At 34.3% G+C, this 144,179-nt stretch overlaps 1 protein-coding gene across 1 annotated transcript; it reads right to left on the bottom strand.

Annotated features, from left to right (window-relative positions):
- Window positions 1-78,239: 78,239 nt before the first annotated feature.
- Window positions 78,240-143,792, bottom strand: AKAIN1 (A-kinase anchor inhibitor 1). Its single transcript, XM_074275699.1, has 2 exons — window positions 143,528-143,792; window positions 78,240-81,151 (listed from the first exon to the last, which is right to left on the bottom strand). Exons 1-2 carry the CDS (start codon window positions 143,541-143,543, stop codon window positions 80,958-80,960), a joined length of 210 nt encoding a protein of 69 aa, XP_074131800.1. The 5' UTR covers window positions 143,544-143,792; the 3' UTR covers window positions 78,240-80,957.
- Between the last annotated feature and the right edge of the window lie 387 nt (window positions 143,793-144,179).

The raw sequence follows: 144,179 nt of genomic DNA, 5'->3' as shown, positions 1-144,179 counted from the left end.
AAACATTTAAAATACAATGACTATCATGAATATAAAGCATTGTTGATAATATTAATGTATAGGTATAATAACACACACACATATATACATACACATGTATATATGTAAAAGTTCTTCTCTATAGAAAGGTGATGTTTAGAGGTATAGACTATAGATTTATGATTCTATGACCCTGTATCTACAAAGGAGGGATTTTTCTTTCCTCTCATGCTAGCATTACTGGAAGAGCATAGGAGGTAAACCATAGGTTTTAGAATTAGAAAATGCTTTCAAGAGGAACTGGTCTGATTTCTTCATTTTAAATGTAGGGTTTATGTTTATATATGCCTCTCTGTGTGTGCGCTATCTATGTGGATTATGTATATCCATATGGATCTTTTCAGATGTGGTTTGCTGAGGGAGATGAATACATGTCTCTAGAGTGTCCTCCACCTATTCTTTTCTAAGGGAGATTTTGCTTCTTGTCAGGAAGGGAAGTAAGACATCAATCAGTATCATAGGGCTTGCCACTCTCTTTTGCTCAAAGCAAAGGTGGGAAGCTAGGGCAAATACTATTTAGGTTCAAACTGAGCTTCTAGTTATTATAACTAAATGGAGGTAAAGTGACTCAAAATATAAGGCCAAAGCTTTCCTCCATTCTCACCAAATACTAATTAAACAAAGGTGATACCAAGATTAGTGAATGATTTTTTTTTCCTCAATAATATTTTATTTTTCCAAACAAATAGTTTTGAACATTCATTTCTGGTTTTTTAAATTTTTTTTCTTCTCTTTCTTTTTCTTCCTTCTTCTTATTTTTATTTCCCCAGTTACATGTAAAAACATTTTATTTTATACAAATCCATTCATTTTTTTTTCTATGTTCCATATGTTGGAAAAGAAAAAAATCTGAAAAAAGGGAAAAGTCATGAGGAAAAAAAAGGTGAAAAATAATATATGTTGATCTAGATTCAGGCTCCATAGTTCCCTCTCTGGATCTACATGGCATTTTCCATCTAAAATTTTTTGGGATTGCCTTGGATCACTAAAAAGTAAAATGCTGAGAAGGACCAAGTCTGTCATAGTTGACCATCACAAAGTCCTGCTATTGCTGGGTGTAATGTTCTGCTTGCTTCACTCAGCATCAGCTCATGTAAATCTTTCTAGGCTTTTCTAAAATCAGCCTGTTCATCATTTTTATAAAACAGTAATATTTCATTACTTTCATATACCATAACTTATTCAGCCATTTCCAATTAATCATTTTCCAATTCCTTGCAACCATAAAAAGAACTGCTAGAAACATTTTTTCATATATTGATTTTTGTCCCCTTTTTACAAATTTTTTTGGTGATACAAACCCAGTAATGGTATCTGGATCAAAGGGTATGCAGAGTTTTATAGCCCTTTGACATAGTTCCAAATTGTTCTCCATAATTGTTGGCTCCTTTCACAGTTCCACCAACAATGCATTCATTGTGTCCCAGGTTTCACAATCCCCTCTAACGTTAATCATTATTTTTTCCTCTCATTTTAGCCAATCTGATGGGTGTGAGATGGTAACTCAAAATAGTTTTAATTAATAGTGATTTATAGCATTTTTCTATATGGTTTTAATTTCTTCATCAGAAAGTTGTCTGTTCATATCCTTTGATCATTCTATCAATTGAGAAATGGGTTGTAAATATGAGTCAATTCACTATATGTTTTAGAAATGAGACCTTTATCAAAAACACTGGCTATAAAAAATTTCCCCACATGTTTGGAGAATTGTACATGTTTAACATATATTGTCATCTAGGATGAGGTGGAGGGAAAGGAGAGAGAAAAAATTTGGAACACAAGATTTTGCAAAGGTGAATGTTGAAAACTATGCATATGTTTTGAAAATAAAAAAAAATCTTTATTTCCCCAGTTTTCTGCTTCTTGTCTGTGTTGGTTGGGTTTGTACAAAAACTTTTTAATTTAATGCAATTAAAATTATCCATTTTATGTTTCATAATGTTCTCTAGATCTTCTTTGGCTATAAATTTCTCCCTTTTCCAAAAATCTGATAAATAAACTATTCCTTGCTCTCCTATTTTGTTTATAGTATCAACCATTATGCCTAAATTGTGTACACATTATGATCTTATTTTGTTTTGGGGTGTGAGATGCTGAGTTTTTGACATATTACGTTTGTGTTCTCAGCAATTTTTGTCAAATAGTGAGTTCTTATCCCAGAAGCTGGAGTCTTTGGGTTTATCAAACAGCAGATTACCATAGTCTTGTCATGTGAATCTAACCTATTCCATTAATCTACTACTCTATTTCTTAGCCAGTAACAGATGGTTTTGATGTCTGCTGCTTTTTAATAAAGTTTTAGGTGTGGTACAATTAGGCCACCATTGTTTTCATTTTTCCCCATTAATTCTCTTAATTTCTTTTCCTTTTTTTTTTTTTTTTTTTTTTTTTAACTTGGTGGGGTAGTGGAAGTGTTAAGTTTCTATTATATTAACTCATCCTATCATGAGCAATTTATATTTCGCTAATTGTTTAGATATGACTATTTGTGTGAAAAGTGTTTTGTAATTGTGTTCATATAGTTCCTATCTTGGCAGATTCATATAGTTTGTCTTGGCAGGTAGCCAAATAAATATTTTATTTTGTATACAGTTTGTATACAGTTATTTTAAAATGGAATTTCTTTATCTCTTGCTGCTGGGCTTTGTCCAAAATTCATTTCTGCAAGATTTTGTGTTCCAAATTTTTCTCCCTTCTTCCCTTATTTTCTCCTTCCCCAAGATAACAAGCAAAGCTGATATAGGTTAAACATATACAATCCTTTTTATTTTCTTATTTGTCATATTATACAGACCAAAAAGGGGGAAAAGATAAGAAAGAAAAAGCAAATAAACAAAAGGTAAAAATACTATGCTTTGATCCACATTCAATCTCTATATTTCTCTCACTGAATACAAATAACATTTGTATTCCAAGTCTATTGGAATTTTCTTGTATCACCACATTGCTGAGAAGACCCAAGTCAAACACATTTGATCATCACATAATCTTGCTATTACTGTGTACAGTGTTTTCCTGATTCTGCTTACTTCACTCAACATCAATTCATATTAGTTTTTCCATGATTTTCTGAAATCAGCTTGTTCATCATTTCGTATAGATCTATAAGATTCCATTACAATTATTCATTCCCCAATTAATGGGCATCCACTCAATTTCCAATTCTTTGCCACTACAAAAAGAGCTGCTACAAACATTTTTTCACATGTAGATTTTTTTTCCTTTTTTATGATCTTTGGTGAATAATTTTTTTTTTTTTTAAAAAAAAGACAATTTATCTACGTCAATAGAAAACAGAAAACAAAGTAGTATGCAGAAAAGAGTATACTCCCACTGGGAGTTCAACCAAGAGTAAGATCTCATCCAAGGAGAAATTCCTTAAAATTTTTAGTGAACTCAACTGGGGTTAGGAAAATGATCAAAATGCTGGATCCTCTACACAACAGCTTCTTCCCAAAGTCTTTCTCTCTTTTCAGGAATCTCTCAAACTATATCTTCCTTTTCAAAACTGGAAGCCAAAGGACCAAAATCTCTCTTCTCTTGGGATACCTAATCCCAAATCCCAGAGCACTGAATAACCAATTTCCACCAATAAGGATAGTCTCACACAATTAAGTTTTGGATATTTAGTTCTATACATTGAAGAAATGAAGGCTCAGAAAGAAGAAATAGTAGAGGATTCCCTCAAGTTAATGGGGAAGAGAATATAATTCCTTTGACCCCCCCAAACCAGTGCTCTTTCTACTATCTCACGTGGTCTCTTATCCAATAACCAACATGAATTATGAATTCCATTGTAAAGCTGGAGAAACGAGGCAAGATAGAGATTAGAGAGTTTTTAATATTTTATGAATTAGAGAGTTTGATTGACTGGACAGGACTCTCATCTCTAAGTATCCAATGGTGAATGTGAGAATCCCAAGTGTTTTTTTGTTTGTTTGTTTTTGTTTTGTTTTGTTTTGTTTTTTATTTTTTGTTTTTAATAGGACTTTTGAAACAAAGGAAGAAAAGAGCGGGAAGTTTCAGGACCATAGATTTGGTTCTAGGGAGCCAGAGTCAGGATGTCTGAATAAACAGAAGTAAAGATGTCAATGAGGTATCTGAGATAGTCTTATCTTTTGGGATATTTAGAGGGGGTAGTGCAACAAATTCTTTGGACAGAAGGAGTTAGGAGCCAGGAAGTCTGAACTCCCCCTTATCTTGAGTCTCACATTAATAATTTATACCTTAGAGCAGTGGCCTTCAGTTTTAATGAACTGGAGGAGGGTTTTGTAACTTGAGATTGAGGCAGAACAGTTAAGGAAACTAAGGCAGAACAATTTACAGAAACTCAGTCAGGATAATTAGGGAAATGAATGCAGGGAAACTGAGGTAGAACAGTTCAAGGAGATTGTGGCATAACACCATCTATAGTGTTCCCTAAAAGAGATCACCCAGACTCCAAATCTCTAGTAATGGAAGTAAATTACTTTTTGAAGACATATATTCCATGTTTAGATAATTTTCATAAATGCAAAGTCTTTCCTCATTTTGGATCAACTCTGCTCCCCTATAATATCTATTAGTTTAACTCTGAGAGTCAAAAAATAAGGTTAATCCTTCTTCCACCTGACTCACTTTTAAAGTTTTGATTGCAATTATTATCTTCTTGTCAAGTCATAAGATCATGAGTTTAGGGTTGAAAGGGACAGCAGAAATTGAGTCCAAATTCATTGAGGTAAAGGTGACTTACCAAAGGTTACATAGTAAATGCTAAAGTCGGGTTTGAACCCAGTTCTCTGGCTTTAATCTATTGCTCTTTCCAATGCACCAAATCAGAGGTACAAATAAGGCAAGTCACATTCTCACACTGACATTAAACCTGATTGAAATTTATATAGGAAATAAGGAAGGAAGGAAACAACTATTTATTAAGCTCTTATTCTGTTATAAATATTATCTTATTTCAGGGGTCCTCAAACTAAGGCCTGCGGGCCACATGTGGCCCGCTGAGGATGTTTATTCAGCCTGCAGGGTTATGGCAAATGGGCTGAGGGGCGGAGACAGAGTGTAAGCTTTTATTTTTGCGATAGTCCGCCCCTCCAACAGTCTGAGGGACAGTGAACTGGCCCCCTCTTTAAAAAGTTTGAGGACCACTGTCTTATTTCATCCTCACAATGACCATATTGTCATATTACTTTATCCCAGAAATTGTGTTAAGGACTAGAAATACAAAGGGGGGAAATCCCTGCCTTCAAGGAGTTCCCAGTCTAATGGGGGAAATAATATACAAACAACTATGTACAAATAAACTATACACAAGGAAAATAAAAAATAATCAACAGCAAGAAGATACTAGAATAAAGAGGAAGTGGGAAAGACTTCCCACCTATAGAAGGTGAGATTTCAACTAAGAACTGAAAGAATCCAGAGAAGCCAGAAGGCCAAGCGAGGAGGGAAAAGCACTTAAAGCATAAAGAACTAGGGGAAATGCCTGAAGTCAGGAGGGGGAGCATCTCATTTGAAGAATGCAAAAGGGACCAGTAAAACTAGATAGAAAAATGCACAGAGTGTGTGTGTGTGTGTGGAGGGGTTAAAGTATAAGAAGACTGAAAAATTGGTGGGAAGGGACAGTAGGTTATGAAGGACTTTAAATGACAAGCAAAGGATTTAATATTTTATTTTGGAGGTGAGAGAGGCACTAGAATTCATTGAATTGAAGGGTGAGATCATTAAAAATGTACTTTTAAGAAATGCACTAACCTTTGATGGCTAAGAGGACTGGATCAGGGCCAAAATTGTGGCAGGGATACCAACCATTAGCCCATTGCAGTAATATAGGCTTGAGGAACTAAGGGCCTGCACCAAAGTAGTAGAAATAACCAAGAAGAGAAGAGAGAATATTGGAGAGTTGTTAAAAAGGTAAAATTAACTTGTGTTAACAACAGATTGAATATGGATTGGAATAAGGGTAAAAGATAGTGAGGATTGAGGTGGCAAGTCTGAGAAACAGAGAAGATGGTGTAATGAAGTTTGAAAGGGGGGAATTTGGGGAGAAAGATGATGAATTTAGTTTTGGACATGTTGATTGTAAGATGTATATAGGCATTCAGCTCAAGATGTATAACAGACAGTTGGAAATGTGAAACTGGAGGTCAATTAAAAGGTTAGGTTGTTAAGTAGATCTGAGAATCATTAGCATTGGGATGAAGAGATTCATGGGAAATAGCAAAGAAAGAAAAGAGAGAGATGATAGAGATCTTCTAATCTTTTTCTTTCAACAGAGTGTTATCATGAACAAAAGCACTTTACCAGAGTCTGTTACAATCCTATGAAAAACAGCATTTTCCAGAGATCCCATATCAATGAGATGTTTATTATAGGACATCAATTCTTCATCATTCATTTTTATAGGAATCTACATTCCTGCAAGGGAGAAAGCAAGCATTAAGCACTTATGCCTTTCAATTCAGAGAGCTGAGTGGTTCAGACAACTACCTAATTTATTCTCCAAGAGCCAACATAAGTCTTTCTTTTTTCCTTTAGTGACTATTACCCTGTATGTCACTGAGAGAACAAATTCCTTAGACTAAAGAAAGTTGTAAGCATAAATCAGTCATTTAAAATATATTAATCTATTTTGTGGCCAAAATGTGATTTTTAAAGGCCAAAGTTTTATAAATATTAATAAAATTTTCACTTCACTAGGCATAAATTTGGCCAACCTGAATAAAATTTGACTGACAGTTGATTAAATAAAACCCATGTGGGCTAATTTCATCAACCTAGCTGTGGGGGTCTTTTGGCTTGCTTTCTGCAGACTTGGTGATAAGCTGGGCACTAGAGGTTCCTGTGAGCATTATGAAGACTGCTCCCTCTGCAAATGTTTTCTCTATCATAGAGTTTGCAGCATCTGTCAATGCTAGTGGCAGGCCTTCCACGAGGTGTTAGTCAAAACTGTGAAAATTACCATGATGTTATCTGTTTAATTTCTCTCATCTGTCTCTTCCTTCCTTTTATATAATGCCAAGCTTAGTGCAATGATTTCTCATTTCTAAATGGAAAGTGAGGAAAAGGCAAAACTAGTCATTCTAATCTAAGGGAGACCAACTTCTGGACCTTTTCTTTATTCCTTCAAGCCCCCCCCCATTCAATTTCTCTTCACTAGAGAGGTGCAGATATAATTCCTACACGTAGCTTCATGGAGACCACTGTTTTTCACTTGGTTTAGAATAGGAAATCATATGGAAAGGAAAATATGGGTCCCAATGCCATCTTTTTGTGGAAGGGACCCACAATAGGGAAAAATTCTAGAGAAAAATCTCAAGTTTGAGAAGTGTAGTTAACAAAGACTATAGGAAGGGGTGGAGGTGGGAAGAGAGAGAAGGATTGATGTAGATTTTGGTAAGAGAAGTAAGGGATCATGGATCAGGTTCAAATGGTAAAAGGAAAGAGCAGGAATTTGGCTTCTTTTGACTCTTTGAAAGGTCAAAGAAGAAGAATAAAAAGGGACATTCATGTATCCTTGTACCTTGGACACCCCCCTTCCCCAGGTGAAATGATGGAGATGTTGTAAATATTAAATCCATTCCAGAGTAACAAAGACTGGGTAGTTGCTTAGAATTTTCCTGGATGATAATTGTATAGGAGCATAAACAGTGGAGACATACATCAGAGAATCACAAGGAATGTATTAGCCAACAAATCTGTTTACTATGTTACCTTCATCAACTAAGATTTACATTCCCATAGCAGCCTTCTCCACACTTGGTAGAAAATGAAATATAAATATTTGTGGATATGTCAGCATTCGTTTTGTGCAATTATATGCATTTCTTATAAGGATTGGGTTTTTCATTCCTTGTTTGGAGAAAGAAAAGGAAGAAACAGAGAAAAATGTTTTCATTTAACAAAATGCATTTGTTAAAAATCAAAAAGGTAAATAAAAATGGATTTTAGGTCATGTCCTGTAAAAGGATTGGTAGAGGGAATCTTCTTGGTTTTCTTTTTTTAAATGAGTAAGAGGCAATTCCCAACATCTTTAGGATTATAGACAGTTTTCTTCTATAGGTTCTTTCTGGAACCTATGATGCCCTAAAGTTCCAAGAATTATTATGGTGAAGGTAAACTATGGTAGATCAAAGCAAGCTAAACTGATTTGACTCTGGGCCAGATGTTGTCATCTGAGGACTAATTTAGCCAGGCTGGAAGATCTCATCGATTAATCACAAACATTTATTAAGCACCTAGGACATGGCAAGAAATTAGCTAGAGGCTAGGGCTATACATGTAAAAACTAAAATTCCTATAATTAAGTTTCAAAGGACAAAATCTGTAATTCTATGTAAGAAAAAGTTAATTTGGGGGCAAAGATATAACAATCAGAGAGTTCAGGAAAATCATCATGAGATAGATGCCATTTGTGCAAAGCTTTGAAGGAAACTAGGTATTCTTTATTCTATTTTTTATTTTTTTTTTATTTATTTTAAATTTATGGAATAAAAAAGCATTTCCATAACATAGTACAATAAAAAGATGATTGTACATGAAACTGCAAATTTATTATGTGCAAGTTGCTATTACTATTAAATATGTAGTAAAGTTATGAAAGTGTTTTCTTTTTTTTTTTTTTTTTTCTACTTTCCATTCTATGACTACCATTGACACCAATGTATATGTGTGGTGTGTGTGTTTGTGTCTGTGTGTTTAAGCTAAGTATTCAAAAAGAGATGCTAAGGGGAATTGGTTAAAAGAAAGTATATACTCAGCAGGAGGGAAAACTCTAAGCAAAGGCACAATTAGCAGATAGAGAATCTTATGGGGAAAAAAAGAAAGGCAGTTTAGCTAGACTATGTGAAGAAGTATTTATAATAGGCCTGGAAAGTTAGAATGGATCCAAGTTATTATGGGTTTTAAATTATAGGTTGGTCTTCAGACACAAAATCCCTCAAACCCCTTGTAATGTGGAGTTCCATTCTGAAATTGTGGAATATCTATACTAATAAAATTACCTGAAGTAACTTTAGTCAAGATGATTAATCCTTCTGAGCCTCAATTTCCACCTCTATATAATAAGAGTTGAACTAAAGTGTCTTCCTTAATCCTATTTCACGTGCATCCAAGTCTGACCCTGTTCTCATTCCTTGTTCATTTAATAACAATCAAAGCAAACTACAGTGGACTGGAAGCTCAGCAAACAATTATACTCAGCAATTGGGGATTGCAATACTACAGAAAATTGGAATCCACAAATATCTTATCTAGCAGTTTCAAACTCCTTTCCCAATAAAACCTTTTATCAGAGCTAACAAGTGGTCAATTAACTGGTTTGAGTTTCATCTTCTCTTCATCCATTGGAAATGTTAATTGCCGTTAAGTGGCCAAAGAGGAGGACTGAGTGAAAGAAAAGCAAAGCAGTAGGCTCATAGATCCTCAAACTCCATAATAAGTTCCTTAATATTATATATGCCTGGGGGCACTGTGCTGCAGTGCTAGTGGTTTTGCTCCTTATGAGCTCCAGTTTAGCTCTGGTACCCTATGGTTGCTTGATATATTTAGCCCAACCAAAGTAGTTTTTGAAGCAATTAAGTATTGTTATTTAGAAAGCCTACTAGTCTGTCACAGGGTTGTTAAAAGCATCAAGTGAGATAGACAGATGAACAGATAGATGAATGGATGGATGGATGATGAGACAAATATGTACGCATATGTGTATATATTTATATATGTATGTATATATATATGCACATCTATAGTGATTTACAAATCTTAAAAATATGAGCTATTTCCCATTTTATTGGTGCAGCATTTAATAAGTAAAAGTTGAGGTGATAGTCATTTGAGGAAGCCAATCCCCTCAAGGCAGATCTTAAAGTTTATCATTGTTGTACTTCCCAAAAAAGTTTCATTCTCCAGAAAAGGGGTGTTAAAAATTCTATTTGAAAATAATGTTACTCATAAGAGGCAACACTGTGCCCTAAATAATAGCCACAGATCATACCTCTTTTCTTTAAAAAAAAGTATTTATTCTTCATGGCACAGCTACAATAAAAAAGAATAATAAATGGTTATTTTGCACAGCTTTGATGGCAAGAAAATTCATCCTTTGAAAAAGGAAATCACCATTTCTTCTATAAATCAGGGGGTGCCTGTAAGATTAAATGATTGAGATTGAGTTCTGATGGAAGGAATATATCAAAATAGCTGATAATTTAAGATGCCTGAAGGAAAATTGGGTCTAATTTTTTCAACCCAATAATAATATTCTACCATGCTGTAGTACGTAATTCGTGATTGTACAACCAAGAATTAATACATAAACCATCCCATGAGAAAAGTAAGGCTCATTTTCCAGCTAAAATGGAAGAGATGTTAAGTGATGCTTCTCTTAAATATCAAATTCACAATAGACATTAGGAAACTCTAGATGTTAATTAGGGGCTTGAGAATTTGCAGTGTAGCCCACCAAGATATACTCTGCATTTTCAAAAAAAAAAAAAAAAACCCAAAACCCAGAACATTTTCACTTACTTTTATCTCAGCTACAGGGAGAAAAGGGTTAATTAAGGTCTACATATCCCTCCTCCGATTATCAGTGTTTCTTTTTTGCCCATATCTGTCGAAGTGTTTTGAGGCAGGGAGAACAGATGAAATAGTGTAAGACAAATACTGGGAGGTAATAATAGATGCCAGTTCTTTAGTTCCTTTAAGGCCCATCTTTTTAAACTGTGGTTCATATACTCTGCTTTCTTTTCAGATCATATAAATCTTTCACCTTAAACTGTGGTTTAAACTGAATGAGAGCATCATAATATTATGAATTATTATCATTAAATATTTAATTTGTATACCTATTTTATATACCTATATATCTGGGGTCATGTAAAAATTTCTCAGACAAAAAGAGGCCACAAGTGAAAAAAGTTTAAGAAGCCCTGTTTTCAGTCACAAAAGAGCAGTTAAGTGGGGAAGTGGATAGAATGCCAAGTCTGGAGTCAAGAATATGCATCTTCCTAAGTTCAAATCTGGCCTCAGACACTTACTAGGTATGTAATCTTGGGTAAGTTACTTAACCCTGTTTTCCTCAGTTTCCTCATCTATAAAATTATCTTGAGAAGGAAATAACAAATCACTCTAGCATATTTGCAAATCACTTCAGTAGCCAAGAAAGTCTCAAATGGGATCAAAGAATCAGACATGATTTAATGGACTGAACTAAAAAATGTATTGATCACATGTGGCAAAAACCCAAACATGACACCATTTCTTCAAGTCTCTTATTTTCTGATATTTTAACTCCCTTTGATAACTCCTGCTATTCTCCTTAATGAGTCTTTGAGACAATAAACAATTTTATATAGGTTATATATACATTCAGTCACATAAATCATTCTATCATATTAGTTATGTTGTAAAAGAAGATACAAACCCAAATGGAAAAAATACATTAAAAATTAGAAAATTAAAAATTGTTTGATTCCATCTCAATTAGATTCCATCAGTTCTTTTTCTGGATGTAGATAGCATTTACATCATAAGTCCTTTGGAATTATCTTGAATCAATGTACTATTGAGAATAGCTAAGTCATCATGCAGTATTGCTGTTCTGTTATAAACATCACAATTTCTAATTCTGCTCACTTCATTTTTCATTGGTTCATATAAGTCTTTTCAGGTTTTTCTGAAATCAGCCTGGTCAATATGATTTGTAATACAGCAGCATCCCATTACAATCATATGCCACAGTTTGTTTAGCCATTCCTCATTTGGTGAGCACCTCTTCAATTTCCAATTCTTTGCCACTACAAAAATAATAATAATAATAAATAAAAAATAAAAAACTGACACATATTTGTACAATAGGTCCTTTTTCCTTTTCTTTTATCTCTTCAATACACAGATCTAGCAATAGCACAAAGGGTATGCACAGTTTTATAGTTCTTTGGGCATAGTTCCAAATTGCTCACCAGAAAAGATATTCAATTTTCTAACAATGTTTACTTATAATATAAGTAAACTTCATATAAATGGCAAATTATTTCAAAAGATCGATATCCCTTAAGTTTAGAATCTATAGGGACAAAGAGACTACCTATTCCAATACCTTATTACAAATAAGGAACCTGAGACTCAGAGGTTTAAATCATTATGCCTTTAGTTCACACAACATGATACATTGAAAAGAGTAATAACTCTGGCATCAGAAGAGAGAACATCAGCTCTTATCTCTGATGCTTATTACTCCCGTTAACCTCCTTTGGCCTCAGTTTGCTCATCTTTAAAAAGAGGTATGTGCAAAATAGATGGTATTTTATCACTAGATCTATAATTCTATGTATATTAAATATGTTATTTAAACTTCTTGACACCATATCTAAAATTCTACCCATCACACCATGCTATCTTAAATCATTATGAAATTCTAAATTAATTATTTTCCTGCTATTTAGCTTCATTTTATTAATGAGAAACACTTAAAAATCCTTCACTGTTCAATTTATGAATTTTAGTTTAGAATTTCATTTCTCTTTTCCCAAATTGACAACATAATTTATCTTATGCTCCATCCACAAAGAAACATAATACTTCTTTGGGTTCTCCTGTATTGAAAATAATTTATATAATAAAAATACTTCAACTTGTATCTTTATACATTGCAATTATTCATCATACTTTCCTAAGAAATTGAAGCTTAAATGATTGTCAATTTTATTCAACAACAGGGAAAAATCTTATTTCTCCTATAATCAGTAGTAAAATCATTCATAACATTTCCTAGACAATTAAGCATCACAAGATAAATTTCTCTGTTCAAAAATGGATAGACTCCAGCTAGAAAAAAATTAGTAATCATTGTGAAGCCTGTAATTGTAATAAGATCTTTTTTATTCTAATAAAAAAAAGTTGAGGTATAGCATGTGGTGGATAGAGAGCAGGCTTTAGATTTAGATAGACTTCTTTTCAAATTCTTCTTCTGATACTAATAATTTATGTCATTCAGGACAAAGCATGATCTCTCAGTGTTCCCAATTAATGAGCAGTTTCTGATCTGCATTAATAATTCTTTATTAGGAATTATCTACCCCCAAAAAATCATAAGTTCAGATTGGGGCAAGAAACAATATAATTCATAGATATTCTCTAACCTCATATAAATTTTCAATTTTATAGAGTTTCTAAACACATCTTACAATGGAAAATGCTCTGTAATATAGCTCTGCCCAATAAAGCAAGAATAAGTAATGTTGTATGTAAATCATCCAGTATCTTCATTGGACTGTGTTTGGAATATAAACTTAATTCCAACCTTAATTATGATCCTAGACCTTAAAGTCAGTTTTTCAAAGAAAGAACTAAACAGTTGCATTTTTCAATAATATTTTTTCCAAATACATTCAAGGATAGTTTTCAACATTCACTCTTGCAAAAACTTGTGTTCCAAATTTTCCTCCCTCCTTCCCCACTTCCCCCTTCCTTAGGTAGCAAGTAATCCAATAAAGGTTAAATATGTGCAATTCTTTTAAATATCTTTCTACATTTATCATGCTGCACAAGAAAAATCAGATCAAAAAGAGAAAATGAGAAAGAAAAAACAAGCAAGTAAACAACAATAACAGCAACAAAGGTGAAAATACTATGTTGTGATTCACATTCAATCCCCATAATTCTCTCTATGGATGCAGATGACTGTCTCCATCACAAGTCTATTAGAATTGTCCTGAATCGCTTCATTGTTGAAAAGATCCAAGTCCATCACAGTGGGTCATCACATAATTTTGTTGCTGCTGTGCACAACGTTCTCTTGGTTCTTTTCACTTTGCTTAGTATTAGTTCATGTAAGTCTCTTAAGGCCTTTCTGAAATCATACTGCTGATTATTTCTTAAGGAACAATAATATTCCATTACATTAATGTACTATAACTTATTCAGCTATTTTCCCAACTGATAGGCATCCATTCGGTTTCCAGTTCCTTGCCAATACAATAAGGGCTGCCACAAACATTTTTGTATATGTGGGGCCTTTTCCATTTTTTATGATCTCTTTGAGATACAAACTCAGTAGAGACACTGCTGGATCAAAGCATATTATTACCCTTTCCACACAATTCCAAATTTCTCTCCAGAATGGTTGGATCAATTCACAACTCCTACCAACAATGTATTAGTGTCCCAGTTTTCTCACATCCCCTCCAACATTTATTATTATCTTTTCCTGTCATCTTAGCCAATCTGAGAGGTGTGAAGTAGTACCTCAGTAGTCTTAATTTGCAATTCTCTAATCAAGAGTGACTCAGAACATTTTTTCACATGACTAAAAATAGCTTTAATTTCTTCATCTGAAAAATGTTTATATCCTTTGACCATTTATCAATTGCAGAATGGCTTATATTCTTATAAATTTGAGTCAATTTTCTATATATTTTAGAAATGAGGCCCTTACCAGAACCCTTGGATCATACAATTGAAATCTCTAGTAGGCATTCATCTCATTATAGCTGTATTCCAGATTTATAAAGAACAGGTATTCACTATGAAACTGGAACACAAAAGTTAACATGATCTTAAAGTTACTAGCAAGCATTTCTTCTTTTTTTCTTTAAAGCAGTAAATGTTTTCTTTTGAGTCTTCCCTATTACCTTCTTTTTTTAATGTTTGTTTGTTTTTTGTTTTTTTTCCTCTAAGGCTGGGGGTTAAGTGACTTGCCCAGGGTCACACAGCTAGGAAGTGTTAAGTTTCTGAGATCAGATCTGAACTCGGGTCCTCTCTTGAATTCAGGGCTACTGCTCTACCCACTGCGCTACCTAGCTGCCCCCCTTTAATTTTTTAAAAAAAGGAAATTCTAGCCTTCAGTGGTTTTATTTCCATACTATTATTTTTCTACCTACAAAGAGACTGTATTTAATTCAAGTGGAATAATTTTTCATGAGCTGGAATTCTATGTGAGTTTACTCCAATTATTTTTATTCTACTAGGAAAGAGGTTATATATATATATATATATATATATATATATATATATATGATTTTTCTTCCTTAGATAGATAGATAGGTATAGATAGATTGATAGATAGATGATAGATAGATGGATGGATAGATGAATGAATAAAATAAATAGAATAGATAGATTTGTAGATAGGTAGATGAATGGATAGACAGAGAGATACTTAGATGATAGATATGAGATAGATAGATAACTAAACATAGAGCCAATTCAGGAAGGTAAAGAAACATGGGAGTTATAAGGTCAAGGAATTGCCATTAATAAGCGACATGACAGCAAGTAAGTCATTTAATTCTTGGACCTCAGTTCTTTCATCAATAAAATGAAAAAGTAGATGAGATGGTCTCTAAGGATCTTTTCAACTATAACATTCTAAATCTGAAGGTAACTTAATTGATTTTATATTTACCTGAAGGAATATATACACTCGTAGTGTTCTGGTTTAGCTTCTGCATACTTAAAAAGGATTGCTGACTATGCTACTTAATGAGGATTCAATAGATACTAATTGAAAATGATAATACACCAGACTCAAGCAATGAAACCCTCCCTGAGCCTCATTTTTTTTTTAATCTGTAAAATAAAAGGGTTGCAGGAAAGACTTCTAAGGTCTCTCCATTCTCTAAATTTATTTCATATAAAACTATGACCTACTTTTCACCAGAGAGTAACCTGAGGAGTAGTTTGGTGACTTGCTTCAAGATTCTTAAAAACTGCTTGATGATAATATTAAAATGCATTACGTAGATTCTCAGGGTTAGAAGGAACCTCAAAGGCCATCTAACAAGTACCTGAACAAGAATCTCCTCTGTAATATATCTGAGAAATTACCTGAATCTGAAGACTTTCAATGAAGAAGGAACACATGACATTCCCCTTTCACTATCCCCCCTTAAAGAAGCTCATTCTTCCTTTGTTTGTTTTTTCTTAACATCAAAGAAAACTGCCCCTTAGTTATTTTTCTTCATTGCTCACATTGATTGCTTCTAAAACAGAAAATCTGTCTATCTTCCACATGGGAAATACTTAGACAGCTATCATGTTTCCTCTAGGTTTTTTTCTTCTTTTTTTTCCCCCCTTGTCGAGGCTTAACCATCCTTTTACATATCTAACTATATATATATAGTATGAACTATATATACTATATGAATTGAGGTTCTTCCCATTCCTCATTGAAAGAATAAATGAAAAAGTGCTTCTTAAATGTATACTATGTCACAGATACAGTACTCAGCACTAGGTATATAGTGACAGTGAGACAATTCTTTAGGGATATGAAACACATATGTAAGTAGTGACTTAGGGAAGGGACTTTTCATCTTGAGACTCACAGAAATGTTTAATTGATCTATAGGACAGTTAGTTGACATTGCTGTTCAGAGCAAAAGGTGGGAAGTTTTGAGAAATGAAAAGGGGAAGAATACTTTTGTAATAACACAAAAGATGACAACATGGTCTTGGTGAGTACCAGGGTAGGATGAGAAGTGTGGGTTAGATATTGCATTGCAGCCTAAGCAAATTTTCACCTGTTTATTCACCAATTAATACAGCTAAATTTCAGGAGTACTAAAACGTCCTAGTAATATCCTCAAAGATGGGGGACATGTTATCTGGAAATTTCATACTCAGCATACTCGTTTGCCTTCAGAGAAACAAAGAAATAGATGTGGTAAGTCAGATGGCAAGATGGAATGTAATGCAGGGTTTAGTCTGGTCTAGCCTGAAGACAGCTAAGTATGATTGATTGCCCTTCTCTGAACATCTTTCATCTTCTCAATCTAATTCTAAGACATGGAGATAATAATAATAATAAATAATAATAAATAATTGCTAATATTTATGTAGCATTTACTGTGTCTCAGCTGCTGTTCTAAGCACTTTGCAATCATGATTTCATTTGTTCTCAAAATAATCCTGTTGGGAGATGCTTTTATTTTCTTTATTTTATATATGCCCAAACTGAGGCAAATAGAGGTTGAGTGACTTGTTCAGGATTTCACATCTAGTAAGTGTTTGAGACCAAGTTTGGACTCAGATGTTCCTGACTTTAGATCTAGTGCTCTATCCACTGTACCATTTAATTTAGGTATGGTTGGAACATAGCATAATAGAGAAGGGCTAGCATATCCTGTCTCCTGAACATGATGCCTCTAAGACACCTGAAATTACATTTATTTTTAGCTTCCTTGTCACATCATTATCTTATACTAGTCTCTTCAGGCCCAGAGATTTTTAAACTTTTTTCCGTTCATAGTCCTTTCTTTGCCCAAGAAATTTTTATAAAACCCAAGGTATAGAGATATATAAAATAAGCATACAAATCAAACATTTACTGATAATAAATCATAAAGAAATGTATTTTAAAACAATTATTTGGTATATACACAATTTTGTTATTTATGAAAGATGCAGATTTGTATACCAATAAGATGGATGTTCCTGTTTATTTTTCATAAAAAATTAAATCTTGGGGGGGACTATTTGATATCTTTTACTGTTGCCAAATTTTTCACAACCTCCACATTCAGACATGTGATGCATTGTAGGGACATGACCCAAAATTTAAGAATACTTTTTTTTTTTAACTCACTAAAACTCTTAGATCTTTTTCAAATAAATTATTTTCTAATCATTCCTCCATTATATTGTACTTCTGAAGTTGATATCTGACCCCAAATGTAATACTTATGTTTATCCCTAATCATATTTATCTTGTTGGATGCAGCCTCATGTCTAGCCCAATTGTAATGTTCTTTGGTGGGTTTCCTTGGAGGTTTCTGGAGGCAGCCTTCATTTTAGTAATCACCACAAGAGCAGGCAGGTGTTAAAGTCCAAATCCTTTATTATCTCCTTGCCTGATGCTGAGCAGCTTTCTGGAGAGCGTTTCAGTCTGGCCTTGATCTTAGTGGGGGAAGTGCAGGAGTCCAGGCCAGCCACCAGGAAGATAGAATTGAATTTCTCCCCTTGGTTCTGAGAGGTTAAGCTCCTGCCTCCAGTCCTTTGTCTTCTCTGCCTCTGATCTCGAAGGCTTTCTGAGTCCCAGCTTATATGATCTACACTGAGTATAAACCAATCATTATATCACTAGGAAACCATTATTTGTTGTAAGATTAAATCAATCATACTGAACCATGGTAAATTAGATAACCATTTGTCTCATTAATTCCACTTAGTACCTTGTTTCAAGTTCTGGCCCATGACACCCAATGGTTCTCAAACTTTTTGGTCTCAAACCAATTTTTTTTGGTCTAAAAACCACTTTTTTTTTTTTTGTGAAGTAATTGGGGTTAATTGACTTGCCCAGAATCACAGATTTTAAACCATTTTAAACTAAAAAGACCTTATTATATGTCCCATATATATTTTATATACAATATTCACAATATTAGGAATTAAAATATCTTAGTATTATTATAAAAGTAATTGACCGAGTGGACTCCATGTAAAGGATCTCTGAGCAACACTATGAGAACTGAATTATCAAGATTTTTTTTAATCTATAATAGTACTATCTCATCTATTGGTTATCTGGAAATTTAATAAGCGTAGTAAATATAATCAATCTCAATTAATACAGTGCTAAGTATATGGCATTATTCCTGAAATGTGACTGGATCTGTCCCCACTCACGGACAAAAGTTTCTAAAAACTGAACTATGTTGTTATTTAACAATATGGGGAGAGTCCAGAAGCACACATTTGTCGGTCCTAGTAAATTTGTACCAAGGAATGAGGAAAAAAAATGAAAGAAAGGGCTTTGGAAGATTTTAAAAGACCCTTTATTATAGAGTACATTATTTAATCATATTGCATCCCTTCCCTTGTATCACAAAAATATATAATAATAGCATCTTGGTTCTAACTATGAAAGATTTATGAGACAAAGATCGTTTTTCATCCCATAATAATAGGGTAATAAGAGTTCTAACCCACATATACTGGATGATTGCCAAGTTTGTTTCATGCCAAAAACAGGGATATATGGATTGACAATAGTGCTAATGGATACCACACTGTGCTGGATTAATGTGCAATTGTGGTGCTGAGGTTAAAGACATAGACATGTGCCATAATTGGCCATACATCAAGAGATCAAACCCTAAAAGAATAGTTGCTCCTGACCAAGGCTTGCTCAGCTAGCATACAAAACTAAATGTAACTAGGGAGCTTAATGGACATGATACAAATCAAGAAGCCCTGAATTTAAATCCTACCTTGGATGCTTGAAACTTGTGGACCTTTGAACAAGCATTTTAATCTCTTTCAGCCTCATGTTTCTCATCTATAAAATACATCATAAGGTTATTGTAAAACTCCAATGAGATATTACATGTAAGGAACTGTGTAAACCTTAAAGCACAAAATAAAGTTACTAGCAGAAATCGTACACTTAACCTTAACCATCAGTGAATTAGAAAATGTCATCTTCAAGCATGTGAAGACTTTCCCTGAAGAAAGGGTAGTTGAGAACAATTTGTACAGTGGCCATAAAGGCAGCTAAAGCAGGCATTGTGGAGTGCTTAGAGTTTAATCAGATATCACAGACACAGCCGCCAAGGTCATCCACTAAATCCCAGGCCATTGCCTGTTCTCCTGACTTTTACCTTGCCACTGGACTTTGGTGACTCTGGGAAGAGACAGTGACCCTGATAACTTTGCCTCACTTAATTCATATAAGAATCAAGACATCACCCAGTGATATCACTGGTCCTCTAAAAAAAAAAAAAAAAAAAAAGTACAAAACAACAACACTTAACCCTCCCTCAAGAAGATCCTTTTTCAAAGTGGACTTTATGAAATAGTAGGACATAATGAGATAATTGAATTGAAGTCATGGGATGACAGGCAGACCTGGAAAGAACCTCAGAGGTCATTGAGTCTAATCACCTAATTTTATGGATGAGGAAGTGAGACTGCAAGGGTTTAAGTAATTTGCCCAGGATACCACAGATATTATCTATCGAAATTAAAGTAGAATTTAAACATATTTTTCTTCTAACTCCTAGTTCAGTGCTATATTCTCTACACCACCTACTAATTCTAAATGTCTGGCATTAATTAAAGAAAAAAAAAACATCATTTTTGAGGAAGAAAACAGTCTTCATGTTTTCTAGGCAATGACTCATGTCATACTATATACATGTATCAATATGGTCCTCATACCCACTTTTCCATGAATACAGTAAATCTCACTACTATACTAATTAAATGAAAAATAGCAAAAGTTCTGTAAGAATAGGATATTGTCAAAGCAAAGGAGTTTTAATCCCACAAACAATGATAACATTGTCTTGCCTAATAGAAATTCTTAGGGAACCTGCTTTAACAAATAGAGAAGAGTAATTTCTAAATATCTCATGATTTGTATGATTAAATGCTTGTGAAGGAAAAGAGTCTTCCTAAAATCATGCTTGTTTCCTTTATGAAAATGCGATTTGCTCAAACAAATTGATAGCAAAGGAAAACCAGCCCAATCACAGTGGGAATGATCACAATCCACATCTGAATTAATTAGATTACATCTCATTGGGCTTAATTTGCATGATTCCTGCCCAGCTTTTGCTGCTAGAGAGAAATCATGTCAATGCTTTCCCCTTGCCTTCATCTTTGAGGAATATTTTTGTAAGTGCTATTGAAAAGGTTCTCTACTGAGTTTAATTAGGATTATAATAAGAATGACTAGTACTAGATTGTTTAACATCAGGATTCATAATTTCCAATTAATAGAGAGCATAAAGTCGCAACTACTTGGAATAGTCTCTCCCCTTAATCTAATGCTACACAACTTTCACAATCCTGAAGGAATAATATCCAAGCAATGAGATTAAAACAGAAAAGAAAAGCAGCTTTAGCAATTGTTTGAAAGACTGAGAGTTACTTTGAAGGTAAAGAATACAATTTAAGGCAGGGAGACTCGGTTCCAAATATGTTTTGCATGATTGAACATATGTAATCTATATCAAATTGCTTACCTTTAAGAGAAGAGATAAAATTTGAAACTCAAAAAAATTTAATGAATGTCAAAAAATATCTTTACCAATAACTAGGTGAAAATAAAAAATGATTTTTTAAAAAAATGCCTTTAAGGAGTTTGCACTTTATCTAAGATCTAATAAGGCACTACTAGGGACTTTTGAAAAGGAGAATATTTATAATGCCAGAGAAACTGAGCAAGATAAAGATTAGAGAACAATTTAATAACTTATTAAATGGGAGAGATTTACTGGGACCAAATGGATCCATGATTTGGTCCCAGGGCTGAATGAGACTATCGTCTGAAAGAATCCAGCAGCAAATATCAGATACAAGATTCTTGTATAGGGTAACAAAAATGATGACATAATGGTGTGTAATGCCGGAGAAACTGAGCAAGACAGAGATTAGAGAGTATTCAATACAGAATTTACTAAATGGAAAGATTTACTGGGATCGATGAATCCATGGTTGGTCCCAGAGCTGAACAAGACCATGGTCTCAAAGAATCCAGCCATGAATATCAGATACAGGATTTTTTTTATAGAGTAACAAAAAAAACAAAACAAAACAAAACAAAAAAGACATAATGGGGGAGGTACCTGGATGGAGAAGACCTAATGGGGGGAGGAACCTAGGATGAGGATGACATAATGGGGGCTGATTTTGGAGAGGCTCCTGATATTCTAATGATGTCTAAAATGGATAAAGACCTTTATCCCATCAAACAGTAAGAGGGAATAAGTATAGCTTAAGGTCTAAGATATAAGACATTTATCCTATCAAACATTAAGAGGGAATGATTATAACTTGAGGCAGAGTAACTGAATAGGACAATGAGGGAAACTGGGTCAGGACTTTAAAAAGGAACTGTGGCACAACAGATTGTGATTATGTTTGTGCCTTAGGAAAATAATGTTGAAGCTATTTAGAAGATCAATAGAAGAGGTGACATAGGAAATGAAGCTCTAATATTACAGTTGAAAGGGAAGGAGGACTGAACCTGAGCCAGGGTGGGGGAGAGAATCAGTGAAAGATCTTGTAAAGGTAGAATTGAAGAACTAGAAATTTAATTGCATCTAGGGAATCAAAATGCTAAAAAGTTGGTTTTTAATATGAAGGATTGGAAGGATGATGGTGTCCTTACCAGAAATGAGGAAGTTTGGAAAAGAGGGATGGTTAAAGGAGATAAGAAGATAATGAGCACTAGTGTGGACATATTGTGTAAGACCTATCTACAAACATGCAAGGGCAAGTATCCAATGGGTGTACTGTGATACAGAATTGGAGATCAAGAGAGATTTCAGCAAAATACTTTGATTTGGGCAACATTTGCATGGAAATAATAACACTCTATGAGAGCTGATGAGATTAAATCCTCACTCTCCCTACTAGTGGTTCAGAGCAGAGTGATGATTTAGCACAGAAAACTAAGAATAAGTAGTCATATAGGTAGAAGAGAAATAGGAGAGTGAGTCATTTATATAATCTCAGCTGAACTAATGGATCATCTGTGTTTCTCTGATCTTGTTTCCAAGCTGTTCCTTTGCTCAGATTCTATTCCTGGACAGCTACTACAATATCCATCATTTCCAACTTTGGACTTTACAGTTATCTTCAGCTAACAGAGTCTGGTGCTTTGTTAAGAAAAGGCATTGACCTATATACTAACGTTCACAAAAACTTTTCCAATTCTGATTCTCTGCAAGATTCTTGTTCTTTTCTACAATTTAGCAACAACAGGCAACAATGCAGAAAAGTGATTTTCTATCTCTTTGGCAACAAATGGCAAATTATTCCAGTATCTTTGTCAAGAAAACCCCAGATGAGGTCACAAAGAGTCAGACATGCCTGATGATAGAACAAAAACAACAACAACAACATCATCATCATCATCATCATTATCATCATAAGCAGAGTTTATTTTCTCTATTTCTTTTTTCTCAGCAACAGGTGATAGAAGAGAAGATGATGGACTCTCTTTGGGCCAGTGTACCTCAACAATAAGTGATATCACCTCCAAACAATTAATTTCTTATTTCTTTCTCCCATAATCTTTTCTTGATTCAGTAGCTGAGTCTTCTCTATAAAAGACCCCTTCCAAATTCTCATCTTCCATCTACAATCAGATTTATCCTATCCATTTACCCTACATTCATACAATTCTAATGTACCTATTTTCCCAATAATTAAGGTAAAAGTTCTCAAATTCTTCAGTGCAAATCACTGAAGCAGATTACGTAGTGCATTTATTCCAATGCTCTACACTTTGCCATATGCAAATGAGTTATTACCACTATCTGAAAATGGGACCCTTAGCAAGAATCAATTAAACAATCACCTCTTTTAAAATTCTAAGACATGCTACAGGCAAGTGATCTGCCAAAAGCCACCCTCTTATCCATTTATTGATTATGTACATAGCAAGATTATCTAGTAAGCACTAAATAAATATATGTTCAATGAATAAAAGAAATAAATTACTGTGATAATACTAACTGTCCAAAATCTTGAGAAAGAACATAATCAAAGTACTACCATCAAGTGGGTACCAACTTACACTAGTTACAGACTAAGTATCCAGAAGTTGGAGCAGCTAGGTGACAATCATAGGATGGCAGACCTAGAATAAGAAAGACTCATCTTTTAGGTCCAAATCTGACTTCAGACACTTTCTAGCTGTGTAACTCTGTTTAACTCTTTCTGACTCCCTTTCCCCATTTGTAAAATGAGCTTTGGAAGAAAATGGTAAATGACTCCAATGTCTTTGCCAAGAAAACCCCAAATGGGATCACAAAGAATTGTATACAGCTGAAAACAACTGAACAACAATAAGAAGTTAGTAGTCTGAAAGTCTAAAGTTTTTGTCTATATAAACTTTTATTATATACGGTAATCATTAAACATCTAAAGCCTTTTCTATGGATATTCATTTGTGGATTTGGGGGAATTGCATTCTCTATTAATCTTTCCAAATAGAAGAAAGCATCTAAAAAGTAGAATAGAAATCCCTTTAATACAGGGAATATTGTGTGTGTATATACATATATATATGTATATATATGTGAATATAATGAGTATATATGTGTATATAAATGAATATATATGTTTAATGTATATGTGCATACTATATAACATATATATGTGTGTGTGTTTACATGTGTGTGTGTGCAAATACACATATACACACACACAATACTTTGTCCAATATATTGCATGTAGTATTAGCTTAATATATGTTCATTAAATTGAATCAAAATCTGGGCCAAGAAAATTGTATACACCTCAAGGCAAGGAAATGGGCCAGATGGGTTTTCAGGACTCCTATTATAGGATTAATTTTTTGTTGCATGTTCCACTGAGAAAGTATCAACCCTTGGAATCAAATTTAGCAAAAGAAGTTATGATCAAGTGGACAGCTAGATGGTGAAATAATGAGAGCACTGGCCTTGAAATCTGTCCTCAGGTACTTGACAGTTCCTAGCTGTGTGACCCTGGACGAGTCACTTAACCCCAATTGCCTCAGTAAAAAAAAAAAAAAAAAAAAAAAAAAAGTAAGGGACATTACAGAGGATAAGAGGAAAGATGGAATATCACAGTATAGCACACATCAGTTTGGGATATGAATTAAACAATGCTACCCACTATCTAACTTTTATCGTTTACTGATTTCATGACCTTCAACAAATTAAGGAAGGCAGCATAGCATGGTGGAAAGGGCTAGATTTGGAGTCAAAGGATATGGGCTTGAATCCTGGCTTTGCCACCAAGTGCTTACTACACTGCCTGGCACATAGTAAATGCTTAATAAATGCTTATTGACTGGCTGACAGTGCTTATGTATTGTTGGACAAGACTCCCAGCCTTTCTGGAACTTCCTCATCTGCAAAATTGTAGGGTTTGACTAAATGACCTCCAAATCTATGATCCTATCACTTAATCCTTTAGCGCTTCAGTGACTGCATCTGTAACATGGGTACAATAACATTTTTAATGCCTATCTCCTGGGTTATTGTTAAGATTTTTTGTAAATTTTAATATCTTCTAAAAGATGTGAATTATTTATCAAATTCATATATCCTCTGGGAATGTGAAGAGACATTGATGATTCACCAGGCTGAATCTAGTTAAAGCATGAAGGCTTTAAGTGCTGAATGTATATTGTATTGTCCCCAGAAATCAATGGAGCTTGAAGGTTTGATGATATATGAAGCCAGCGGCACCACTCATTGAAATCATGGTCACAAGTGCCAACACCAACTATTCACTCCCACACTTCCTAATCAAAAGGATGCAACAGGAAGAAGATTGATGCCCTTTATCCGTAGCCAATTTTAAATGCATTTCAGAACATCTATGAAATAAAAAAAAAAGGAACTATTAGCAATATGTGTGTTCTTTGGATTTTTTTTTCATCTGTGAGATATTTTCTTGTGTACAATTTCTGAAAAGGCACTAGAGAATTTAAATCAAACAAGTGGTAAGACAGCCTTCCAAATAGAGGACATTTCCTTCATTTATGAGAGTAGGATGGAGGCAGAAGACAGGGACAGACAGAAAGAGAGAGAGAGAGACAGAAAGAGAATGAGATTAATGGGTTAAAGTATACATAGGATTTCATGAGCATACCGAGCAACTCCCTAAAGAACAAAAGACCATTCCTTTTTTCTGAATAATGTTTTTGTTTCCACCTAAATACATTAATTACTAAAGGAGAGAGTACTTGATAGTATGGTAGGTTATTTCCTAACTGTGTGACCTCTCCTCAGCTTCCTTTGCTGACTCAACATTCATATTCTGCTCTTAAATATGGGAATGTGAATCCTCTCTAAAGTTCTGACCTATGTCCTCTTTTATTTTCTATCTTTCTAAGTCCAAAAATGGGGGTAGAAATGACCGTGACAGTGACCTAAACTCATCTGAATACATTAACAGAGAAGGAACTGAGGGACAACTGTATTATTCCTGTCTTGCCGAAAGTGTTGCTTTTTGTAGATCCATAACCAATTCTCTGAGAGAGAGTTTTCCTTGCATACCCACACATGCATACCAGATGGGGGGCTGAAAAAGGAGAGGCAACATGGCAGGCACTATTGACTTCCAAGTGCTTTAACAAAAGTGGGAGCTGCTACTTGTATTCACATAATTTATTTCACATTTATCAGCCTGCAGAATGCAAAGTGTCTTCTACAAGGAGCTTAGGGATAAGTCAGGCAAACATAATCTTAAAAATGCATTCAAACATGCACTAAACATTATGTCATGTTGTTAGAGAACAGGCTCTTACCTACTTTATTTATAAAAAATTCTGAGTTATCTATTACTTGTAAGACACTCTGTTTCTAAAGAAGGATACAAAAATAGAGGAGTTTTTTCCTATCTTCTAAGAGCTTCCTGTGTATTTCAATGGAAGATGCAAAAATATGAAAAGATAACTAACAGTTTAAGATTGCAGGGCCATAATTTAGAGCTAAAAGTAACCTTATCTAGCCCAAACTTCACATTTCACAGTGAGGAAACAAAGACCCAACAATTAATCAATATTTATTAAGTTCCTACTATGTATCAGGCATTGTGCTAAGTTCTGAGGATACAAAAAAAGGTAAAAGATAATTCCTTACCTCAAAGAGTTTACCATTCAAGCAAATATATACAAAGCAAGCTATATACAAAATAAATAAATAATTTACAGAGGGAAGGAACTAGAACTAAGAGGGGTTGGGAAAGTTTTCCTATAGAAGGAGGGATTTTAGTTGAGATTTAAAAGAACCCAGGGAAGTCAATAGGCAGAGTGAAAAAAAAAAGAATAGCTTTTGAGGCATAAAGGATGGCCAGAGAAAATGTCTGGAACCAAGAGATAAAATGTCTTGTTCATGGACTAGCCAAGAGGTCTGTGTCACTGTGTCACAGTATATAGAAGCATTTACATGTCTTCGTATAAAGGAGTCTCTATGGATGTAGAACACTGAATACACTGTCAGAATTAGTTGATATGTTGCTTAATTTTTCTAGATTGCTATTTTTCCTTTCTTTTTAACTTGTTTTTATAAATGTTGACTACCTCTGATTAGAATAGAAGGGAGGGATATGTTGCAAAACAACAGCAATATAATAAAAATTAAAATATTTGAAAAATTAATGTAAAACAAAACAGAATCAAGAAGGAAGTAAATCCAAATAAACCAAATTTTTATTTCCATTAACTGTCTTACAATCCCTCCCAGAAGCCTATCTGACCACAGGTTAAGTTGGCAAGAATTACTGAAATATGAAAACTAAAGGACCAGAAATTAAGTTCTGAGGCAAATCCCAGTTTAGGTGTTAGTCATTCTAAGACTATAATCAGTGGTTTTTGGTTGTTTAACCTCCAACCAAATGCTTGGGAAGCATGGTGCAATTAAGGAAAGCACACCAATTTAGACCACCTGAAATGTACGTTCTACTCTTTGCTTTTTTGCCATCTCAGTTTATAATAACATTTGAGTAATTCATTTTACATCTCTAGGATCTTCCCTAATGTAGAATAAGTTCTAAAATCTCTTTCCTTCTAGCATCTCTAAATCTCCTAAAATGTGAATATTTCATCATTGTGGGTACTCCCATCCATCCAAGAACCATTGTGTGGTTCTTGTCCATGTCTTCTTCCAACAGATCACAGTGGAAATGAAAAAGGAAATGTTCTTGTAGTTCAAGATCTGGTCACCAGGTGACAGCATCGTACTTCATAGTGACAGACTTCTCTTGATTGCATTTTAGTAACCAAGCCAACTGCTTAAAAGCCTAAGGCCTAAGGAAAATTGGTACATCTTCGATCTTTGGCTATTTTCACTTTCCTTCTGCTGTTAATCAAGGATCATAGGGTCATATATTAGAGTTGGAAGCTCTTTAGAAATCACCTAGTCTGGTCCTATAATTTTACAGATGAGGAAAATAAGGTTCAGGGAGAGATTATTTCACATTCAAAGTCACAAGTGGAATAAATTTCAGTGACAGGAAAGCTTTCTGCCTCCAGGGCCAGTGTTCTTTCCCACTATATCTCACAGCCTACCCAGAATGTTTTTGAATGTGATTTAATTTGTATCTTTTTTGTAGGTTCGTGGTCATGTTTAGTCCTAGTATATTTGTTGTTATGGAATACATATATATATATTCCATAACAACATATATATATATTCCATAACAACATATATATATATATATATATATATATATATATATATATATATATATATGTGTGAGAGGAAGAGTGAATGTGTGTGTATGTATATATATTTGAAATCAAAATGCCAATAAGTCATTATGAGTAGGGAAATAGGAAGGAAACAAGCATAGTTCCTGGTTTGGCCCCAAATAAAAATAAATTAAAGCTTGATATTAAGAAAAACATCCTAACTGGGGGCTTGGTAGTGGATTCCTTCTCATTCCTCATTCAGAGACCGGGTAATTGATTGTATGGATCAGATTGGTTAAAAGATCCTATTTCTGAAATTCTGTGTTCCTGAGAAATTGGTCATCTTGGGCTTCTTAGGAATAATCTTATGAATATTATTCATAAACTATTAGAATTAGAAAGAACTTCCAGGTCATTAAATTCAATTTACAGATGAGAAAACTGAGTTCCAGAAAAATTATGTGATTTGCACAAGGTCACTCAGCTAATTAATTGAGCAAAGACTACAACATGGGTCTTCTGTTTCCAGGTTCTGTTTTTTTTGTTCAAACTCTTGTCCTGTAGTTTCAATCTGTCTCAATTTACAACTTAGTCCTTACCTTTAAGAATAATGTCCTTCAAGAAATAAGAATTGTTTATGGGGCAGCTAGATGGTGCAGTGGATAGAGCACCAGCCTTGAATTCAGGAGGACGGGGTTCCTAGCTGTGTGACCCTGGGCAAGTCACCTAATCCCAGCCTCAGAAAGAAAAAGAACAAAGAAAAAAAAAAAAAAAAAGAAATAAGAATTGTTTATGGGGCATCTAGGTGGCGCAGTGGATAGAGCACCAGCTGAATTCAGGAGGACTCGAGTTCAAATCTGGTCTCAGACACTTAACACTTCCTAGCTGTGTGACCCTGGGCAAGTCACCTAATCCTAGCCTCAGAAAGAAAAAAAAAAATGAAATAAGAATTGTTTAAAAAGGAAGAAATTTCTGGATCTATTGTGTGGTTTTTTTTTGTTTGTTTTTTTTTTTGTTTTTTTTTTTTGGTCAGTGTTATGCTTTAAAGATTGAACCCCATATTGACTCACTATTCAAAAGATCTCTTGTTTTTTCAGCAACCACCCAATTCAGGGAAATAGAAGCTCAGGTTAATACTTTATAAGTGTCTCTTCTGAATGTTAGCTGTGGACAATGATATCTCTGGAACCAACAATAACAAAAATATTATATCATGTTTTTTCATGGAAAAGCCATAAAGCACCATAATAGTATGTCTAGAACACAGAATTGCATATGAACTCTAGAAACTCATCAAACTATATCTTGACGTGAAATAAATAAGGAAAAATCAATTGGAGTTATAGATTAAAGAATTTTATATCCCATGCTGAGACTTATGTAATTTATTTAGAAGCAATGGAGGTACATTGAAGAATTTTGAAAAGTAACTGATATAATTACTCAGAACTTTGACGTCATCTAATCCAACACTTCCATTTTTACAAATGAGGAAACTGAGGCCCTAGAAATCAAGTTAAAATACAAAGATTAGCAGAGCTGAGGCAAGCTACATCTCTAGTACAGAGTGGTCCAGGTGTGAGGTAGGGCAGAGGAGTAAAAAGAAGGATAGTATATTTAGGGTTGAAATGGTAAGAAAGTTCATTCTGGTTCTTTTTCCTCTGTACTCTAAACTTGTATAAATACAGGCCCCTTTGGGGTTATTGTTAAATGAGTCCAAAGACAAAATACTGACTTCTTTCTGACTTCTTTATTACTCTTATATCAACATTCAGAAATGAGGGAGTTAACTGAGGTCCTCACTCAGGCGGCTGTAAGTTGGACAGCTTGGGATGGTAGCTGCTTGTCTGACTGCCTCTGGCTGGAGGGTGTTTGCTGACCTATCTTCTGCTCTGTTTCCCTGCACCTCACCATGAATCCCAATGTGCTCTGCTCAGCTACATGCTGCTGACATTTTCCAGGCATGCCCCATGTTTTTCTCCTGATGAACAAATGTTGAGTAGTGTGTGGATTTGTAAAGAAAGCATTCTGTCTGTTTGAATTGCCCTTCTGGGCATATGTGCTTCTAGTTAGACTAACACAAGCATCTCCAGTGATTCCAAGTGGAGTTTGATCAGTGGATAAGCAGGAGTCTCTGACAGCATTTTCTTAGCTTGGAAACATCTGAGGCGATCTCTTCTCTGATGCTTTTCCCGACAAAAAAAATCTTGCCAATATACTGAGGCAATAATGTCCTTCCATATAACGGGACACTTAAAGTTGTAGAAATTGCCAAGGGCTAAGTGTTTTTCTAAAGTCTATCCTGGTCTTTGAGTGGAAAAATCTTCCATGATAAGAATTATGTCCTTTGGCAGGAATTATCACATCACCAGATACTCTCATTTTATTAATTTCCTCAAGAACACACTGTCTGTCTTGATCTCTTTTAGTGTTTAGAAATTGATGGCTGCTACAAACCAGGATTTGATTTGATTTTTATTGTCTGGACTAAGAAAGTGATGAAGAAAGTATTAATAATGCAGATTAAACCTAAGAATGTGTCTTATATACTATTTATCCCAGAGAATCTGTTATTAGATATTTACCAGCTCTGGATGACCTTAGGCAAATTACTTCCACTCTCTGGGTTTCAGTTTCTTTGCTTATAAAATGAAAATGTTGGACTAAATAATCACCACTGTCTCTGATAGCTCTAATATTCTAGAATTCTCTAGCTCTTTACATGATAAGCATTTTGGAGCTGCTGAAGTAGCCTCATGTTTGATAAATCTATATAAACCACAAGTACTGGAATAAAAATGCAATTAAAAAAAACCTTAGGAAACCTGGAAGCAGTCTAAGTAGAAACCAGATGTAGACCATATCTCACACCATATACCAAGACAAGCTTTTAATCAAACATAACTTAGACATAAAGGGTAATATCATAAGTAAATTGGCCCCTTATAATCAGATCACATTGATCAGAGGTCTTATGCTGTTTAAAATAGTCCTTCTTACCAATGATGTTGTTATTATATAAATTGTTCTCCTGATCGGTACCACTGGTGGGTTAATAACAACATTCCTTTCATAATAGAGATATATTGTCCATAGAGCTACTATTATAAGACTTTATACCTTATGTAGATAGACATCATCAGATTTAGAATGAAGCCCTTATCAATGAGGCAAACAAAGACCCTGTGTCAATGGGGTCAAACTCAAATAGAGACAAGACCACTAATCTAATACATAAGTGTCCCTGCAAAGAACATATTGGAAGTTTTTTAATGTACTATTATTTATGTTTCACAGTATTTTTGCTTATTTTGTTAAATAGTTCCCAATTACATTTTAATCTGGTTCTGTTGAAGTAAGGAATATTATGTATACATATATTGTATGTAATTTATACTTTAACATATTTAACATGTATTGGTCAACCTGCCATCTGGGGGGGGGGAAGGAGGGGAAAAATTAGAACAAAAGGTTTGGCAATTGTCAATGTTGTAAAATTACCCATGCATATATCTGGTAAATAAAAACTATTAATTAATAATGAAGTAAGGAATAGTATATGTTTAACAACTCTCTTCTAGACAATACCTGGGCATATCTATTTAATTCAATTCAATTACACAAAAGTTTAGTGCAGTATGGGTAATGCAGTCACCTAATCTGGGAAAATAAAGTTGGAGAACAATACAGACCCTATGCTTAAGAAGCTTATCTAATATGAATACGTTTTATCATCAGTCAAGACAGGAAGCAAAAAATGATATTCACAATTTTGAAAATTTCATAATTTTTATTGAGTGTTCAGAAAATGCTCCCATCTATTCTAGCATATTCTTCCTTTTTCCCCTTTCTAGGACCCCAAGTCTCTTCAGTTCTATTCTTTATTTTAAGTTTGAGACACCAAATTTAAAAGAAAATTTCATTACTCTCAGCTTCCTCCAGCTTAAACACAAATGACCATAACAGTGCCCAAAAGGAAAAGAAGACTTTTTTTTTTAGCAAGAGATGATTCATCTGACCTTTGGTGACTAATCAGGCACAAATTATATAAAGTAAGCTGTAAAAAGGACTGTTTGTTCTGAATTAGAACACTAATGAAAAGTATCACACTATTTTTTGCCCATCCAGGGTTATTTCAAGCTTCCTCCCACTCCCACTTGCTACCCTTCATCAGGTTTTAAGAACTCAGAAACCAAAGGGTTTGTAGAAATCTCTTTTGGTCTCATTGCTGTAGCTGGTGACATATATGCAAATGTGGTTCCTCCTCCCTCCTTAAAGCCCGTGTCCTACCTACACACACACTCCTACCTATTACCAAGGCAAGTCTTCTGTTACTAAGGCTAAGGCTAAAATGGGAGATCATCCAAGTAGCCAAGGATCATAGATCAAGATCTAGAAGGGACATCATTAGGTAATTCAATACCTTCATTTTAAAGAAGAGAAAACTGAATCTGAGAAAGGTCAGGCATATTGTAAGCATGAAAAAAATATATATATTTGAACCCATGGCCTCTGACTACAAGAGCCGTGATTCCTCTATTGCAACTTATTTACTGCCTTTCCTGCAGTTACAGGGAAGGATTCAGGATCTTAATTTCTCTGTTTCTGGGTTATTTCAAATTCTCCTATACTCTATGAATGAATCAGTGATAAGATGCCAACAATTTAACATGACACAGAATTGTGTCCTTGATGAACACAGCATGAACATCTGTGGGTCATAAATCTTTAGGGAAGAGTTGTCATTTGAGAACCTGCACCAGATGAATATTCAGCTGGAGATTTGTTTTAAAAGCCTTCTACCTTAGAACTTCTATCCCAAACTTCAGAAGATCCAAAATATCAATGTCAGGATGTAAGATGGCAACCGCTGGGTCCAGGGAGTTGATTGAGAAGCAGCTGTGGTACTTTTTAAATTTGGGATTAGAAAACCTAGATTTGAGTCTTAGCTGTAAAATGTATTACCTATGTAACCTTGTACAGTCCCTAGCTATATAACTTAGTATTTATGTACTTTCTAATCCCTCAGATTATCAACCTATAAAAATGAAACAATAATATTTATATTTCCTTCCTCATGTCATTATTGTAAAACCTAGATAAAATACCATATGTAAAGTACTTTAAAAATCAGAAATATATTTTAAAAGCTTATATTCTTTATTGATTCACATTCCAAATATTCTCAGACACGATTCTTCTCATAAGTCTCCAAAATGTAGCAACTTAATTTCAAGGACTATTAGGATAACAGATTCTCTTTGTAGATTAGTGTGATAAGGAAGAATTTGGGGTTACAGATGAAGAACAAATTTAGTACAACTTTCATTTTTTTGTGAACAAGAAAGACCAATAATGAACCAATCAACATTTACCAAGGACTTATTGTATTCTATGCCAGTTCTCATACTAAGTGCAGGGGACACAAAGATATAAATAACTAATCTTTGCCTCTAGCAATTTACATTCTATTGAAAGAAGGTGAAGTACTTGTATCCACACACAATATGCATCTATGTATGTATGTATGTATGAATGTATGGTGACTATTATCCTTCATTCTCATAGAGGAACAAAGTGATATCACTATCTTAGAGGCAAGGCAAGGCATGTGTTTATCTGTGGCTGATCAGATTAAGATGAGTTCAGAATGATCTGACACAAATAGTCCATATGAACTTTGGGCTGGATTCTCTAGTTGAACAACTCACATTTCTTCTCAGCTATTTGCTTTGCTCAGAACACAGCACCTTCTCTGATGAGGGCACACCATTCTGGGTGGTCGTGTGCCCATGTCTCCCATGTCATAAAATCAATTCTAAATTTCTTAGGAGAGACATTGGGGAAATGATGAACAGTATGCCCTCATAAAAACTTGAAAAGGCCCCTGTGAATTCAATCAAAGTGAAATGTACTGTATTCAAAGTAATAGCAATGTTCTAGGATGATCAACTGCAATGACTGTCATTCTTAGCAATACCATGATTTGTAACTAGCACGAAGGAATTATGATGAAAAATCCTATCCATACCAGAGAAAGAACTAATTGTGTCTGAATACAGATTGAAACATTTCTCTCTCTCTCTCTCTCTCTCTCTCTCTCTCTCTCTCTCTCTCTCTCTCTCTCTCTCTCTCTCTCTCTCTCTCTCTCTCTCTCTCTGTCTCATTTTTTGAAGTTTATTTAAGAAGAGAGATCTATATTTTCTTTCACAATGACTTATGAAAATGTTTTGCATAACTTCAAATAGGCTTTCTTAATAGAGGCTGGGAGTGGGGAAAAAGGAGAGAATCTGGAATTCAATGTTTTAAAAAGAAATATTTAAAATATTGTTGCATAATATCGATACCTATCAGTGATAATAATGATAATTATGAAGAAAAGCAAAAGGAAAAAAAAAAGAAAATAATTAAGAGAAAAGAAAAGAAATTTCATCTTTTGTTGCTCAGAGGTCCTTCCTCTAGGGAAGCAAAACAAAATCTCAGTTATGAAAATCTAACTTCCTACTTCACTAATTAACTAAGAGTTAATCATTTTCACTTGGATGTTTTGTCTTTATTTCAAACTAACCATTCGAATTAATTGCAAATTCCTTGAAAGTAAAGAAAGAGAGAGAGAAACAGAAAGACACAGAGAGAGACAGAGGAGCATGTACTGCTTTTTATGATCACTTTGTGAACCCTTGCCCTGCGGGACTTCTTCATAAAATAGTCTTTTTTGGCAAATATACATTTGGCATTCAAACAGTATAGCCAGCCTAATGGAGTTGCACTCTCTTCAGTAAAGTTTAAATGGTTGGCAGTTTAATTCAAAAAATAACCTCATTTTCTGGTATCTTATCCTGCTAGGTGATCTTCAGAATCTTCCTGAATTAATTCAAATGGAAGTTTTCTAGAATAGTGTTGTTATACTGTCCAGTTTTCACAGGCATATAACAATGAGGTCAGCGTACTGGCTCTGTGGACCTTCAGTTTAGTAGTCAGTCTAATACCTTTTCCATTCTGACTTTTTCTTCAGAACTTCTCAAATACAGAGCTAGTTCTGGCAATATGTGTGTCAACCTTATTATTAAGGTGGACATTGGAAAATATGTGCTGCCAAGTAAAGAAAACTTAACCACAGTATTCAAAATTTCTCCATTTGCTGTAACCAATGTTTCTACATATGGAGTATGTGGTGCTGACTGTTGGGGTACTTCTGTCTTCTTGGAGTTTATTGCTAGGCCAAAATTAGCACAAGCAGCAAAGAATTGATCCATACTTTGTTTTGTGTGTGTATATAAATAAAAACATATGTACACATATTATATCTACACTTGTATTTTGTGTATAAAACATCATTTTGGTAGTAGGAGCTAGAATTTGAGGGGATAAAGTATCACACAAGGAGATAGCATCTGAGCTAAGCCTTGGAGTCTATTTAAAGTAGCAGAAATCAAGAGAGAATATCCCAGCTTTGAGGAGAATCATGCAGGGGAATGAAGAAAGAAGATGTAAAAATATGTGTAAGAAATTCCAGGAATATCAGTTTGACTGGATTATATATTATGTAAAAAAGGAATAATGTATGATCAGGATGGGAAGGAGTTGGAGAGATATTGTAAAAGGTTTTAAATGTCAAATAGGAATTCATACTGTAACTTAGGAATTTAAACTGTAACTTAGAGTATAGGGAATCATTGAAATTTATTGAAAGATAGGGGGTAACAAGATAGATTCGTATTTTAGGAATCTAATTTCAATAGCTGTATAGAAAGAATATTGAAGTGGAGAAAGTCAAGGATAGAAGAAAAATTAGGATGCTATTTATATAACAAAGAGTTGATGAGAGTTTAAACTAGGATGGTAATCCTTGGGGATACCTGGGGAAAGAAAGGGACAGATGTGAGATGTTGTGAAAATAGAATGAACAAAACCTAGTGCTTGTATGGCAGTTCTTTAAATAGAATCAGGATGGTTCAGAAGGAGAGTTGGGGGGCAGCTAGGTGGCGCAGTGGATAGAGCACCAGCTCTGAATTCAGGAGGACCCAAGTTCAAATTTGATCTCGGACACTTAACACTTCCTAGCTGTGTGACCCTGGGCAAGTCACTTAACCCCAGCCTTGGGGGGGGGGAGAAGGAGAGTTGGGAGAAAATGAAAATAAGCTCACTTTTAGATATATTGATTGTCTATGGGACATCAAATTAGAAGTGATCAACAGGCAATTTTTCACATGGACTTGGAGCTAAGAAGAAAAACTATAGCTGGAAATGGGATCCATCTATGAAGAGATGCCCATTGAACCCATGGTAGTTTATAACGCCACTAAGAGAGAAAAAAACAGAAGGGAGAAACAGACAAATAGAGATAGATAATGTGGAGGACATAAATTTAAGATACAACTACAATTAACTGATGCTATATGAATGGTAATCCAGCAAATGATGGAATAGTTAGAGATTTGGGAGAGTCAAGAAAGAGAAGTGTTGTACAAAACTAAAGAAGAGATGGTATCCAGGAAAAGAGGATGGTCAACAATCTCAAATGCTACAGAGAAATCATAAATGTTGAGGAAATGGGGGGAAGAAATTAGTGTATTTGGCAAATAGACCATTAATGTCTTTAAAGAAAGAAATCTCAATTGAATACTGAGATAAAATTTAATATAAGATAATTCTGAGAAGGCAGCCTGGTGACAGATTATAGAAAGTTTTGAATCTTCGACAAATTTTTTTGAATTTTACTCCATGGGCTGTAACTAGTGAAGATTAGAAGAATCTATAGACAAGAAATATAGGGATTACAACAGTATGAAGAATATATTGAAGAAGGGAGAAAGTGGAAGAAGTAAGACAGAATCACAGAATATCAAGAATAGAAAGTGCATTAGATATCATATAGTCAATGAATCATATTATTACTTAATTTCATTTGAGAGAGCCCAAGAGACCATGTACTCAAAATCATATCTGAGCAAGAATCCATAATACAACTAACCTGACAAGTGGTCATCTGCCTTTTGCTTATAAAACTTGAATGAAGGACACAATATCCTCAGAAATAATTTTTGCACTTCAGGAAGCTCTAATTATTGGGAAGAATTTTCTTGTGGCAAATCTTGATCTGCCTCTTGGCAGTTCTCATTCATATGTCTCCATGACCATTAAACATGTCTATTCCTCCTTCCACTTTGCAACTCTTTTCACACTTAAATACAGTTATCATTTTCTCCTTAACTCTGCTCTTCTCCATAAATATTACTAGTTCTTTCATCCATGATCTAAAAGCCCTTGACCATCTGGTCATCCTCTTGAACACTTTCCAGCTAAGCAATATATTTCCTAAAACTGTGGTGCTTTATTCCATAAATTGAAAATAAAATAAATGTGTTTTTAAAAAATTGTGATATGCAGAATTAAACAAGATATTCCAGATGTAGTCTTAGCAAGAAAGAATATAAACAATAGCAATAACCTGCTTATATTTGGATACTGTGATTCTGTTAACACAAGTTTTATGAGTCATATCACATTGTAGGATCATATTAAAGTTACAGTCATCTAAAACAGAGGAGCCAAATTATTGGTTTGCATACTGCATGCATGCACAAAACACTGAAGGATGGTCAAGATAAGATTAAAATGTAATTGGGAAATGTTTTAACAATCAATAAGCATTTATTGAGCAGCTACTTTATTCCAGGCACTATGGTAAATGCTGGGGATGTAAAAAGAAGCAAATGTCAGTCTCTGCCTTAAAGGACCTCATAATCTATTGGGAGTGAAATTATGAAAATAAATGTATACAAATAAGATATATAGAAGATAAATAGGGAAAAGAACATTTTATATTTAATCCTAGAGGTGACAGGAAGCCATTGGAGTTTATTGAATAGGATGGCATGGCTGGACCTGTCCTTTAGGAAAAGCAATTTGGTCATTGAATGAAGGATTTCTTGGAGTAGGGACAAATTTGAGGAAGGAAAATCTACCAATGTGTTATTTCAATAATCCAAGCTTGAGGAGAGGGGGGCCTGCACTAAGCTGGTGGCAACCTCAAAGGAGAAAAGCAAGTACATTTGAAAGACATTGCAAAGAGGAATTCAACAGGTCTTGGCAACAGATTAGAGATGGGAGAAATAATGAGAAATATTGAAGAGTTGAGGATAACCCCTAGGTCATAAACCTCTGACACTAGGAAGATGGTGTTGCCCTTTACAATAGGGAAAAGACAGTAAAGAGATGCTATTTAAATCCACGGGAGATGATAAGCCCATGAAATGAAGTTGTTTAGAAGGCAAAAAGAAGAAAACCCAGAACAGAACCTGGAAGAATTTCCGTGAATAAGGAACCAACAAAGGAGACTGAGAAGGAATAATCATGAAGGTGAAAAACAGAAGAGAATGGTGTCCTCAAAACCAAGCAAGAAAAGAATATTGAGAAGAAGAGAGCAATCAACAGTGGAAAAAAGCTACAGAGATATCAGGAAAATGTGAGAATTGAGAAAAGGCCATTGGATTTGGCAACTCAGAAATCACTGGTAACTTTGGAGAATAAATTTAATGGAATAATAACATCAGAAGAAAGATTATAAGGGATTAAAAAGAGAGGAAAAGAAGAGAAAGTAGAGGCACCTATTGCAGATAACCCTTCTAAAGTGTTTGACAATAAAGAACAGGAGACACATAGAATAATAGTAATAACAGAAAGATTAAGTGAGGTTTTTCTGGGATAAGTTGAATATGGACATATTTATAAGTCAAGTAAGAAAAGAGACAGGAAACAGGAAGAAATTGAAAATGAATAATAGAGTGGGGACAATAAAGAAAGCAATCTAGTGGAGGAGATAAGATAGAATAGGAATGTTTGAGCAGTAAAAGGGTTAGCCTTGGTAAAGAGTAAAGCCTCCTCATTTTATGAGACAGGGATGAGAGAGAAGATAGTAGCAGAAGGCTTCCAAATGATAAGAAGTAAGAGAGAAGAGGGAGTTCACAGCAAATTACCTCAATATTTTCCCTTAAAAATATTAAAAAAAATTCTTAAATTAAGAGAGTAAGTGGGGGGATGAAGCCATGGAAAGTTTGAGGAGGGATGAAAATACTTGGAATAGCCATTATGAAGAACAGGATAGTAAATTGATAATTGAGGTATAGCTTAGAAGCAGTGAGGGTCCATGTGATGTTATATAGCATCAATTTTTAGTGAACACAATCAGAATATTTGCATAGTTGTAGGAGTAACGGTAACAAATGATGAGAATGATCCAAGCCAGAGGTTTAGCATAATTGGCAAAATCATATGGGAGATAGAGATTCAAGAGAAGAGAGTTGTATAGAATTGAATTGGTACACCAAGAAGTCAAGATGGGGAACAGAGAAAAAAAGTTATTAGTACAAGAGAGATGGCTTGAGAGATAATTGAGAATTCAAGAGATTAATGGTTATGGTGTATATGAAAAGTAAGTTTTGCAAGGAAAAGCAAAGAGAGGTGAAAAACAAGTAGATTCTGGTTGATTAAATGGATTTCAGAATTCTTGAACATGGAGGTGGTCATTCATGGGTGATAGCAAAAGCAAGGCTATGATCGTCTTTATATTTAGTTGACACGTGGTGGAAGAGTAGCTCATGAGAATTAAGTTAATAAAATGACTTATTAAGATGTTTGAGGAACAGTCACTGTACACATTGAAGAGTTGATGAAGAAAAAAACTGAGAACCATATATTGAATTTATTAAGGAAGGATGGGCAGCAAGCATCATATCTAATGGGGATAAACTGGAACCATTCCCAGTATGATCAAGGGTGAAACAAGGTTGTCCACTATCACTATTCAATATTATATTAGAAATGCTAGATTTGGCAATAAGAGAAGAAAAAGAGATTAAAGGAATTTGAGTAGATAATGAGGAAACCAATTATCACTCTTTGCACTGAATGTAATAAAGATGGCAATACTGCCTAAATTAATCTATCTATACTAATCAAACTCCCTGTAGAGGGCTGAAACTCCAAAAAGGTATGCTTGAATCAGACAGCAGAGCACTTAAGGATAATTATCTATTGGATATGAGATAATGGCTCTATAAGCATATATTTAGATGGTAATGTGATGGCTCTCCTCATGATTGGCATTTGCTGAGTGGATGGTAGTTAGGTAATCGCAGGCAAGAATTGGAGGGCTGATGGAGATAGGTCAATCTCACTTGGCTGCAGGATGAGGAGGAGAGAGGCTGGAGAATCCTGACTCCAGGATACATCTTTGGCAATCTGCAAAGCAGCTTGACTGCCTCCTTCACTTCTCCCTCTAAAGACAAGAACTTTGATTTATCCTAATTCTGACTAATCCTGATGCCCTCCAGGGAGCTAGCCCAGACATTATATTTGGTGCTTAGTGTGGAATAAGGACTGTAATTTCAGTAAAGAAGTCCTTGTGGATACTAAAATAGACAAACAGGAAACTTTGTTAAGGGCTGAACTAGTAACTTTTATTTTCTAGATGAAATGGGGCAGACATTAGGAAAAGATTCTCCTCCACCCATACCCCCACCCTCACCCTGAGGACACTCTATAGAAAGCATACTTAGGTTATTAAAGAGGCAAGGTTTTCTTGTAACTTGGGAGCAGATTAGTGGAATCTTAGAAAAATTAGAATGCATGTCCCCTTGGTTCTTCAAGGAAGAAGAAATAGAGGCAGATAATTGGAAATTTGTAGGAGAACAACTAAGTGAATATTACAATGACAATGGTCCTGATTCAATTTCTAAGAAAACATTCTATATATGCCATTTAATATAGTTGGCCTTAAAGAATCCCACAAATTCTAGAAAAAAGAAAAGTTTTAAGGAGAACATCCAGACAAGGAAGTGTGAGGAGAAATATAAAGAGAAGGGGTATGTTACTGATAAAATAGCAGAAAGGCATGGGGAGTTGAGTGAACTTAAAGGGTGTGGTGATTATTATTCTCAAGGTCCAGCTTCACCTCTAGCTACACCCAAGCAGGCTCTTGACCCTCGCCAATAAACTTCACCTTCCTGAGTGGAGGGAGGAAGAGAAGTGGGAAGAACAGTGATACCACCAGCACTTCTCCCCCAGCAATCACCCCCTCCTATGACTCAAATTGCAAAAGGCACTACTTAAAGCCAAAGAGTAAGGGCAGAATACAGCTGATTTGAGAATAGAAATTTATTCTGTGATTGAAGAGCTTAACCCTTCAGGTCAAGACAAAAGAAGATAGACTCTTTTCAATCTACAGATTGTCAAAGATCTGAAAAAAGCTTGCACACTCTTTATGGGTCTACATCATTTTATGTTAAGATGTGATTAGATAATTTGGCTTATGAAATTTTAACCCCTAGTGATTGGAAATCTGTAGCAAGGACATGTTTAGAACCTGGACAAAACTTGTTGTGGCTTTCTGAGTATAGTGAACTCTGTAGGATACAAGCTCAATGAAATAGGCAACCTAGAGTTGGAGGTACAAATCACCTGTGACCAACTAACAGGCGTAGGTTGTTATGCAGACACTTCAGCACAAATTAAATACCCTATAGTAGCATATGAGCAAATTACTTCTGCTACTATCAAAGCATGGGGCACCCTTCCAAGAAGGCAAGATAGAGAAGAAGCCTTAACAAAAATAGAGCAAGGTCTAAATGAACCTTTTGCTGATTTTGTGGGATGTCTGCAAATAGCTGTCATACAAACTATTGGTGAAAATTCAGCAACAGAAATTATGATAAGACAACTTGCTAAAGAAAATGCTAATGAAGTTTGCAGAAGAATTATACTAGGCTACACAAGGATGCTCCTTTAGACAAGATCATAAGATGCTGTGCCACAATGGGCAAAAATACCTTTTATATCCAGACTATGTGCAGATTTCCCAAAATCTGAACATGGGAAGACAGGGTCCCTTTTGGCAAGGGACTTCTAGAGAGACTCCTCAATGCTTTCAATGTGGTAAAGTATGGCATCTGAAAGCTTAATGTTGGCATAGAGACAGAGTGAGAAAACAGAGTGGGAGAACAAGATTCAAAACCCCATGTCCATTGGGCAACAGAATGTAGATTAATTCAGGGAAACTGGAGGGGGGTGGCTAGCCTCAGGGCCCAAAAGCAAAAAATACTTGGGGCATCGTGGCAGCTGATGCTACATCCACAGACCCTTTAGAAGTTCAATACCCAGACATAACCAATCAGCCAGGAAGCCATTTGATGGGAAAAAGGGATTACATAATCAATCAGCCAGGAAGCAACCTGATGGGAGAAAGGGATTACAATTGGGGAGAATAGAGTTGTATGCAGTTGGGAATACTTAGTTACTGCCTGGAGAGGTGAAATCTATTCCTCTCTAGCCTATGGATCCCTTGCCTCCAGGCACAATAGGTTTGATCATTTCACCTCCTGAGAGTACTTACAAAACAGTGTTCATCCATACACTGATGTGGGAAACTGGGGAATGTGTAAATAATATCCCAGTCACTAATACAGGTAGACAGTGTGTGACTTGTCACCCAGGAGAAGTAGTAGCATCAGGTTTACTGATATACACTCATAATAGGCAATCTTGTGATCGTTCCCAGATTCTGACTCCAAGCAATAGAATCCAGGAATATTCAAGACTACCTATGCTCACTATCTATATAAATGGCATACCATTAGAAGGATTGGTAGATAGAGGTGCAGATTGTACAGTCATTAGAGGTGCCAAATGGCCCTGTCCCTGGCCAAAGATTAAGGCAGACACCTACATGCCTGATGTAAAAGGATCAATAGCAGCAGAAGTTAGTACTAGGCCTTTGAGATGGATATTTGAAAGAGAAACAGGAGTTTTTAACTCCTTTATAGTTGAAAAAACCCCATCAATCTGTGGGGAAGAGACATTTTACAACAATTAGGATTACAACTAAGTACTTTGGTTTTTTAGGCAGGGCTGCTGTTGAAGGCCTACCACCACTATCACCTGTTCCTATGCAATGGAAAACTGATACACTAGTGTGGGTAGAACAGTGGTCCTTAGCTAGTGGTAAAATTCAGGCCTTATTAGATATAGTACAGGAGCAACTTGATCAAGGACACTTACGACCTTCTCTAAATCCTCATAATTTCCCTGTATTAGTTATAAAAAAAAGAAATCTGGAAAATGGAGGATGTTGACTGATTTAAGAAAAGTAAATGAACAGATGGAAACTACGGGAACTCTTCAGCTTGAACTTCCATCTCCTACTCAATTGCCTAGAAAATGGCCTCTTTGGGTTAAGGATTTGTCATTAAGGATTGTTTCTATTCTATCCCTCTGGATAAGGAGGATATGAAAAGATTTGCCTTTTCAATACCCAGCATTAATTTAGCTGAGCCTTATAAAAGATATAAATGGATGGTTTTGCCAAAGGGAATGAAAAATAGCCCTACTATGTGCCAAATGTATGTCACTGTTGCTCTTACTCCAGTAAGAAAAGCATTCCAAAAGTTACATGTTATTACATTACATGGATGATATATTGGGATGTGTACCTGAGGAGCAGATGTTAGAAACATGTGTACAAAAGACCATAGAAACACTAAGGAACTACAAATTGCATATAGTTCCAAAAAAATTCAAAATTGCTCCTATTCAATATTTAGGATATGAAGTATACCTAAGGTGATTACAGTACAAAAACTTTCCTTAAAAACAGAGAAGCTAAACACCTTAAATGACTTACAGAAATTGATAGGAGATACCCAATGGATGCATCCAGTATTAGGCTTGACTACCTATCAAGTGCAACCATTATATGCCATTTTAAGGGGAAACAGTGATTTAAACTCACCACGCCAGCTTACAAAAGAAACTCAAGAGGCTTTGAGAGAAGTTGAACTGGCTTTATCCAATGTGGTTAAAAGAGTCACTCAAAAACCCTTGGAAATATCAGATTTTGCTATACAAGAGATACCCACAGCAATCTTTCATCAAGGAGACAGTGTGATAGAGTGGGTGACAACCAGAACAAAGCCTTACTCCTTACCCAATGCTTGTGGCTAGAATTTTATTGAAGGCCATTAAATGAGCAGTACAATTATCTTGGATAAGACCTGACAAGATATATACCTATTATACTATTGCACGAATTAATGTATGCTATGAAACCATCCCAAAATGGCAAATTTTATTGGCCACGGCTCCAAATTTTACACATGGGTCTCCATTAAAGATAACCCAACTATTAGATAAATGGCCATAGATTCTTTAGATAATCACCAGTGATGTGGAAAGATCCAGAAAGTGGTGAATGGAAGGGACCAGATAGGTTAACTGCTTGGGGGAGAGGGTTTGCTTGTATGTCTACAGATGAAAAAGAAATCAGATGGGAGTCCACAAGCCATATTTGCCTTGTCCATCAGAGAGAGAGATGGAGCAGACCCTTGAAATGAAGGAGAAGACACAAAAAAAATATCATATAGTTCCATCACTGACTGTGCCCACAACTGAAAGAGCATGGCAGTTATGGCAATTGACTGATGGACATCAAAAATTGCTATTGAGACTGATTCATGACTTCAAAACCCTCAGGAATAATTGCGTTTCCTGAGACATGATAAGACTGTTGTATAACTTCAAAATCTGCAGGAATCATTGGATTCCCTAACACATGATGAGACTGTTGCAGGACTTCAAAAACTTGCGGGGATCATTGGATTCCCTGACATGTGAAGCAATGGACAATAGATTGGTTTTGGACTATCTCTTGGCTGCTAAAGGAGGCATATGTGTGATCGTTCTTTACATATCTTCCTTCTAAAACTTCTGGAAATCATTTACAACACCATGTTGATTTATATTATTTGTTATATCACTACTTGCATGTACAATTCATGTTTGTTACACCACATTGAGCCTGCACTGGCTGTGGGGAGAGTCATCACTAATAGCCTGTGCATTATTGTTATGTGCTTGTGTAATACTTCCCATGCTGATGGGTTTGTGCATTCCTGTTTCTAATAAGACCCTTCAGCCCAGAAACCCACTAACAAGATAAAGTCAAAATGGGTTCATGATCTAGACATAAAGAATGATACTATAAACAAACTAGAAGAATATGGAATAGTTTACCTCTCAGATCTGTGAAGAAGGAATTTGCGACCAAAAAAACCCCAAAAAAATAGAGATCATTATTCATCATAAAATAGATAATTTTGATTATATTAAGTTAAAAAGGTTTTGTACAAACAAAACTAATGCAGACAAGATTAGAAGGAAAGCTGGCAAAACATTTTTACATTCAAAAGTTTTGATAAAGGCCTCATTTCTTAAATATATAGAGAATTGACTCAAATTTATACTAGTTCAAGTTATTCTCCAATTGAAAACTGATCAAAGGAAATTAATAGACAATTTTCAGATGAAGAAATTGAAACTATTTGTAGTCATATGAAAAGGTGCTCCAAATCACTATTGATCAGAGAAATGCAAATTAATACAACTCTGAGATACCATTACAAACCTGTCAGATTAGCTTAGGTGACAGGAAATGGTAATGACAAATGTTGGAGAGGATGTGGGAAAACTGGGACATTGTTGGCGGAACTGTGAATGGATCCAATCATTCTGGAGAGCAATTTGGAACTATGTTATCAAATTGTGTATACCCTTTGATCCAGCACTGTTTCTACTGGACTTATATCCCAAAGAGAACTTAAACTTAAAGAGGGAAAGGGACCCACATGTGCAAAAATGTTTGTGGCAGCCTTTTTTGTAGTGGCAAGAAACTGGAAACTGAATTTGGAGAATGGCTGAATAAATTATGGTATTTGAATGTTATGGAATATCATTGTTTTATAAGAAACGATCACCATGATGATTTCAGAGAGGCCTAGAGAGACTTGCATGAACATCAGCTAAATGAAATGAGCTGAACCAGGAGATCATTATACCCAGCAACAAGAAGATTATACAATGATCAATTCTGATGGATGGGGCTCTCTTCAACAATGAGATGATTTAAATCAGAGCCACTTGTTCAGTGATGAAGAGATTTGTCTACACCCAGAAAGAGAACATCGGAACTGAGTGTGGATCACAACAAAGCATTCTCACTTTGTCTATTGTTGTTTGCTTGGATTTTGTTTTCTTTCTGTTTTTTTTTTTTCCCCTTCCTTCTTGATCTGATTTTTCTTGTGCAACAAGATAACTGTATAAATTTGTGTGTGTGTGTGTATTTATATATATATATATATATATATATATATATATATATATATATATATATATATATATATGTAGCATTTACCATATGTTTTACATATTTAACATATATTGGACTACCTTCCAGCTAGGGGATGGGGTGGGGAGAAGGAGGGGAAAATTTGGAACAAAAGGTTTTGCAAAGCCCAATGTCAAAAAATTACCCGTGCATATGTTTTGTAAAAAAAAAAAAAACCTTAAATTAAAAAAGGAAGGGTAGGGAGTGACCTGAAGATATGTAGACAACAGCTACCAGTATTTTGATTAAGTGGTGCACACACACACACAGACACACACAGATACATACATGCACATACAAACACACATATGTATGTGAATAGTCAGAACTTCAAAGAAGCAGAAATTGCCAAGATGGAGGTAAGAGGAGCAAGAAATATTCCAACTTGGCTGCCTCAACCAGTGAGCAGGCAAGAATGAGAGAATGTATAGACAATGCTGGAAGGCAAAAAAGCCTGTGTCATTTGGGGAGAGCCTGATTTCAGTATAATTGAGTAGATGAATGGAGTGAGAGGGAAAAAATTTAGGATGAAGGAAAGTTTTTTTTTTTTTTTTAACATATGGAATAAACATTATTCAGAGCACTGAAAAAGACAGTGGTATTTGGTCGAAATTTTGGAGTGACAGTGGGAAGAGGAAAAGTAATCATGTAGTAGGGGTGGGGTAGGAAATGAGATTTGGATCCAGGGATTCAAAGGCACAGGGTTATGAAAAGTATGATCTGCCATGAAAATATTTCACTAAAAATTAGAATCGGACAAATGGAAGTGAATGACTTGAGACATCAAGAATCAGTCAAACAAAACTTTAAAAAAAATGAAAAAAAAAAATAGAAGAAATGTAAAATACCTCATTGGAAAAACAACCGATCTGGAAAATAGATCTAGAAGAGACAATAAGAATTTTTGGACTTCCTGAAAACCATGATGAAGAGCCTTCTTTCAGAAAATTATCAAGGGAAACGGCTGTGATGACCTAGAACCAAAAGAAGTGCTTTTAGTTCTTTTATCAACAGACCCCATAACTGAGGTAGCACAATGAGACTTTCTTAGGTTAAATATGCCTGTTGAACTTTGAAACCACTCCAGTGGCAATTCCTCCATATCCACTGCTGTTTAGATGAGAAAATATTCTTTTATAAAAGAAGTTTCATTGATTTGACAAAATTAATATTTATCCCATTTGTCTGGAATTTTCTTGGCAAGTAAAAGGCAGAAAAAATAACTGACTGCCTAGATTATACAGCCAGAGAACAGATTCCAAAAATCTGTTGGAGGCAGCATTTTTGACATTTCACAGACACAGGGAGAGGAGAGAAAACAGGAGGGATCAAGAGGGAAGAGAGAAAGAAAGAGTAAGAACATTAAAGTAACTCTTTATAGCTCAGTCAGCATTATGGTCCATGTTGTCAGGAATGTTTCTCTATATCTACTAATATATAGAATTAATTGGAGACTTGGGACTACAGGCTTATATTACAGTTCTGTTTTTATCCCCAAAAATCCAAAGTGGAAATATATTGCTAGAGAGGATTACAAGGTTTGGGAAATGTGATTATATACTATATAAAAGTCATAAAAACAGCAGGTCCAGATGGTGAGCATCCTAAGGTAATTGGCAAGAACCCTCTCTGAAGTCCTTGCAGTTCATTTCAGACAATTGCAATGAATAAAATATCATAGGTTGAAAAGAGTAAATATATCTAATTTTCCCAGAAGGGAAGAAATACAGCCTATAAATCAGATGCAAAATTCAAAGAGGATAAGCGAAAATCTGTAAATACCTAAGAAAGAGTGAAATCATGAGCAATTAAAACTACAACTCTATTAAGAATTGATCAAGGGAGACCAAATTTCATAGCTTCCTTTATTTAGAATAATTTTCTACATAGAATATGAGAATTAACTAGGGTAAAAACTCTGCTTAGTAAGAAATTGGTGTCAAGGACTCTCTCCAGTTCTGGTGGGAAGAGACCTATCATTTTAAGAAAGGAAAAGAAAGATAAGTAGTGTTAAGAAACTAGGAGCTGGAGAGACTTTGCAGTGGGATTTTAAACATTTATTTGAAGGTCACTTGAAGACATAGCAAACTCCTGGCTGATGGCTAGTCTCCCATTCCATAAGTGAGTGACTTTTCAAGAATAGGTAAGTAAGAATTTAATTTGTCAATTTTGGACCAACTACATTAACAAAGACAAATACCAGCAAAGGTGATCCAGCAATGGAATACATTTCTTTTGTACTAAATTTGTTTTATTTTTCCATAAGACAGTGTGATGTAGCAAAGAAAAAAAATTGGACTTAAAAATCAGAACCTCTGAACTTTTTGCTCTACCACCAACCTTATGACTTATTAAAGTTACTTCATTTTATATCAGAATTCCTTTATTCATGTTAAAGGAGGTGGAATGCATGATCCCCAGTACCTCTTCTATCTTTACAAGTCTATGATTTTATGAATTGATACAAAAAGGACACCTTCTGAAGACTGGCCTGAAAAAGCAGGAATTCTGGTACTAAATAGTTGTCAAAGATAATCTATAAAGGATATGTAGAAGATTTAATTGGACTATAATGGCCATCTTGAGGAATATGAACCCAGATCTCTCATAGAAACTTCCAAGGACTCCAGGATTATTCAGAATTTTAGTGCATTGGAGATAATGAACTCCATAGATATTGCTGGCAAATAGTAACACCAATAACAATGACAAAATAGTTGTTAGTGTTTATTATGTGCTATGTATTGTGTTCATTGCTTTAACATTATTATCTCATTTGATTCTTACAACCTTAAGAGTTAGGTGCTATTATTATTATTCCCATTTTATAAATAAAGAAACTGAAGCATACAAAAGTGATTTTTTCCAGGGTCATGCAGCTAGTTAGCTAGCAAGATCATGCCAGATTTAAACTCCAGTCTTCTTGATTCCAGTCCCAGTGTATCTAGATGCCAATGATGAACCAGAAATCACTTGTTACTTTGGCATTATGTAAAAAGGCCTGATTGGTCCCTTTGTTCTTCTCTGACTTCTGTAAGTAATAGAAAGCCAGTGTATTTTATCAATTCAAAGAAGAGAAAGCTTCTGAATGTCTTTTCCTTCCTTCTAACCCTTTAAGTGACATCATATAACTTTGAGACTTCCAATGAGGGGCACAGAAGAACTTCTCTCTCCTCGTACCATGGTGACCTTACCAATGTGGCACTTAGTGCATGTAGACTCAATTAGACCAAGTTACTCTTGAGTTGTCTTTTAGCTTTTGTGTATATTCTTTCCTGATCTTAAGTGAATAAGTCTTCCAGGATAGTAGTGTCCAGGCTTACAGATGACCTAGTGAGTTAAAAATGTCCAGATGTCTTGAGTACTTTTAGTCAGAGTTAAATGATGACAAGAGGAGTCCCTGGTAACTATTCTAGGCTCTTAGAGAAGACAAATCATCCAAAAAAGAACTGGCTCAAGCCTGGCCTATTTTAACAGAAGAGATATACTGAGAATTATGGACAGTGCAGAGATGAGATGAAATGTGAAATTCCCAACCAGCAAATCCACAAACTGTTAAGATATTTTAAAGTAGATTTTTCAACTAAGTATAATAGTATTTAATATTGTTGCTTCTTTAATTTTATCTTACTGGCTTTGTATACAATTAAAGTCTTCTGTGTATGAGTAGTTTTCAAGGTAGGAAAGAAATTTCTATCTCATAGCTCGTTCATATTATGAACTGATTATCTCTTTAGCCCTTTGAGGAAGCCATATATGTGAGCCCAGACCTAAGCTACTAATGCAAAGGCATGTAAACAGGAGATGGAGAGTCACAACTTGAGAACAGAGAAAATATCAGTTTCACTGGATCATATTGTACAGAGAAAAAGTTAGATTCAGTGAGACTGCAAAGATAGATTGGTGCCAGGTTATGTATAGCTCTCAAAGCTAAATGTTGAAGTTTTGTCTTTTTTACCTTTTTTTATTTAATCCCCAATTTTGCTTTTCATGGAAGTTATCTTCATGGAAACAATTAAATCCATAGGAGGTGGTAAGGTCATAAAGAGAAAGAATGTAATAGGAGGGGAAAAAAAAGACCCAAGACAGAACCTTCAGGAAAACTCACAGTTAAGAGCTATGACATAGATGATGAGCCAGAAAAGAAGACTGAGGAATAATCATACAGGTAGAGTAGTGTCATGAAGTAGTGTTATGAAGAAAGAAAGAGTATCTAGGAAAAGTGAATGTTCAGCAAGGTCAGAGAAAGATTAGGGCTATTATATATATATATATATATATATATATATATATATATATATATATATATATATATATATATATATATATATATATATATATAAATTAAAAGGTTATTAGCAATTAAGAGAAGTTTCAACAGTCATGAAGTCAGATGCCATATAGCAAAGAATTAAAGAATGATTGAGAAAAGAGGAAGTAGTGAGTATAAACTTTTTTTTTCAAAAAGTCTTGCTGAGAAAGGGAGGGAAGATATAGGACAAAAACATGATGGAATAATAGAGTCATCAAAGTTTTTTTGAGGATGGGGGAGACCTGGAAATGTTTGAATACAGTGGCAAAGAAACGAAGTTTTAGAAATATTTGAAGAATCATGAGTGTGGAGGATGATTAAGGGTGTAATCTGTTGGAAAAGGTGGATGTGGATAAAATCAAAATAGTGAAGAGAGATTGATCTTGGCAAAGATAAGGGCCATCTATTTGTTAGAGACTGAAGAAAGGGAAGAGTTGAAGGAAGATGATATCAAGGAATTCTGAAATGAAAAGAATAAGAGAATCAGAAACTCATATCAAATAGTAAAGTAAAGCTGGATAGCCCTCACTTGAGGAGATTGGAAAAAGATAATAGAGAACACAGTGGGCTTAAAAAAGGGGAAAGATCAAGATAACTTCCATGAAAAGCAAGATTGGAGATTAAGTAAGAAAGATAAAAAAGACAATTTTGCAACAGTGACAAAATATTATCTTTAAAAATCTTTCAGTAAGAGTCCAATTTATCCTTAAATATCTTAGATTTTTTGATTAATATAGATAATGTAAATAAATGGTAGAAGTGGATATTATGAATCAAATTGTATCCAGTTGGCAAGCTTTTGAGTCTTCTTTCAGCTTTGTTTAGAATCTTGTAAGAGTTTAGTAGGTCAATTAAATAGGATGAAATCCAGGACAAGGCAAGAGCAAAATGGCAACAGGACATGAAGAAAAGGTACTCAAAGGTAGAGGAAAGTTTATAGTTGTAGTGATTAACTATTTCAAAATATATTTTTCTTTATTTCATTAAATATTTTCCAATTACATTTTTAATTTGTAATATATTTTTTAAATTTCACATTCTAAATTATCTCCTTTCCTCTCAGCTCCCCACTTTGAGAAAGACTTAAGTTATTCTATTCACCCATATTGTATCCACCATTGTATACCACTACTTGATCAACCATTCCCCAGTTGATAGACATTCTCTCATGTTCCAATTCTTTGAACCACAGAAAGAGCTACTATAACTATTTTTGTAAATATAAGTCCTTTTCCTTTTTTTTTTTAATCTTTCTGGGATGCAGATTTAATAATGATAATACTGGGTCCAAGAGTATGCACAGTTTATAGCCTTTGGGGCATGATTCTGATACTATTAGCTAATAATCTGAAATTGATAAGAGCAAAAAGAAACATTAAAGCAAAGTAAATAACCTAAAAAAGTAATGAGGGATGGAAGAGATGGAACTCTCAAGGAATTATTATAATAGGAGGCATGAAACAAAGGGGAAAGATGGAATTGGAGGCTAGGGTTAGATAGGGTAATGTCAAAGTGGAGCAATTGTAGGAAAGAAAGATCTAGCTTAGTTGAGATGAAGAGATAGATCATATGACTTATAGAAGTTGAGAAAATAGGAAATTCAAGAGTTTGAGGAAGCATCTATAGCTGAAGGGTTTTTACCTGGTATCTGCATTAAAATTTCAGGGAGTCTATGAATATCATTTGCATTGTGTCTCCCCCATCACACTCTTGAGCTCCTTCCCAACAGGAACTGGGTTTTTTAAACTTTTTAAAATCTCTAATTCTTAGCATAATGCCTAGCACATAGTAAAGACTTAATAAATACATATTGGTTACATGTTTCAATAATTTAGTAATTAATTTTCAATATAATAGGTTTCCTTTGAAATTCAATGTTTTTATATTATGGATGTAAAAACATTATTCTTAGCAAGGGGTCCATTAAGTTTGCCAAACTTCCAAAGAGGTCCATCACAGCAAAAAGAAAAGAAAAGAAAAAAACGAAAAGAATAAGAATTCCTGATTGGCGGGGCAGCTAGGTGGCGCAGTGGATAGAGTACCACCCTTGAATTCAGGAGGACCCGAGTTCAAATCTGATCTCAGACACTTAACAGTTCCTAGCTGTGTGACCCTGGGCAAGTCACTTAACCCCAGCCTCAGGGCGGGGGGGGGGGAATTCTTGATTGGCATAGAAAATAAAGCCCATAATATAGAAATGGAAGTTGGGCAAGAAAGCAAAATGGTAAGGACAGAACTGAGCTTGAGAGAGGATGGAGAATGATGTGGGAGAAAGGAAGGGAGAGTCTCAGTATACTATAATCGTATTAATTTAACATAATACAGCATCAATAATTGGAATTCCATTGTATTTTGTCCATTGTTCTTAGTCTTCTGAAAGTCCTCACAGCTTTAATTCTCACTGTTGACATTTATTTACAATCTTTCATAAAATGGGGACTAAAACAGGATAAGAGCTAAAAATCACATTTATATATAGATTTCAAAGAATTTTCCTTACAATTGCACCATCAGTCAAACAGCATTAATTGTACAACATTCATTCTACAAATGAGCAAATAGGTTTATGAGAGATTAGGCAAGTTGTCTAAGGTGACCCCACTCATAAATACTGGAGTTGGGGCTTAAATACACTTCCGATGTCAAGTTTAGTATTTTTGTTTATAATATAGCACAGCATCCCTCCTTCAGTGTCTTCAGTCTGAGGTTTTAAATTCTCTTGGTTAATTTTAATTGATAGAGAGATGTCTATCTTTGCTATTTTGCTACTGATTTTAGAAATCAATTTAATGCATACAGCAATACTTTACAGCAAAACAGTAAGATATACATCTTTTTTGTAAGGTATACATCTAATTAAATTCACCTAATGATGTTGTGCTGGAGCATATGCAAAAGAGAAAAAACACTAAACATAAAGCATCAAAAGGATCAAACAGAGAAAAATGTCTCCACTGCAACACTGCACGAGTCTGGTTTCCTATGAAGAGTGACAAAGGGTGTTAATTTCAATCTGATAGCTCTTTCAAGAGCAAAGCACTTAACTGAAGCTAAGGTGACACAGTGCTGTGCTAGAGAATTGAGTCAATATTGAATTAAAGACAGAGATATTTCCCCTATTTATTCACCAGAATTGTATCTTTAAGTATTACTCTTCTGGTCAAGTATTTACCAAGGCTAAATTTTATCAGCTCATCTGATCTAATCAGTTATGGAAAAGCAAGACATTTTTTTATCTCCTAAATACAAGATACTATTGGATATCCTAGAAGTCAGTAATGCATATTAATTACAATAGCAAGTACCACTTACAATAACAAATATTTTTCATGGAAACTTTAATAATATCAAAATATTATTTGGTTTCACCTACATATAAAATTCTTAATTTATAGCAAGGAAAAATAGAGAATGGAATCAATGAACTTGGATCCAGAGGGCAAACTAAAAGATGAAGACAATATTTAGAAATCCTTTGGTATTTTCTAGGCAAGATATATCAAATAAAACTGTTAAGAAGAAAGGCTTAGATTTTAATAGCTGAAGACTCACTGATATGCTGAAGTCGAGGATGAATGGAAAAATGTGTTTAGTTAAATTAACACCTACACAATACCAATCTTAACACTGACTTTTGGAAAAGCAAAGAATTTAGGAAGTATTATACCAAAATAGGGTCTATAACTCCAAGGCAATTACAGAAAAGTTAACACATCATTTCAAGGGGAGAGAGAAGGACAGGAGAAGATAGGATTTGAAAGGTATTTTCAGAACACATGATAATTGCTCTCACAGAAAAAAATTGTGGAATAGCATCATCACAGATTAATAATAGGTACATGACACTGAACTTACCAAAAGGGAGTGCAAATTGTTCATCTCTGAATGGAGCATATGAAAAATATTGAATTCTACCAACAATATATTGACAGTCATTGAATAAATTATTGAGTTACTTGTATTTAACAGAAACAGTTTAGAATAGCAATATACAACTCTCTTTGTCATCAAGCGATTATAGACATGTTATCATTGAAGATCTTGCTTAAAGATTTATGTATTATTATAAATTATGCAAATAACTGAAAGAACATGTACAACTATTGAATACTTAGAATGATGCAATCTTATGGTAAGAATAAGGAACTCACTATCCTTCAAAAATTAACAAGCAACATACACATATTACAAATATAGACCTCCAAATATACTTGAAAATTTTTTTAATAAACTATTTGGAAATAAGTGCCTTAAAAATGACAAAACTATTGCCATAGATTGCTATAATTAATAAGCCTTCAAGCAAATAAATAAATAAGTAAAATAAGGCCTATAGCTCTTTTAGTCTTTCACTATTCTCCAACTCTGTTCTCTATACGGAGTGGGAAATTGGGGGCAGGGAGAATGCTTTAGTTATTAAGTCTCTCCCCTACTAAGAATAGTTATAGGTCCTTGTCAACCCCTTTAACCAGAGGCTATATAAAGCCAAAGTACTTCCAAGGAACAGATACTCAAACTTGGATCATGTCTATTATTTAAACTCTCCTTTTAATTATTTCTCCTATTATCTCTGTTGTACCACTATTGACTCTGTTTATGAGGTCAGGGAAAGGGGAACCAAAAAAATTGTCATTCAGAACAAGCCTCCCAGTCTGGATATTAATTTAGTAAATAAGAAGTGCTTCTCTTGAGTCATGACATTCATCCTCCCATACCTTACATACGCTGAGAAAAATATTGGGAAATAGATAGGGCTTTTGAGAGGATCCCTTGTCCAGGATTCAAGAACTACATAGAAATAGATAAAACAATGATCACATAATTGGTACAAGAAATGACTCAGATACAGAAATAGACACCACTGAAATGGGTTGAGGTAAGGTTTATAAAGGAGCTAAAAGTGGGCAGTGTCTACCTTTTCTGTATCCCTTATTTAACAGGGTTAGGTATGGCCAAGAATTGATCATGGGGGAGGTACCATTAGTTGATGATAAGGTGGCCTAGGACTCAGGTCTTGATATGCTAAATAAATAACACTAAAGTAGTGGAGATGAAGCTAAATGACATAGTGGGTAGAGTTCTGGTCCTGGAGTCAGGAGGACCTGAGTTCAAATAATGCTTGATATTTATTTACTAGCCATATGACTCTGAGCAAATCACAACTCTATTTGCCTCTGTTTCCTTCTCTTTAAAATAAGCTGGAGAAGGAAATGGCAAATAGTTTTTGTATCTTTGATGAGAAAACTCCAATTGAGGTCAACAGCTCAACAACAACAATAAGGTAGTAGTGGATAATCCTGCTAGTGAAAGGACTGGACCATTTTGACAGAGTGCTCAAGAGTAAGTGGGCATATCATTGCCATATTCTTTAAGCCCTTCAGTTCAATTCTCATCTTATTTAAAATCAAAAGCCCATTTTAATTCTTAATCATTATGATTCTCCCATTCCCTGAGCTAAATATTCAACTTCATCCAACTGGAAAGAATTTCAGGAAACTAGCTTGGCAACTTCTTTTGATTTCCAAAATCATGGATCTCTGTTCTGTGACAATCAGAGGGATTTGAGGATGGGCAAAAAAAATATGAAAATCCTGATGAATTTTATCCCATCATTTCACAGCAATAGCTTAGTCTTTCAATAACTCTCTGCATTTCTACAAACATAAAAAAATGAATGTGTGATGGACTTTCCCTCCCAGAGAAAAAATATTTAAATCTCCCCTCCTGGCTATTAATCCATGAAGGAGTGGGGGTATGTCTTGTTAAATGCTACCAGCTTGGTTCCTCTCCCTTTATAGTATGTTCTCCTCATTGTTGAATACTAATGGTTGATATTCACGAGCTTTTACAGAGGAGTATTGTCAAAATATAATAAAAACAAACTTTATGAAGTATCTCTCCCTCTCAAAAAAAAAAAAACAACCTTAAGATTATCATATTCTTCCCTCTTTTACTTCAGTCTCTGGGGAAAGAGAGCTTACTTTATTACTTTAGGAAAGTCACTTCACCTCACTTTCTTTGTCTTTAAAATAGCGATAATAATACTAGTTATCACCCAGATCAAGATGAAATAATAGGATATTTTTAAAGTTTCTTGAATACCTTATAGCTCTATATAAATTCTAGCTATTATTTTTCAAATTTATTTTATTTAAAATACAGAACAGGAAAAAAAAATCAGAAAAGGAATATAAAACAAAACAAAGAGAATATTGTCGCATGCCCAGCAGAATATCAGGGAGGATTCAAAATGTATAACAATAAATGAGCTCACTCTTAAAGAATTTGCTATATAATATTCTTTCTCTCCTAAATGGTAAGACTCTTTCTTCTCTATGCTGTTGTTTTCTGAGTCAGTCAGACAGTTCTTCACTGTTTTAGCTGCTATATCACCTGTGATCAGCCTTCCTTGCAAATGCCAGCATAAACTGTAGTTTCCAGACCTTTGGCACTCACTAAATCTCATAATGGTCTGTCTCTCCACCCAATGATCAGCACACTAAAACTATTTCAGGTCTGCTGAAATAATGCTCACCAGCCTCCTATTGAAAATGAAAAAAATGAATGAAGTAACATTTGTTAAGTACTCATTCTATATTAGGCTTGTGCAAAACACTGATTCAAATATAAACTAGTGAGACAATTTATGTTCTAATGATGCTGAATCTGAGTTCAGGTCAGAGGGAAATGAAGAATATGGTCAGACTGCTAGCAACATTATTTGGAAATGACTAAGAAGTGATGTGGAGGTCTGATTACAAGTTAATCAAGGCAAAGCAAAAGTCTCACCCATCATAACCCAAAGTCCCAAAGGAAGTGTCCAAAATCTAATTTACATGCTGTGGCCAAAGTCTTTAAAATAGGAAATTCAGAAGAATCTTTGCATGTTCTTTACAGTAAGCTTCAAATTAAGTCTCTAAGGAAGTAATAAAATGCCCAATTAACTTCATAACTAATATGGTTTGTCTAAAAGTCACTGTATATGTTAGGAGAATTCTCCAAATCAGTAACAACAAGGCTGCTCTAGGAGATCATGGGTATACCTTTTATCAGGATTCGCCCATAACAATGTCCTGCCTGAATTCAAGATAACTTTTTTGGCCATTAAACAGACAAGGCTGATACAGTATGGCCTGACTGAATTCTTTCCTCAGGGAGAAAAGAGGGAAAAATAGACAGGAAAAACCAGAGTGACTGATGAGTCCATTAAGTACAATCCCTGACACCAAAGGAATTCTAATGACACTGACATTCTTCTTTATCTGCCTTACTTGTGATTGGAGTATTTTAAGGCATCTGGAGATTGAATAATCTGGATTGGCACATTTATAAAAGAATATATCTCCTTTTGTCTAAATCAGTGTAAAATTTCTTTTATTCTAAACCTATCTGGGTTATCCTCAGCCAATTACCAAAGTTCTGGGCAGGATGAGTTTCTTGAACCTAGAAAGTATGGTCCTTCTCTCAGAATTGGAACAGAATCTGTGCTGTGATCAGATAATCAGGGATATATATCATTCATAGCCTTTGTCCACTAAATCATTCGGTATGCCATAAATAAACAGTGTTGCTAGATCAATTAAGTGTTGGACTTTGTCTCTTAGAAAAATCATGTATGTTCTGGAACTCGGCTTCTCTAGTGATGAAAAAAGAGTTGAAGCTAGTGGGAGCTTAGAGCTGATCTCTAAGGTCCCTACCAACTCTGAAATATTGTGATTCTGAATATAACTACTATATTGTTATATCATATAAATGATGTTCTTATCAAAAGGATAGATTTAAGACTGAAGTGATAATTATCATTATCCAAATTATTTTTAAAATTAGAATAAAATAGCATGTGTGTTGTGAGTCCAGTAATTGCTCCAGCCATTCCATTCATTCCCTGGAAATAAGAGCAAAGGAAAATTATAAAATTTCACATAGCTAATCCCTATAATATCAATCTCAAAAAACTAAATAATGTACCTCAAATTTCTTTACATTCATTTAATAACTGATTCAGACCCTTTAACCGATGAAAGTTAAAGGAATAGGTAATTAGATGGCATAGTGAATAAGAATATTGGACTTGGATTGAAGAAGCCCTGAGCTCAAATCTTACCTCAGATACTTACTAGTTCTGTGAGCCTAAACAACTTTCTTAAATTCTCTCAGCCTTAAATTCTCTATTAGAAAATAATAGCCCCCCACCTCCTTGAACTGTTATGAAGTCAAGAAGACCTAAGTTCAAATCTGGCCTCATTCACTAGCTGTCTGACTCTGGGTGAGTCATTTAACCTCTATCTGCTTTGGTTTCCTCATCTGTAAAATGGGGAAAAAACCCATCATGTTGAAATGCCAGGATTGTTAAGATAATATTTGAAAATCCCTTAGCAGAGTGCCTGGGCCATAGGAAGTCCTATATAAAAGCTTACTTTCTTCCTTTCCCCTTCTGCTTCCTCTTCCCTCCTCTCCATCCTACATCTCACTTTTGACTCCAAATTTAAAATTCAGAGAAATTTGTGAAAAGACCTTAATTCCTGTTGATAGGGATGAGATATTAATTATCAAACTGCATATTCTAATTAAATGAAACACAATTTTCCAAAAGTACTAATGTAACTGAAAGAGAAACCGAGATAAGTCCCAAAAGGAAAAAAAAAGAAGAAGAAAGAAGGTGGAGAGAAGCCTGGAAATCTCCCGAGCTCTTCTTAGTTTCCTTTAATACAATATTCAATCAAGTCCCTAAAGAGATTCTGAAGCAACAGAACCCCCAAAAGGTTGGAGTGAAACAGTTTTTCAGCTTGAGATAAATTAAAAGGACTTTAAGAATGTGTCTCTCCTAGGTAAAAGGGAGTTTAGTACAATGTCTAGGCAAGCCAGTGGGAGGTTTGCAGATCAGCAATTGAGGACTCTTAATTCTTACACAGTAGGACAGCTATAAAGCCTCCAAGTTCAGAAGGAAAATTGTGAACTTTGGAACCCCAGTAAAACAGGCACAACTAGGCCAGACCACCCCAGCACAGTGGGCAAGTCATAAGTACCTGAAGCTCCAGATTGGCAAGCTAGTGACCAGGCCTCTGGTCCCCAGAATAAAAATTTTGAGACAGTGACCCCTATGCTCCAGGAGCAGAGCTTAACTTTAAAAGTCATGAAATAGGCTTAAAATGAGTAAGAAACAGAAAAAAATCCATTACCATAAAAACTACTATGGCAACAGGGAAGATTAAAATTCAAAGAAGGGCAATACTGTCAAAATTTATATGTGAAGCCTCAAAGAGGATTATGACTTGGTCTCTAGCCCACAAATTCCCTTTGGAAAAGCTCAAAAAGAATTTTAAAATCAAGTAAGAGTGGTATAAGAAAAATTGGGAAAAGAAATTAGAGTTATGGAGAATTGTGAAAAAGAGTCAACAACATGGAAAAGGGAGCACAAGATTCAGAAGAGATAATTTAAGAATTCTTAAACTACCTGAAGGTCATGATCAAAAAAACAGAACTAGGACAGTATCTTTCAATAAATTATCAAGGAAAACTGCTCTCATATCACAGAACTAAAGGGTAAAATTCTCATTTAAAGAATGTACAAACACCTCCTGCAAGAGATCCTGAAATGAAAACTTTATAGAATATTATAGCCAAATTCCAAATTACCAGGTCAAGGAGAAAATGCTGCAAACAACCAGGAAAAAAATCCAAAAAACCAAAGAACCACAGTCAGGATTACACAGGACTTAGCAACTTCTATATTAAAGGACTGTAAGACTTGGAATATGATATTACAAAAAGCAAAGGAATCTGGATTACAACCAAGAATCAACTATCCAGAAAAATTGAGCATATTCTTTCAGGGGAAAAGTGAATATTGAAGGAAATAGAAACAGAATTTTCAAACTTTCTTAATAATAAGATCAGGGGCAAACAGAAAATTTCATCTCCAAATATCAAACTCAAGAAAAACATAAAAGGTAAACAGAAAGGGGGGGATGAAATTCAGTAAATTTAAAATTCAGTAAAATTAAACAAGGACAGATGATACTTATAACTTTTGAGAACTGTATCTCTATTAAAGCAGTTAGAATGGGGTATACATAGAAAGAGGGTGTGGTTATAAGATGACTGATGTGATGAAATAAAAATAAACAAAGGAGTGAAAAAATATTGTATTGGGAGAAAAGGGGAGACAGAATAGGATAAGTTACATCATGTGAAAAGGTACAAAAGAATCTTTTGTTTAAAACTTTTTGTTTGAACCTTAGTCTCATTGGATTTGGCTCAAAGAGAGAATAACATACACACACAATTGCATGGGTAAAGAAATCTATCTTACTTTATAAGGACGTAGGAGTAGAAAGAGGAAAGAAAAGAAAAAAAGTTGGGGCCTGAGAGAAGGGACAGATTAAGGGAGTTGGCAGTCAGAAGCAAAATACTAGTGAGGAAGTACAGGATGAAAGGAAAGAAAACTATAAATGGGGGAAATAGGATGGAAGGAAATACACAGTATATAATCCTAACTGTGAATGTGAATGAGATAAACTCTCCCATAAAACAGAAGTGGATAGCAGAGTGGATTAAAATATATATTCATAAAATGTGTTGCACATTGAGACAGATACACTCAGAGTAAAAGCAAAAGATTGGACCAGAATATATTATACTTCAGGTGAAGAAAGAAGAAAGAAGAAGAAGAAAGAAGAAGAAGAAGAGGAGGAAGAGGAAGAGGAAGGAGGAGGAGAAGGAGGAGGAAAAAGGAGGAAGGAGGAGGAAGAAGATCTAATGAAAAGAAACAAGGAAACTATATCCTCCATGTGATATAATATCTATATTCTTAGAGAAATGAGTTTCAGGAAGAGATAGGAAAACTAGTAGGGTACCTCAACCTCTCCTCCCTCTCAGTTAATTTAGATTAATTTAGGTTAAATTAGATAAATTTAACCACAAAATAAATAAGAAGTTAAGGAAATAAATAGAAATTCAGAAAAGTTAGATGTGATCTCTAAAGAAAATTTAATGGGGATAGAAAGAAATATATCTTTTTCTCAGCAGTAGATGGCATTTACACAAAAAATTGACCATGCATTAGGACACAGAATCCTTACAATTAAATGCAGAAAGGCAGAAATACTAAATGCATTCTTGATAATAATAATACAATAAAAATTATGTGCAATAAAAGGCCAAGGAAAAATAGACTAAAAGCTAACTGGAAATCAAATAATCTAATCCTAAAGAATGAATTGAACAATAAATCATAAAAGCAATCAATAAATTTACCAAAGAGGACAACCATAATGAAACAACATTCCAAAACTTATGAGATGCAACCAAAGCAGTTCTTAGGGAATATTTTATATTTCTAAATGCTTACAGGCATAACACAGAGAAAGAGATCAATGAATTGGGCGTGAAAAAAAAACTTAAAATACAGCAATTTAAATATCCCCAATTAAATACAAAAATAAGAAATCCTAAAAATCAAAGGATAAATTAATAAAATTAAAATAATAAAGCTAGTTAATAAATAAAACTAACAACTGTTTTAATTTAAAAAAATAGGTAAACCTTTGGTTAATTTGATTAAAACAAGACAGAAGAAAATCAAATTACCAGTGTTAAAAATGAAAAGGGTGAAAAATTAAAACAATAATTAGTTGTTTTACCCAACTTTATGCCAATAATCAGATACAATGATTGAATATTACAAAATATAAACAGCCCAGATTTACAAAAAAGGAAATTAAAATACTTAAAAACTTCATTTTTAGGAAAAAAAAAAAAAGAAATGGAGCACCATCAGTGAAAGCCATGAGTTAATTCCCCAAGAAAAACTCTGAGGGACAGATTGGTTTACAATAAATTCTATTAAACATAGAAAGAACAATGAATTCCAATGTTAAATAAACTATTTGAGAAAAAAGTGAAAGAGTCCTACTAAATTCCCTTTACAACACAAACATGGTGATAATACCTAAAGCAGGAAAAGATGAAACAGAGAAAGAAAATCATAAACCAATTTTCTTTATGAATATTGAGTCAAAATTTTAAATAAAATATTGGTAAAGATATTAAAGCAAATTATCACCAGGGTAACACATTGTGATCAAGTGTATTTATATCAGGAAAGCGAGGCTGATGCAATAGCTTTCATAATATTTCATCAGTAGCAGGACTAACAGAAGTCCTATGATTACCTCAATACATGCAGGAAAACATAATACCCATTTATATTTTTGAAATAAAAAACTAGAGAATACAAAAATAAATAGGGCTTTCCTTAAAATGATAATCAGTATCTATCTAAAACCATCAGCAAGCATTATATATATAATGTGGATAAGCTAAAGGCATTCCCAATAAGACTAGGGAAGAAACAAGGATGGTCATTATCATAACAATTATTCAATATTGTACTAGAAATGTTAACTTAGCAATAAGATAAGAAAAAGAAATGGAAGGAATTAGAATATGCAATGAAAAAATAAAATTATCATTCTTTGTGGATGATATGATGGTGTACCTATAAAATGCTAGAGAATCCATTTTTAAAACTACTTGAAACAATCAACAATTTTAGCAAAATTGAAGGATATAGAATAAGCTCATTAAAACCATTCACATTTCTAGATATTACCAACAAAGCCCAATAGCAAGAGACAGAAAGAGCCATTCCATTAAAAATAACAGTAGACAACATAAAATATTTTGGTGTCTACCTGCCAAGATAAACCCAGGAACTATACAGCCACAATTACAAAACACTTTTCACACAAAGTAAGAGCTAAACAATTGAAATATATCAATCGCTCATGAATAGGATGAGGTAGTATAATTAAAATGACAATTCTACCTAAATTAATCTACTTATTCAGTGTTGCACCAATCAAGCTGCCAAAAATCTATTTTATGGAGCTAGAAAAAAATAATAACAATATTGATCTGGAAGAACAAAAAGTCAAGAATATCAAGAAAATTACTGAAAAAAGCAAAGGAAGGCTATCTAGCTGTACATATCTGAAACTATATTATATAGTAGTAGTCATAGTTACTCTTTAGTAGTGACTAAAAAAATAGAGTGATGATTCAGTGGAAGAGGTTAAGTACATCAGATATACTAATCAATGACTATAGTAACCTTTGTTTGATAAACCCAAAGACTCCACTTTATGGGATAAATACTCACTATTTGGTGAAAACTTCTGGGAAAATTAAAAAATAGTATGGCAGAAAATAGGCATAGATCAACATTTCACACTATATACTAAGATATGGTCAAAATCGGTATATGATTTAGATATAAAGAATGATGTCATAAACAAATTAGAAGACCAAGGAATATCTCTCAGATCTATGAAGAAGGGAAATTTTATGACCAAATGATATAGAGAACATTATCAAATACAAAATGGATAATTTTGATTATATTTATCAAAAAATGTTTTGCACAAACAAAACCAATGCACCCAAGATTAGAAGGAAAGCAGAAAACCAGGAAACAATTTTTATAGTCAGTGTTTCTGATAATGGCTTCACTTCTAAAATATATAGAAAACTGAATCAAATTTGTAAGAATACAAGTCATTCCTCAACTGATAAATGGTCTAATGATACTAACAGGCAGTTTTAATATGAAGAAATTAAATACATCTTTTGTCACATGAAAACTACTCTAAGTCACTCTTGATTGGCAAATTGCAAATTAAAACCATTCTGAGGTACCACCTCACACCTATCAGATTGGCTAATGACAGAAAAGAAAAATTTTAAATGCTAAAAATGTGAGAAAATTGTAATATTAATCCATTATTGGTGGAGTTGTGAACTGATCCAAATATTTTAGAGAGCAATTTGGATCTGTGCCTAAAGGGATAAAAAAAATGTGCCTACTCTTTGATCCCAACCCAAATTGATTCTCAAAAATGGGAAAGACCCACTTTTTTGCAATTTTGCACATGTGCAAAATTGTTTGCTACAGCAATTTTTGTAGTGGCAAGTAATTGGACACTGAAGAGATCTCCATCAATTGAAGATGACTGGACAAATTGTGGAACATGAATGTAATGGAGTAGTATTATTTTATAAGAAATGATGAGCAGATGGATTTCAGAAAAATCTGGAAAAACTTATATGAATTGATGCTGATTTAAGTGAATAGAAGCAGGAAAATATTATACACAGAAAAAGCAATGTACTGTGAAGACCAACTATGATACACTTAGCTCTTCTCAACAATGCAATGAACCAAAACAATTCCAAGGTATTTGTCATAGAAAATACCACATCCTGAGAAAGAATTCTGGAATCTGAATACAGATTGAACCATACTCTTTTATCTTTTGGGGGTTTTGATGAGGTTTTTTTTCTTTCTTGTGATTTTCCCTTTTCTTCTGAGAAAATGACAAACATGGGAATATTTTTAATATGATTATAGATGTATAATCTATATCAGATTGCTTGCTGTCTTGGAGAGGAAAAGAAGGGAGAAAGAAAAATTTGGAGCTCTAAACTCTCATCTTACATCTTACAAATATGAAAACTCTTTACATGGAATTGGAATAAATAAAATATGATTAAGTTAAAAATAACATCATCTATCAACATCTTCCAATTAGCATTTAAATTAATCATATGTACTTTGAGATTCATCACCAATATACTTTACAATCTTAAGCAAAATTCTCTAAGCTTAGTTGCTCTAAGTAATTGTGCTACATACCTCCTAATAATTAGCATTCAATCTTTGTTTGGAAAAAAATCTTTTTTAATCTCTTGATAGGGTCCCTACCTCTACTATAACTTTTCCATATATCCAGATGTTTTTCCAAATTAATCAGCACATAAGGGATACTTATTGTGCCACTTACCTATTACCTATTAGGCAATACTAAAAGATGAAAGTTGATTCAATATGTCACAAAGAGATGCAGAAGTAAGAAAGAAGTAAGAAACTCTCAATATAGTCGCCATTCCTTCCCTGACCACTTATCTACCTTCTGAATAACACCTAATATTATATAATTATAATATAGAATTTACAAATAACTACAGCAACCATATTAAATAGATACTGCAAACTTTTTTTCCTTATTAGTCCTCTGATTTCACTGGTTTTGGAAAATCTATTGATATAGACATGCATTTGTTCTACTACAAACAGTTGCTTTGGGTACTGAGAGATCAAGTTGGCATGTCTAGAGCTATAAACTATATGTATCGCTTCAATCTAGGTTGTCTGCTTCAGAAGCCAGGTTTCTGTTTATTATGCCAGGACTGCCTCTCATCCAAACATTTAAGCACATATATTTCCCTCATCATGTAGAGGTATTCACCACCAGACTGGAACCTTTCCATTCATGTGCTAGTTACCAATTCTCTTTAATATATACAATTCATGTCTCAGAACATTTAATCTCATTTCCTCCACAACCAAAATAGCAGCTGTCCCTTATCATTTTAAGCTAAATGTCATAAATTCATCATAACAAACATTATCACCTTCTCCTCTCAGCCTGTAAAGGAGGGATTCAATTAAGTGTTCCAAAACAGTCTCTTTTTTCCTTGTGAATTGAAAAATAAATATGTGCCAGGTAGATAAAGGATCCCTTCTCTTACTTGACCACTATAGAATGGAGAAAATTTTATAATTTTATATAGTACATCTAGAAATTCTATGTCTGTAGTCCACAAAATGTGGATATAAAAAAATTCCTGCATTCTAGAGTGGTCGGGGCAATACTAAAGGATGAAAGTTGGTTCAATATGTCACAAAGAGATGCAGAATTTAAACTATTTGAAACATATATTTTTATTTTTAAAATCCGAGCCAAGGATTTTAAGCTATTAATAATACAATCTTGTATTTGAAAAGCGCTTTCTGCATCTCAGATCACTCTTGTACATAATATACTTAATATCAACTTGCAAAGTAGCTAAGAATGGCATTATTATCATCCCATTTTACAGCTCATAAACCCAAGATACAAATTAATAAAATTATTTGCTCAAAGATATAAAGCAAATTAATGGTGTTACCCCAGTTTCTTGACTCAAATCCAGGAAGAATTTTTTTTCTTTAATAGTATTTTATTTTTCCAGATACATGCAAAGATAGTTTTCAATGTTCATCTTTGCAAAATCCTGGTTTCAAATTTTTCTCTCTCCTACTCACTTCTCCTAGATAGCAAGCAATCTGATACAGATTTAAAATGCAATTTTTCTAAGCATATTTCCATATTCATCGTGCTTCCCAAGAATAATCAGATCTAAGGGGGAAAATAAACTTGACAAAAGAAAACAAAACCCAAGCAAGCAAACAAACAAGAGCAATCAAACCTAGGTGAAAGTACTATGTTTTAATCCACATTCAGTCTCCATAGTTCTCTCTGGATGAGAGAGAGAGAGAGAGGGAGGGAGAGAGGGACAGAGAGAGACAGAGAGAGACAGAGAGAGAGGGAGGGAGGGAGGGAGGGAGAGAGGGAGAGGGACCCCAAATTGGATTTGCTCAAGAGAAATTACTTCCACTACATCATGCTGCCAATTGCAAAAAAAGTATCTATAATATTTAACATTCTCAAACAGTTCCATGAACTCACTGATGCAGGCATTCTGTCCAACAATGTGGATCCCAACCCATTCGTATCAATCCACAAAGCACAGTATTTAACTAACATATAGTAGAGTGATTGAATAATTATTATGTTCAGCTCATGTCCTGTTCTGATGCTTCACCATGACTATGCATGTAAGCTCTGGAAAGTTGTTGTTTTATTTAATTTTCTTTTTATAATTATGAATAAATATGAATAGGTTTACTTTTAAAAGAACAAATTTTAGAAAGATTTCATCACTGGATCCATGAACAGACAATGTACATTTTGGCTAAATTCCACTTCATTTTTGTCTGTCACATAAAGACTAAATAATTTGGGAGGCTCAGAAAACCAAGTCTAGGAAAAAACACAAATGTTCTTTGTTGCTATGTGGCCAAACTTCTATTTTTCTATTGATGTGTAGTATCATAACAGAATTGACCTTAAATGTAGGAAGGAACTTAGAAATCATCAGTCCTTCCTTTTTATATTCAAGACCACAAAGAATCATACACATCTACATTATATTACATCTATATTAGACCATCTGTAGATGATAATTTCATTAATAATTTATGCATCAGGCACTGTCAAAAAAAAAAATACATTCTCTCTTCAGGTAACTTGCATTGTATAAGGAGAGACCTGTATACAAAATAAAAGCAAGGAAGATCTGGAGTAAAAGAAAGTGTAAAAGTCTAAGGGAACCTGGAGAAAGAGTAATTATGTCCTATGTGGGTAGAAAGAGATGGACAAATTGAGAGAGATTTACTTGTATGTAATCATAATGTGTGATTTTAGAAACTAATTTTTAAATAGAAAGGAAGGGGGTGGCCTAGTAGTACCAAATCACAAACAATAGTAATCAAAATTATTTGTTACCGATTTTAAAAAAGAGTAGGTAATCAACGGATCATATTAGATACAAGATTTAAAAAGAATTAAACATAGCAGCATACTGTTTTCTTTAATAAATCCAAAGACACTAATTACTAAGAAAAAATTCATCAAGAGCTATAGTCTAGAAGAAATTAGGTTTAAATCAACATTTTGCATGCAAAAATCTTTAAACAGAAAATGACTTAGATATAAAAGGCAATGTTTGCCTTTAACAATTATGAATGGATTCTTGATAGAAAAATGCATAGAGATGATCATAAGAGGTAAAATGGAGAATTTTTATTATATAAATATTTTCTCATAAACAAAATCAATACAGGTAAAATAAGAATTCAAAGAGTTAACAGGAGAAATGTTTGTAGGAAAACATCTTTGGTTAAATTCTAATATTTGATATCAAGACTGGAAAGGCAGAGTCAGTAACATGAGAAGTGAGCTTAAGCAGAATAGGAGAGCAGTCAACTGAGATTGGGGGAATTAGAACCACAATCATCAAGACCTATTATTAAGTGAGATTTATCATCTGTAATGACTATTGCAGGCTGGTGAAGCAGAAAAATATAATAGTTCCAATATTCCCATTTAATCTATAAACCTAAATTGAGATTTGGGGAGAATGGAAGTAGAAAAGTAAATACCCAGTTCTTTTTGATGATATGTGGGTATGTTTTTTCATACATAACAAAGTACAGTCATAGCCAAAAGAATTTATATATGTCTTTGAACTTTTATCCCATGTCATTAAAATTATGTAATTATGTTATGCTAAGTATTTAACTCTATTAGCATAGTAAAAATTGACCTAAGAGTATAGAAAACTTTTAAGAAGTGGTGCACTGAGTCAGCTACATAGATAGTAGATGTCATATCTTAATATTTAACCAAAATTTCCTTTCACTTTTTGCATAACTTGGAAACCAGGCAGTAAGGGATTGGAATAAAAGATGTTTTTATACCAAGCATGGGAGAGTGATGTTACCATATTGGATAGAAAATAGGCTTGCTCAGGCTCCCAATCATGCTAGAAAACTTTTTAGCTAGGGATAATATGACAGAGGTTCTCATGTTTACAGACTTTTAATGCAACTTGTTAAATGCTTCAGACATTGCACAGTGACTTTATTTAAACTCAATTGGCTAGAAAACGGAAAGAAAGCTTTGAAATCTAATGCATAAGAGAGGCAGTGCTAAACAAGATAAAAATACTCTTAACCAGAGCATCAAGAGTGGAACAACGAAGATGACGAGAAGGCTAGAAATCATACTAGATGATTTGAGAGAACTGGAATTGTTTAGTTTGGAAAAAACAAGACTCAAGAAGAACATAACTTTTCTTATGTGTATAGTACTACCATAAAAAAAGGAAAAAAGAAGTTTTACTTGATCCTAGAGACAGAACTGTGAACAGTGAGTAAAATTTGAAAATGGGGAATTAGATTTAAGATCAATATGATGAAAAGCCTCTAAACAATTATTATTATCTAAAATTGAAATAAGTTGTCTCTGGAATAGTGGTTTCCTTTTCAGTAGTCATCATACGACAAGGATTATTCCCAACATCAAGCTTAAATTGTCTTCCGCAACTTGAATCTACTGCTCAGAGCTCTGTCCTCTGAAACTAAAAAGAATAAATCTAATGTTCCATTCATAAAATAACCTCACTTGAAGATGTCCATAATATACCATCCCTCTCAGTCTTCTCTAAAATACATTAAATATATTCATTGTCTTCAATCAAACTTCATATGGCTTGAATTCAAGACCTTTCAGCATCTTGTTTGCCTTCTTATGAACATTCTCTATCTTATTAGTGTCTCTTTCATTATGATGTCTCAAATTGAATATCTGACAACTTGCATGAGCCTTTTCAGATGTCCCTGTTCATTAGCGTACTTTACATGTTCAAGTGTCTTTGTGTATATTTATTTATTCACATCCAGCCCCATTCTCCTCCCAGTTTCTGACCCAAGAAGCATAATTGGATGTTGTACCTCTTGCCTCTTGCCTTATAATTGCTATTACTCTATAAATGTTATTTTTTCTACCACTAAAATACTAATATATATATATATATATATATATATATATATATATATATATATATATATATATATATATATATATATATATATATATATATATATAAAGACTTGAAATATGGGCCTGGTGATACACTGTCATCTGGAGACCATGCAGGCTCAGTTCATGTGGAATTTATTGATAGAAAGCTGTCTCCTATTGATTTATATTTTGAATGAGGATACTCCTTTAGTAGAAATATTATTTTGTTTTTCTTTGGTTTTGAATTCTGAGAATGTGTATCATAGTGATTTGTAAATAGTAGAAACTTTAAAAATTCTCATTGGGTTTTATTATTGTTGAACCAAAAGTATTGACAACTATGTGTATCCAAAAATAATCAAATGGCTTCAAATTATATATATATATATATATATATATAATTTGCACCTACTTATCAAACTATTCATAAATGTCATAGTATGTGAGTGAGTTTAAAAGCCAAATGTGCATGTTTTTATTTTATTATAAGAATGTCATGACATTTTAAGAACAGCAAATATTGTTTAGATTGTCACCAGGTCATCCATACTACCAAATCAAATCAAAATACTTATTAAAATAAAATGCATCTGCTCATTAAGTTAAAATTCCCTAATGCCAAAAAAATTTGACTTCAGGGGGTTCTGATCCTACTTCTGCCATTAATTAGTTGTGTGATCTTAGCAAGTAATTTAATGCATTTACCCATTATAAAATGGTGCAGTTGGGCCATATGATCTCTGAAGTCCATTTTGCTGATAGGGTTCTAGAATTATTAATCCAAACAAAACAAAAATTAATCAAAATGAAATAATAATAAATTATTAATCAAAATAAAAAGTTTCCTTCAATTTCTAGCCAAAATCCCAACTTCTATGAGAAATCTTTCCTGATGCCCTGAATGCTAATGATTTCTTTCTCTCTATTGATTATCTCTAACTTATTCTATATATTGCTTATTTGTACATAGTCATTTGCATATTGGGGTTCCCATTACATTGTGAGCTCCTTAAAGGCAGAGACTATCTTCTGCCTTTCTTTTTATTCCTAAAGATTAGCACAGTGTCTAGCACTGTTTATTGACTGATTGAAAAAAAAAAACTATTCAGAATATATTTCGTTAAGTGTCCTTCCCCTTTGCCTTAATCAGTGGTTTCATGGATTTCCTTGGTCAAATGATATGTCAATGAATAAATGTCAATGAATAAACATCTATTACTATCTTTCAGGCACTGTACTAGTGCTGAGTATACAAATAAAAAATTGACAGGAGATTGTACCCAAACTCCAAGAGCTTAAAGTCTAATGGAGAAGACAACATGAAAACAAATATATACAAACTACCTATAGGATAAACAGAAAATAATTAACTGAGAAAAGAAATGGGAAGTAAGAAGGATTGGGTAAATCTTGTAAAAAAAAAAATAACAGGATTTTATTTGGGACCTAAAAGAAGGTAGGGAACTCATTAGTTGAAGCAAAGGAGGGAGAGCATCCTAAGCATGAAGGATCCCTGAGGCATAGAGATGGAGTGTCTTGTCAGTGGAACAGGTAGGATTCTAGCTGTCACTTTATCAAAGAGTATGTATTTGAAAGAAAGAGGTAAGAAGACTGAAAATATAGCAAGTGGCCAGGTTATAAAAGTATTTGAATGCAAAACAAGCACTTTGCATTTATTTCTTGAGGAAATAGTGCTTACCAAATGTAAGCACCTAAAATGAAGATAGGGATTGTCATATGAAAAAAATCACAATAGCCATTCTCTTTGCAAAGTGTAGATTTATTTAGGGGAATAAATTATAGGCAAAACAAAGGGATAGATACCAGCCATGTTAAGTGTGAAATAGAGTGGGAAAGCATACGAAAGAGAAGTTCCTCAATGGGATTTACAATTATCCAGGAGAAAGGAAATACCCCATAAGGTTGGGGTATACCCTTAGCTGGCAGCACTCTAAAAGAGTAAGAAGGGAAAATGGGGGTTGGGAAGCATAGTGGAATTAGGGGAGATACCATGTGATATGGGGAAAGGGGAAAAGGAAAGACATCAGGAGGTAGAGTGGCCGACTGACCCAAAGGAAGGCAATAGCCATGGAATGTCCCAGAAGTGGATTTTATAGGGAAAATTTAACTTCAGGGACATGACTGGGATTTCTGACAGGGTCTGGCAAGGTGAGACTGCTGGAGACCCCTACAAAGGATGGATCTCAGGGACTTGATATAACTTAAATTTCTAATTACATGATCACCCCAGAGGGTGGGACTATGGAATTAAATTGATTTCTCTCAGTGCATTATGCCTGCTTCCCTCAGGGGAATTCTTTAATTTCTTTCTAAACTTTCTGCCCAACACACCATTCAGGACCTCAATAGGAAACCAGTAAAGTTTTTGAATGGGGATTAGGGAAAAGTGACATAGTTAGACCTGTACATTAGGAAAAAATCCCTTTAGTAGCTGAATAAATGAAGGGCTGAAATAGGAAAAGATTCAGGGCAAGGAGACCATGTCAGAGGAGAGAAGGGGAATATTTAAAAAAGGTTGCAAAGATGAAATCAATAATCCTTGGCAACAGCTTGAATATCAGGGGTAAGAGAGTGTAAGGAATCCATAAATGTTCCTAGGTTGCAAGGCTGAGGAATTGGGAGGATAGTGTTACTCTCTTTAATAAGAGGGAATATTGGAAGGGGAAAGGATTTGGGGAGAATGATAATGAGTTGAATTGAGCCAGCATAGTCCCTAGATAACAATATATCACTAGACCTGTATTCTAAAACTTTATGTATTTTTGGTTTTTTTCTTCACTAATATAGTTTTAGCAAACCCAAGGCCATTTCCAAAACATGAAAAAGGAATTCAGTGGCAGAAAAAAAACAACATTTAAAAAATACCAATTTCAAGGCTAGTGATAGGCATTCAATATTCGTGGCTCAAAATTTAATATCTTAAATACAATTTGACCTTTTAAGTTGACTTAGAATAATAGTGGAATGGACTTTGACACATCATTTCATTCTTTTCCTTATCTCCAAGACAAAAATTGAACTGGTCCAATGTCATCATTATAATATCTAGCATTTGTATATAGTTTTGATGTTTACAGAATGTCAACTTTGTAAGCACGCTTTGAAATAGGTCATGAAAACTGGCCATTTTCTTTTACCATATGAAGAAAGGAAGTAAGAGTAAGAATGGCTATGTCTTTTAAATGCCAAAATCTGTGTTTGAGGCCAGTTCTGACTCCAAGTCTAGCATTCTTTCTATTAAATCAACCTGTTTGCCAATGTAATTAGCAATACTCTAAAGATATGAGCTAAAAATTATGGGTTTTTTTCTGTTCTTAGTTCCATTCTTAAGATTCTTTTCCTAAAGAGGTTTAAAACAGAAATTGTTTGTCTGTCTTCATTTCCCAAGGTATAGGAGAAGAAACCAACCAGTGTACTGAACAACAACAGCAATAATAAGCATTTATATGACTTTTAAGATTTTCAAACCACTGTATGTGCTATCTTATTTGAGCCTCACAACAATCCTGAGAGAGAGAGAGAGGAGTTATTGCTTTTGCTGAGACTGAGTGATTGAGATTAGGTGACTTTCTCAAGATCACACAGATAATTGTTTGAAAAAGAATTCAGATTCATGCCTTTTTTACTCTAAGCCCAGTGTACTATCTACTGAACCAGTTAGCTGTTTCAATATCATTGCATACCATAGGACTTGGAAATGGAAAGAAAATTAAAGACCCACTAGTCCATCATTTTAAAGATTAAAAATGAGATACAGAAAGATTATAATTTACCCATAGTCATAGAAGTTGGAGGTCTGACTTCAAAGCCAACATGTTTTGCACTATTCCATTTTATAGAACTATTGCCTACAGAAAACCCAATATCTTTAGATTATAAACAATATACATAAAAAACCTAAACAAAACTGGAACTTGTTTTAAGAGGGGAGTCTTCTTGGGCTTGCTGCTAATTTGAGGAAAAGAGTCTAGCATTCTTAAAATCTCATGGACTTACAGGTGATTATTATGAGTCATATCATTTTGATTAATTTTATTTATCTCATGAAATATGCTCCAATTATAAGTTTAAAAAAGTTTAACAAACTTTTTTTTTAATTTTGAGTTGCAAATTCTCTCCTTACCTCCCACCCCTGCCCTCTTTGAGAATCAAGTCAAATAATGAAAAACAAAAGTTTTAAATGTATGTTTCAAACTACATTGAGAATTATCCATTTTCTCTCTGGAATATTATCCAACATTGATCAAGTGTTTTACAGTTGATCATCCTTATATTACTATTGTTACTGTGTAAAATATTCAGTTTCTGCTCACTATGCATCAGGTCCATGTAAGTCTTCCCAGGTTTTTCTGAAATCATCCTGCTCATCATTTCTTATTATATATGAACATTCAACCAGAATCATATACAACTTATTTAGTCATTCCCCAATTACTGTTTAGTAATTTTGGAGGCATATTTGACTCTTTATGATACTATTTGAGGTTTTGTTGGCAGGCACTGGAGCAATTTTCTTCTCCAGCTCTTTTTACAAATGTGGAGCTAAGACAAATAGAATTAAGTAACTTGCCAATGGTCACATAGCTGGCATGTAAGATCAGATTTAAACTCCAGCAGATGAATCTTCCAACTCTAAGTCAAGTGCCCTATCCACTGCACTACCAATTTTTTGTCACTACTAAAAGAACTACTATAAATGTTTTTGAACAAAGAGGTCTTTTTACCTTTTCTTTGATCTCTTTGGGAAAAGATATTGCAGGGTCAAGGAATATGCATGGCTTTCTAGCATTTAGGTATAATTCCCAATTATTGTTCAAAATGGTCGGACTAGTTCACAATTTCACTAACAGTACATTGGTGTTGCACTTTTATTCCAATCCCCTCTTGCATTTGCTATTTTTCTTTTCTGTCATATTAGTCAATCTAATAGGCAAGCTGGTATTTTAGAATTTTTGATATTCATTTTTTTTATTCAGCAGTGAGTTAGAGCATTTTTTCATGTGACTATCAATAGATTTGATTTCTTTTTCTGAAAATTACCTGTTCACATTTTTGACCATTTATCAACTGGAGAACAGTTCAGTTCCTTATGTATTTGAGAGATGAGGCTTTTATCTTGGAAAGTTGCTGCAAAAATTTTTCCCAGTTTCCTATTTTCCTTCTAATTTTGACTATTAGTTTTGTTTTGCCAAAGTTTTAAAATGTCATGTAATCAAAATTATCTATTTTTCTTCCTGTAATTCCCTCTGCCTCTTCTTTGATCATTAACTATTGCCTTATTCATAGATCTAACAAATACACTTTTTCCATGTTCTCTAATTTATTCATGATATTAATCTTCATGTCTGTCATTTATTCTTTTTATCTTATCATATGGTGTAATATGTTGGTACCTGCCTAGTTTGGGACAAACTGCTTTCTAGTTTTTCCAGCAATATTTTTCAAATATTGAGTTCTTATCCTAAAAGTTTGGATTTGGGGGTTTATCAAATGTTACATTGCTATGACCTTTACAACTGTATATTGTATATCTATATATTCCATGAATCCAGGACTATTTCTTAGCCAGAGCCAGATTATTTTTGATGATTACATTTTGTAATGTAGTTTGAAATCTAGAACTGCTAAGCTTCTTTTCCTTAACATTTTTAATCGATATCAATATTCTTGATTTTTTTAGAGATAAACTTTATTAATTTTTCTAGCTCTATAAAACAATTATTTAGTCTAACAGTAAATAAGTAAATTAACATATATGGAATCATCATTTTTGTTATATTAGTTCATCCTATCCATGAGCAATTAATACTTTTACATTTGTTTAGATCTGACTTTATTTGTATAAAACATGTTTTGTAATGTGTTTATGTAATCATAGAGCTTGTCTTGGAAAATGGACTCCCAAGTATCATATTTTTGGAATTGTTTTAAATGTAATTTCTCTTTCTATTCTTCTTACCGGGTTTTGTTGGTAGAATATGGAAATAATAATGATTTATATGAAGTTATTTTGTACCTTGCAACTTTGTTGGAAGATGTTAATTGTTTCAACTAATATAAGGCTTCTCTAAGTATAACATCATATCATCTACAAAGAGTAATAGTATTGTTTCCTCATTGTCTATTCTAAATCTTTCAATTTTTCTCATCTTGTTATAGCTGGTATTTCTGGTTCTATATATGAATAACAGTGATGATAATGGACATCCTTGCTTCATTTCTGCTGTTATTGGGAAGACTTCAAGTTCGTCTCCCTTGCAGATAATGCTTGCTCTTGGTTATAGATACTATCTATCATATTTTAAGAAAGATTCTACTGATTTCTATGCTTTCTAAAATTTTTAATAGGAATGATGGTTATATTTTATCAGAGACATTCTATTTTTATTGATACGATCATATGATGTTATTTTTATTGCTATTGATAGGTTCAATTATTGATGGTTCTTAGTTCTACATTACTGGAATAAAATGTACTTGATTATAGTGATATAATGATACCTCTGCTATATATTGTTGTAATCTCCTTGCAAATATTTTATTTACAATTTTTCATTGATACTCATTAAGGAAATAGGGTTATAGTTTTCTTTCTTTGTTTTTGCTCTCCCCCTTCCAGGTATCAAAACCATGTTTGTGTCATAAAAGGAATTTAGTAGGACTCCTTTTTTACCTTTTTTAAAAAATAATTTATATATCATAGATTAATTTTTCCTTAAATACTTGGTAGATTTAATTTGTGAATCCATCTACTCCTGAGAACTTTTGCTTAGGAAGGTCATTGATGGTTTCTTCAATTTCTTTTTCTACAATTGAGTTATTTTAGCATTCTATTTTGTCTTCCTTTGAGCAGTTTATGATTTTTGTAAATTATCTCTTTTGTTTAGATTGTTAGTTTTACTGATATACAATTGGGCACAATTAACTCCTAAAAATTGTTTTAATCTTTTCTCTGGTGATGCATTCATCCTTTTCATTTTTATATTAGTAATTTGAACTCCTATTTTCTTCTTTCTTTCATCAAATTAATGATTTATTTTTTTGGTTGTTTATTGGTTTTATGCATACACACACACACACACACACACACACATATATATATATAAATGTATATAATATATATGCACAGAGCCTCATTTTATTTATTAGTTCAATGGGTTTTTTACATTAAATTTTATTGATCTCTTCTTCAATTTTCAAGATTTTCAATTTGTTCTTTTTTTGGTTTTTTAAAGTTACATGCCTAATTCATCCTCTCTTTTTCTCTCTTATTGATGTAAGGGTTTAGAAACTTAAATTTTCCCTAATATTGCCTTGACTGCATCCCACAAAATTTGGAATGTTATAATTTTCTTTAAATTTTAATTGTTTTTATAATTTGTTCTTTGATCCACTCTTCTTTAGTATTAGATTACTTAATTTCCAATTAGCTTTTAATCTGTGTTTCCATGGCCCTTTATTAAAAGTGGTTTTATTCCCTTATAGTCAGAAAAGGGCTAATCTAATTTTTCCGTATTTGGTTGTATGGTTTTTATGTCCTTCTGCAAGTTAATTTTTGTGAAAGTGCCATTTACAGTTAAGAAAAAAAATTATACTCCTTTTTATTACCATTCAATATTCCACAGAGGTCTTTTATATATGACTTTTTTTTTTTCAAATTCTATTTTTCTCTTTAACTTCTTTCTTCTCTATTTATGGTAGATTTATCTGGCTCTGCAATTTTGAAGTTGAAATTGTCCCACTAATATAGTTTTACTATATCCTAATTCATTTAATCATTTCTTTAAGAATTTGGATACTATGCCATTTGGTTCATATATGTTTAGTATTGATATTACCTCATTGTCTATGGTTCCTTTTAGTAAGATATATTTTCCAGCCTTATATCTTTTAATTAGATCTTTTTTGCTTTTCTTTGGTCTGAAATCATGAATCCTACCTCATTCTTTCCTTTTTTATTTTAGTTGAAGCATAATATATTGTGCTCCAGCCCTTTATTTTAATTTTGTGTTTTTTCTGTTTCATGTGTTTCTTTTAAAACAATATATTGTTGAATTCTGGTTTCTAATCCATTCTGTTACCCATTTCCACTTTGTTGGTGAATTTATCTTATCCATAGGCAGTTATGATTACAAACTGTGCATTTCTGTCCATCCAATAACTTTTGTCTTTCTCTTTTTATCTTTTCCTTCCTCTAAAGTTTGTTTTGCTTCTGACCACATTCTGTTTTGCTTTTGTGTGATCTCTCTTTTTTCATCTCCCTTTTTTATTGTTCACTTCTCCTTCTACTTCCCTGTTGGATGACATAGATTTCTATTTCCAGTTGAATGCATGTGTATATACACATAAATGTATATATACATATGTGTGTATATATGTATGTGTACATATATATTCTCTTTTTTGAACCAATGTAGATGTTTTGAGTTCTAGCATTGCCTGTTTTTGACCACCATTTACACATTCACTATAAAAGCTCCTCATTGCATACCTTTTTTAGAAGATAATTTTCCTGATTCTTTTGCTCCCTAGTTACAACTTATTAGAAGAGGATAAAATAACTTCTTGACACATGCTCTGACTCATTTGGATTACCCTGATTTTTACTGCCTGGGGATTGCTTTACAGAATCCCAATGCTTTATGTTGAAATACAAAATGGATATAAAATAATCCTCCACATCACAGTGATGATATTCCTTAAAATACACAGACAAAATGTTGCCAATCTGGACAAAGTATTTAATTATAAATAACATTCGGATACAGAGATTTTAAGCACTGTTGTGTTAAGCCATAGAAATGTTTCCAATTGCCTTGGAAACAAACTTAGGTACACATCAAACAGGAGAAGTGGTTGATGGATTCATTCCTAATAATCATAAGACAGACATGAACAGTGAACATGGAGATGCCCTTGGAGAAATAAATTACACCCAATTATTTGTAGGATACAAACACTGAATTTATTTATGTGCACTTGCCTTAAATACTTTTATTTGTCCTATTCAATATATTTTCATAACACATATATCTTCCTTTAGATATTTTTAAACTTTGACTATCACCCATTCTGCTATAAAATTTTGTGGATCTTTGAATTGCAAACTGCATTTAAATTAATCCTTTCCCCTGTGACTTTATTCCATCTGTGCACAGTGGGAGAGCACCTAACAGAGTATAGAAGAAATTACTCTCCTTCTTCTGCTAATATAGACCCCATCCATCACAGAAAGTATAACATACTGGAATTCTGGAATCAAAAATTTAATATGTTACCATATTCTTCTGCTGATCCTCCACTTTGCTATCTCATCTAAACAACATAAACATTACTATTAAGAGGCAAGGAGGTGAAGTAGAGAAATTTTAGCAAAGGTCAAGTACCTTTTCTCTCCCCTGCAGATCTCATCATTTTTGCTCCACTCACAGAATGTTAGAGACAAAAAAGTTTACAGTTGGCATTTTAAAATTTTAAAGATGGAAAAGTCATAAGAACTATGACAAGGCTTGCCATATCCAAAGTTGACTATGAGTCACAAGGCTTGAAAGAGAAATTATTTCATACACATATACACACACACATATGCACACACACACACACACACACACACACACACACACATACACTTTAACTTATACAATCACAAAGGCTGCCTTTCCTATTATGTGTTCAAGCTTCAAAGAATTGGGGGGAAATAAAATGAGTTTGAGGAGGGAAAGAATTTATGTAATTTTTAATGATACATTAAATTAAAAAAATCATAGCTAGCTTGTTGGTGGAATAATCTTTCTCAAAATGAGGTACTAATGAAGATGTGTAGCTTGGGATTTCAATAATATGATCAAATAGTATTTGTCATATTCTCAGGCTCCTCCCTAGAATGTGGAACAAGGGCCAGTCCTAAAAAGAACTACTTCTACTGTGGGTGAATCTCATCTCTGGAGTCCTGGGATTCTGCCTGATGTTCATGATGATATTAAAGGGATACAAACAAGAATACCTGATGCAAACAGGAATTTTAGGTATCCCAAAAGGATTTCTGCATAAAAGAGGATAAATATAATTCACCATCACCCTGTGATTCAGAGGGGAAAATATTACCTAAAGACTTTCTCTTGAGAAATCTCAACTCTTTTTTTAAATAGTGATTTTAAATATGTATGTTTACCCTATCCATGCTCTAGAATCAGTGGCTACAAATGGCTACTATCCTAGAATTTTGCTTTCAGTTTGCTGTAGTAAGACTTTAACTATTTCAAAATAATCTGAAATGATAATCCCTCTCTTTCCCACAAAGTTGTTTGTTTGGTTCTATTTCTGAAAGATGCTAAATTAGTGAGGAAGATATTCAGGGACTTCACAGTTGGTCAATCAAACTCATTTCTACAGAGATGCAGAAAGGCAGAAGTGGAAGAAAAAAAAGGGGGGAGCTAGAATATTAAGCCCCAAGATGCAATTGTGCTTCAAACTACGCTTGCAATTTCAATGTCACTTTTCTTTCTCTGATATGTTTAAGAGGCACTGCCAAAATACAGATATGGTCACCTAATGCTCTTGAAAGCAATACTGGTCATCTACTGTGTCACACTACCACTAGGTGCTAATTACGCTTTGGCTAGCTTTGTTGGTAATGTTACAGTGGGACACATTGGATTCTAAGAGGAAAGCTGCAAACAGAGCAGTACTAAAAAGAAGACCAGGGTGGCTCAGCTATTTCTTTTCATGCTTCTTGGTGAGCTTTCCCACCCCTAGCTGAAGTCTGTCCCTGCTGGTGGTGATACATTCTTCCTTTTGTTGGCTCTCCTGGGAAACTTGTTGTACAGCTCGAAGGATGGCATTTTGGACAATCTGCTTGCTGGCAGTCTCTAGTTTTGCTTCTTCAGGTTCAGATCCAGGTTTCTCACCTAGAAAGTTATAACAGAGAGAAAGAAAGAAGCTAATTTCAAAAGAAATATTTCCATATAACAATAACAACAAATTTTAGTAAGCATCTATTATGTGCCAGATGCTGGGAATAAAAAGGAAAATAATGAAATAATCTCTACTCTCAAGGCATTTATATTCCAAAGGCATGACACAAGTAAAATAAATATATGAAAATAAGTTTATGGAGAGTAAATATGAAGCAGTTAAATACAAGTTATTTATTCCAAAGGTTATGCAGATATACATTCTTTATAGAGTTTCTCACTTATTCAAAAATTGTAAGAGCAGGAAATCACTAATTAGTCTATTCCTTTGGTATTTATCCATCTCTATAATATCAAAACATTGGCACTCTAATTTTCAATATATAGAAAGAGCTCTGCTACTAGGATAAGGACTCATTATTTAATCACTTAAAATATATAGAAAATACTAGGAAAATTAAACAGCAGAATAGACAAATTAGATTTGGATCAATACCTTAGACCTATATAAATATAAGCTCCAGATGGGGTACATTACCTTGATATAAAGAGTCAAATAATAATAAAATTAAAGAAACATGGAAAAAAATTCTAGTCTATGAAAAGGAAGGAAAAAATTATAACCAGTCAAGGAACAGAGAGGATCATGGTTGATTGAATAAATGGATTTGCAAGTGAATTTTACCAAATATTTAAAGAAGAATTAATTCCAATACTATGTAAACTATTTGGAAAAATAGATAAAGAAGTAGTCCTGTTGAATTCATTCTATGACACAAATATATTATTGATGCCTAAACCAGGAACAAATCCTATAAAACTAAGATTAAGATACAAATAATTTTGGGGAGGGGAAAAAGGAACTTTGCAGCAAGTTTCTCTGATAAGGTTTCATTTCTAAAATATTAGGAACTAACTTAAATTTATATTAATAAAATCTATGCCCCACTTGATTGTTTGCTGTCCTTTGTTCTTATTAAAGTCAAATTACGTGTCTGACTAGGCTGATCCTATGAACATTTGGGGTGTCTTCTCTAAATGTTGTACATCTTGTGTTTCTTCTGAGCTAATTCATTTCTGCTGTGCTCATAGAGCACAGCACCTTCTTTAATGAGGGAGATACATGCTGTGCAGTCCTGTGCTAGTATTTCCCATGTCATACAATCAATTCTAAAGTTCTTCAGAGACTGTGAGAGAGTGTACTTGTTATCATTTTTACTGATCACCTTATACCTGCTTGCCCTGAATCCCAGTTGATAAATGGTCTAAAAACATTAATAGACAACTCTCAAAAGAAGAAAACCAGGTTAACTAGAACCAAATAATATTAATTTGCAAGTGTTCATTGAATCATAGAATTTCAGATTGCTCGTAGATGACCAAGAGGTCATCTAGTCCATGTAAGCTGACTCTTACAGGAAGTCAGAAAAGCTAAAAGAAAAAGGGAAAGGAGAGCAAAGTTCCCATTTCCTTATCCAGTTTTCATGGCCTCTATGCCTCTACATGTCATAGAATAGACATTCATCCTAGCCTTAGGAAGCCTCTATTAACTGAATACCTGAATGTTCTAAGCTTGTTTAAAAATTTCACTTAACTTGCCTAAATATAAAATATAAAAAGAAACTTAAATAAAGGCCTAAAATTCAATGCAAAATATTTAAGAGACTTGAGAAGGATATAAAGATTCAAACAAAGATGCTTTTTTTTCTGGAAAAACTACTGTTGCACAAAGCTGCCAGCTAAAGAACATTAATTTGAAGAGATAACAAGGTAGGAATCTTTGCTGTGCTTGAGGTTAGAGCTAGGTTTTAAAGGTCAGTTCTCTGCACTTGGAAATAGTCATATAATCATGCAATGTAGTTGTTAAAAAGTATCATAGGATTTCATAACTAAAAAGGTCCATAAAGATCACTGACTGCATCCCCTCTCACTTTTCAGGTGAGGGAAGCCCAGAGAGGTCTCATATCAAATATTCTCTCACCCGTGTGTCGATGAGTTGGGGAATAGAAGAGGAACAGAGACAAATAGAATACACACACACACACACACACACACACACACACACACACACACACACACCCCAGGATAGCTCTTTATTAAGGAGGAAATATAGGTGAATAAAGCATGCTCAATTTTATTTCAAATGAATGTTTCAGTGAAAGTAGCAAAGCTAAAAGAAATTTGGGTGATAAAGGGGGAAGGATAGAAAGTAAAAACTCCTTGGAAGCAGCAATAAACTATCTTTAAAAACTGATAGACCAAAAAACCACATGGTCTTATTTCATACTCCTAGAAAGTGTCATAGAGAACAATGGTTTTCAGCACCTTCCATTTCAATACCTAAAGGGTAAATGACAACAGGGCAGAAAGCAGGACAACCTATAAAGTATCTAAGAGGTCACATCATTGTGATCTACCATATTCGCTGAAACTACCTGAATTTAATTCAATTGGTCAGTGAAAAAATAATCTAGAATAATGTGTATGTTTAATTATTATCTAGCTGAAAAATAATGGAAATAGCCTATATCCAAATAATTAGCCCTTGCATGGCCACTTTCTTTTTTTTTTCTCTTTTTAAATTAATTTTATAATTATAAAAAAAATTTTGACAGTACATATGCATGAGTAATTTTTTTGATAACATTATCCCTTGTATTCATTTTTCCAAATTTTCCCCTCCCTCCCTCTACTCCCTCCCCTAGATGACAGGCAATCCCATACATATTAAATGTGTTACAGTATAACCTAGGTACAATATATGTGTGTAAATCCAATTTTCTTGTTGCACGTTAAGTATTGGATTCCGAAGGTATAAGTAACCTGGGTAGATAGACAGTAGTGCTAACAATTTACATTCACTTCCCAGTGTTCCTTCTCTGGGTGTAGTTGTTTCTGTCCATCATTGATCAACTGGAAGTGAGTTGGATCTTCTTTATGTTGAAGATATCCACTTCCATCAGAATACATCTTCATACAGTATTGTTGTTGAAGTGTATAGTGATCTCCTGCTTCTGCTCATTTCACTCAGCATCAGTTGATGTAAGTCTCTCCAGGCCTCTCTGTATTCCTCCTGCTGGTCATTTCTTACAGAACAGTAATATTTCATAACCTTCATATACCACAATTTACCCAACCATTCTCCAATTGATGGACATCCGTTCATTTTCCAGTTTCTAGCCACTACAAAAAAAAAAGCTGCCACAAACATTTTGGCACACACAGGTCCCTTTCCCCTCTTTAGTATTTCTTTGGGATATAAGCCCAGTAGTAGCACTGCTGGATCAAAGGGTATGCACAGTTTGATAACTCTTTGGGCATAATTCCAAATTGCTCTCCAGAATGGCTGGATCCTTTCACACAACTCCACCAACAATGCATCAGTGTCCCAGTTTTCCCAGAGCCCCTCTAACATTCATCATTATCTTTTCTTGTCATCTTAGCCAATCTGACAGGTGTGTAATGATACCTCAGAGTTGTCTTAATTTGCATTTCTCTGATCAGTAGTGATTTGGAACACTCTTTCATATGAGTGGATAGCATGGCCACTTTTATATCTTGAGAATGATAAATAGATTTAGTTAACTTTCTGTTTTAAGTGCCCAACATAAATTCACATAAGCAAAAACAAGCCCCACAGACAAAGGCATCAAGTATGACACATTTATTCTTAGTATCTCTGATATTTTTATTATTCTCTCCAAGGCAGATGTTGTCTATCTTTCTGTTTCTCCCTTTCCTCACCCTTCCTGTCTATCCTTTCCTTTCTTTCTTTTCCTATGTGTCTTCCTCACTAGAACTGATAGGCCTCTTTTTCCTTCTTGTTTCTCTGTACCTCCCTCCATCTTCCTTTCTCTCCCCTATGCCTGTCATTGTTTGCCCTTATGTCTCTAAGGGAACAGTCATCAACTGTCACACTATAAAATAAAAATTGTCTTACAATTAACTTAATGACTAATAATTCCCTTTCATAGTTTTCTTCATTTTAAAATACCGTTGTAACCCAAAGAACTAGCTGAATTTCTGAAAGATCTTTATAAAGTCAAGAAACAATATTAGCAACAAGATTTGACATTTTGTTAATAATGAAGATTAAACTTAACATATCACTAAATGTTTTGCAACATACCCTTGATTCCAGAACTATTTTCCTAAATAAAAATTAATTTAAAAATAAAAAGAATTGACATTTTAGAGTGTTTTAATATTTCTGGAGCCTCTAAATACATTCTCTCATGTGATCATTAAAACAGCTCTTTGAAGTAAGCAAAGCTTATGATCTGAGGATAATGAAGAAACATATAAGATAGGAGCTAAATGACTCACCCAGAAATACACAATAATTGACTGAGGCTTGTCTTCCAAACCTCAGCATCCTAACTACTGTAGCATCTTGAGAAATGTCTTTGAGGGGGCATTTAGGTGGCACAGTGGATAGAGCACCAGCCTTGAATTCAGGAGGACCCGAGTTCAAATCTGATCTCAGACACTTAACACTTCCTAACTGTGTGACCCTGGGCAAGTCACTTAACCCCAGCCTCAGAAAGAAAAAAAAAAAGAAAGAAAATAAAAAAGAGAAATGTCTTTGGAGTAAGAAGATCTTCAAATCATATCAGTTTAAAGTGCTGTTCAGCTGAAACTTTGTAAAAGGCCAACCTTACCTACAGACATTTTTTCACTACCATTTTAGGCTAGTACTAAATACAGAAACAAAAACATAAGAATACTGAGTTCTATAAAAGCCAGGATGAGAACAAAATCCAATAACTCTAAAATTACCACTCTATCTTCTGTTCAAATAAAATAAGTCTTAAGATATCCAAGCAACCAAGATTAACCAACTTGTTATTTATAAAGTTACATTAGCTTTACTGTAAAGTGGTCCCGATTTTCAAAAGTTAACATAGAATTGATCATAGTTTGATGCAAAGATGGATTCATCTTTGGCCTGATCACTAATCTCTAAGAAGCTTTCTCTATCTCAGAGATTAACTGTTGATCACCATTCATATTAATAATTAATGATTTTCTTCTCATGAACTAAAAGCATTTTCACATCTTTTCTCACACTTTCATTGCAATGTACAAGGTCAAATGGGGCAAATGTAGTTACTATTTTTGCCTTATTTGAAAAACAAGTCTAGGGAAAAGCTAGTCTTTTCCCTAGCATGGAAAAGACAAGGAAAGCCTAATCTTTCCCAGATTCAGCAATATTAAGGTTACAATAAGAACTATGATATCCTGGATTCTTTGCTTAATAAATATCTAAATGTTAATAATTCTCATCAAAACAGAAATATGAAGTTCTCCACACAAATATGCATTGAATCCTCCTTGGGTGCCTTTTCTCAGAACACAATGACCTTAGCTATATTTACAGAACACAAGATCTGATTAGTCCCAGAAAGATGAAAGACTTCTTTGATTACAAGCCTAGTGATGAACTCTGTCATCCAAATACAAGTCTCAATAAGCCTGGAAAAGCAAATTACCCATGTTTCTCATACCAGGGAAGGAATTTTCCTCATCCTAAAATCATAACATGAACTCTTTATTAAAGACAACACCATCTTTGTTGATCGAGTAAATCATGATGGAAATGAAATCATCCATCTTTCAAAATTCAAAAACTGCCAAGCAAACCCTAAAATAAAAGTTCAAGTGATTTTGTGGAGATGGACCATTTAGCAAAAAGTTGTGTCTACTTTTTGATCTTTTCCTTTCTTTCTTCTAACTACAAGAAATTAGAAAACAGATTTTATCATAGGAAAATTATTATCACCTCTTCAAAAAGAATACTCAAACTAGTCTCTTTTTTCTCAAATGGGATGATGAAAATGACAGGATTTTTCTATGTGCTATGGTGGAATTTATCTTCATCACTTCCTGGTGTTGAGTGGGGTATATTGGAGACTGCCTCAAGTGCAAATATCACAGCACCTCCCATGTAGAGAAGATGGAGACCCTATTTCCAAGAAAGTTATGATAACACACAATGAGTCATGATAACACACAATTCCAGCCTTGGAGAGGCTGGAACATATATCGGCAATCTGAACTTTTCTGATCAGCTTTTTTACCTTCAAACCTGCATCTCCAAATGCCTAAAGGATATCTCCACAGAAACTATTCAAATAATCCATCTTTTCTCCAAGAACCTTTTGGATTTTCCCATTTGAGTTCATGACACTAGCTGTGTTCTAAATCTTGGTGTTATATTTTAATCTTCTGCCCCACAAACATTTCTAATTAACTTGCCAAGCCTCAATTATTATATTTCCAAGATATCGTTTATACCCTTTACCTTCCAATTCTGTCTTCTAATCCATCTCATTTCCAATCTGTTCTTTGCATCATTAGTAGATGAAGCCTGTCTGTGCTTTAGTCAGTCACTACTCTGATCAATTTTGCATTTTCAAATTTACCATTTTCCATTATTACAGTATTTCAGAATATCAGTCTATTCAGTGAAGTGCAAGTATCTTAGCCTGATATTCAAAACTACCTTTCATTTTCAGTTTTATCTCATATTAGTCTCTTCAATGAATATTAAACTCTAGCTCTTAAACAACCCCAAACATTTTATGCTTTTTTATGTCTGGTCTTGCCTTATTCTTGGAATGTCTTAAGTCATAATCTTTGCCAGTTGAAATCCCACCTATGGTTATTGATCCAACTCAAATGTTCTCTTCCTCCTCTAATGTAAAATGAGCTTTCCCTACTGTTTTCTCATGGTTGTATATACACCTCTAATATACTATTTTTTTATTCCATAGTTAATTCTCTAAATTTTTTTCTTATTATATTAACTTTGCCAACATACCCATTAGCATTTCCCCCAAAACTTCTGTTTTATCTTTTTCAATTAGAATGCATGGTCTTTGAAGGAAAGGATTATAATTATTTTTGTTTGTATTACTTTCCTCAGAACTTAACACAGTGTCTGACATATTATAAATATTTAATAAATGTGTATTGGCTTGACATGTTATATTTTCTAAAACAGATGTATCAGACTTCCATCCTACCCCATGCTACCTATAAAGCTCCTGAGTGCATCTGAACAAGTTTAAAATAAAATTGGAAAACATTTAACAAATTAAATGAAAATACAATAAAACATGAAAATGTTAATTTGTAGTTTTTAAGTTTCTATTTGACACCAATACCCTAGAAGAATATAAAGTCCCCCTGAGTGAAAGAATCAGGTGGGATTTTTGTCCTATTTTTATCTTCTTAATGCCTAGACCAGTGTTTTGTACAGAGTAGGTGATCACATTTAACCTAAATTATTAAGCTACAGTGAAACTTATTAATAAATTGATATAACTAATTTTTACATTATGGTACTTCTGTCTAAAGACATATTTGAACCTATAGTTTGTCTTCATTCATTTAATAAATTGTGTAGTAATGGAGCTAAATGTATAACTGTTGATAGATTCTTTTCAACAATCCATAAAAATTTCATTTGAATGTAGAAGGAAAAGCTCGATTGGAAAGTTATGCGTGTAATTAGTATCATAATAGTGTCAACACCCAAATGGAAATGGGAGCAACTACCCCATACATAAGGATCCCTGTACACTTCATCTTGATTACACATGTGTGTATATTACTGTATTTTATGTATTTTAATATTTCCCAAATCCATTTCAAACTGGTTCTTCCAGTTTGACCCCTCTGCTCTATCTCCTGTAGTTAGATCATTCAATAAGGTAGCAATCTTCTCTCAGAGAGTAAACTGAAAGTTCAAGAAGACAGTATAGCTCTGAATTTCCATTTTCCATATGGAAAAAATTAAGTACCTAGTGGTCTGGCTATAAATTTTATACTTTTACTAGCCAAATAATAATCTCTTGTAATTTCTTCCATGTAAGCAACAGCGTGTAAAAAGGATTAAGGTGGGGGAAAAACAGAGCTAACTTTGATATAGTTAATAAGATTCAGTTGTAACTATTTCTCTAAAAGTAGTGGACATTCAAGGAAGAAAAATAGCCTTTGCAAGAAGAAAATTAATCTTTTTAAAGTAAAATTCAATGGCTATATTTCACATTTGAATTGTTTTCTCCTAAAAGTTTTTCTTGCCAACCTTTTAAAGAGAAAAGATTCAAAGGCAAAAAGTGGCAGATTCTCTGTTGATGTTGTCTATCAATTTTCTAGCACACAAGGGAAAAGCATTCATTTGATAAGAAATGGAGTTTGGAAAATGTTCCTTGGATCCCCCTTGTACGTACTTCAAAAAGAAAATGTACAATTATAGGAACAAGGGGAATTTGGCAGAAAATAATCCTCTGTTTTGAAAAGGTAGAGGAAAGGCTCTGAGGGGCCATTGTAAACTATTCAAACCTCCTTTTTTTTTTCAAAATAAAATGTATTTCCAGACTTTCCTGAGTGAGTCTTCTCCCCTCTCTCAACTATATTCTAAGCAGACTTAAGCTGGTGGAAAGAGAGTCAGTTGGACAGCAACAGGAATATTCAATATAGTAGAAACAATCTAATTTGGATAATGAAAGGACTCACAATGCCATAGAACCAGAAGGATCACAAAAATAATGTGAGTTAAATAATAGAGCTATTATTAAACCCACATAACAGATTAATAAAATTGAGGTTCAGAATTGCTTGCTTGGAGTCATACAACTTAAAAAGCCCAGATCTAGGAATTGAACCCAGGTTTGTGGCTCCAATTCCAATACTTATTCCACCAGATTATGCTACCTTTAACACCATACTCTCTGTCTTTATAGTATATCCCAGAAATGGATACGACAAATCCTTTACAGAATATTACTGGATGGAGGAACCCACATCATCATCTGGTTGAACTCACAACTGAATAGGAATCTTCTCTATGTCTAACAAAAAATCACGAATCTTCTGCTGGAAAATCATCAGAGATAAGAGACTCATTACTTTCCATGGCACTAGTATCACTTTTAGACAATTCTATTATATAGCACCTCTCTCACTCTTATTCACCTTCTGCCACTTACATAGAGTGTCATAGATTTGGCTACAGAAAGAAGAAGCAAGAGATGAAGTAATGATCTGCAACTGTAATAGAGGGGTTGTAGAAGAAGAGATCTGAACATCAGAGAGGCAGGAGCTTGCCAGTCACTCTGCTCACCTGGATACAAAGGTAAGCTAACCCCCGTAGCAGTCTTTTAGGAGTCCCTGTCAGTAACAAGTTAGGGAGGGAGTGGAAAAACAGAAAAAGCACTGGCTTTCAGTTCATTACCAGATCCATTCTATGTTGCATTCTGAGACAGGTTTTAGACCCTGAGTTCTTTACCTGATACCTGGCCCTGCTGCATATATGGGTTAAGTATCACTTTTGAGCGATATTATTTTTATCTATCATGCTTTGCCAGCTCAAAAGAGGAATAACCACAAGGGCTAAGCAACTAAACTGAACATTTCCTGGAAGTCCCTGTCTGAATACTTTATTTTCTGGAGACTCAGGATCTGAAACACACACACACACAAATGGGTGCATATATGAATACATAACAAAATATATGTTGCATATATGTATAGCTATGTGTATATGCACACATGTATATATACATATAGACATTTATAAACATATATATAATTGTTTTATCAGGATGTATTGCTTTATTGTTTTTAATTTATTGTATTGAAAGTACTCTATACTGTATCCAAGAATGCCTTTTCTAACTGTGAGAAGGCAACTCCACCATATCAAGACATTAATCACAGCACCTACTTCCTAGAGTTCTGAGAATAAAGTAAGACAGCATGAATAAAACACCTTGCAAACTTTAAAGTACTTTAAAGTACTATATAATATTCACTAGTAGCGGCAGTAGCAGTAAGTAGTAGAGATAGGTCTCAAGTAGCATGAATAATCAGTCTCCCGAAGTGGTTGCATTATTTGAGTTTACACTACATATTTCCACTAGGCTAGGAGCAATGACCATATTTTATATAATGATAAGTTTGAATAGTGTAAATTTGAATATACATATATATATATATATATATATATATATATATATATATATATATATATACATATATGTATACACACACACACACACACACACACACACTTGGGTGTATCATTTGCACCTAGCTGTATTCTCATTTCTACCAATTGCTCATAGTTTTGCTATATGGCTAATTACATAATTAACAGCCAGCATCCACATTTAAAGAGTAATTTAATGTTTAATGTTTTCTTAAGTCTGTGATGTTGGGTCTTAATATGGCATATGGGGTCTCTGTTATCCTTTTCTAATGTTATTTGTAATAAGGGTGTTTTTAGTGCACTACAGCCAATATGTTGCAGGCTTACATTGAGATATAGAATATAAAGTCCCCCCAGGATTTTGATTCTGAGCCAGGTAATAGAAAAATAGTCTCCAAAAGCAAACCAGTCTAGAAGACACACCCTCAGAGAGGCAACATGTGCAGGCAAGTCAAAATGACAATGCCTAGACCCATCACCCTCCTTAGATCCAGTGGAGATAGCCCAGAACCTAGAGGCCATGAGTCTCAGAAATTACAGTATCTCTGGACCATTGACCCTGCTTCCAACTCAGCTTCCATAGTCATCAATAAGGGAGAGACACTTGTGAAGAAGAAACATACCACCAGCAACAATCACTGACCAACCAGAAAAGTTTTGCAAACCCAGAAGTCTCTGAAAAAGCAGTGAATTCTAGAATAGCAACTCTACTAAGAGGCTAGACACTCCACAGCATTTGAAAGCTTGATGGGTCGCATCTCCACAACCAATTCTACAGGTACTACAGCCTCTCCTGCACAGCAGATACAACTACTAAAAACCCAGAAAAAGAAAATCCTTGTCACTAAAGTCCTTAACATGTCTCAACATCAGAAATTGATAGCGTTCTGTCTGTAGAAATAACAGGTGCTCTGCCCAGAAGTGGGTGGAGCAGTGGACAGAGCATTCAACCTAGTGTCAGGAATATCAAATTTCAAATTCTACCACCAAATCCTACCAGCAATATGGTCCTAGACATTTATTCTCTGTGTCCCTCAGTTTCCATCACTGTAAAATGGGAATAATAATGGCAGCTACCCCTCAGGATTATAAGCATCAAACATGCACAGTGTTCCTTTTTAGATCTACCTGTCCCTTAAAATGTTCTCTGTCTCTTCTACTCTGCCTTCTTCATAAGTAAGAAGATTGCTTTTATCTTAATCATCATCCTTTTTCTCTCCACTTTTCTTAAATGGATTGAGATATGCCTCTCCCCCTTGATTACACTACATTTCTGACCACCCTTTCCAAAACCAGTTAAACTTTTAGTTATCCTTTTTTTTTTCTTTTGAGTATTAGGGGTCTCCACTGGTAGGAGATTTGAAATATTCCTAATTCTTCATTGTCATTTCTATAATTTCCCTCTCCCACTATCAGTCCTTTGGAGTAAATGCTATTCAAATTTATCATCCAGTGCAGATTTTCATGGCTTTTATCCCTCAAAGCCCATTACATTCTTCTTTCTTCCCCACTGAGTTCAATCCCTGGATCATAGTCTTTCCTAACCACAGCTCTCATACTAGGGGATCTTGGCATACAAATGAATACAGTGTCAAAACATTATCCTCCTGATGTCCTCTTCAAAAATGAAAGACAAATAATTGAAGAGTAACATAGAAGTTAGGAAGAAGAGAGGGTTTTAGGGAAACAAGTTCAGTTTTAGACATGTTTAAGTTTAAGATTTCAATGCAATATCCAGTTAAGAATGTCTAGTTGGCAGTTGGAGACTCAGGACTGTTTCCTCCTCTTTAAAAATCCTATTTTCCCTTTTAGTCACCATCCTAAATTTCTACTCCTCTTTTTTTAGCTATACTTTATGAGAAAGCTATCTCTTCTAATGTACTAGTAGATTTCTACTTCTTCTTAACATTGTGAAATCAAACTTGACATCATTGATCAACTGAAACTGTTCTCTCACTTATGTGCCAAATCAAATTGCCTTTTACCTATCAGCAGCATTTGATCATCTTCTAAATACTTTCTCTTCTCTAGGTTTTCATTACAGTGCTTTGTCCTCATTCTACTCCTGTCTCACTACTCCTTCTCAGTCTCCTTTGCTAGTCCTTCATCCACGTCACACTTCTAACCACAATTATTTGCCAAGATCCATCCTGATATTCTTCTGTCCTCCCTTTATCCTATCTCACTTTGTTATCTCCTGAGATCCTAAGGATTCAGTTTTTATTTTTATGCATATAATTGATCCCCAGATCCTACTTTCAATTTTGAGCTCATCTTTCATCACTTGCTATCTTCTTAATATTTCATCTTCCTCTCCCCCCCAAAAATCATCTTTTTCTCAACTTTCCATTTATTGCCAAGGACACTACTATTCTCCTAATCATCTAGATTCACAATTAAATCATATTTAATTCCTCTCTCAAACTCACTCCACATGTCCAGTCTGTTTTCAAATGTTCTTGTTTCTATCTTCACTAAATTTCTCATATAAATATCACCATAGTTTAAGATTTTATAACCTCACACCTGAATAATCATAATACTACAATTCATTCTGGTTGCTCCCTGCCTCAGGTCTCCCCACATCAGAGGATCCTCCACTAAGCTGCCAAAATGATTTTCCTAAAGCACAGATGTAGCCATGTCACCATTCTACCCTTTAAAAATTCCAGTGACTTCCTATCACTTCTATTGTCAATTATAAAATTCTCTGATTGGCATATAAAACTTTCATAATCTGATCCCATCCTGCCTTTTTAGTCCTCTTATCCCTTACTTCCTACCAGGAACTTAGAGACACAGCTACACTGTTCCACTTCTTCCTTGAACACTGCATCTCCTGATTCCATTCCTTTTCACTGCCTGTCCTCTCCCTAAATTCTCTCCCTCCTCATCTCTATCTCCTGATTTCCTGGCCTCCTTCTAGACAGCTTAAATTTTCCCTTTCTTCAAGAGGCCTTTCCAATCCCTGCCTCTATGTTTGAATCAATCTGTCATTTCATGGTATATATTTCATACATATTTGTTTGTCTTCTCCCCATTAGAATGTGAGTTCCTTGAGGGCAGAAAAGTATTATTGCTTTTATTATATTCCAATCCTTTATAACAATGCCCAACCCCTAGGAAGCACTTGCTAAATGCTTAATTACTCTCTACTTAATGAAGATAAATTATCAACTGTTGGCATGGCATTATCATGGCATCCTAGGGACCACTAGATTTTTCCAGTTTGAGAATATTGATTTTTCTATTTGTATTCCTAACTTTTAGCACATACTAAGTGTTTGATAAATGATTTTTCATTCATCGACAAGTAAATCAGTTCCTTCATTATATAGGGCATAGGATTATATATATATATATATATATATATATATATATATATATATATACACACATATATATATATATATATACATATATATATACATATATACATATATATATATATATGTGTATATATATATATATATATATATATATATATATATATATATATATATATATATATATATACCATAACAAGGAAATGAGATCCTTTATAAACCAAAATGAACATTTTCCTGCCCTCTAAGTTCCTCAACTTTTTAACAAGATTTTAAGCAAGTCCCCTACAAAACAGGGAACTGTAGGATCTCTGTCTCTGTCTCTCTCTGTTTCTCTGTCTCTGTCTCTCTCTCTCACACACACATGTACACACACAAAGGAGAGAGGGTTCAATAGGAAATAATGGTATATTAAGAAATGACTTTTAAAAAGAGAAATCAAGAAAAAAATTTCTTTAAAAGAAGTCAGCTGATCTGGATGGTGGAGGCTGAGTATGCTCATGATTGAGTTATTTTAATTTTTATCCTTTTGTAGCTCATATTTGCCCATAACTAATCCTCTGTGTTTCATATCCAGCTTAGAAGTTGAGAGTAAGTATTAACTACTATTGATCGTCTATAAGACGATGGAAAAAAGATTGGAAAAAATAATGTGGGATGTGACTGAGAAGACTGAGGAGACCAGACTATGAAGGAGGATGAGAGAAGGAGGTCTCACACGAGGGCTAGAGTCACAAACAAATAAGTTGGAAAATCAGAGCTCAGTTGTGCCAGGGGAAGAACTAATTGGTTGTATAGAAAACTGCTCTCTAGACCCTTAGAGAAGGGGCTCTCCATGTTAATAGAGGTTAAGGGAAGAGAGAGGAGGAAATGGCCCGAAAATGCCTGGGAGGACACTTGCTCCCTCCAGGGAATTGCCAGCTGGCTGGCTGAGCAGGATGCTCCAGTTCTGGCTGGCAGCAGTTCCTTAAGCAGACCTCAGTTCCACAGCCTCTGCTGCCCCTCTGTGGTCACTGTTCCTGCAGCCATCCTCCATTTCCTCTCCTCTCTTTTCTTAGGAATTTATAACTTGGAGCACAGTGATGACTTCTTATAAAGTTACCTTTGTGCTTTTTCTGAAAACAAAATAAAGTGAGAGTTTTGAATGACAAAGGATGGTCAAGTCATTCAATATTATTAAGGACTAACATACAGATGTCATTTCCTCATTCATCCAAGGAAGAAACAGCTATAATTATGATTGGAGGAAAATGTAATGTGACCTCAAGGGTACCTGATTCCATTAATATAAAGATCATTCACCAACCATTTCCCAAATCATTTTACACTGAAAAGTGACTCAAAGTAACCCTCCATTTTCCCCATCAAAATTTCTACCTATAGCTATTCAATAAGATCATTTTTAAAAGGGAAGCTAGAAATCACTAAAAATACAACACTCATTGGCCACAGACACTGTGTCTCCTATACAACCCAGAAAATGAATAGGAAAAGGGGAAAAACAGTAACTACATTATTGTGACAAGTGCCCAAAACAAAGTTCAATAAAGCAATTTTTCAAGAGTATTTCATACTCAGTCTTTGGAAAAGGCCATTCCACAGGGCACCAAAGAGGCAAACCTCTTATTCATTGCTTCCAGATTAAGTAGTTTCTAATGAGCCAGTATTTTCTGGTGGAATAGTTTCCAATATGTCTAAAGAAATTTCCACAGTAATTGAGTTGAAGAGGAAATAACAAAAATAAAATGAAGGATGTAATTAACTCAAGGTATAGAATATAAGATCTTAGAAGACATAGACCATTTCATTTTTGTCTTTACTCCTGGAACATAGTAGGCACTTAAAATCTTTTTTGATTTATTTCAATCGACAGCACAATAGACTTGGAATCAAATCTTAGTTTATATTCTAGATCTGCTGCTTAAGCATCACTTACTCTCAAGGTTCCAGTAAATTGAGAAGATTGAATACAATGATCTCTAAAGTCACTTCCAGCTCAGAATATCAGATCTTATGAAGTTACTTGTCAGGATGACTTTACAGAACAGGAAAAAGAGAACTGAAAGAAGTTAATTGCCTCTCATTCAATATCTGTCCACTTTTACCCAAAACCCAATTTTGGATATATATTGTCCCATTGCAATAGGTGCTCTTTGAAATCAAGAACAATTTTTGCCTAATTTTGTGTGTTCATAGCTCTTAGTTATTATAGAGGCTACAATAGAAGAATTATTTAATTAGTTCTTGTTGTCTTACAAATGGTACATTTTAATAAGCAAAAAAAACCCATAAAATTTTAAGCATCATAAAAACATAAGATTGTACAGTTTAGTGTTGTTGTGGGGAGAAATAGAAAGCAAATGGAATTTCTCAGATCATCTAGTCCAACTCCATCACTACAAATGGGAAAATAGAAGCAGGAGAGGTTATTTGTCCATCATCTCACAACTGTCTTCATACCGAACTAAGCTTGAACTAGAACTCAAACTTTATGACTTCCAGTCCAATACTCTTTTCATTAAATCTTATTTCTTCTCCCCAACTTAAGAGGAGAAAAGTAAACTTAAAAAAAAAACAGGAATCAATGAAGAGAATAGAAGGAAAAATAAATTGGCCATTCTCAAAGAGCCTTTGCTTCTTTAAACAAATTCATTGAAAGCACATTAAAAATACTCAAAGGCATTCTCCATAAAATCACTTCCTACATTATGTCTCAAACTGGTCTTCCTGCTTTTTCATCTTAGTCTCTCTCCTCTCCCAAACTGCTCTCTGCCCTCTGCCCCCTTCTCTAGGTAACTTTTCTGCTCTGAAGAGCAAAAAACGCATAGGAATCAAATGCAGATGAGGCCATCTTGGAGTGCAATCCTAGGACCTTGAAATACCACTATAACCCAGCACAAATAACACACCTGAATTCGAGAATAGAGGAGTAAGAGGAAGAGAAGAACTTTTAGTTTCAAGGCCATATTTTCAAAGTTATATCTCTTATGAATTTTGTAACTATTTCTATTAAAATCAAATTTTATTTATTTAACCTAAATTATTCTCCCTCCTTCCTCCCTCCCATGCATCTCTATCAGGCTCTTATAAATTAGGGAATGGATGCTAAACAGCATTGATGGAGGGGATTTTTTACTGAGAATCTGATGTAGAGTTGAAATAATAGGCTTTACACTACTGTCTATCTACCCAGGTTACTTACACCTTTGGAATCTAATACTTAATGTGCAACAAGAAAATGGGATTTACATACATATATTGTATCTAGGTTATATTGTAACACATGTAAAATGTATGGGATTGCCTGTCATCTAGGGGAGGGAGTAGAGGGAAGGAGGGGAAAATTTGGAAAAATGAATACAAGGGATAATGTTATTAAAAAAATTACTCATGCATATATACTGTCAAAAAATTTTATATTAAAAAAATAAAAAAGAAAAAAAGAAATAGGCTATAAATGATACAAATAACTGATTATATATATATATATATAAAACATATATGTATATGTATGCATATGTTTTGTATATACACAAATATTATGGAAAAGTGAATAACAAAGTTGATTTAAGGTCCCATTTCATGCTATTTGTTTTAGGCTATAGATACTGGTTATTATCATTCATCCTCTGGCAGAACTTCATATATTCTATGAGTGCTAGAGATAGGAGATTAAAAATTTTTATTTTGTTTTATTTTACACAGATATATAGTCTATGTCAGCTTAGGCTCCTTGTTGTAAGTTTACAGGGTGCAAAATCCTTATTCAATGAAATGAAAATAATCTTTTACATTTGTAAAACTCTTAATTTCTCAAAGCACTTTTTACTTTGTTATCTTACATAAATTCTTGAAACAAACTTGTGACAATCATAGAGCAATGACATTTAATAGGTGAAGAAACTAAGGCAGAGACAGTCAGTATGTCAAAGGTGGTACCCGAACCCAGGACTTCTTGACCAAGGCCACTATCCACTGGTCCACATGACAAAAATGTAGGAAAACAATCAGAAGAATGAAGAAAAATAGTTATAAAAGTGGCTTAAAGAGGGAAAAAAATCTCAGAACTGAAGGAGATCTCAGAAATTATCTCATCTAATCTATAGGATTTATGTCTCATTCTTTTTCTACTTCAACAGAGAAGCCTCAGTGATCCAATAAATGAGAGTGCTGGGTCTGGTGTCAGGAAGACCTGAATTCAAACCTGGCCCCAAATACTAGCTATTTAACTCTAGTTAAGTCACTTAATCTCTTTTTTTCCTCAGTTTCCTTAACTGTAAAATGGCTATAATAAGACCTGCCTCCCAGGGTTGTTTTGAGTATCAAAGGAAATATTTCTAAAAGAAATGGCACATATAAGTGCTTATTCCCTCCCATCCCATCTCTTTCACAATGGATAAAGTAAATAGGGTAAAAGTGAGACTAATTCTCGACCAAGTACAGTTATGACTTCCAAATTGTTACTTTCCCCAACATGGTTTTGATATATCATGGATTGACATAAGAAATTAAATGGGAATTTTGAGGGAGTTGTGTGAAGCCACAAACAACGCTGAAAATAAGACCAGTTTTTTTTTCTTTTTTAAATTTTATTTTAATGATATACTATTTTTAAATTGCCTGTAAAGATGTTTTCAATATTCATTTTTGTAAGGTGTTTTTATCCCTCCCTATCTTACCTAGGTTATATATGTACAATCTTTTTAAATATATTTCCATGAGTTATATTAGGAAAGAAAAATCAGAACAAAAGGAAAAAAGCCACAAGGAAGAAAATGAAACAAACAAAAGAGGTGATTATAGTTCTGGATTCAGTCTTCATAGTTCTCCAGATATAGATGGCATTTTCCATACAAAGACTATTGAAATTGTCTTGGATCATTGTATGGCTGAAAAGAGCTAAGTCTATCATAGCTAATCATCACACTATCTTGCTGTTACTGTGTACAGTTTTCCTGGTTCTGCTTACTTTAGTCAGCATCAGTTCATGTAAGTGATTGCTCATAATTTCTTATAGAACAATAGTATTCCATTATATTCATATACCATAACTTAGTCAGCAAGTTCTCCAAATGATGGATATCTACTCTATTTCCAATTCATTTCTACCACAAAAAGGTTTGCTACAAACATTTTTGCACATTTGGTTCCCTTTCCCTCTTTTATGATCTCTTTGGAACACAGACCTAGTAGAGACAGTGCTTTAGGCATAGTTCCCAAATTGCTTTCCAGAATAACTGGATCATTTCACATCTCCACCAACAATGCACCAGTGTCCCAATCTTCGCACATTCCCTCGAACATTTATCATTATATTTTCCTATTGTCTTAGCCAATCTGGTAGATGAAGGGTTATAACCAAATATTTAACCCAAATTTTACAATAAGACTTTGTAAACACCACATAAAAGAAATTTTTTTTTAATTCAGACTTCTCTTGTATGAAGGAAGATTCAAAAACATTTACACAGATTTTCTAGATTATGGTGGCACTGTGTCCCTTACGCAACTGATGTAGAAAGGATAACTGTGTTACTCTTTGCAGAGGGGAGCAGCAAGAGAATAGCAGGCCCACCTGAAAGAGTTGGAGAAAAGAAAAATCCTGCAAAGGGGAGAGGATAACATGGTTGAGGATCTTTATGTTACAGAGTAAGGAAGGTGCGTAAAGAAACATTCTCACAAATATTCTGAACTTAGTAGCTTTTTCCCAATTTCTTGACATATTCTCCTCAACTCCTGGTCTATTGATGTTAAAAAATGTTTCCACCTTGGGCAAATAAAAAATGTTTCCTACTTGGGCAAAGCCCCAGTTTTTAATCTCTGATTAGAAGAAAAGAAAGCAAACCTAAGCTAATTAGGGTTAATAAAATCATAGATCTCAAATTTGAAGTAACCTCAGAAACTACCCATTTTGTCATTCTCATTTTACAAATCAAGAACTGAGGCCAGAGAAATCAAATGACACATCCATAGTTGCATAGATAGTACAGTACCTGAGTCAAGATAAAAAAGCAATTTCTCTGACTCCAAAGCCAATGCACTTTTTCCTCTGGTTGGAAAGCAGAGAAGTTTCCTGAATAAGAAACTAGAGAGCTAATGGAGAAAGTCTAGAGGAGGGAACCATGATGCAGAGAAGGATCAAATGCTAGGGATGGCTTCATTCATGATACTAGGCTTCAAGTTACAACCATAAATTGGGCCCAGATGACATAATAAAAATTGAAAAATATGTATTTATTTAACTAAGTAGATTAATTTAAATAACTAAGAAAATGATGAAAGCGCCCAAACTGTTCATGTTGGCTTCTATATTGATCATATTATCACACTATATCTCTATCAAAACCTCTATTCTTTGACTGATGAATTCTACCTGTTAATCAGAATCCCTTCTCACTTTATTATATAGTCAGCCATTTTTTTGTGAAGATTTGTGCCTTTCAGATGCTACATTCCTAAGAAATAAAAGGTAATAAAAAGCAAAAATGAAGTTAGTATAATCCCAATTTTGTGTATTACCGAAAAGATATAACTTAAGATATAATATATTCAGATTTGACTTTACAAGAGGGTCAAAAGCTCACCCATCAGATATGAATCAATCTAATATGAATTTTTCCTTCCGAATAAATTCCTTTATGCATATAACAGGCTGTTACTGGGAAGAGAGGAGGCAGTTGGTCCCTGAGAGAGTCTTCTATTGCAAAGGAGTTGTTATTATTGTCACTCATGAGCTCCCATCTGCTAAGCTCTGCATCATTTATCAGCCAGTAAAATTTAACGAGCTTTCAGCAAAGGGTATTTACTAAGCAGCATAGTAAAGACAGTTGTTACAGAAACATTCCCCAAACTGAAAGTGAATTCTTCTTTTCCATATGCGTGGTCACTAAGGAGAGTAGACTCAAACTTATAGAAGGGTATATAAGGTAAGTTCACTGTCTTTTTTTTTAATCATCAGAAAGACAGTTTTATTTTTTGTCCAAAAATAATAGCTCTCATATTCCTATGGCACTTCAAAGTTTAAAAATAAAGCACTTCTCACAACAGATAAGTAGCATGAGGTAAGTATTATAATATTTTCATTTTACAGATGAAGAACTGAAGGTTCAGAACAGTTAAATAATTTTCACACAGATAGGAATCATGAAAGACTTGAATACAAGTCTTCTGATTCCAAAACCAGTTTCCCCTTTATCCTATGCTATCTTTTATTTTATTTTATTTTTCTCTTTGCACTTTTTATATTTCCAAATATATGTAAAGATAATTTTCAACATTCATTTTTGTAAGACTTTGTGTTCCAGATTTTTCTCCTTCCCTCCCTCCCTTCCTCCTCCCCAAGACAACAACTTTTTCTGATAGAGATTAAACGTGCAATTTTTTAAACATATTTCCATATTTGTCATGTTGTGCAAGAAAGATCAGAAGGGAAAAATCCACAAGAAAGGGGAAAAAAAGCAAGCAAACAAACAACCACAACAAAAAAGAAAATACTATTCTTTGATCTATATTCAGTCTCCACAATTCTCTCTCTAGATGAGTGTGTCCCTTTCTATCCCAAGTCTGCTGGAATTGCCTTGAATCATTGCATTGTTGAGAAGAACCAAGTCCATCATAATAGATCATTACATAATCTTCTTGTTGCTGTGTACAATGCTCTCTTGGTTCTGCTGATCTCACTCTGCATCAGTTCATGTAAGTCTCTCCAGGCTTTTCTGAAATCATCCTGCTAGTCATTTCTTACAGAACAATAATATTCCATTACATCCGTATACTACAACTTATTCAGCCACCACAAAAAGGGCCACTAGAAACATTTTTGCACATGTGAGTCTTTTATGATTTTCTTGGGATACAAACTCAGTAATGGCTCTGCTACATCAAAGAGTATGCACAGTTTGATAGCTCTTTGGGCAGAGTTCCCAATTGCTCTCCAGAATGATTGTATCATTTCACAGTTCCACCAACAATGTATTAGTGTCCTTGTTTCCCGACATCCCCCATCAACATTTGTCATTATGTTTTCCTGTCATTTTAGCCAATCTAAATGGTATGAAGTAATATCTCAGAGTTGTTTTAATTTGCATTTATCTAATTAACAGAGAAACTTTTTTTTTCTTTTATGGAGTCATTATTAGATTACCCTTAAGTATAGTTCTATTCAGGAGGCAGCTAAGGGGCTGCTGAATCTTGAAGCAGGAAGATCTGAGTTCAAATCGGATTTCACATATTCTGGGGACATTGCTTAATCTGTTGGAGAAGGAAGTGACAAACACTCCAGTTGCCAAGATAGAACTTTGACAAGTATTGGCATGGTATAGTCCACCAAATCTTGAAGAGTAGGTCATGGTTGAATAACAATATAGCTGTCTTCCGGATAATTAGAGTCAATGCCCTTGTAGACTCCTGAGGCTATCTTGAATTGTCTACTCTCAGTGTGCTTCCCAACACTCATTTGAATGTGGTGTCTTTTGATTGTATAGTCTCTCCAATGACTCCAATGGCAGAGGTGAGAGGGAAGCAAAATGCTCCCCATACCTTTCCTCCTTGGACAGCTATTGGTATTTGCCTCCCTGAGATACTCCTGAGCCTGGAGGTTCTTGAGGCTTGAATACTTTTCTACTGGATGCTTAACTTTAGAACTAGCTTCTGTGTATCTGACTCTCTCATAGGACAAGAGATATGTATAATTCGGCTAATCATTTTGTATAGTAAAATGAAAAATTTTTAATCAAGTTAAAATGACTAAATTATACTTTATGAAAAAAATCACAGAATATAAATCATTTTGTTTGTATATTTAAAACTTCATTAAATGCATCAATTGATTAATTGGGGAAAGAGAAAAAAGCCCACCATTATATAGCCAGATTTTAAATTATCTATATTTAAAATTCATACAATTCCATCTTCTTGGTAGAATTCAGAGTACTCATTTAGAAGCCCTGACTAAAATTAATAGAGGCAAATTAAAATTATTGCCAAGAAGAAAAAATTAGAGTACATATTTCAAAGTCCTATAAACATGATCAGGTGAATCAGTACAGAACATTCACAAGTGATTAAAAAAAAGATTAGTTGGCAGATATTGTTATCAGCATGTGTGTTTAGAAGGCTGAACAGTATGACTCAAAATCTTTTTCATCCATCTGTTTTACTTATATGCATCACATAATGTACTGGGCAGTTTATTTTAAAAAATCTAATTGCCAAACATTCTTTTAAATTGCTTCTTTTGAAATTGTGAATAGATATCAAATGGAAAGAGAAGACAAAAATTTTAAATGTTCTATAAGTAGGATGGCCATTTGTGTTCAGAAAACAGGACTCAAAAGTGGACAGATTGTTAGAAATCATATATTTCAACTCTCTCATTTTATAGATGAAGAAGCTTAAACCAAGATTCAAGTGATTTGCTTAAAACCGTACAATTAGTCCATAGATCAGGACTCACCAAGACTGAAGTCCTAGGTGACTAGCAAGCAGAAGAAATATTTTTTAAAATATATCTTTTATTTTCCTTTTGTAAGGCAATTGTGTTTAATTGATTTACCCAGGGTCATACAGGAAAATCAGAGATGGAATTTGAACTCCTGACTTCAGGGATGGTGCTTTGTTCACTGTGCCATCTAGTTAACCCTAAAGTTAAACTCCATAGCCTCTACTTACTCATCTTTGGGAGAAGGGAAGTGATGAGGCAATTAGGGTGAAATGATTTGCCCAGGGTCATGCAGCCAGAAAGTATTAGATGTCTGAAGCCAGATTTGAACTCAGGTCCTCCAGACTTCAGGACCAATACTCTACTGCGTCATTTAGATGCCCCAACAAAGATATACTTAACAGTAATACAGAAGTTTGGAAGAGGGAAAGATTTCCAAGGGAAAAAATGATTTTTGAGTTTGTGGTGGCTATTTTATATTCAGTTTGAGATGTCTAAAATGACTTAGTGTTATGGGACATTACTATTAAGAATATTTTCATCCTTCCAAGCTTGATGTCTTCCTCAACCCTTCAGTTTCACTCTCTATGTTCAATCTATAACCAAACAATATCCCAATATTCTTCCTTTCTTTCTTATTCACGCAGTCACCCTCTTTCAGTCCTTCTCTCCTCTCACCTAAGCTATAGCAACAATTTTCCAACCAGACTTTCCACCTCATGTCCACCTCTTAGAATCCAACTTCTATCCAGCAAATGAGTAACCTTATTCTCCCAATGGCCAGAAGAAATAATACCAGTGAAACTGGAGAAAACAGGCCAATCATCATAGCTAAAGTCTATAATACCATTGAGTCTTTTAAATCAAACTGGGGGGGGGGGATAATCAGTGGTACAGCAACTTTCTTACCAAATATACATAAATCAAAGATAAAATATTATAGAGAAGGTTATAGAGAATCAGTGCTTAAAAATTCCTTATTCCTGATATTTTTTCCATGTTAATTTAAAAGACTCAGTGATATTAAAGGTTTTGCTTATCATGATTCATAAATGGTCTGTTCTAGATTCTTTTCTTTGTGTTATTTATATTGACTATTGGGAGGATAAGGTTGCTCACATACTGAATGAAAAATTTGAAAAACTGGTTAGATAATTATCTGAGAAACAGGAGAACATTGTACACAGTAACAGCAATATTTTAACAATAACTGTGAAAGACTTAGCTGCTCTTAAAAAAATAGGGATCTGAGACAACTCTAAAGAACCCACAATGAAAAAAAGCTATCCATCTCTAGAGAGAACTGATGAACTGTGAGTTTAGTTTTTTTTTTTTTTTTACTTTTTTTTTCTTGGATTTTTTTTCAATGTGGATTTTCTTTTGAAACATGGCTGATATGAAAATGCTTTACATAACTTTACATGTATAATCAATATCATTTTGTATGTCTTCTCAAGGGATAAGGGGCAGATTAGAGGAAGGGAAATAATGGAACTCTAATTTTAAAGAATGAACGTTTTTTAGTTTATATGTAATTGTGAAATATTTAACAAAACAAAAATATATATTAAAGAAAATGACTGCAATAGTTTAGGCAAGAGGAAATAAGAATCTGAATGAGAGTAGTAGTTGTATAAGAGAGAAGAAAAGAATATAAATATATTGAATAATCACCAAAAATCCATTTGATTTTTTGGTATATAAACCTAGCCTTTAAGCCAATGTGAACATGACATGAAACTGTGTTTTATTTGGTAGAGGAATAAATTGGTGTCTGAGGTCAATTCCTTAATACTGCAACATGATTAAATTAGAAAAATATTATATCAAACTTCTATGTTAAACCAATATATACTGTTGTTTGTGCAATTTCTAGCCAAGACATTTAATTGACAGCCTAAGATGTCTGTTAGAATAGATGCTTGCCTCATGATTGACTAGCGGCAAGGTCTATCTAATGCACAGATGTTCACAATCCACAGACTACAGGGAAGATAAACAAAATTGCTAGCTAAGTTCAAACATATCACCAAAAAATTGGCCATAAGGTTATAATTTGGGGATACAGCAACTTATGAAGATTGATAAGGAATAAAGGGTTACAATGTGCACAGGTAGATGAAGCACCCTTATTAATAAAATCACAAATTTATGAATATTGAAGTACTACTACCAAACTGAAAGGCAAATGGTTTTTTTGTTACAAAATATCATATAATAATATATTCTCATTTTATGGTGATAAAGAATTGGAAATTGAGAGGATGCTCATCAACTGGAGAATGGTTAAACAAATGTGGTACATGAATATGATGGAATGCCATTGTGCTGCTAAGAAATGATAAGAAATTATTTCAGAAAAACATGGAAAGGTTTATATGAATAGATCTGAAAAAAGTGAGCAGAACCAGGAGACCAATATACACAGTAACAGCAACATTGTACAATGATCAACTATGATTGACTTAACTCTTCTCAGAAATACAATGATCCAAGACAATTCCAAGACTCATGATGGAAAATGCTATCTATATCCATGCACCAGGGATAACAGATGTCATCCCTATTTGACTAGGTATGATGTTTATATACTTGATTTCAAGACTTAATATAGAAAATTGGGTCCTCAGAATTAGTCCTACAAAAAAAAAACAACAAAAAAAAAAACCCCTTGATTTTGAAAAGCCTTATTTTCAGCAGCCTGTCATGACATTGGGTATAAAACAGTTGGGGAGGGGGCATAAAATATATTTCAGAATAAAAATTTTTATATATACTTTTTTAACATATACAGTTGATATACTGATTGCATCTGAATGCAGATTAAAGCACATTATTTTCACTTTCTTTGTGCTTCATTTTTTCCCTTTTTGTTACAACATAACCTGATATTTGCATATTTTATTATTTAGAACTAATTTGCAATACAATGTAACTATATTATAAAAGCTAAGATAATGACAAAGTTAAGAAATGTTAGATTACTAACCGACACTTAACTAACTGTGTGACCCTGGGCAGTCATTTAACCTCGGTCTATCCCAATTTCCTCAACTATAAGATAAGAATTATTGTGAGGATCAAACAAGATAATGTTTATAAAATATTTAGTACAGTGCTTGGTAGATGCTTATTTAAATAATAAATAATAAATGCTATTTCCTTCTCTCCCCCAAAATAATTTTTAAAAGCCAGAATCTGCAACAACAATTATGAATAAATGCCTTCTCCTAAAATATTTCACAGAAACTATAGACTTTTGAGAGTTGAATAAAATAAGACATGCCCTGGTATGGACCATATATAAGAGGTATTTCAGAATATTCCTAATAACAGGTATCAAGTATCAATATGGCAGAAGCAGCTTATCAAAATTATTCATGACTAACAATAAGATATTGGATGATTCCATCAAAATCTAATCATAAATAGTAGAAAATGTGCATATTATATCATCTAATTAAAGGCAATAAAAAGAAAGATGTGGAATGGAAACCGGACATATCCAATCTCCATAATCAGCTATTTAAAGCCAAAGCCAAAAGGTTAATATATTGCAAATAGTCAAAATAAACCATGGAATTATATAACAAATGCACCATCAATCATAATTATAATATAATACCTTGAAAGGCAAAGGAATTCAAAGGAGAGAGAAAATCCCTTGAGGAAGAAAAATATAGTAAATTTCTGATCATATGTGTGATCAAAAGAAGTCCAACACAACAAAAATGTAGTTGAATGGGGAAAAAAAGCTTACATATTATTAACATATTGAAAGACAGAATGGCTAAGACAAGGTAAAAAAAAATTTTTTAATCTTGCTTCTCTACAAAACTGGAACTTGGCAGCTCTCAACAAAATCTATAATTATTGGCTCAAAGCCTTCTAGTGGCACCTGAATTGCTAGCAAAATACATTGCCAGCCTCCTCTCTGAGGCAAGTGTGATCCCATCTGCCCTGACAGAAGGAACTATGTGTTTATTATCAAAGGACAAGAACAATGGTGACCTCTCCAAATAGATGTCAACTGCTGGTTTATGTACTTCATATGAAGCATTCACAGCTTGTATCATCCCCAACATTAATGTATATTCAGTAAAAAACTATACTGAATGAGGAACAAAACAGCCATGCTCCAAAATTTCAGGAATATAAATATCAACTCATTGATGCAGTAATTAATGAACCAGCCACCCCAAAGCACCCAACTTTCACACTACTTTTATGGATTGTTGAAGGCTTTGGCTTACTCCTTCACTCATGGCTTATTCATGTTCTCCAGATAAGTGAAACAAATCCAAACATAGTAAGAATGCTAAAGTATTTGAGGTTTCCATGGGAAAACCTTGTCTGTTTAAATCATACCATCATTACAATAATGTCAAGAACCATTAACACCAAATAATGAACTTTCTAGGGATACAAGTTAGGCTTACCTTGATTCTCACTGGCCTTTAAACTATTTTTAATTTATAATTTTTATTAACCATATATATGCATGGGTAATTTTACAACATTGACAATGGCCAAACAACCTTGTTCCAATTCCCTCCCCCCAGATGCTAGGTTGACCAATACATGTCAAATATGATAGAGTATAAATTAAATACAATATATGTATACATGACCAAACAGTTGTTTTGCTATACAAAAAGAATCGGACTTTGAAATAGTGTACAATTAGCCTGTGAAGGAAATCCAAAATGCAGGAGGACAAAAATAGAGGGATTGGAAATTCTACGTAGTGGTTCATAATCATCTCGAGTTCTTTTGCTGGGTATAGCTGGTTCAGTTCATTACTGCTCTATTGGAACGAATTTGGTTCATCTCATTGTTGAAAATGGCCACATCCATCAGAATTGATCAGCATATAGTATTGTTGTTGAAGTATATAATGATCTCTTAGTCCTGCTCATTTCACTCAGCATCAGTTCATGTAAGTCTCTCCAGGCCTTTTTGAAATCATCCTGTTGGTCATTTCTTACAGAGCAATAATATTCCATAATATTCATATACCACAGTTTCTTCAGCCAATCTCCAATTGATGGGCATCCACGTAGTTTCTAGTTTCTGGCACCACAAAGAAGGCTGCCACAAAGATTCTTATACATACAGATCACTTTTCCTTCTTTAGTGTCTCTTTGGGATACAAACCCAGTAGCAACACTGCTGGGCCAAAGGGTATGCACAGTTTGATAACTTTTTGAGCGTAGTTCCAAATCGTTCTCCAGAATGGCTGGATTCTTTCACTCCACCAACAATGTATCAGTGTCCCTGGTTTCCCACATCCCCTCCAACATTCTGAATTACCTTTCCCTGTCATTCTAGCCAATCTGACAGGTAGTGATATCTCAGAGTTGTCTTAATTTGCATTTCTCTGATTAATAATGACTTGGAGCATCTTTTCATATGACTAGAAATAGTTTCAATTTCTTTATCCAAGAATTGTCTGTTCATATCCCTTGACCATTTATTAAATGGAGATTGGCTTGATTTCTTATATATAAGAGTCAATTCTCTAGATATTTTAGAAATGAGGCCTTTATCTGAACCTTTGACTGTAAAAATGTTTTCCCAGTTTATTGTTTCCCTTTTAATCTTATCTGCATTAGTTTTGTTTGTACAAAAACTTTTCAATTTGATATAATCAAAGTTTTCTACTTTGTGATCAATAGTGATCTCTAGTTCTCCTTTAGACATAAATTCATTCCTCTTCCACAGGTCTGAGAGGTAAACTATCCTATGTTCCTCTAATTTATTTATAATCTCATTCTTTATTGCTAGGTCATGAACCCATTTTGACCTGACTTTGGTGTACGGTGTTAAGTGTGGGTCAATGCCTAGTTTCTGCCATATTAATTTCTAATTTTCCCAGCAATTTTTGTCAAACATTAAATTCTTATCCCAAAGGCTGGGGTCCCTGGGTTTGTCAAACATTAGATTATTTGAGTTATTGATTATTTTGTCCTTTGGATCTAATCTATTCCACTGATCAACTAGTCTATTTCTTAGCCAATACCAAATGGTTTTGGTGACCACTGCTTTATAATATAATTTTAGATCTGGTACAGCTAGGCCACCTTCATTTGATTTTTTTTTTCATTAATTCCCTTGAAATTCTTGACCTTTTGTTTTTCCATATGAACTTTGTTGTTATTTTTTCTAGGTCATTAAAATAATTTTTTGGGAGTCAGATTGGCATAGCGCTAAATAAATAGATTAGTTTAGGTAGTGTTGTCATCTTTACTATATTTGCTCACTCTATCCAAGAGCATTTAATATTTTTCCAATTGGTTAGATCAGACTTAATTTGTGTGGAAAGTGTTTTGTAGTTTTCCTCATATACTTTCTGATTTTCCCTTGGCAGATAGATTCCTAAATATTTTATACTATCAGTAGTTACTTTAAATGGAATTTCTCTCTGTAACTCTGTTAGATTTTGTTAGTGACATATAAGAATGCTGATGATTTATGTGGATTTATTTAGTATTGTGCAACTTTGCTAAAGGTATGGGTTATTTCTAATAGATTTTTAGTTGAATCTTTGGGGTTCTCTACGTATACTATCATATCATCAGCAAAGAATGATAATTTGGTTTCCTCATTACCTACTCTAATTCCTTTAATCTCTTTCTCCACTCTTATTGCCAAAGCTAGCATTTCTAATACAATATTGAATAGTTATGGTGATAGTGGACAACCTTGTTTTCACCTCTGATCTTAATGGGAATGGTTGCAATCTTTCCCCATTACATATGATGCTTATTGATGGTTTTAAATAGATGCTACTGATTATTTTAAGGAATAGTCCATTTATTCCTACAGTCTCAAGTGTTTTAATAGAAATGGATGTTGGGTTTTATCAAATGCTTTTTCTGCATCTATTGAGATGATCATATGATTTTTGTTAATTTAATTATTAATATGACCAATTATACTGATAGTTTTCCTAATATTGAACCAGCCCTACATTCCTGGTATAAATCCTACTTGATCATGATGTATTGTCCTGGAGATGATTTTCTGTAGTCTTTTTGCTACTATCTTATTTAAGATTTTAGCATCAATATTCATTAGGGAGATTGGTCTATAGTTTTCTTTCTCAGTTTCCTTTAAACTATTATCATCACTCCTAACTAGATCTGACAATAGCTTTCAAGCCAAAAATGGAGTTAAAACAGAAGGTCATATCATTCAGTGAAAATGTATGACAACACAGGTAGCTCATAGGAGAGAATGCCAAGTCAAAAACCTAATTTTCCTGAGTTCAAATCTAACTTCAAACATTTGATAACTGTGTGATCCTGGGTAAGTCCACCCTCTTTGCCTCAATTAGCTATATATATTAGCTAGTGAAGGAAATGGCAAACTATTCTAGTATCTTTGCTAAGAAAATCTCAGATAAATTTTCCAACAAAGAATCAAACATGACTAAAATGATTTAATAACATCAACCCCAACATGGAAAAAATCCATTAAATAGCAACTTCATCTCATAAGATTTTTCCCATAGTATTGACATATCACTTAAATTTTTACATATATTCCAAGAAATAATATAGAATTAAGGTTTCAAACTTGAATCCAAATGTCAAATTAAAACAAAGAATTAAAGTGATATTTATAAATACCTTGATCTTCTCCAAACATAATTTTAAGTACTAAGTTATGAGGAGAAAGCTGAAGCTTTGTTTATTAAGAGACTTAACCAGAAAACTGAAGTCAAGTTTTAATAAGAAGAGCAGCTTTAATGCAACTAACACCTATATTCCCAATCTTTATACACATGTGTATGTATACACACACACACATACATATTTTGCCACATTAAAGATACATGATAATCTATGACAGTAATGAAACATAAGATTCATCACCCCAAAGTAACTATGGAAAGATTAATAATTCTTCATGACAAAAGAGGAAGATTGGTATATATTCTCCATGTACATGATAAACAGGTTAAAATGTAGAGAAATATTTTTGAGAAGCTGCAAAAATTTGGCATTTACTAGGTACCTAGAGAAAACTAGGTGACCAGAATTATGCATAAAATGTTAATTATCCTTCATAATGGCAATTTCCTATTGATGCAAACCCAAACTTGCCTTAAGAATCCAACAGATAGAGCAGTTAGGTGGTGCAGTGGATAGCGCACCAGCCCTGAAGGCAGGAGGACCTGAGTTCAAATCTGGCCTCAGACACTTAACACTTAACACTTCCTAGCTGTGTGACCCTGGGCAAATCACTTAACTCCAATTGCTTCAGCAAAAAGAAAAAATAATAATAATTCAACAAATAAACTGTATCAGAACTAGAGAATTATTATAAATATCTGTTAGTCACCACCACCCAGACATCACATTTGATCCCTAAAAATTTAAGGCCAATATTTTTCATTATTATTACCACACCAAATGCTTATAATCTTCAACTGTAGGAAATGAGATTTTAAAATAGAGATAACTAGTGGGAAAAAAAGTAAAATCATGTGGGAACAGAGAGAGATAGACAACATTTCCATCATCCTATCTGATAGTACAATTGTCCCCAAAATACTTTTAATGAATTTACAGAAAACTGCAAACTTTCACACACAGAAAGCGATCATTCTATTCATTTGTTCAACAGTGAGCAAAACAGTAAACATAAAAGAATGATGACAAGATAGTAACTGGAACTTGAGCCTTTTCTATCTATTCTCCATTAAAAAGATCAGATGTACCCTTTGACCCAGCCATACTACTACTGGGCTTATACCCCAAGGAACTACTAGAGAAGGGAAAGGGTCCTGTGTGTGCCAAAATGTTTGTGGCAGCCCTTTTCATAGTGGCTAGAAGCTGGAAGATGAATGGATGTCCATCAATTGGAGAATGGTTGGGTAACTATAAACTATGGTATATGAATGTTATGGAATATTATTGTTCTATAAAAAATGACCAACAGGAGAAATACAGAGAGGCTTGGAGAGACTTACATCAACTGATGCTGAGTGAAACGAGCAGAACCAGAAGATCATTATACACTTCAACAATGATACTGTATGAGGATGTATGCTGATGGAAGTGGATTTCTTCAACATAGAGAAGAGCTAATCCAATTCCAATTGATTAATGATGGACAGAAACAGCTACATCCAGAAAAGGAACACTGGGAAATGAATGTAAACTGTTATTTTTACCTTCTGAATCCAATTCTTCCTGTGCAACAAAAAATTCGGTTCTACACACATATATTGTATCTAAATTATACTGTAATATATTTAACATATATAGGACTGCTTGCCATCTGGGGGAGGGGGTTGGGGGAGGAAGGGAAAAAATCTGAATAGAAGTAAATGCAAGGGATAATGTTGTAAAAAATTACCCATGCATATGTACTGTCAAAAAATGTTATAATTATAAAATAAAATAAAAAAAAATAAAAATAAAAATAAAAAGATCAGATGAACAAAATAGCAATGAAGATGGAGATGATAATGAGAATAATAATATTTATTCTGGTTTGCAAAGTTTTTTCTTCATTGAATCCATGAAAAATACATTATGCAGTATTTATTCTCATTTTAAAGGTAAGGAAACTGGTACTCAAAGAGATTATTTGGCTTGCACATTACCACCCAACTGCTATCAGAGCCAAAACCTGAACTCGCCTCTCCCGATTGAAATTCATTGTTCATTCCTCTACAAAGTGTCTGTCTGTAGATCTTGCCTTAGGGATCATGAAAACTTTCTTCTCCTTTTAGCTTTCTTTTACTGAACCACAAAAATCTGTTCTCAGTTAATACCTCACAGAAGCATTTGATATTAGAAGGCAGAAAATCAAAGAAAATCTTTTGAAATCTATGCTTATCCTCAGGACAGCGTTAAGACTACTAACTTACACAAATACTGAGGATATTAAAACATCTCTTAGTCTGTCATATGTGCAGAAATGAAATGATCATTAAGAAAATAAGAGAATCATTGAAACATTTAATGGTCTGGAACGGGTTGTCTACTCAAAAACAGAGGGACTTATTTCTCAATAATTAATCAGCCAATCAACAAACATTTATTAAGTGTCTACTGTATGTCAGGCTCTGTATTAAACATGAGGGATTCATCAAAGAGCAAAAATATTCACATTCTATTGGAAGCAACAATATGTATGTATCTAATTACATAAGAGAAACCAAATGCAGGTAACCTTTGAGGGACTTGCACTTGTAACTAGGTAGAAGCAGAAAAATCCTCACCATTACTCAAAACATCACTTGAACTTTTTTTCTCACATAAGAATGTCTTTTATAGCCTTAAGAATACTGGGGATATAGAGGGGGAAAGGCCCACATCTGCAAAAATGTTTATATCAATTCATTTTATAGTGGCAAACAACTGAAAATTGAGTAGATGTCCATCAGTTGTAGAATGACTGAATAAGTTGTGGTATATAAATGGAATGCAATATTATTGTTCTATAAAAAATGGCAAACAGCCTGATTTCTGAAAAGCCTGGAAAGACTTACATGAACTGATGCTGAGTGAAATGAGCAGAATTAAGAGAACATTGTACATGGTAACAAGATTATGTATTGATCAACTGTGATGGACTTGGATCTTTTCAACAATGTGGTTGTTCAATTCCAACAGACTTGTGATGGAAAATGCCATCTGCATCCAGAGAGAGAATTATGGAAATGAATATGGATTAAAGCATAGTATTTTCACCTTTTTTTCTCTATTTTTTGGTTTGTTTCTTGTGATTTTTCCCTCTTAGTCTGATTTTTCTTGGACAACATAAGAAATATGGAAATGTGTTTAAAAGGATTGCACATATTTAATCTACATTAGATTGCTTGCTCTCTTGGAGAGAGAGGAGGTAAAGGAAGGTGGGAGAAAAAGTCTTACAAAAATGAATGTTGAAATTGTGTTTATGTATATTTGTTAAAATAAAATACCCTTGAGGGAAAAAATAACAGGTTGAATAAGAACATAGAGAGAGGGCTAAATATGTTACACCCCTATAGGGAACATTCATATTAACCCTTTCTTTTTCCTTCAGAACAAGGGCCAATAGGGCTACTAGACTATTCTCGGTACCTACTTATCTAAAGTGAATGAACAATATGATGTAGCATAGTAACCATAGATTTCTTAGAAGAATCCTAATGAATTTTGGATGCATTGAGAAACACTTCCCTAGAAATAAAAAGGTGATAAACCTACTATACATATTCCTAGTCAGACCACATCTAGAATTTGTTGTTGCTGTTGTTGAGTTATTCCAGTCATATCTGAAATGGAGTGTTCTTGATAAAGATATTGTAGTGATTCACTATCTTCTCCAGTTCATTTTAGGAATGAGGAATGAGGAAACTGAGGCAACAGGGGTAAGTGACTTGCCTAGGGTCTCATAGCTAATAAATGCTGGGGGATGAATTTGAACTCAGGTCTCCCTGACTCCAAGTCCAACATTCTATCCACTTCACCACCCAGTGCCCTGCATCTGGAATATTTGTGTTCATTTCTAAGATATCATGTTTTAGGAAAGACAAGTTTGAAAATATACAAAGAAGGTTCACCAAGATGGTAAAGGGCCTCAAGGATCATACTTGTATAAAATACCAGTATCATTTGAAGGAACTAAGGATAAATAGCCTAGAATATGGCAAATTTAGGCAAAGGAACAAGATAATTGCCTTCCGATATTCCAGATTGTCATTAAAGAGAAGAATTAGATTTATTCTTCTTGGTCCCAGAAGGTAGAAATAGGAGCAATATGTGGGTATTACATAGCGGAAGATTTGGATGTGGTATAAGAAAAAAACTTCTTAATCATTAGCTCTACCCAGAAATGAAACAGACAGCGTTGGGATGCTATGGATTTTCCCTCACTGGAAGGCCTCAAGCATGGTCTGAATGACCACTTGTTATGAATACTGAGAAGGAACTAATCTAGATAGCCATGAAGAACTCTTCCAAATCAGATTATGATTCTGTGAAATAAATGAAAGCCAAAGGCATACAGAAAATTTCATCTCTTTAGGGTTATTAATAATAGTAACAAGATAATTATGTATGTCTATCTTATATTTCATAGTATATTACAGATTGCACATTATTTCATGTCAATTTTATGAGTTGACTCTTTTGATCATGATTAATTCTATTTAATTGTCTTATTGATCCTATTTTCAGTGAGTTGATCTTGTCTTGTAACTGCTTTTGTCTTATAATTGCTAAAGTCATGAGTTTCTGTTTCTGAACTTATTCAAAGTATAGCTGTCCTTTAATGGGTTGATTTTAGAAACTGAACTCTCTTTGTAATTTATTCTTGCATCTAATGTATTCTTGCATCAAAGCATTCTGCTAACCTTGGTTGACATGTATGAACACAAGAAAGTTAAGATTAAAATCTTTATACTATCAAGTTATCCTTCAAGGATGTCTGGTTTGCTGTCTAAAATGTCTGGCCTACTATCATGAAGGTGCCCTAAAACAATGAACTTCTTAGTTATAGGGAAGAAGGAGGAGGTCATAGCTTGTCCCCATCACAAAACTTCCAGTCAATCATATTATGTCTTGTCCCTCAGTTATGTCATGATGTCACCTACCTGTTCTGTTTTTTGTTCTATACTCTCCAAAACCCTATAAAACAAAATTATCCCTCTTAATCAGGTCTTACCTTACTGAGAAATCTGAGATACTATTTATTAGTAGATTCATTGATTACCAATAACTTGATTATGCTCAGGAATTTTGTGCCTCGGTTTATCTTTTTAAATGTTACACTTATTAGTGATCCTGTAAGTTAGACAATTTGCCCCATTCTAACTCCTTTGTAAAAATAAGAAAACTGAAATCCAAAAAGTGAAGTAACTGATCCAGGTGACACAATTACTAAATATAGAAATCCAGATTTTAGGTTTTATGATGACTCCTCATTTGACCATATTAAATAATTTAAACTTTTAAATAAACTTTTAAACAAAGAGATATTTATATGGACCTTTTAAAGGTGAAGAGAATATCATTAGATTTTGGTTCTCTCTGGCAAGAAATAAATTGGCAATCTAACACTTAAAGATAGTTGAGTAGATATAGCTATTTTTCCACTGACAGAATAAGCAATAAAGAAAAAAATTGCTTTCTTGTGCTCCAATGAACTCTGCTCTTGGCATGAGAATCTGGATGAAGGAAAATGAAGTCATAACAGCTGACAGTGTAGCTTGGTATGCATTTTAACAAATTGCTCTTGTTGCTGTTGTTGATGTTCAGTCTTTCAATTATCTCTAACTCTTAAGGACCCCATGGATCATAAAACACCAGGCCCTCCACTGTCTCTCAAAGTCTGTCCAAGTTTATGTTCATTGTTTCCAAAGCATTACCTATTCATTGCATCCTCTATCATTCCTTGTTACCATTCTAAAGCTTTTCTAGCTAATATGCAGAAATGGATGAAATTATATTCCAATATTGTCCTTCTTGATATCAACTAAAAAATTTTAATGAAATTGTTAGAATTCATTTTAAAAGAGGTATATTAAAAACTAATTCTGCCTCATGTCTACTTAAATACATTTGTACCGAGGTTAAAATCTTACCAATTAGCTGTTAAATACCAATAAAAATGGTATATATAAAATTGAAAAATATAATCTCCCCAAGTTGAATGTAAACTCCTTGAGGATAGAGGTTGTTCCACTCTTATCCCCAATATCTAGCACATTGTCTTGTATATGATAAATGCTTATGGAGTTAGTACTGAATTCCCAGACAACTTTTAAAGAAGTGTTCTTCTCTGAAGGACTTGTCATTTAGGATGATATAGCAAACCCTGGGTGGTTCATTGGTGCACTCCATGACTCTAAAGCAGGGGAAGTTACGTTAAATAACTATTTGTTAAAATTGGCTGATAAATCAGGAGGATTGACTGTCCCCCACCTCAATGGTCTTTAAAAGAGGAATGATTCTACCTCTGCCTCTTCCTCCCTTTCCTTGACTATCGCTTATGATAAGTAGCTCTCCTTCAAGTAGCTCTCCTTCATGAGACTTTCCATGAGAGGACGGAGAAAAAGAAAGACATTTTATCTCTATCTACCTCAGTTTTCTCATCTATAAAATGAGAATAATAATAGTTCCTACCTTTGAGAGTTGTCAGGATAAAATGAGATATTATCTGAAAAGTGTTTTACAAACTTTATATAAATGCTATCTTAAAATTAGGAGAGCAAAAGATAGTTTACCTACCAGATCTTTAGAAAAGGGAGGAATTTGTCTCAAGAAGAAGTAGATAACATTATGAAATGTAAAATCAACAATTTTGATTTACATCAAATTATAAAGGTTTTGCACAAATAAAACCAACACAAACAAGATTAAAAGGGAAGTACAAAGTTGGGAGAAAAATTTTACAGCCACTTTTCCTAATAAAATGCTCATTTCTAAAATATATAAAGAACTGTGTCAAGTTTATAAGAATGTAAGTCATTCCCCAATTGATAAATGGTCAAAGAATTTTCAGATGATGAACTTAAAGTATGGTCATATTAAAAAAAAACCTCTAACTCAGTATTGATTAAAGAAATAAATTTTAAAAATGCAATTTTGAAGTATCACCTCCCACCTCTCCAATTGGCTAAAATGATAGGAAAAGATAATGATAAATGATGGAGGGAATGTGGGAAAATTGGGACATTTATGCATTGTGGTGGAGTAGTGAAATGATCCAAACATTCTGGAGAGCAATTTGTAACTATGCTCAAAGAGCTGTAAAACTGTGCATACTTTTGATCGAGCAGTACCACTACTGGGTCGTATCCCAAAGAAATCCTAAAGGAGAGAAAAGGACCCACAGGTGCAAAAATGTTTGTAGCAGCTCTTTTTGTGATGGCAAAGAATTAGAAAATTAGTAGATGCCTATCATTTGGAGAATGGCTGAATAAGTCACAATATATGAAAGTAATGGAATATTATTGTTCTATAAAAATGATGAACAAGCTGATTTTAGAAAGGCCTGGAAAGATTTACACAAACTGATGCTGAACGAAACAAGCAGAACCAGAATGTATTGTACACAATAAAAGCAAGATTGTGTGATGATCCACTATGAAAGACTTGGTTCTTCTCAGTGATTCAGTGATCCAAGGCAATCTCAATAAACTTTGGATAGAAAATACTATCCACATCCAGAAAGAGAACTATGGAGACTGAATGTAAATATAACATGATTCATAAAGAAATGTGTATTTAAAAGTAGAAAATAATACAAAAAAGGAGATATTATCTTAAATACATTGGAGAATGAACAGGAGGCTGAAGAGACTCAAAGCTATGCCATATAAGAATTCATTGAAAAAACTGGGATGAGTCTTTCTCTTATTGTTTGCTTGCATTTTTGTTTTTTTTCTCGTTATTTTTTACCTTCTTTCTAAATCTGATTTTTCTTGTGCAGCAAGATAATGTATAAATATGTATACATATATTATATTTAACATGTACTTTAATATATTTAACATGTATGAGACTGCCTGCCAACCAGAGGAGAGGGTGGAGAGGAGGGGGAAAAATGGAACAGAAGTTTTCTCAAGTGTCATTGTTGAAAAATTACCCTTGCACATGTTTTGTCAATAAAAACCTATAATTTAAAAAAATAACTGGGATGATGGTCCATATTGTATAGTGAGGAAACTAAGGCAGACAGAAGTTAAGTGACTTGGTCAGAGTCACATAGCTTTTTAAATGTCTGAGGTCAAATTTGAACTCAGGACTTCCTGACTCCAGGTCCAGGATCACAGAACCACACAATCACAGAGAATAAAAGCCTTAGGTGGAAAATTACCCTTACCATTGTAGAGGGCTGAAACTCTGAAAAGGTGTGCTTGAAATAGACAGCAGTGCCCTTAAGGCTAATTATCTATTAGATGTGAGATAATGGCTCTATAAGCATATACTTAGATGATATGGAGATGTGATGGCTCTCCTCACCATTGGTGCTTGCTGAATGTTTGGTGGTGAGATAATCATAGGCAAGGATTGGAGGGCTGAGGGAGAGAGGTCAGAGTCCCTTGGTGCAGGATGAGGAGGAAAGAGGCTGGAGACTCCAGACCCCAGAAGCCGCATGGCAGCTTGTCTGACTCCTTCTCTCTCTAAAGACCAAGGACTTTGATTGATCCTGACTCTGACTGATCCTGAGGCCCTCCAGGGAGCTAGCCCAGACATTATATTTGGTGCTTAGTGTCTCTTAGGTCTTCAAAGAATAGGATAGATAATAATAAGCTTAAAGTTTATAAAATACTTGATTAATAATAATGATAATGTGACTTGAACTCCAGTTCCTCCTGCGTTCCAGTCCAACAAAATTTCTGCATACTACTAAGGATAACCATTAATAAATGATACTGAAGATGGGATTCATACTTTGAAGGAGGATTTTTGTTACTTCATATCTGAGATCCCTTTTATAGTTCTGGAGGGAGAAATAGTTTTTACAGTCTTCAGTCATTCACATCTTAGCAGAAGCAAAGAAATGAGAATAAGTTTTGAGGAAATGAGAGAGCCTGAGAATCCTGGGTACTTGGAATGGGAAAAGAGTAGAATGAGAAGAGAAAACATATAAATAGAAGGCTAATTTGCCTAATTGACAACTTTCTCAAGGACTGTCTTATAACACTATAAAAATAACACTACAAACACTATATAAAAGACCCCTGATTCTCATCCTACCCTGTTCCATATCAATCCTCCAAATATACCCCAAAGGCTACTATTATTAGAATATGTCAACACCATTCAATAAGTATTCAGATCTCTGCCACTCTTCTCTCTGAATCATCCTGAAAGCATAGCTTAAAGAAAGACAAAGGAAACAAAAACGAATGTAGAGGATGACCTGAGGATCAGAAGAAATTAGCTCTCTTGCTCTCTTCTTTACCCCATTTCTTATCCCTATTTAATGGGATAAAAAATAAACCAAACAATGCCTCAAATCCATTAATAAGTTAAGAGATGTCTACCCTAAGCATGTGAAAACTTGCAGAATGAGCAGATGGGAACAATTTGTCCCAATGACAGCTGAATTAGGAACTGTAGAAGGTTTATATCTTGGTCAGACATCAGACACCAAGGTCATCCACTTCATCCCTGCCAGTTGTTCTGACTTCTGATTTGCCATTGGATTTTGATAACACTAGAAGGGAAAGTGAGGCTGATGATGTTGTGCAACTCTGCCTCACTTTAATCCAGTTCTCAAGCAATCAGGACTTTACCTGGTGATTACACCGGTCATCTTTGAAAACAAAGATCCAAGAACAACAACCAAATAACCTCACACCAGTCTCTTTGTGAGCTTCCCAGAAGCCCCAACCCCCAGTTTAAAAAAAAACTGAATTAACTGAAAAATTTTAAAAATTCCTTTTACATGATTTACATTTTTTAAATCAGGTTTCAGAATCATCTAACTGTGCAACTTGCCAGGAAATAAATGAAAACTATATTATTAAAAACTATTCAAATTAACTGTCTATAATTGTTGCTGGTGCTCAGCAGACTATATTTACTCTTCACCTGCAGCAATTCAGTGTTGTATTAGTTGCAAGTTTTAATAACTAGAGTCATTAGGAATCTTACCAGAGGTACAATTATTCTAGTCAGCAAATCTGGCACTGTCACCATCTTCCTAATTCACACATTTAGGATATTCAAAAATATTCTGATTTTAAACAAAAATATGGCCTATTATGCATTATGTGCTAAAATATGTTGTGCTGGTAACTTTGGCAGGAAGTCATCTGAGCAATGTCAGACACACTCAGAAAAAGAACTTTACAAATATGAGTATAAGTATCATACAAATTAAGGGTGAAGATATTCTATTATAATTAGGCCTATTCTCTTGTCTGATGTTAAAAGTTCAAAGACAAGATCTTTATGATTTATCCTAGATAATTCTTCAGTACATTTTTTTTTTTCCTGGCATTGAATTTGTAAGAAAAGGAACATTTGGTTCATTTCCTTTCTCCTTGTTACATCCCTTTGTCTGAACTTAAATAATAAATAGCCATACCTTTGAACTCTTTTGATCTATGAGTATAATTTTGTTAGCCACCTTTCATTTCTGTTGAGCCAAATTATATTTAGCTGTTATTTGATCCTCTTAAAAATCAATTCTTTCTATCTTTTTAGTTGTTCTGGATTGCTTGTCTTAAATCTTCTTAGCTTGACTTTGAGTTTCCATGTGCATGGCAAATAGCCACTTAGTCATTTTACTGGACTTTTCATTACACCATGTATCAGTTTCAACAAAGGACACCATGGCCACAAGCCAGCCCAACTCTTTATAGCCAAAAGGGTGTTTGTTGTGGAATCATTTGAAAATTTTCTATCCCTAAAAGTAATGAGAACATATCTCTCCATTTTCATGATATGAGGAACTGAGCAGACACAACTGTTTTCTCCTTTATAAGATCTGTCATTGACCCTGCATATTCCTAAGGATGATTTTAATTATTTCTTCTTAAAGTTATTCAGTGTTAAATGTAAGTGGGAGACGTGATTTAATTTTCACCCAAGAAAACATATTTCTAAACAGTACTTGGTGAAATTATTATGATTTCTCTACTGAGAGTAAGGGGAGGAAGGGAAAAGAGGAGTTAAAAAATGGTTGTAATGCATTTCTTTGTCCTTACCTTGACCTCTAATTCCTCAGCTCTTCAATTCTTTCCTAGGTTATCATCCCTTACATTGGCTCCACTTTTCCCCCTTACCCGTCTTGATGATTATTCCTTGCACATTTTTTCTTTCTCCATTCTTGCCATAATAAGCCTTTTTCTTGGATTACTCCCACCACCCCTGCATTCACTCCTATTCATGTGCTGCTGAAAGAAGATGAGGAAAATCATGAAACAATTCTGACTAGAACTGCAATAAAAATATGTTGCAAAATCTCACCTGGGATGACACTGTAGTAAATCAATCCTTTTATACCTTCTGACATGACTCGCTATACTACTCTTCACTACAGCTTTTCTAAACATTTTCATCCCTTCTCAAACTTCCCAAAACTCTCTTTCCTCTAACCTTCTAAATTGAGAACCTTGCTTCATGTTTTCCTGAAAAAATAATCAGACCATTCACTAAGAATTCCCTCTTTTCTCCTCATCTCATATCACTCAGATGCATTCTGTAATTATCATCTCCCTCTGACTCACATATATCTTATCTTTCCCAAAGCAAATTCCTTTGCATACACAAGTGATCCTATTCTATCCTGTCTTCTCCAAGACATTGCCTTCCTTGTCATCCCCACTTTCTCACTTATCTCCATTCTTTCCATGTCTATCAATTGCTTTACTATTACTTGAAAATGTGCCCATGTCTCCCTCATTCTCAAAAATCCCTCATTTGATCAACCTATGCCCATTACATATCAATTAATACCTGTCTTGACTTTTGTGGCATAACTCCTTGAGAAGGTCATAAACAATTAGTATTCCTATCTCTTTTTCTTATTTTCTTCTTAACCCTCTACAACTTGGCTTCTCACCTCATTATTCAATAGAAATTGCTCTCTTCAAAGTTATCAATATTCTCTTAATTGCTAAATCTAATGTCTTTTTTCTCAAAAAAAGGACTTTTTAAAGTTTTATTTTTAATTAATAAAATAAAATAATCTATAACACAGTACAAAAAAAATATTGTCCATAAAACTGCAAATGTACTATGCACAACTTGCTATTCCTTTCAAATACACAACAAAATCATTATTCAAATGTCTTTTTTCTTCCCTCCCTCCTACTCCCATCCTAGAGATAGCTACTATTAAATACAAAGAGATATATGTACACATATCATATATACATATAAAATTATTCTATACATATTTCTCTTTATCAGTTCTTTTCCTAGATATAGATGGCATCTTTTGTCATATGTCTTTTAGTGTTAATTTGTATATTTGTAATATTCAAAATAACTTATTAGCTTAAAATAATATTGCTGTTATTATATGCAATGTGATGATGATGCCCCCAAGTCTCAGCCTTCCCCAAAATCCCCTCAAGTCATCACTGGGGGAACCAGTCAATCAGATCCCTCAGCACTGGTAGAGGCCAAAGGAAACCTGATGCAAAAAAAAATTATATAGCTAAATGACTCACCAAGATTAATTAACATTAAGAATCACACAGTCTGTGCTGGAAGAGCATTCTGAGTAATCTAGTGTGACCTGTAGCTGTTTAAAAATGGGTTCTATTGATGTCTGAATGGAGACCAAATCATGCTATTTTTCACCTTTCATTCTTTTTCTTCCTTTCCTTCCTTATTCCTTTGTTTCTTCCTTCCTTCCCAGCTTGAATCACAAGCACAAAATGACAATTATGGAAATGTTTTACATGATTGCAGTTGTATATTGTTTACCATTTCAGGAAGTGGGGGGGGAGGAGAAGAGGGTAGAATTTAAAACTCAAAGTTTTTTTTTTAAGTTAAAAATTATTTTAACATATAATTGGAAGAGAAATAAAATACTATTTTTTAAAGAAATACAGCTGGAAAGAAGTTACCTACCCTATAGTGAAAGGATGAACTCATTTCTCTTTTTTTAATTCATTATTTCTTAAAATGACCCAATCCACTTTTATGTAGCTTTTTACTATAAAGATTGTTCTTATGTCAAATTGGTTCCTGCCTCTCCTAAGCTTCTACCATTGCTCCTTAAACTGTTCCCTCCTACCCTAAGATCAAGCAAAATCAAGCTGATATGTTAGATTATTAATACTGAGTTGGGTCATTCCTTCCTTCCCACATGGCAAAAATCAGCTTTGCACCATAAATAAAATGAATGACAAGTTAATTTTTTTCTTTTTATATACTTGTTTATATATGATAAAACTGCATGCCAGAGAAACAGTAAACTCAGTTGATTATTCTGCAATTCAACAAGCATTTATTAAAACTTATATTCTCCACATTATTACACACTGGGGATCTGATAAAAAAAATAAATCGTCTCTTTCATTAAAGAGTTTAAGATTTCATTAAGTCCCAAAATAGAATTGGACAGTTGGCCACTGTAAATAAAATTCCCAAGTGGAAAAGGGTTCAGTACCCCCAGCTGAGCCTCAGCAATTCTCCATGAGGTTTTCCTTATCCTATAATAGGCAGAAAATACAAATCCACTGGGATTACAATAGTGCATCCTTTACCTCATACTACATAGTCCCCAATGAAATGGAATTCCCCTAGACAAAGAACTGGACTTTCTTCCCTTCAATCCAGTAAGAGATTTTGATTTAAAAAGAAAACTTGTTAGCTTATATGCAGTCTTTAGTGAGACCTAGGGTGACACAGTAAATGGATATATAGGATCTCAAAATTCATCCAGTAAGAAGCAATATTGGAATGAATGGGATGTTGAAGCAGCAAATGAATGCCATCAACTGACACATCATAGGATGACAGATTTAGGTGGTAAGGAACCTCAGAAACCATCTAACTGTTGGGTTGGGTTCTAGAAAAACTAATTGTAATGTTCTGTTTCTCTAAATTGTAATCATTTTCTTGGGCAGGTTTCGAGTGACTTAGCACTTTGTAAGAATCCTAACTAATAATAGCAATATTATGAGGATGGCCATCACAGTTGTAAAAGGCTTGGTTACTCTGATTAAGACAATTAATGCCAAAGGACTTGTGATGAAAAAATGTTAAACTCCTCCAAAGAGAGAAATGATAAACTATGAGTATAAACTGAAGTATAACTTTTTCATTTTTTGTGATATGACTATTGTGAAATATGTTTTATGTGATTTCACATATATAATTTGTATCATTTTACTTACCTTCTCAAGGGATGGGTTAATGGTGAGAAGGGAACATAAAACTTAAAAAGAGAAGCATTTTCAAACAAATAACAAATTTACAGTTTTAAAAGGAAGAATTGGTAACTCTGGAGGGGCAATTTTAGGTGAATTTTGAGGTAATGTATAAAGTCAGTACAAATATAAGTCTTCCAGCTATATTCATCTATTCAAGAATAAGCATAGAGGAGGCTAATGGTGGGAGTTTGGCAAGAGAAGAACAGGGATAGTGATGAGATTAGGGTTTTGGGGTTCCTGGTCAGGGAACCACAATGATGAGATTAGGGTTCGTGGTGGTAAGGGAGTTAAATGATGAGGTTAATGGCAGGTTTGGATTCAAGGAACCAAATGTATACGTTTGGCTCCCCTAAATCACCTTTGGATTTGACGCATTTGTTGTGGGAACCCCCTTCTGCCAGTGCAGAAGTCCTTCCTAAAGGAATTTATGAACCTGAAAAGCAAGATTGATAAAAAGAAGTTTATTATTAGCATTGGGAAGTCAGACTTTGCTATGCATGACTAGAAAGACTGAATTCCTTAGTGGCAAGCTCCCAGCAGAGAAGTAAAGTTTCTAGTAGAGAAATCCTGACAGAGATTGGCTAAGATGACAGGAACAAATAATGACAAATGTTGGAGGGGATGTGGGGAAACTGGGACACTAATACATTGCTGGTGGAGTTGCGAAAGAATCCAGCCATTCTGGAGAGCAATCTGGAATTATGCCCAAAAAGTTATCAAACTGTGCATACCCTTTGACCCAGCAGCGCTACTACTGGGATTATATCCCAAAGAAATACTAAAGAGCGGAAAGAAACATATATGTGCCAAAATGTTTGTGGCAGCTCTTTTTGTTGTAGCTAGAAACTGGAAGATGAATGGATGTCCATCAGTTGGAGAATGGTTGGGTAAATTGTGGTATATGAACGTTATGGAATATTATTGCTCGGTAAGAAATGACCAGCAGGAGGAATACAGAGAGGCTTGGAGAGACTTACATCAACTGATGCTGAGTGAAATGAGCAGAACCAGAAGATCACTGTACACTTCAACAACAATACTGTATGAGGATGTATTCTGATGGAAGTGGAAATCTTCAACATAAAGAAGATCCAACTCACTTCCAGTTGATCAATGATGGACAGAGGTAGCTACACCCAGAGAAGAAACACTGGGAAGTGAATGTAAATTGTTAGCACTAATATCTGTCTGCCCAAGTTGCATGTACCTTCGGATTCTAATGTTTATTGTGCAACAAGAAAATGATATTCACACACATGTATTGTACCTAGACTATATTGTAACACATGTAAAATGTATGGGATTGCCTGTCGTCGGGGGGAGGGAATAGAGGGAGGGGGGATAATTTGGAAAAATGAATACAGGGGATATTATAAAATATATATATATATAATAAAAAAAAAGAAATCCTGACAGAGAGATATAAAGTCTCATTAGGGAAATAGGTAAGAAGGAGGTAAAAGAGAATAATGCTGAAAGAGAATATCATTTCAGCGTTAGAGAGTTTGGGGGCTACCCTCATCAATAGGACATGGAAGCAATGTATTCAAGAAATCATTAGAGTTAGGTGGCTAACTATAGGGGAGAAGTTGAAGAGGAAGGAAAGTGAAACTAGAGCAAGATAATGGCATAAGAAAATACTGAGAGATGTGCTCCAATTATTAGTCTAAAATTATTTGAACCATGTAGTCACACCAGACTTTTACAACTCAGCATTGCATTTTCCATATTCTTGTATATTCTTGAAACAACTTAAACCCACAGATTTATATTTTATTTTGATTGTATAATACTTTTCCTTGTTTTAATATAGGGATAGACATTGTTCAGACAAAAATAGGAGCACACAAACCAAATTATAATGATAGTTCTAATAGAAATGCAAACACCTCAGGCTCCTCATTTAAGAGCTTCTAAAGATAATGTTATCATCAGTGGATTCAATAAGCTGAGTAATTACAAAGACTAACAAATCTTTTTTTATTTAAGTTTTAGTCAGTCTAGCTCCTATTCCATGCCATCAAAATTCAATCTTATTAGCCAGCCCAGAATATTTCAAAAAATATATTAGGATACCAGTCTCAGTTCTCTAGAGCCATAATATCAAATTCATATAGAACAGGAGCCACTAAATGTTCCAAAAATTTGTTTTTGGGGATCTCTATAGAGATCATTATAGAAAATCACATATTAATTTATTTATTTTATTATATATATTTTTAAATTGTTAAGTATTTTTCAATTTTATTTTAATCTGGTTCTGACTGCAATCGGAAGTGTCAAGGACTTCATGTCTGAGGCTATGTGTTTAATATCAAGTAATGGTCAGCAAACTACAAGCCTACATGCCAAATCCACGGCTTATTGCCTGCTTTTGTATAGCCTTAGGTAAAAATAATTTCCACATTTTTAAATAAAATTTTATTGTATTTAAAAATGTAAAATCCACTGAGCAGTACAAAAACTGGAAGCAGACAGGATTTGGCCTGCAGGCTGTAATTTGCTGACCTAGTGGCCCTTTTCAGCCTAGATTGAACATATTTCTGAGAAGTAAAATAAAGACTACATAAAGAAGGGTTTTTTTGTATGAATGGTCTCATCAAAGGATGCAACATTTTGCTTTTATTACCATTTCTACTCCTTTAATGATGCAGTAAACAAAAGTTACACAGATTCAGAAGCAGGATTGAGTTGAAGACTTTTAAATTGCTGTTCAACACAAGTTGAGCATACAGAGCAGTAGTTGAAAACAAAATTTTTCCATTATTTTACTGGCTTTATAAGAGATTAATGAAACAAACTTGCTTTGCTGAGTTGAAATTAAAAATCTTACCCATTAACTAAGTTCATTCAAGTCAATTGGTAAATCAAGCAACATGTGTTGATTGAGACTATAATATAGACCAAACCCAGTGCTAAGTGTTGGACATACAGATGTAAAATGTTGCATATGTAAAATACTGCCCCCCTTCTTCATGAGAGAATTTTCATTTCTGAAAGAGGATGAAAAAGACATTTATGTGAATGATGTAGCCTGAAATAATTCTGAAGGCTTTAGAGAAAACTCAAATGAATATAATGAAAGGACAGGTATGAACGTAGCCCAATAGCACAAATACTGTCTAAAGATGAGGATGCAGTGGATTGTGGTCCATAGGCTCATTTTACATATGACTCTTGAAAATTTTGAAAAATAGCTGAAAAACTACAAATCTAAGAGATATTTCAAGATTATGGGAGAATTGTGTTCTCATAGGATTGTGTATTTTGAGTTTATCCGCCTAATTTAAAAATGGATCACTTTTATATGGGGACTATGGTTTGAGGTATCCAAAGCTATTGGAAGAGACAAGAAATTAAAAGTACAAAAGCCAGAGATCAAAAGAACCAGAGGGAAGAAGAGAGAATCTGGCAGTGGTAGCTGCTGCCCCCTGCTGTTTAAAAGATGAAGAGCAGAGGAGATTCAATAAATAAGAGCAACTTCTCTGGGCTAGCAGCCAGCCAACCAAAGCCTTATAAGCTCTATAGCATCACTAAAGGAAGCTGAATTGTGTATAGCTGGGTGAAGAGCTGACTGGCCTAATTGAGCCATTGTGGATTTGGCTGTGTTTGCCCTCTACTGTCCTTTCTGGCTTGAGCAGAGTAATGTAACAATACATGAAGGGCTTTGCAATTCTTCAGCTGAATCACTTTTCACTGAAGTACCTTAATGATGCTTCAACACTGGCCAAAGGAATAGATCTAGAAAGCTTAATACAGATCATATTATTCAATCATGGTTTCACTTAAATAGTGTAATACTGCTTTTGATACTTAGCGGAGGTGCTTAATAATTGCTTATCAGCTTGACTTTTTCACTATCTAGAGTAATATAGAAATGTCTTTTATAGTAATGTTCCTAGAGGAGCAGAAAAGCTTAGAAGAAAAGAAGACCATCCATAATGCATAAGATTCCCTTAAAACACCACCACCATCTAGACTTCTTAGCCAGAATCATGAATTACTTTACACACATATTTTGCCTATTCACATCCCTTAGGGCTATGTTTCTGAAAGTGGGTGCTAACTCTCCCATGAATACTGCACATCTGAAGGAGAAGATAGCATACAAATGGGTTTTATGGGTGAACTATTATGGGTGAACCAATGGGTATTTATGGGTGTTGTTTTATATTTTAATTATTCCTGGTTTTGCCTCATTGCATAAATGTTGAATTCTGATTATTATTGTTTTGCCTTCTATTAGTAAATGTTTCATAATTAAGAATTAATCATGTATTTTGTCAGCGACAACTTTGAGCAAATGGAAAGCAATTTACTGGAACTCAGGACTTACAATGGTGAAAGTTAGGAGTGAAAAACAAACACACATGTACCAGGATTGCCATCTAGGAGGGTCAGAACATATAGTAGCAGTGTAATAGGAGCTCTGCCCAGTCCTACCTCCTAAACCCAACCCTAAAAATACCACCATGACTCTATACTGGGATAAGTGAGCAAGCCCAAAGACAGAGAAGGGCGATGTAGGTGCCAAACTGAAAGCTACATTGTTGGTATATATGTATTTTCCTGGCTATTCCTGCCCAAGCAATACAGATAAAGGCTAAAAAGCTCCTATACTTAAGGATATCCTTAAGGAACTAATTCATCTTTCTTCACATTATGTATTTCATACTCTTAAGATGATAGAAAAGGAATTGAGATTCTTAAACTCCAATTCTCCTTTTACTCACCTCAATGACAAAGGCAAAAAACTTCCATATCTCTTTGGCAATGCTAAGAACTGTTTAAAATGCTTTAGTATATTTTCAATGTAATATGAAAATAGAAAGAATGTGTGTGTTATTTAATTAAGAAGAGAAAAAATGTTCATATTGATGAGATCTAGAATTATTTTGATAGGCAGTTAAGTGGCACAGCGTTTAGTATACTGGACCTGTAGTCAGGAGGACTTAACTTCAAATTTGGCCTCAGACACTTCCTTGCAATGTAACCTTGGGCCAGTCATTAACCTGTTTTGCCTTGGTTTCCTCATACAGAAAAAGAGATGGAGAAGTAAATGGCAGGCCACTCTAGTATCTTTGCTAAGAAAACTCCAAATGGGGTCACAAAGAGTTGAACACAGCTGAAATGACTGACCAACAATTCACTTTGATGTCAAAGGAATTTCATTTCATGTATTCCTAGATGGAATATTTCCCAGTATTGTTCAATGATCTGAACAGATTTTGGTAAGCCTGTGATTGCACTGGGAATACTGCTGAGCTTAGACAATGGCAGAAATAATATGAAAATAATTGCCAACAAATCAATTCTAAGTGGCTTTAGATAAGTTGGAAACTGAGGTCAAATTGTTTCTGAGTTATAATGGAGCTGTTCCTAAAGGTAGCACTACTACCAGAAAGAGGTTTTGCTTAAAACCTCTTCCATCTTCTATGCTTTTCCAGATCTACTCAGTGTTTTACATTATTACTTGTTAAAAGTTGTCTCTGTAAAAAGTCATTTTCATATTAGCACCTATACAAAGTACAATGCCCTATTATATTAGTAGCAGAATGCATGAACTCATCATTTTGTACATTCAATTGGTCAATCAACAAAAAGTAATTTCGCATTTTGAAACATAAAGAATAAACAATTTGGCTCTTAAGGAATTTACCTTTTGTGGGAATAAATATTTTACAATAATTCATTTTGTTAATTAATTACAATGATGTGATTTAGAAATTTAAGTCTACAATGCCTGATAAGCAAAATCTCATTTCCTAAGATAAAAAGACTAAGAAACTATAAACTATTTTGGTAATTTGAGGTTAGTACTAACTGGTTGAAGATAAAGATAATTTAAACTAACTATTTCATATTAATCTGATTATCACTACAATGAAATTTTGTATTTTCTTGTCTTATTATTCAGCTTATATTTTTAAGGTAAAGTTTAATTGTTAATATAAAAAATAAGTTTAGTTAAGCTTTAGTTTGTTTTGTTTTCTTTTATGTGTAAGAATATTGTTTTCTGTGCCTAAATATTCAATAAATGATTCTCCCTAATAAAGAAAAAATATATATATATAGGTATAGGTATATACACATGCATGCATAACAGTATTTTATATTATGTTATTGTTATATTATTATATTACATTATGTTATGTTACATTATATTATATTATTTTGTAGTTACATTGTTCATTCATTTCCATCATGTCTGACTCTTTGTGACCTAATTTGGGTTGTCTTGGCAAAGATACATACAGCTTATTTTATATATGAGGACACAGGCAAAACATATATATATATACACATGCACCTGCACAAAATTCCCCTGGTGTGCATAGCCATGAAATTTACTGCTCTTTTGGATGGAAATGTTATCAAATGTTTTCAATGGAAACATCAGTCAGCCACTGCATTGATGGCAAATTATTTAAATTGAAAAGGCTACAAGCCAAGATTAAAGTGGAAGGAGAGTTGGTGCATGATTTTTTTTGTTTGCAAATGATTATGTATTCAATTCAGGCTTTGAATCTGAGATGCAACAAAATATTGATCAATCTTCTGCTGTTTCTGCTCATTTTGCTTCAGCAATTAACACCAAGAAAAATTATGCTCTCCACCAGTTACCACTACACCATCCATATGTGGAAACTTTGGTTATAATAAATGGAGAAATTTTGAATGCTTGGAAAATTTCATTTACCTGGAAGTATGCTTTCCAAGGATGTACATATAAATGATGAGGTTGAAACACATGTTGTAAGAGTTAGTTTATGTTTTGGATGGAAAGTGAGGGAGACAAGAGGTATTTGACTGTCTACCAAATTGAAGGTCTACAGAGCTGTTATGATGAACTTATTGTTGTATGCTTGTGAAACCTGGACAGTCTACCACCACTATGGCAGGAAACCAAATTGCTGACATTTGAATAGTCTTGGGAAGATTCTGAAGATTACCTTCTAAGTTAAGGTACCAGACACTGATGCAGTGCTAGTGGTAGTGAAGAGGTGTGAGAACTGAGGTGGGGAATCCCCTCTGGTCAGCACAGGTCCAATGCAAAAGAATTTGCAAAGCCAAAAATCTGAGGCAAAGGGGAATTTTATTAGCACTGAGAAGCCAGACAGACTTCTTAGTGGGTAAGGTCCTGTCAGGGAAATAACAAGGGTTAACACTGAAGAGAATATTTTCACAAGAATTCTGGTAGAACAGCTTTGCCAAGAAGAGAGCTTCCATGGCAAGCATTATCCTGTTATGTACCTCTGCAAAGATTTGGAATTCAGAATTGTCTTTTATTAGCAGTCTGAGGCTAGGGCTTCCATTCATAATTGAATGAGATTCCTTAAATACTATCACCTCCTGGGGCTTAGATTTCCAGTTGAAAAGAGATTATTTATCAATAGGAATATCAGGCCCAGATCTCTAACAGAATGAGACCACTTAACAGGGCATTGTCAGGGAAAGGTATGCTTCTCCCAGGGAAAAGCCTGAGACCCTGAATCTCCCTTCTTTTACAAATTAAAGGGGACATGGTTTCAAGGTTCACTCCTGTCCACGAGATTCACTTTTGAGCTTAACTGACAAGCACTCAAACTCTACTACAGCAAGCTCAACTCTTATGGGCTGGTCATGTTATTTAAATGCCAAAAGTATTGTTGCCTAAAAGACTATTTTGCCAAGGACAAGGCAAGTGCTCACACATGAAGGTCAGAAGAAGCAATACAAGACTACCCTTAAGGTCTCTCTGAAGAACTTTGGAATTGGTGTGAGATATTGGAAATACTGGTAGAAAACCACCCACCTTGGTGTGCCCAAATCAAAGAAATCACTATGATCTATGCGCAAAGCATAATTTCAATAGCTTAAAAGACACACGAGAGACACAAATTCAAAGATCCAACCTGTGGTGGAGCTTTCCAAGCTGGTACTGGTCTGATTAGCCACAAATGGATACACTATATCTTGATTCCAATGTAATTTTGTCATTTTAGTCCTCTTTGAAAATGAAGAACAGCAATCACAACCTTTATCAGCTATACTCATTAACCTAAAGGAGATAGAAAGGGCTAGCATAACCATTGATATACCCAGATCAAAAAAATTTGTGAGAACTAGGATTTAATTTCTCTTTGATATCCTATAAACCAATAACTATCATCCTAATATTTTTGTTTTATCTCTCCTGTGATATTTTGATTTCTCTCTGATTGCTTTTTGTTGTTGTTTTTCTTTCATAGGCCCTGTCATAACAAGCACCCTACCTTTACCAGCACTTTACCTCCTTTGATTCTTTTACTAAAATCTTTCCTTATTCACCCCAAAGCCAAGCCTTCCCAGAATCTCTGGTGCTGACCTAGGTCGAAATTGGGAGTATAATCCTATATAGATGTAATGAAGCCCCATGCATGGTAAGGATTGTGGTATCTGGAAAGAGAAGAAAACAAGCTTTTGAAGTTCAATAATAGCATCTATTTTTTAGCTGTTGGGGCAGAGGGAACGATCTTTTCTCAGAGGGTTAGTTTTGTTCTGTACCTCCTCAAAATATGGTAGAAGTTCTCTGCATTATGAATGCATACAGAAAAGGTCGGGGATTGAACCTGAGATTTCAGTGGTATGGGGAACTTTTTGTTAAGGAACCTTCCTCTACTAATGCAGTTCAGCATCTTCTTTTTTTTTTTTTTTTTTTTTTTTTCAATTTAGAATCTTAAAGAGTTATCTAGAGCACAGAAAGGCTGTTGAACCCAAGTCTTCCTGGCCAGTTCTCTTTAAAGGCCGGCCACATTACTTCTCAAGAACCCATATGCTAAGTTTATGATAATCAAAAGTAATATGGGATAATAGGAAGAGTGCTGGCTCTGGAGTCAGAAGGTGGAGTCATACCCCAACTCTACTACTCAGTGAACTTAATTGTGATGTTAGGCAAATCACTTAGCTTTTCTGGGCCACAGGCTCCTCATTTTTTAAATGAGGGAATTGGATCAATCAATCAATAAACATTTATTAAGTGCCTATTATATTTCAGGCACTGTGCTAAGTGTTGGAGATTCAAAAAGAGGCAAAAATACAGTCTCTGTATTCAAGGAGTTTATAGCCTAATGAAAGAGAGAATGGACAAACAAATAATATAGAAAGAGTGTGCTATGTACAAGATAAATTGCAGACAATTAACAAAGAGGAGTCACTGGAATTAAGAAGGTTTAGAGAAAACTTAGAGGATTTTAATTAGTACTTAAAAGAAACCAGATAAGCCAATAGTCAGAACAAAGGATGGGAAGCCTTTCAGGAATGAGGAACACCAGAGAAAATGTTAATGATACAATATCTGTTCACTGAACATCTAGAAAGCCAGCACTATTGGATTGAAGAGTGCATAGTGGAGAGTACAATGAAAGAAGACTAGAAAGGAAGGAAGAGCTTAGGTTATAAAATACTTTGAATGCCAAACAGAACATTTTGTATGTGATCCCAAGTGAAATAGAAAGTTACTCAAGTTTATTAACATGATTGGACCTATGCTTTAAGAAAAATCACTTTAGTAGTAGAATAGAGAATTGATTGGATTTGGGAAAGATTTGTGAAAGAAGATTCACCAGCAGACTCTTGAAATAATTCATCTATGAGGTGATGAGGGTCTTCACTAGAGTGGTGGATAAGGTGATCTCTAAATTTCTTACCAGTTCTAAAGCCTGTGATTCCCACCTCCTCCAAGAAAAAAAGATGCAAATGAAAATATGAAAATCTATAATTAAAATGAGAATCTAACACCCCATTCTGTAAATATTTAAACTTCCTGCCCAGCACTATATTCTCTATGTTATTAGATCCAAAGAAGATTCAAGAAGGAAGCTAGGAAATGCATAAGGATAGCTCCAAATATGATAGAAATGTTTCCACATTCATGCCTAGACTCAGTGATGGTTTGAAAAATATTCTCATATCTACACTGTCATCTAACATTCAACATTAGGAAGTTTCTTTTTAAAAAAATAGCATAATAATAATCAGGGTTCACTTATTGTTATCTCAATGATACTCTGAACTAGGAATTTGGAAAGAAAAAGTCTTACCAAATTAGAGCAATATTCCCAACCTAATTCTATTATATAATAATCAAAAAGGGCATCTATGAACCAATTAGTCAGTTTGAATGATTCTAATCCCCACCCTATTAAACAAAAATTTAAAAATAACAGCCTAACAAACTCCTACTATCTGTAGCTTGATGTAGTTGATCCAACTATGAATTGGATACTATAATGGAATTCCCACATTTATGTTCTTTGAGTATAATTCTTCACATCATCTTGGCACGCTCTGAGACTCCTCTGGAAACCTTGCCCCCTAACCTGACAGGAGATATTGCTATTGCAGGGACATAATCATTCACCATTTTTTTTGCAATGAATAAAAGCAAAGTTAAGTAAAATCTAAGTAAAGTTAAGTAAAACCCCAAGTGCTCAATGCCAGACTCCCAAATACACTTAAATTCTTTTCTGACTCCCAGAAATTCCTAATATTATCACTATTGCTATTGCCATTTTTGTCACTCACCTTATTATTACCACTTTCCTTCATTCCACATTTTTCAGTAGCTCTCAGGCATTCCTAAAAACACCACTACTCACCTTGCTATTGCCACTTTTCCTCACTCCTCACTCTTCCATTAGTAAGACAAGGTATATGGCAATATTAGCTCCTAATTCTCCAATATAATTTGAATCATCTGTGGTGAATGAATAAAAGACCAAAGCATCCTGGGATTGTAGAGCTTGAAGAACAACAGATTCATAGAATTAGAACTGGAAGGGATCTATAGGGTGCTGAATCCAGAACCTTCTAAAGGTGAACTTCCTACTTTTATTAATGAGAAAAGAGAGTCTGGTAAAGGGCAAATCCAAGTATTAAATCAAAGTTCTCTGACTCCAACTCCAGGACACTCTCCATTTTATCACGAGGAATCTTTTCATTTTACACATATGGAAACTGAAGCATAGAAAAGATAAATGATTTACCTTTGGTTATATATAAACAGAATAGGAGAATCAAAATTTTAGCCTAAGTCTTTTGACTACAAATATAAGTATTAATATTCAGGACAGAAATTTCTAGTTTGATATGGCTTCTGTAGTTAGCATTTAATTGTAAAAAAGGAGAAAATATGACTGACAGAAGATAAAAATATATATATATGTATGTATATATATACATATATGTATATATGTATATATATATACATATATATATATATATATATATAAAATGAGCTATATTAATGTAATCCTATTGGGAAATGGTCACTTTAGGAAAGAAATAATGATTATTTATTGACATGCTTATGACCTGATCAAGTGTAAATTTACTTATTTTGAGGCATGAATCATATAGTAATTACATTTATTGGAAATGCATTTCTAAATTCTCTGATTTGGATGGATTAAAATTATATCTACAACATCATAATAAACAACTTCATATTTTAAAATTCCACAAAAAATAAAATTAAATAGGAAGGCAGAAGTGTCAGATCATAAATGTTAGAAATAAATTCTAAGGAAATAAAATTAACTACTGCTGCCTGGCAACAACAACAAAAAGCTGTGTCCCATGAAGACCTTCTGCCCAAATGCCAGACAGTCACATTTCACTGAGTTTATGAAAGATGACCAAAACATCGACTACTGCAGTAGAATTATTGCATTCTTAATTGGGACTGTGGGTATAGCTGGAGCATAGTGGGCACCATTTTTATTGCTTAAAAAAACAGAAGACCCAGCCATTTTTAAGTGGAGACATGAAGTTTTACCATTTATGATAGTTAAGTATTTAGTCTTGCAACTACAGTCTTCTCTTCTTAAAGAAAAGTAAAGATTTTTTCAAAATACAAAAATGCAAGATTTCAAAGCAAAGTAAAAGCAACCAACTAATAAGAAAATACACTGAAAGGCCAAGAAGCTGATTTACTCAATGTCATGCAGCATATCAGTAGTAGATTCAGACAAAGGCTCCAGCTTCTCTCCGAGTCCTAGACCAGGGCTCTTTCCTATAGCCTGTGATATTTTGCAAGTAAATCTTGTGACTTTTCTACAATATCCAAACACTAGTAAAGCTTTGAAATGAAGATGACAAGGCTTTAGCCTCACCCACTTAAAAGTGTGGATGTAGCTCTGACAAAAAAAAAAATGACAGTGGTAGGTATACTAGTGCTTAGTAAAAAAGAGAGAAAATACAAAATAATGACCGAAAATATTATCCTATTAAGAGTGCATACTATGATGCTTTTACCTGGAAACATTGCAGGATAGTAGATACTTTTATGTCATTATCAGACCTTTTAAATTTAGACAAGATTGGGACTATTTAGCTCCATGAGGAAGCCATCTGCTTTTAAGTGTGCATATGCTAGCCTTTCAATTGTGACTTTCCATGATTCATAACTTATTCATCCCAGGATACACTCAGACATCTGCCTCATCATCATTTCAGTTCTTCATACTATTAACTGTAAAGCTTTATAAGTGCACCATAAAGGTAATACAATAAAAGACTAGGAAAGTCTTCCCTAATCTCACAAAAAGGAATAGATATGACACTTTTTCCAAAATAGGTGATGCAAGTCGGAGGTCTTATGAACACAAGCAAAAAACACATGCATTTTTAAATATTTCCATTGTTTAAAGACATGTAGTTCACCTTACTCAGTGGGAAACAAATGTTCCTATAACTATTTGAGGTTCCTCTGAACTAGCATAGGAGAATTTGCCTTGGAATTTGCAGAAAAATAATTCAAGGACAAAATCAGCTGTGGACTTTCTCAGGAACCCTTATGGGCATTTTGAAGCAGTTCATGATCTCTTACTTGGGTACTTGTAGGTGCTATGCCACTTTAACTGAAGACTAGTGGGAGGAAGTTTATAGAAGGAAGATGATGAAGGAAGAACTCAATGCTTTTTATGGTTCTAAAGAAGATGTTTATGCTTATTCCAAATCAGAGGAGAAAAATGTGGCCCGTTAAACTGCAACCATGACATAGTAGAAAGAATGATGGATTTAGAGTCAGACAACACTGTGTTTGTCATTTACTAGAGGAATAATCTTGATTCTTTGAACCAGAGTTCCTTCATCTTTAAAATGAAAGAAAAATGAACACCTAACATCTGAGATACTTCTATCTTTATCTGTGATCCTTTGGAAAGAACCAACTCTCTCCAAATAATCCATTGTGTTTGATCTATTTCTAATTCCAATGTACCAATGCTATGTGTATCTATTCTTTTAATAATGGTTTCCAAATTTAAAAAATCTGAGGCTGATGGCACTATTCTAATAATGGCTTGCCCATTACATGTTCATATTTTTGGCCAAAATCTAGCTTAATTATTAACGTGGAAGTTGCTCTTCCTGTATGCTTCAAGATTAAGTAGTGCCTAGTTATAAGTAATGATGGGTTTTTAGAATATTCAGTAATTGCAAAAGGAGAGAATCTAGGCAGCTAGGAGCACTAGGACCAAATTCAATCTACCTTTAAAATTCCCTGTTAACAAGGAATGTATTTGGGTTGACAGATTGTAAACCTTGCTTTAAACCAGTGTGCAGCAGTTATTTATTCATCCATTGATCTCCTAGGAATTGGTAAACCATGCATATAAATAAAGAAAAACTATAGCTGCCTTCAGATAAATAAGACATTCTCCTAAGCCTTTTTGACAGTTATCTCTGATGGGACCAAAGCTAAATGTTCACAGTGACAAGGGGGAGGGAGTGATAGCCAAGTAATTACTTACAATTGCACTATTTTTATTCCCCTATAAAAGTTTTCTGTTACATTGACTTGTCTGATTTGAAAATAATATAAATTTCTTTGTTTCCTCTTTGGTAGGAAATTCTTTCTCATACCAAGGAAATATATTAGCATAGATGCAAACTCAATAATTTGAAACAATCCATTTGTCAGTCAATGAATATTTATTGAAAACTCATAGGAGCACATTAATGCTGGGGATAAATTACAGAATCATAGACTCTTAAGATTGGGTGCATCTTTAGACATCATACAATTCATTTCAATTCAACTAGCATTTATTCAAACATACTGTGTACAGGGCATTGGTGGGAGAGTGCAAAGTTTATGTAAGATACAGTCATATGTCTTACCACCTAAAAGAGGTAGTAAAATACATACACAAATCACACACAATAATACAAGCCCTACCCAAAACATCCCAAGTATGTAACAGATATTAGATAGCCTCTATTTTAATAGACTTAATATTTGCAATACTCAAGAATCCTCCTAAATTACACATTAGAAATTATCATTGTCATCACTCAGCCTCTTAAAATATTACAGTCCTTTGACAGATATATAATATTATTACACGTTGGGTTTGCTTTTCTTGTTTTGTTTTTTGCTGTTGTTTGATTTGCTTTTTTTATGATGTGTGAAAGAGAAGATTGTGGAGGATTCTTTTCACTACTTTACATTGAATCTTTTTCTCCATGTTCCATTACACTTTAATGATATCTGCTGTATGCTCTCAGTTTATGACTTATTTTTTTACCAACCACTTTGAAGTGAGTAATGAGTCAAATGAAGATAAAGACTTTCATTCAAGATAACTCAGGTCAGAAGAGGCAAAGTAAGATCCAGATATACAGAAGTCTAGACTCTAAATTCCCCTTTTAAAACAAATTTTCAGTGCTGCTCTGAATGGTTCAGTAGCCACTGACCCAATTTTGTGAATAGCTCATTGTTAATTTATTACCCTACTGATCTTGTAGTGCTTAATACCCTTTCATTAATTTTTGAGCAATCACCTTAACACACACCTACGCTTACTTCCCTCTTAAAGTTTTAAGTGGGGAGTAGAAATCAATTTGAAATAGCTAGCCTTTTTGAGTCTGCTCAAAACACCAGGATGACAGATGCTGAAAGTCTGGCACAGTTCAACTATACAACTTGCTTCTTTGTTTAATCATAAACAAAATCTATATTGAAAAGTATAACATTGACACATCACTGGATTACAGTTCAATCCAACAAGCACTTTTAAGCATATATGTGTCAAGAACTGCTAGGTGTAAGTACTGAGGCTAAAAATTAAAGATGCTATGCTCAAGAGATTTACATTATTGAGATGGGGAAGAATACATATTTAGATCAAGAGATACAAATAAAAACAGTAATTTTAGAGAGAGCACTAAAAAAAAAGGTCTGATATAGGAGGTAGCATTTCAATTAAAACTTGAATGAAGCTAGACATTTTCCCTTCTCAAAGGAAGGATAGTTATATAGACCTCAAGGCAGTTTCTGTATTGTTCAGCTCAGTATTGCAGCTTGAGTGCAATGGCAGGACTACACTGTTTCAAAGCTCTGACTTTCATCTCACCTCTGTTGGTCCTACCTTGGCTCTGTGTCCTAAATTGTAGACACAGGAGGTAAAGGAAAAGATGACATATTCCAGGAATGTCAGATAACCCATGCAAAAGGACTGAGACAGGACATGGACTTAGTATATGAGGGATGGTTAGACCAGTTAAGCAACTTGTTATACAGTATTGGAGCTGAAGGAGACTAAAAATTCTCTAAATCAATCGTCTTCTATGCAGATAAAGAAAGTGAGACCCAGAGAAGTGAAAGAACTTGCCCACCAGTCTATAAACTAAAGCCTAGTCTATAAACTCCTGAATCTCATTTCATTTTTTTCTATTATCCAATTACCCACCTCTCATCCTTTATCCTACATTGAGACTCTTTGTTATGTTATGTTTTATAAGTAATTTCTGAATCAAAAATAAACTGACCCAATAACAATAATAACAAAAAAGCAATTTGATTTCCACTGGGTAAACAGTTCTTTATAAACACATTTCAACCCCTTTTTCCCACTTATACCTAACATTTCTGGATTGGCTCATACTAATCCCTTTTTCCTAACTAAAAGCATGAAAGAAACTGGAAAACTGGGAGTGGAATCCAAATTGCAGTCTTTGAGTGGCTACATACTTTCTATTTCAAAATTCTGTTCCTCATGGTACATTGGAAAGAACATTGGATTTGGAGTCAAAGAACCAAGCTTTCAAATTCCAGTCCTGCCATTTGCTTCTCATGTAACCTTCTCAGTGTGCTCTATTATGAAATATGAGTTGTATTAGATGACCTGAAAAGTTCATTCTAACTCTATATTTATGATCTTGACTTTCAAAAGCTGCCTAATCTTCAGATCAAATGAATCACTGATGTCTGGAAACATGTTCCCTCTTAAAATGGGAAAGAGATCGATGGCTTTCAGGAAGCCTTCTTGCTAAACAGCTACCCTCTAGCTCAAATGACACAGTAAAAGTCTAACATAAACTTTCTCACTGGTCACTGATCAGTGTCTTTACTCTCTCTTCATTTGGCCCTATTTTGGCTTTATGTTTTGATGTGGAGATACTGAATCCTTTGGGACACATGGGATAGAGAACTCTGTATGAGACCAAACTAAACTTTCCAGAAACCTTTCAAAGTCTATAGCTAAACAAGATTCATTGCAGACAATAGATGTCAGTGACCTTTGATCAGATCCCTGTTAAAACTTCTTGGGAAACCTCATAGTCATACTTGCACATCATTCCAAGGTCTTGCAGTTCAATTCTGGTTTGACTTGGTTTGATTTTTACAACCTAGACCTGTCTGCTAGTTAAAGGCATGGCTTCTTTTCCTTTCTTTTCCTCCCCCATTGGTTAACTCAAGGCTCTAGGTATGAATGACAGAAAATATAAACTGCCTTTTCAACTTAAAAAAAAAAAAAAAGCCAAAGTTTGTCTATTCTATGGACCTTTTTAACAATCTCCTTGAATAATGTAACTAATTATAGGACTCTGTGTAAAAGATTTAACTGACTACACAGCATATACATAACTGTAGAAGAAAGTCGAAATTTTCCACCCTTGCTCCTCACCCAATCCAATCTTTAACCAGCTTATGCATAGCCAGGGTATACGCAATCGAATCAGCAAGCGCGCGAACGAACGTGAGACAGCATACACAAACACACACACACACACACACACACACACACACACACACACACACGCTTACACCTAGTCTGGACCTTCTCCAGTGAAAGAATCTTTGGTCAACTATCCTTCGCCTCTTATAGAAGCAAAATGATTTCCTTTCAGTCACCTCTCTCAAAGCACTGCAACAATCTCGCCGCAGTAGCAGTCGCCAGTCGCCGCAGCAGCTACATCAACCTCTAACCAGAGTTTCAGGTTCGGCTCCTTTACGCATCTTATTCCTTTGAACCACCCTTTCCTTCTACCTTTTTCCTCTCAGATTCTCCAGACACTCCCAAGCCTTTGGGTCCTCTTTTCCAGACTTCCCCTAGGAGCCCCCGCCACTTCACCAGTCCTCCAAGATACAGATAGAAGCGCTGAAGCTGAATCTCTGAACTCCCTCCAACCAATCACCCCATCGTTCAGGTACCCGATGTCCTGGCAAAGTTCCCGTTTTCAAGGTGCCTGGACTCATATGAGTGTAAAGTAGCCCAAAGAGAAAGCGCTCTGGAAGTCAACAGCTAGGTTGTTGCTTCTGCTGCTACTGCATATTTCAGAATGGAAGGGGTCCCAAAATATTATTAAAGAAGAGGGGAAGAGGTACATGAGAATAACACTACTATAAAGGATGGGCCAGAGAGGCCTCTTTTTTCCCCCTCCTCCTCCCTACCCCAATCCAAGTCTGACCACTAGGTGACTGAAGAGGAAAGGAGGGTAACGTTACCTGGAGCAAACACCATGATCTCCTCCTGCAGCGAATACCCCAAGGTGGAGAACAAGCGACACCCAGAAGGTGAGGGGAAGAGAAAGGGCAAGCTGTGAAGGCAGAGGGAATGGGATCTGGGAAGACCAGAAAGCCAGTTGGGAGATGAGAGCGCAGAGAAGGACCTCTGGGACAGGGGACGGGCAGCACCTTGGACAGCTCCCCTGTCCTGCAGAGCAACTTAGAAGTGAGCTGGACCTGACCCTTGCCAGGAGCACGAGTCTAACTGGGCTTTCGTTGTTCCCTCCACAATGCACTGCTCTGGGGGCGGTGGCGGCGGCAGCAGGAGGAGGAGGAGATCGACCCAGAGCTCAGCTCATTCCTCATTTCTGTGCCAGCTCAGCGTACGTTGCTGCTCAAGGGAAAAAGTAACCACTTCAGTTTCAACTGGAGGAGAAAGGAAGGAGAAAAGGAAAGGAAAGAGGAAAAAAAGGTAATTGCCTATTCTCCCAGCAGGGGGACAGCTAATTGCTTCTAATTACCTGCTGTCTTTGGCCCCAGTAGATGTACTGACATTTAGGATGAGTTTGCTTTTTTACACTCAAAGAGCTTTACTTTCAGGAATGATTTTGAATTAACAAAGTTGCATTTAGACTGGCTCTGTATGTGGTGG

Source organism: Sminthopsis crassicaudata, chromosome 1, assembly GCF_048593235.1.
Source record: "Sminthopsis crassicaudata isolate SCR6 chromosome 1, ASM4859323v1, whole genome shotgun sequence".
NCBI lineage: Eukaryota > Metazoa > Chordata > Mammalia > Dasyuromorphia > Dasyuridae > Sminthopsis > Sminthopsis crassicaudata.
Note: the sequence above shows the minus strand (reverse complement) of the source record. Positions and strands in the feature narration are given on the sequence as shown.